The 104,686-nt window shown below is 32.9% G+C and overlaps 14 protein-coding genes and 1 pseudogene across 19 annotated transcripts; 5 read left to right on the forward strand and 10 right to left on the reverse strand.

The window, feature by feature from the left end:
• Positions 1-1,573: 1,573 nt before the first annotated feature.
• Positions 1,574-4,023, forward strand: LOC108777765 (zinc transporter 7-like; annotated as a pseudogene).
• LOC108777831 (ribonucleoside-diphosphate reductase large subunit-like) lies at positions 3,924-4,703 on the reverse strand. 2 transcript variants are annotated; one of them, XM_018544807.1, is made up of 3 exons: positions 4,499-4,703; positions 4,103-4,423; positions 3,924-4,004 (listed from the first exon to the last, which is right to left on the reverse strand). In XM_018544807.1, exons 2-3 carry the CDS (start codon positions 4,386-4,388, stop codon positions 3,946-3,948), a joined length of 345 nt encoding a protein of 114 aa, XP_018400309.1. In that variant the 5' UTR covers positions 4,389-4,423; positions 4,499-4,703; the 3' UTR covers positions 3,924-3,945. The 2 variants fall into 2 exon arrangements, with proteins under 2 accessions (XP_018400309.1, XP_018400310.1); XM_018544808.1 differs by having other exon boundaries at positions 3,946-4,004; positions 4,256-4,423.
• A 1,875-nt stretch (positions 4,704-6,578) lies between these two features.
• Positions 6,579-8,258, reverse strand: LOC108777830 (tetratricopeptide repeat domain 19). Its single transcript, XM_018544805.1, has 4 exons — positions 7,851-8,258; positions 7,382-7,644; positions 6,861-7,168; positions 6,579-6,778 (listed from the first exon to the last, which is right to left on the reverse strand). The coding sequence occupies exons 1-4, from the start codon at positions 8,226-8,228 to the stop codon at positions 6,579-6,581; spliced, it is 1,149 nt and encodes a 382-aa protein (XP_018400307.1). The 5' UTR covers positions 8,229-8,258.
• Positions 8,259-8,261: 3 nt separating this feature from the next.
• On the forward strand, positions 8,262-19,588 carry LOC108777829 (transmembrane protein C9orf91 homolog). 3 transcript variants are annotated; one of them, XM_018544802.1, is made up of 7 exons: positions 8,262-8,627; positions 11,104-11,702; positions 12,280-12,660; positions 12,847-13,011; positions 15,908-16,103; positions 18,484-18,561; positions 19,406-19,588. In XM_018544802.1, exons 1-6 carry the CDS (start codon positions 8,531-8,533, stop codon positions 18,540-18,542), a joined length of 1,497 nt encoding a protein of 498 aa, XP_018400304.1. In that variant the 5' UTR covers positions 8,262-8,530; the 3' UTR covers positions 18,543-18,561; positions 19,406-19,588. The 3 variants fall into 3 exon arrangements, with proteins under 3 accessions (XP_018400304.1, XP_018400306.1, XP_018400305.1); XM_018544803.1 differs by lacking the exon at positions 8,262-8,627 and adding an exon at positions 10,412-10,476; XM_018544804.1 differs by lacking the exons at positions 15,908-16,103; positions 19,406-19,588 and having other exon boundaries at positions 18,484-18,538.
• A 944-nt stretch (positions 19,589-20,532) lies between these two features.
• On the reverse strand, positions 20,533-21,780 carry LOC108777767 (uncharacterized). The gene is made up of 3 exons (XM_018544725.1): positions 21,431-21,780; positions 21,042-21,247; positions 20,533-20,577 (listed from the first exon to the last, which is right to left on the reverse strand). The coding sequence occupies exons 1-3, from the start codon at positions 21,543-21,545 to the stop codon at positions 20,533-20,535; spliced, it is 366 nt and encodes a 121-aa protein (XP_018400227.1). The 5' UTR covers positions 21,546-21,780.
• Positions 21,781-21,877: 97 nt separating this feature from the next.
• Positions 21,878-24,618, forward strand: LOC108777836 (40S ribosomal protein S19). Its single transcript, XM_018544816.1, has 4 exons — positions 21,878-21,976; positions 22,123-22,193; positions 22,525-22,909; positions 24,540-24,618. The coding sequence occupies exons 2-4, from the start codon at positions 22,123-22,125 to the stop codon at positions 24,552-24,554; spliced, it is 471 nt and encodes a 156-aa protein (XP_018400318.1). The 5' UTR covers positions 21,878-21,976; the 3' UTR covers positions 24,555-24,618.
• Rrp1 (Recombination repair protein 1) lies at positions 23,252-27,478 on the reverse strand. 2 transcript variants are annotated; one of them, XM_018544814.1, is made up of 8 exons: positions 27,355-27,478; positions 26,853-26,912; positions 25,570-25,896; positions 25,373-25,499; positions 25,158-25,301; positions 24,811-24,954; positions 24,473-24,653; positions 23,252-24,318 (listed from the first exon to the last, which is right to left on the reverse strand). In XM_018544814.1, the coding sequence occupies exons 1-8, from the start codon at positions 27,430-27,432 to the stop codon at positions 24,201-24,203; spliced, it is 1,179 nt and encodes a 392-aa protein (XP_018400316.1). In that variant the 5' UTR covers positions 27,433-27,478; the 3' UTR covers positions 23,252-24,200. The 2 variants fall into 2 exon arrangements, with proteins under 2 accessions (XP_018400316.1, XP_018400315.1); XM_018544813.1 differs by lacking the exons at positions 26,853-26,912; positions 27,355-27,478 and adding an exon at positions 26,147-26,839.
• Positions 27,479-28,894: 1,416 nt separating this feature from the next.
• Positions 28,895-33,337, reverse strand: LOC108777798 (zinc finger protein Xfin). The gene is made up of 9 exons (XM_018544761.1): positions 32,984-33,337; positions 32,259-32,731; positions 31,902-32,174; positions 31,635-31,821; positions 31,306-31,551; positions 30,288-30,509; positions 29,856-30,197; positions 29,613-29,776; positions 28,895-29,529 (listed from the first exon to the last, which is right to left on the reverse strand). The coding sequence occupies exons 1-9, from the start codon at positions 33,335-33,337 to the stop codon at positions 29,352-29,354; spliced, it is 2,439 nt and encodes an 812-aa protein (XP_018400263.1). The 3' UTR covers positions 28,895-29,351.
• Positions 33,338-36,826: 3,489 nt separating this feature from the next.
• On the reverse strand, positions 36,827-51,691 carry LOC108777837 (protein dopey-1 homolog). Its single transcript, XM_018544817.1, has 26 exons — positions 51,636-51,691; positions 51,202-51,479; positions 50,960-51,125; positions 50,661-50,850; positions 50,414-50,589; positions 50,073-50,339; positions 48,415-49,987; positions 48,072-48,334; positions 46,846-47,974; positions 46,355-46,786; positions 45,908-46,218; positions 45,567-45,771; positions 44,380-44,781; positions 44,148-44,284; positions 43,908-44,061; positions 43,462-43,833; positions 43,252-43,390; positions 42,910-43,081; positions 42,593-42,804; positions 42,352-42,504; positions 42,074-42,269; positions 41,547-41,558; positions 40,730-40,897; positions 40,545-40,656; positions 37,915-38,123; positions 36,827-37,140 (listed from the first exon to the last, which is right to left on the reverse strand). Coding segments are annotated over exons 1-26 (7,485 nt in total). The 3' UTR covers positions 36,827-37,139.
• LOC108777838 (uncharacterized) lies at positions 38,627-40,486 on the forward strand. The gene is made up of 2 exons (XM_018544818.1): positions 38,627-38,766; positions 39,892-40,486. Exons 1-2 carry the CDS (start codon positions 38,706-38,708, stop codon positions 40,410-40,412), a joined length of 582 nt encoding a protein of 193 aa, XP_018400320.1. The 5' UTR covers positions 38,627-38,705; the 3' UTR covers positions 40,413-40,486.
• Positions 51,692-53,802: 2,111 nt separating the features above from the next.
• LOC108777812 (receptor-binding cancer antigen expressed on SiSo cells) lies at positions 53,803-54,954 on the reverse strand. Its single transcript, XM_018544785.1, has 4 exons — positions 54,702-54,954; positions 54,298-54,450; positions 54,115-54,225; positions 53,803-54,053 (listed from the first exon to the last, which is right to left on the reverse strand). Exons 1-4 carry the CDS (start codon positions 54,864-54,866, stop codon positions 53,871-53,873), a joined length of 612 nt encoding a protein of 203 aa, XP_018400287.1. The 5' UTR covers positions 54,867-54,954; the 3' UTR covers positions 53,803-53,870.
• Positions 54,955-58,179: 3,225 nt separating this feature from the next.
• On the reverse strand, positions 58,180-60,406 carry LOC108777768 (waprin-Thr1). The gene is made up of 4 exons (XM_018544726.1): positions 60,178-60,406; positions 59,676-59,738; positions 58,692-58,806; positions 58,180-58,237 (listed from the first exon to the last, which is right to left on the reverse strand). Exons 1-4 carry the CDS (start codon positions 60,182-60,184, stop codon positions 58,180-58,182), a joined length of 243 nt encoding a protein of 80 aa, XP_018400228.1. The 5' UTR covers positions 60,185-60,406.
• Positions 60,407-61,935: 1,529 nt separating this feature from the next.
• Positions 61,936-63,560, reverse strand: LOC108777825 (WAP four-disulfide core domain protein 2). The gene is made up of 3 exons (XM_018544797.1): positions 63,503-63,560; positions 62,502-62,774; positions 61,936-62,198 (listed from the first exon to the last, which is right to left on the reverse strand). The coding sequence occupies exons 2-3, from the start codon at positions 62,728-62,730 to the stop codon at positions 61,981-61,983; spliced, it is 447 nt and encodes a 148-aa protein (XP_018400299.1). The 5' UTR covers positions 62,731-62,774; positions 63,503-63,560; the 3' UTR covers positions 61,936-61,980.
• Positions 63,561-66,969: 3,409 nt separating this feature from the next.
• On the reverse strand, positions 66,970-87,640 carry stumps (DBB domain-containing protein stumps). Its single transcript, XM_018544798.1, has 15 exons — positions 87,207-87,640; positions 86,855-87,061; positions 86,351-86,607; positions 74,004-74,160; positions 73,542-73,929; positions 72,658-72,954; positions 72,328-72,463; positions 71,613-71,803; positions 71,015-71,081; positions 70,199-70,525; positions 69,411-69,848; positions 69,210-69,326; positions 68,864-68,958; positions 67,906-68,119; positions 66,970-67,661 (listed from the first exon to the last, which is right to left on the reverse strand). Exons 1-15 carry the CDS (start codon positions 87,638-87,640, stop codon positions 67,048-67,050), a joined length of 3,939 nt encoding a protein of 1,312 aa, XP_018400300.1. The 3' UTR covers positions 66,970-67,047.
• A 10,038-nt stretch (positions 87,641-97,678) lies between these two features.
• Positions 97,679-102,474, forward strand: jdp (DnaJ domain-containing protein). 2 transcript variants are annotated; one of them, XM_018544796.1, is made up of 4 exons: positions 97,679-97,688; positions 101,273-101,374; positions 101,458-101,574; positions 102,009-102,474. In XM_018544796.1, the coding sequence occupies exons 1-4, from the start codon at positions 97,683-97,685 to the stop codon at positions 102,225-102,227; spliced, it is 444 nt and encodes a 147-aa protein (XP_018400298.1). In that variant the 5' UTR covers positions 97,679-97,682; the 3' UTR covers positions 102,228-102,474. The 2 variants fall into 2 exon arrangements, with proteins under 2 accessions (XP_018400298.1, XP_018400297.1); XM_018544795.1 differs by lacking the exon at positions 97,679-97,688 and adding an exon at positions 98,965-99,228.
• The last annotated feature ends 2,212 nt before the right edge of the window (positions 102,475-104,686 follow it).

Raw genomic sequence — 104,686 nt, forward strand, 5'->3', positions numbered from 1 at the left:
ATAATTTGCTTATTTTCATACTTAGAGTGCCTGAAATAAAGACTATTTGAAAATATTTAGTCAAATATTTGTATTAAATAATGAGTACTTTTTTAAAATTATAGATAAAAATATAACTTGAATAATAGCGCGCGCTTAAATGTATGTTGTGCGCATAAATTTAAATAAAAATTAGTTTAATTTATAGCTCATTATATAATAAATCTATTTTCTCATGATTTTTTTATAATTAAATCTTTTTGTTTTCTAATAGAGCCTAAATATATTTTTTCTGCATAATGTGATGTATATGCGAATGACATAAACAGTTTTGTATCTGTTAATATAGCTTAATTTAATTTTTGAGTTTACAATAAGATATATATGATATATATATGATTTAAAAATTCATATAAACTACAAAATTTCTAAAAAAATTAATTTTTTTTAAAACAAAGATAAACAACTGTAAGTATATATTGATGCTATCAGATTGATATTCTTTATTGTCAAAATATTTTGCAAAGAAAATTGTAAATACAGTCTATAATGCATCAAAATGGCAATTGTATTATCTATGGCAAAAGCCTTTAAGAATGTTTCTCCAAATAATTATTATGTAAACATATATCAAGGAGCCGAAACTACATGGAACTACCGCTCCGGAAACAGCCGAGGTTGATATCAACATGTAGACTACCCCACCACTCCAATTCCTGCGCAGTGGTCTACCACCGGAAAGCGTACCCTTGTATTTATATCATGGTAAATATTTGAATTAAGAGCAGATGTACATACGCAGCTGTACAAGTTTGAAAATATAGACGATTGTTTTGCTGTTTAGGTTGTGAAAGTATAAATATAATTTTTGAGAGAAAAGGTATGATTTAGAATGTCTTTACTTTAGCGAAGCTTTTATTTTGTCTTTGTATTATTTTAATGCTTATTTCATAGCTTTATCTTAGACTATCTTTATTTTATTTTAATAGAGTTTTACTTTAGTAAAAGTGCCTTTGTTTTATTCTTTTTTGATACTGAAACTTTATTTTGATGAGATTTTTTGTTTTATATTAAGGGTCGACAGGAGTGACCCGTGGAGACCAGAAATATTTTTGTTATGCCTTTTTTACAAAAAAATAGCTCTGTATGAGCCTTCAGGAGCCTTTCCTAATTATGAATATCACAATTAAAACGCGATCCATCCAGTATTTTAGCCGTAATTTGGGAATAAAAAATTCATCTTCGATTAGAGGTCTCTGGGTCACTCCTCTGTCGACCCTTAATATCAAACTTTACTATTATTTGATGTCTTTATTTTATTTTTTTTTTTTTAATACTGAAGCTGTATTTTGATATTTTTGTTTTATTTTAATATTAAAGCTTTACTTTAGTATCTTTGTTTCATTTTAATGTAGAAACTTTACTTACTTTGATATTTTTATTTTAAAACTTAATACCGAAATATTGCATTGATATCTTTATTTTACTTTGATACCGATATTTTACTTTTATTCACTTTTTGATCCATCTTGTTATAACACTAAATTTTTTCCTTAGGACAGATTCAGACCTGTAAGATCAGTGTGATTCCAAGATGCTTTCTCACAGTCCACGTGATTCGCGTTCCAACTTTCGAAATAGGATTCAGGAGAAGCTGCTGAGTTGGAAACGTCTCATCTTCTCTGATGCGAACACCCGTAACTTATTTCTGTTCCTAATTCTGAACCTGTCCTTTGCCTTCGTCGAACTGTTGTATGAAATATGGACCAACCGTTTCGGTCTTATGGTAGATCTTATGGTACCACTTTCGGAATCTCCGAAAAGGTAACTCCTAAATTAACATGTAATATATTTTTAATGATAATAACTTCTCAAACTGTAAATAAAGTATATTTTTAAAAATATACATACGCTTAATCATGCTATATATTTTGTATTAATTTTTAAAGAGAGAGGTTGCCATTGTATTAAATTGCAATTATCTATTCCAGAACCAAAGTTCATGCACAAAGAAAATTTGCGCAAGATGCGATCGCAGTATTTAATACATCACCTACACCTATTAAAGACAAAGAGAAAACTAAACCTGGTACAATCACAGAATTAATAACTCACAAACGACCAAATACTGAGGATTTTTTAACATTTTTATGCTTCAGAGGTTAGGTTAATAGCAATGTTTTTATTTAAATCGATAATTTTTAGTCAAAAAATTATTTATTCTAAATGATGATACAATATGCTAAATTGTAAGAGATACAGAAGGATGAATTTTATATACGTGAATGATTCGATAAGTCTGGTAAGTCTTTATGAGATAGTGCCACAATTTAATGATGTGACATCTACAAAGTATCACTCTTCAAATCCTGTGCCAAATTTCAGCCAAAATTGGCACATTGTTCGATCATTGTTTCAAGCGAGTAAGAAGCTTAGCAATTGCCACATTGAAAAATGAAAAAAAAAAACGAATTCCATGCAAAATTACAGAATTGGACTTTGAATTAATTTCTTATTCATGATATTACCTGGATTGGAACAAAGAATCATTAAAGCTAAATTCTGTAATTTGCATGAAATTTTTTTTCATTTTTATATGCGGCAACTGCTAAACTTCTTGTTTGTTTGAAACAATGATTGAACCTGAACAATGCATCAATTCTGGCTGAATTTTGTCACAGAAGAGTTTGAAGAGTGATACTTTCCAAATGTTACATCATTAAATGGATTATGGCACTATTTCACAAAGATTTGACTTATCGAACCACCTGTGTGTGTGTACACATATATATACATACATACAGGATATTTTAAGATTTAACAGACAAATTGTGAGCATATTGTATAAGTAATGAAACACATACTCCCTCCTTTTTGTGCCAACCTTCGGTTGGTAGCAGTCGGTTGTGAAAATAAAAAGATTTTATATGAAGTTTAATTAGAAATGCTTTATTGTAAAGTTATAAACAAATATTGAGAGCGGGGACTGATCCATCTTGTTATAACACTAAATTTTTTTCCTTAGGACAGATTCAGGCCTGTAGAATCAGTATAATTCCAAAAGATGCTTTCTCAAAATCCACGTAATTTACGTTCCAACTTCCGAAGTAGAATACAGGAGAAGCTGCTGAGTTGGAAACATCTCATCTTCTCTGATGCGAACACGACCCGTAACTTATTTCCTGATTGAAACTATTCTTTGCCTTCGTCAAGCTGTTGTATGGAATATGGACCAACCGTCTCGGTCTTATCTCCGACTGTACCCACATGTTCTTCGACTGCACTGGAGTCTTGTTTGGTTTGACGGCATCTGTCATCAACAAGTGGAGACCAAACGACAGATATTCAGATATGGATATGTTAGAACCGAAGTGTTGTACGGCTTTGTGAATGGATTGCTTCTATTGTTTATAGCCTTGTTTATTATGTTAGAAACAGTGGAACGAGCCATTGAGCCACCAGAGATTAAACATAAAAGGCTCTTTGTTGTCTCTATGTTGAGACTGATAGTGAATTTAGTAGGGATATGTGCATTTAAATATGGACATGGCCATGGACATAGTCATAATCATGATCATAGTCCTAGCGATGGTCACTCTCATTCTCAAAATCATAATTATGACCATGTTGAGATGGAAATGTCCTTCAGTGGTACGAACTCGCAAATCATGAAGTTATATGCCTGCACATACTTGTTGACACTCTGGGTTCTGTGGGAATTATCATATCGGAGGTACTGATGCAAATATTCAGCTGGATGTTCGCCGATCCAATATGCTCTATGCTCATAGCAGTATTGATAGTTTTAAGTGAAATTTTATTGATGAAAGAGTCGTGGGAGATACTTATGCAGAGACAGCCGGTAGCTCTGGATCATGTACTGTCACAGTGCTACACCAAGGTAACACAGATATCTGGTGTCTGTTATCTACATTAGGCTCCATACATCATCATCAAAAACATGTTTCATAAATAAATGTGGAGTCCATAACATATACTACCTTTTGCCCTTAATTGCTCTTCACCTGTAATAAAGTTGTAATAAAGTTGTTCAAAAATATATTTATATATAGTTATTTATCAAAACAAATATGACAAGAAATTATTAATAAAAAATAATAACCAATACTCCTTTTAAGGTTCAAAAACTCAAAAATATCGGAATGCCATGGTTCTAAATATACAGTAATTGGTCCTTCATTTTTACTATTTTTTGAGACCGTTGCAATAGATGTATTACATGCTTTTAACATAGGCACTAATCCATTTGACACACCTCCTGTGTCTCTAATAGGTGTATTCTTTGCTCGAATGCAATGTACATTGAATCCTACTTCACCATTATGATGACAAAGAACAGCAAACCTTTCTAATGTATCCAATATTCCATCTATGCTATCACCAGACATTGTCAATAAAAATATATATATGTGTTGTGTGTGTGCTGTAAAAATATCATTTATTTAATAATACATTAATACAATGTTTAATGAATCTATTTGTTCTTGAAGATAATCACCTAGCTATTTGTTGTGTAACAGTACATGCTGTATCTATCGTCTGTTCAGCATGTATGAAATATTGTTTTGACATAAAATTGTATGTTTCAATAGCCTTATTAATGTCTTCACCATGAATAGCTACAGCAACTCGCATTAACATGTGCTGTGGTCTTCCAACAACTTTACCTTGTGTCGTAGCTGGAAAGCACCCGATAATCTCGACCAACTACATTGCAGAGTCTGCGCGGCGTGAGCGGCTCGATGAGACCAGATGAGACTCTCTAGTATAAAGTCACTAGAAAAGAAATATATAGATATATATTGACTTTACTCTAGTAGAACTAGAATGAGTGGGAGTCGGTTCCTTACAATACATACTCTACGTTATTATTATATCGGTTATTATATCGGATTCTGGATATTCTTAGAGCAAATAATTCTAGAAATATTTTGAGACCAAAATGATCCCGGCAATTGATTGCTTTAATGTACTTTACTCTTGTACGCGAGTCATCAGCACAGCCACACTGTGGGTCGAATTTTTCGACGTAAACGATGAGCAAAATATCGGATTCTGGATATTCTTAGAGCAAATAATTCTAGAAACATTTTGATACCAAAATGATCCCGGCAATTGATTGCTTTAATGTACTTTACTCTTGTACGCGAGTCAGCACAGCCACACTGCGGGTCGAATTTTTCGACGTAAACGATGAGCAAAAAATTCGGATTGTGAACATTCTTAGAGCAAATAATTCTACAAACATTTTGAGATCAAAATGATCCCGTCAATTAATTGCTTTAATGTATTTTACTCTTGTACGCGAACCAGCACAACTACACTGTGGGTCGAATTTTTCGACATAAACGGTGAATAAAAAAATAAACTAAATATTGTTTATCAAAATGGTAGAATTGATGTGGCGACCGAAAATGAAATTCTAAAGGTTTTCAAATTTCAGGGAAATTTTGTATTAGTAAGAATTAGAGTTGTTGATTTCAAAACAAGTTTCAAAAAAACATAATTCATAATATTTAAAAAGAGTATAATAAACCATCGCGCGCGTAGCGCGCGCAAGGAATGTGCTAGTATATGAAAATACAGGGAATGGAAAGTTACTTTTTAAAAGTAACTAGTTACAGTTACTCGATCGTTACCGAGTAAAAAATGTAACTAGTTACAGTTACAGTTATCGCTTTTTAAAAGTAACTCGTTACAGTTACCGTTACTTGAAAAATAACTTTTCGTTACTTTTCCGTTACTTTTTTAAAATCCAAAAATGAAACAGTTTATTTCCGATATGAACGACGATGACAATGTAATTAAATGTATAAATATATATTAGAACAATACATAGATAAAACAAGATAAAAACAAACGACGTTTCGACACTTATTGTCATCGTCTTTTAAACTGTTTCGCTTTTGGGTTCATAGCCCTTCTCATTTTACTATTATTTAATTTATTTTTTAATTTTTTTTAAACACAATTTTGTAATTCTAAAACCTGTAAAATATGCAGCAAACTGAAATATTTGTATGTCCTATGTATTACATAGAAGATAGAAGTGTAAAATAATTACTGAATCATAACGGCCGAATGTCTAAGGGCTTTCAAGTCTTATTGATAAGCGCTATAAATAGCATGTATCCAATCGAACCGTGTTCAATCGTGTGTAAAGTAACGACAAAAGTAACTGTAAATTTCGTTACCGTTACCCAAAAAATGTAACTCGTTACCGTTACAGTTACCAAAAAAAGAAAGTAACGCAGTTACCAGTAAAGTTACCAAAAAAGTAACTTGTAACTGTAACTTCGTTACAAGTAACGAGTTACTTCCATTCCCTGTGAAAATATATAATATTACATCATATATTCCAGAAGTAAAACATATGTTTTTTTATATTAATGATTAGTCTGTTGAGTACCAAATAATAAATAGCTTATTTTATTTAAAAAATTGTATTTCCGTATTCATACATTAAATAATCATTAAAATTCTTTAAATATTTTTCTACATACATATATATTTACAATACTAATTCTCTAAATTTACATATTTTTAACAACTACATTGTCTAAGATAATCATAAGAATTTACAATGACAGTAATCTCTTTACTTCCTTGAGGCATTCATCTGCTTTTAATAAAGAGTCATTATCGTCTCTACTTTCAGCTATTTTTTTCCCTTGTTGACAACATTCTTTGGCTTCATTGTATAAACCTTTTTTTAGAAGCACACTTCCTAAATTCACATGAATTGAACCTAAGTCAACCATGTCAGGTAAGTTTTTCCCTAAAAATATTAAGTAGTATATTATATGAAATTACTAACTATAAAAGTCATAATTACATTGATACTCATTAATAACTATTACCTATTTTTGCTGCAGCAGATAAATATGTAATAGCTTCATCATATTCTTCTCGTATACAACAAATTGTTCCCAAATCATTAAGTAAAACAACAGTTTGTTCATGTGTTTCACCTTTCGTTTTTTTACATATTTCATAAGCTTGAAGAAGATAGTTCATAGCTTCGGCATATTGAGATTGTGAAAGTAACATTCTTGCGTACCAATCAAAAGTTATACCCTGTAGCAACACAGCGTCTTCATTATCAGGATCTTTTTGAACATGCAATTTTAAATGTTCCATACAAAATTTATAGCCCTGGTCTGCTTTCCTGTGTGAAATAAAAAATATATATATCTTATATATAATATACTATAATGTACTAATAACAAAAAGGAGAAATTAGAAAGAGTATGAAGGTTACAATCATTAAAATTTTTAATTTCTACTTTCTATATGTAATCTTTAAGAAAATATAAATTTTTTATTTCATATTATGTTTTATAAAAAACATAGTAAAATTATAACAAATTATATTGCTTACTTTGGCTCATCAAGATGTTCAAATACTTTGGCTATTTTCAGGCTTATATGAATGACTCGCATATCATCTTCTGTAGCTCCATTTGACATCAGTCTTTGCAAAACTACTAGAAATAATTTCTCTGCTTTGCTATATTTCCCAGTGTCAAAAGCAAGATTAGCCATTACGTCGTAGATATATGTAACAGCATCATAATGCTGTATAGTTTGTGCTTGACGTAACGCTAAGTGTAGCATTTGCTCTGCCTTATCATGTTCTCTCTTCTATAAAGGGAAAGCAAATATTGCTGAAACTGTATGAGATTCAAATGAAGATAATATCATTTTATTATTTAACATTTGTAAAAAATATCCATATATATATAGATATATGAATATTACCCGTAATATTTATATGTATTTAAAATATTCATTCTTACATAAATATTAACATATATAATAATCTCAATATAATGTGTGTGTATCTCTACCTGTATCAATAATACGGATCGTTTGATCGTCATAATGACTTCCGGGACTTCTTCGTCAGTACCCTCGATACCAAGAAGATAATTAACAATTAATGTAGGCAACGACACAGCGAGGAGCATTCTGCATTTTCTCTTCTGCGAATTGTGACTACCGTTGAATTGATATTTTTCTATCCTAGCGGTAAATCGCGGGAGCTTCACAAAAACATTCTTATACACATGTACATTACGTCGAGCGTTCAATGTCGAACGAATAAAATTAATATTTGACAGGACGTATCTCGACACGTGCGATACCGAATTTATACGGTACATTTTGACAAGCAGGTGAACTGTCAACACATCGGAATGCAGCAACAGCTGATTACCAGCCACCATAGCAGCAAGTGCACTTTCCGACACTTTGTTCTGTTCGTTCTGCTCCTTTCTTGGCGTTTTCGGCAACCAATGACACGACGGAGCATGAGCTGCTATTTCGGACAAGGGATGGTGTGATAATCGGGGCAAGACGGGAGCCATCCCACCATAGACATTTTGGTCTGTTTACGTCCATGACAGTCACGTGGGTAGTTATGTGAGAGCCGACATATTCGAGTTACGACAAAACAAAACTAGTTGAAGTCAAAAAACACTCTCTCGCTGCGATTATCGCCTACTTCTCGTAGAAAGGCTCCGTCTATATGTCGTTAGTTTTCGGCCCGAGCAGGCGAGCAGGTGTAACGCCAACCAATAGCAAAAAGCATTTTCCAATCCAAGTCGGTGCAAAATGCAAATCCAGTGAGCCGAAAAAGTTATTAGAATGATACAAAATTTCGAAACATTTTTGATTGGTCAATTAGTGAAACTCTTTCTTCTAATTGGTCAATCAAGAATAATATACGCCAAGAAATTTTTACTCGCCGTTATGCCGTTGTCGTTAAAAATGAAATTTGTCGACGAATTAACCGCCGTCAAGTTATTTTGTCTCAAACGCCGATGTTGATACGATATTTGATCATACAAAAGTCTATCATTGGGTCAAATCAGTATAAGGTTAGCAAAAAAACAGATGGAAATAAAATCGTAAGAGAAAAACATTTCTGCATAGAAACCAAAATTATAAATAAATAATGCCAACAGTTAATTTTTCAATTATTGGCATTATTTTAATTCAAAATAATCTTATTAAATTAATAATAGTGTTAATCATGGTGGAAGTAGGTGGAAGTATCATGGTGGTATACTTCCACCATGGTGTTAATGTGTGAAAATCAAATAAAATTTCATTAAAACAAGAGCATGATATATGTAGATATTTGTTTCATCAATAGTGTTATATTGAATTAATAAAATTAATTTTAATTAAAATAATGTTGATAGAGCTATTACAAGACGTTTTGCATTCTGACAATTAAGTGAGATGCAATTACGCTTTTATCTATAACCTGCATAAGCTCGAGACCGTGTTCTTTATTGAGTCTTGTTAACACACATTAAAAGTGAGGTTATATAACCCGTGCGATAACTTATTTAGGTCTGTTTTTTTATTTCTATACATTCATCTCTGAACTGGTGCAATAAGTTAAAGCGAAACGAACGTATATTTATTGTTCAGAGAAATAAAAAATAAACCTTATCACCAAAGTAGGTAAGTATAAATGACGTCATTATCTATAAAACTACAAAATACTCGTATACTAGACTTTATTTCGGTATCACTTGTGTAAAAATGGAAAGCGACTATTGATGCGATTATTCACTAGCTTTGCGTGCTTTAAAAAATATTTTAGGAAATAATATATTACATATCAACATTGATCCTTACTTTATCATCGATAAATACTCGCGCCATTTTTATGTGCGGATGACTTCGATCTTGGCTTTCTACCTCAATTGGCCTCAATTCCAATTAAATTGTAATTTCAATGACTAATTGAGAAATTAGCAAAACTGTAGATAACAAAATTAGATTAACTGACTTCGATCACTACATTATAGCTTTTTGTACTTTTATTTATTATTATATTTTAGAATATATATAGTATATCTGTCAAATATAATCCTATATATATATAAGAATAAAAATTCGTACAGGTATATATATCTTCCGTTTCAAGGCGCATTAGACCGTGCATAATCAGATGTAAATAATCCTGTTACGTGTGATGTAACTCCGACGAGATATATATAACGTCACAAGTGTAATTGAGTGTAATCAGAATGCAAATAACTGCCGCACACAAGTATGTGCGAGATAATAAAAACAGGTGGATTCGAAGCTCCCCTTTCTGAATTATATGTCAAATCGATTCGCGATCATTTAAATTCGCGAAAGAGATTTAATTAACGAGCGAGCCGCTCGCACACGGTTCGCGTTGCACGAACGTGACGGGGACGTTCGCGCTACAGGTATGCACGCGCGCGTGGTCGCACGCATGCAGGTGTACGACACTGTACAACACCCCGTGCACGCATAGCGCACGCACATACATGCGCCTACGTTTCGCGTCGCGCCTACCTCCTCACACCTCCCTGCGACTCCCACCATCGCCACGACCATCGACGGTTCCCCCTTACACCTTGATTTCGTGATTCGTCGCGCACCTCTTTGGCTCGTGCGGGCATGAGACAGGCCGCATCACCTCAGGTATGTTTTTCTTTTCTGGCGTGTCGTTGGTGGTGTTGCTCGCGATTCCACGTTTCTTATCTTCTCGGTTCGCACGATTTTCCTACGTCTTTTTCGCCCTTTCCCCATCGCGGACGGTGTCCAGCGCGCGCGAAATCTCGTCCCGTCCCGTTTAGGACACTCCAGAGGGTCCATCACGCGAAACCTGATGCACCCGACAGGGATTTCCGCTCTCCACACGAGTATCGCGCTAGTTCGAGGACGATCGTTCCGATCGGGATCTCTCGTCGATATCCACGTGAGAGACAGCCTCGCGTCTTGGGATTCCATATCCGGGGACACTCCCTTTTGGCCGAGCGAAATCGGCGGAGCCGTACCTACGTGCCGACGAGCGCCGACGAGTACCGATTAAACGCATCGCTAATGAGTTAACAAGGTCGAAAATTAGAGTACGAAACGACAGTCTTTATGAGACTATATCATTTCAAATCGCGCTAATATTTGTATATATACACATTTGTTTTTAATATTAATTTTATATTTTTCAAATATCTTCAAAATTTATTTATCTATGATAACCAATTTTTTGATATCTCTGAAATACCTCTAAACGTCTTAGAAGATATGTGTATTACTTTTTTTTTTTAGTCATGAGTTCCGGAGATACAGCTGACACAACTGATAATGCGGCGGCAGCTGATTCCTTTGGCGTAGCTGCCCAAACGAATTGGGTCCAATTTGAGGAGGAGACAGATTCGAAAGAAGCTACCGATGTCAAAAGAAAAGCCGACAACAGTAGCGTACCCGCCGTAATAAAGCCCGAGTCGGTTACCGTACAGGTCGACAAAATCGGTAAAAGTATTGACCCACCTGATATTAATAGTAAGGAAACCAATGAGTATAGAGGTGCTGTGATAGCAACCGAATCCGTCCAGATTAACTTAGATAGATCAGGTTTAAGTCGTTCTATCACGTCCGAGACTCCGGATCTTAAATTACCATCTGACGTTCGAGCGTCAGAAGTCAAGAGCGCTTCTTTGAAGACCATTGATCTGAGGGACGTGTCCAATGGAAGAAATGCACCGAGTAACGTTATCAACACGTCGATTGGAAACATCAGGCAGGGTTTTGCCAATGGCGATACTATAGTTACTCTTCTGCCAGTAAATACGAAGTGGCCCTGGATTACTCCGGCCAGATTCAGACCGGAATTAGTGCCGGAAGAATTGATGGCACAAGGATTAACCGTACGTGTAATTTATATCTTTTTCTCTTTCTCGACAGCGTGAATCGAGCTTTGACCTCTTAATTTCGTTGTAGCTGTAACTTTTACGAAAAAAGTTGTAAGCTTCTTGAAGTACCTTCTTGAAGTATTGAATTTTGTTTTTAGAGTAAAATCTACTTATCATTTTTGGACGTTTTCTGTTCTCCAAGAGATAGTATCGCGACTTGTTATCTTGAGATTAATTTTATGTTAGAGTTTTGTCATAATGGAATCTCTTCCCACTTGTAATTTCTAATGTTATATGTACATACTGGTATGGTATTTCTAGAAAACGAATTCAAAATTTTTCTTGACAAACGACTGTTTTAGCATTGAGCATGGCAATTTATTCGTGTTATTCTAATATTATATATATCGTGATTTTATTTTTAAAATTTTTATTTTACTTTTAATAAAATACAAAATTTTCAGTATATGATTAAAATATAAGATGTGATTTAAAGTATTAAAATAATTAAGAGAAATACAAGCTCACACTTTTTTTATGCACTCTAAAGAAATTAAATGATCAGCAGTTTAATAAAATAGATACATTGCAGCTTACAGTGGAAGATTATGTTCACATAATGGAATTACTTGTGAACGATGTACGCTTCAATATGTATAACATATGCTATAAAAGGATTCTCGTCCTTTGGATATTCACCGCCTTTGTTGTACTGCTTGGTTTATTATTCTCCGGCGTGACTGGCCTCACTTTATTCGGATTGGGTGTTATGTGGTTAATCTTGAACGCAGCTGCAATATTCTTCTGCATGTTTATCAAAATAAAGCTCAATCACAACCTTGAGAAATGTATGGCTCAAGTTAACAAACATTTATTAAGACATAAAATATTATTGGGATTAGATGATAGAGGAAAGATCTCCTGCCACAAAGTTAATCTATGTTTCATATACTTTGATACAACGGATTGCATTGTAAGTGAAGCTTTTATTCAAATAAAATTTAATTATTTGTTTTTTAAAGTAATATAAAATGATATAAGAGAATGCTCTCTTTTTTTAGATAAATATTCGTGTAACACTATAAACGCTATCTCTTTATTATACATTTTTCAAAATATTTACATTATCTAATTAATATAATGGTTTATTTTGTGGCAGAAAAAGCTACAGGAAGTAATAGAACGGGAAGAACGTGAAGGCAGAATAATTGGCGATGATGCAAACGATATAAATCGGCAACGAGAATTACAACAGCGTATGGATATTGACGACAGTGACATTGTTATACAAGGCAGCACCACTACAAGAATCTCTCGTAAACAGGTAAATGCCCAATCTCTTAAGTTTAATCTTTTAGATTTACTTTTTATATTTCTCTATGTTCTTAAAGTTCTTTCAATTTTATTTTTTTTCAAAAATTTTTTTTTATAATTCAAATTTTCTTAATTTTACATTGACGTTCTTAGTATTGTATTAATTAGGCTAAATGTTGAGAAGCTAAAAATAAAAGTACTATTTCTTTATTTGTAAATCGACAATACGTGAAATAAGATAAAAAGTTCAGTTTTACATTCATTCTTTTTAGTAGATAAAAAATGTAAAAATAAGATAAAAACGTAGCACAGGAGTGTATGCAAGATATGGATGGATGTGGATGGTTAAGTTATTACTGTAAACCAAGTCCCCTTCTTGGTTATTTTTGTAAAGGTGTAATGAATAAAATTCTAAGTAAATAATATTCATCCATTCTTTTTAGTTTTACTTTCTACATTAATCTTTTTCAAAAAAGTACAGTTTGAATTATAGGTACAGACCGTAGATGAAAATTTTCATATGTGACATTGGAGCATCTTTAGCTCTTCAACATACAAGCCTTAGTTGCTATATAAATTCGGTTTATGCGAAATGCGATGTTACTGACTTCAATAAGTTATATTAAATATTTTGTTGTGCATTATATTAAACTACCAGGGTAAAAACGAACAAGTATTCTGCCGTTATGTGCAACGTTGGGCGAAGGATTACTTACGTCGACGTTTGGATTGGACAGTTGACGAGGAGGGTGGAAATCCTTCTTCGCCACGTCATTTAGCATCCGCTCTGTGTCCTTGTCAATATATAGAGGAATGGTTACGTAATAAGCCACGTGTTCAAGGCAGAGACTTTTGTCCTAGGTGGAGTAGCTTTCTCAGAGACAGAGGCATTTGAGAAATATGATTATATTCCATGCTGCTTATGAAAAGATACACATGCTGTTTCACAATTGGTCGTGCACAAAAATTGCAGAAATTTTATATAATAATTTTTCCCACAATTCTTTGTTTAAGAGTTATATTTAACATACATTTGTAAAAGTGGCCATCTTTTTATATAGAAACTGCTGAACGCACAATATATGGACGCAACTTTTGATTTAAATATCAAACATTTGTTGTATATAAACAAATTTTAAAAGAACTTTCTTTTTTTAAATTTTGTTGAAACTAACTTTTGATATGCTTACAAGCATAGTGATGTAGTTACTTTGTTGTATTATTTTTAGAATTATGTTTACTGATTTTATGTCATTTATATACATTTAATTTTAAAATATTTTTTTTTGAATGTACTTAACATTTTATTTAAAAATATTAAGGTATTATGGACAACTTACATGATAAGTAGCAATCCGGCTTAAAGAGAGATATTGAAATTAATAATTAGAGAGTTATATAGAATAGAACGGGTTATATAGAATTTTTCGTTTTCAGATCAAAACTCATTTACATTCCATTTAACGCTAAATGTGGTATTCATATATTTTACTCATAAGATAAAGATTATATTCAATCCTGAAGATCATCACATTTAACGTTAAAATTGACAATAGATCTGTGGCTTATTGTTAACATAATCTATAGAGATAAATAATGATGGATATAATTTTTATTTTATTTCAATCTATTCAGCATTCCAGCAAATTGTTTCTTTTAAGAAACAAATAGTGCACAAATTTTTAGGGCTAACTTTTATCAAGCTTTCCTATTTATTTTGGTAAATGCTATATCAGTATTCTCCTCTTTTTACTAATAATTTTTTGATAGTACTCCAATTATATTCGACCATCTTGATCTTGATATATATATATATATAAATATAAAATGTGTGTGTGTAATATTTATATATAACACAAATATATACCTGTAAAATGGTGAGCAAATAATCTTTAATTTATAATGAATAATTTGTAATAACGGTGAAAACACTTTTATGATAGAAAGTCATTATCAAGTATAATAGTCAGTCAGAGACATAATTAGCATACACATGATGATATGTTTACGAATTGTATTATATTATATTATAAAGAATATTACTTATAATATCAGTTTTCAACAGTTATACATATATGAATAATAGAAATATATAACATTGATACTTGCAAGATTGTATTTTAACATAAAATATGTCAAATTACAAATAAAAACGGGCTAATGAGAGTCAAACAGCGATACTTGGTGCGAATTAATGATTAATATTTTATAATTAAAAATAAAGGACTCTTCATATAAAAATAATAATTAACAAGATGAAGGACAATAAGAGTCAATTCGTAATTAAACAAGAAAGCGATTGTAACATTAAGAATATAATATGAATTTAAATATGTATATACATCAAACTACTAAAAGAGAATAAAAGAGCTTAGCCGCTTTTGATATGTAATATTAAAATATCAGTTAATATAATATAAGAAAATCGCTCAGTATATATGCCGTGACACGTTTCGACTCTTGGTTCGAGTTCTCTTCAGACGTTCAACAAAGAACGAATCTTTTACTTCATGACTATACTGTTTGAATGAGGATGAAGGAACTACCACTCTCTGGTCCAGTCATAGAAGATAACTAGTTTTAATATTATATTGGTCAGATCACTGAAGATGGCTCAGAGCGAAGCCGAAACGTCTGAAATATTATTATAAGTATTATTTTAACAAAATATTAATCATTAATTTGCACACCAAGTACCGCTGTTTGACTCTCATTAGCCCGTTTTTATTTGTAATTTGACATTCTCGAGAGTTCTATTTTTATATTATTTTATTTATAAAATTTGTATCTAACATGAAACAATAATTTGAGTTTTTTGATGGAAAATTAAAAGGTGGAAGAAAAATCACACATTATTTTGCGTGAAGTAAAGAGTTCTACTGAATGATGATGGTGTGTGTTGACAGGAACGGGCGGAGTTGCTGTTGCTGAGATATGCGTCTCGATGGGCACGTCACTTCGTGCGTCGCAGACTTGATCTGGTTATAGACTCGCAGGAACGTGATAGAGGTGTTATGGGTCTGTCTGTTCCACCGCGCCATTGTGTCTCCGCCCGTTGCCCTTGTCAATTCATTGAGGACCATCTCAAACACAAGCCGAGAGGCAAGTTGACGTTACGTAAATTCTTTCTAATGCCAGACTTCACTAGATGACTGCCAATGGAGACTGATATCACTTTTAAAAAAGGCACTTTAAAATCTTACAATAAAAATCTTGAGAGAAATTATGCTGATGTGTTTCTGACACTTCAATCGATTTAATGTTGTATAGTCAAGTTGTTATGAAATGACCTATTCAAAACAATCAATTTTTTTAAATTACAATGTTAGGTAGATTATAAGCGCAATATAATAAATGATTACATTATTGATATAGTAGATATTGCAGGATAATCCATTTAGGGCCGATTGTTCCATCTTTTGGTAAAGTTTACCTGTTAGGTAAGTAGCAAGACTACCCAATCACGTGCGTGGATTGCCAGATTTACCTAACAGGTAAACTTTACCGAAAGATGGAACAGTTGACCCTTATTCTTTTAATACTTTTTTAAATCGTATTTTTTATTATTATATGTATAGCAGTAATGGAATGCAATTATATAATGATGAAAAATTTATATATGCATCGAAAATTGTCGTACCATAAAAATACAAAATGAACACATGATATATTTTTATTAATAATATATACACGTTTCTAATCGAATAAAATTTATTCATGACTTCTAATGATCATAAATTGAGATTGCATATCTTATTATGTCACATTCCATGTACTGATCATTTATTGAAAAATTAATGCATTCAGATATTAATATATCACAAAAAATGTTTCTTATAGTATATTTGTTATTTAATATTTTTTATCTGTGTTTTCTTATACTTTTTGTATGTATACACACACACACACACACACACACACACACACACACACACACACACACACACACACACACACATATATTCACATATCACGTCATTTATGTGTAGCTTTGCTTTTATTTGCACTACAATCTTCGGAAAACTTTTTTAACTTTTATAATATTCGTAGATATCCATATCGCGAATTTAAAAAAATTTTCGTCCATAATTAGCAGTTATGCTTGACATTGTCATTAAGTAACATATTAAATTACACATGTATATCATTATATACATCATATCATATACATTATATGATAATATATGTTGTTTTATAGCTTCGAAAACATAGATTTGAAAAGTGCTAAAAATAAAGAAAAAACGTCTCGATTATACTTTTCAGAAATCTTAAATTGCGTAGAGTTCAGACTCATTGAACAAAACATGCATTATAAGATATTAATTAAAGTAAACAAAATTGTTCACCATTTTAAAGGTTGTTATCAATTAAAAAATGTTAGAGCCTATATAACGTTATTACTCTTCTTTTCTAAGGTACACACAACTTGCGTCTTGTTTATTTGTGACTAATATAATTTAATTAAAGATTTTGTCATTATTTAAGATTGGGACTTTTGTAAGAAGTAATAGTACTGATAAGGACTAAAATACCGAATGGCACTATCGTACTTGATGTACTATCGTCGCGTTTATCTCAGTTCTACTTCCAGGTTAAAAGAGAACTTTTATTATTATATTTTCGAGCCTTTTTTATTACATTTGCCATAAGTTTGAAGAAAGACACTATAATTTTTTTAATAGTATGAGATTTGTACTAAAGACAGGGTATATCGTGCACATATATAGATTAATATTTAAGTAGAATCAACAATATGAAATGTGTATTGTTTGATTATAAGAATAATGAAATCCCTCTGACAAGACAATAAATCTAATAATTATTTGATGTTAATGTTTTTAAAAATATTAATTTTTTAGATTAAACATTATACACAATTGTTTTTTTTTTTTTTGATGCAATCGTACATGTACAATTATAAAGAGCAGTTAATTATGATGAAATTATTATTCAATGATAATAGTCAACGTTACGAGATGATTTACTTTCAATTTTATACATATTATAAATACTGCACAATGATTGCTGCACAAATTATCAATACATTGTAAGCATCATTATCGCATGCGCGATTTTATATACTAGGTATATCATATACATGATATCAAATTTGCATATTTGTTCTAATCCGTCCTAAATCTGCATAGATATAAGTCGTAATTAAGAAGATGTAATATACTTTTATATGGTGTTTATGTAGTACTTATTACAGAATCCACCACAAAATTGTAATTGTACAGAACCGCCGATATCCCTATATACAAACTGTAAAGCACTTTTATATGATTGTTAAAAATGTTGTGGAATAAAAATATATACATATGTCTATTCTTTACCAATGTCGTGTACTTTTATGTAAAACTATAAAACAACGATTGAACGTTGATCTTTTTAATTTTATAGTCTCGGAGCTATTAATTTTCGTGTAGTATATATTAATATGTAACTAACATACTAATCTTGAGGGATTCCTTGCATGCAGCCGGACGGAAGATGATGAATCTCAATATATTACCTCATCCGCATATCATCAGCACGTAATAATAATTTCTAATATTATGTAAGTATTACATCATGCAAGTTTTACTCATATTTTAGTGAAAATAATTTCAATACATTTAATAAAACGTAAAAAATATATTAGCTTCTAGCACAATTAAATTAGTTATTAAGTTTGAAAGCACTTAACATATCAAAGCAAAAATTGAAACTAAATTTAGATGCACTTTGAATAGATGAATATTTTTTCTTGTACAATATCTAATTTGGTAAGAGGTTCTTATATGTCGTGTGTTTTAACAAGAGGAAACTATCACTATTATTACCATATTAATTTTATGGCCAATTACTTTCGCATGCATGGTTATTTGGAAGTTTGTGCATTTAATAACACTTCAAAATAATAAAAGAGAAAACATTTTTTAAATTACAATCCTGTTTGCCTTTTACGTTGCATTATTCTATTGTAGTATTTTCGGAATTCTTCTTCATACAAATCTCTTTATTTTCTTTTTTTTTTTTTTCGAGTATTAAGCATAGCTAACAAATTCTACTAACATATAAAATAATTGATTTTATTTAAAATAAATAACATTTTATCTTGTTGAATATTATACTACGATTGTATTTAATTTAAACTTATATATCTTTTTTATTGTCAAGAAAATGAAATCTAAGTATGCCATTTATACATAATATTTATACATAAACTAACGTTTTTGTTGTTTCACTAATACATTTTTTATAAATTTGTACTGACACACATGAATTTATTATATATGGTGATTTTTTTTTGAAGATGTAAAGGAGGTGCTATTATGAGCCATAAGTCAGGGTATCCATTACATTTGCATCCTTGTTATTATTAACATATATTAATCTATCTCTCAACATGATTTTTCTAGGGTATCCACCAGGATTTACATGGTGTGCCTACCTTAGTGAACCTGTGAGCCGATTTGACATGGTACCAAGTTTTTCCAATTAAATAGTTTCTGTCCTTACAGATCGTGTTAATACAATGTCGTTTAAATTTATATAATAGACAGATGAGCTATATATCAAAATAAGATATACCATTATATGTACAGAGAAAGCTATTTATGCGTTAATTTAATTATATATCTTTTATTCGCGCATTTATTTAGAATAGCTACTTAAGCGAAAATTATCTATTATAAAATTTTATAATATACATATATATATTTTTTATAACCATATTCTTTGATATTAATAATAATTAATTTGTTTTCGAACTTTTGATTGTTTAATATTATTTTTGATATATATTGCTCAGTGGTATATAGTGATTTAGTGATTTAAAGTATTGGTTAAAACTGTTTGATCTCTTCTTCGGAAACTATTCGCAGAAGTAATGAAATAATTTTCTGAAATAGTTATGCGCACGAGACAGTATTATAAGAATTATATAAATTAATCGTATCGATATATTTTTGTTGTATAAGGTATAATTATATGCAGAGAAAGAGAGAAATAGTCATACGTTTAACAGGCAATACTCGGTAATCTCTATTAATCAAAGAGTTATAAAAGAAAATTCAAATAAAGGATATACTGTTTCATTAAAAAATTATACTAATTGTAAGTGCTAGAAAAAATATTTAAAAATGTGTACGAAAAAATATATAATAATCTGTTTTTATCATGTTATTTGGTGTGTGTTCCAAAATTGACTGCCAGTACTGAAAATCTATAGTGCTCGTGACATGAACTATAGATTTTCAGTACTGGCAGTCAATTTTGGAACACAGCCTTAATTAAGCGTGATGCAGTTCAATTTTTATCTAAAACTTTATGATAACTGTTTGAATAACTGAGGCTACCGTACGGTTCCTTTTAATTGAGCTACTTTATATCTTTAAGAAATATAAAAATATATTGTAAGAATAATTTGTAAGTTTTTACATGCAAGGAGCAAAAGGAAATCATAAATCTTTATAAGTGTTATCCATCACGATAAATGTGATAAATTATATTTATCGTAGCATTGTGCTACAAGTAGTACTAGGTGTTAAGTTATTACTTGTGCCTTGTTATAGATTTCATTGGGATTGATCTATGAAATAATATCATTATAACGTATCAATCTGTGTAATCGGTGTACTGTTCAGTGTACTAATATATATGAATATGCGTACATGAATGCGTATCAATATTAAGAATATAAAGAAATTATTGATAAAGATTTTATTCAATACTTATTATAGATGATATAATTATTTATCTTGTATCATATATAAAATATCAGTAAATGTTTTTTTCATATGAATTCAATTTATTTGTAATAGTTACCAATTAAAAATATATTTTATATAGTAGATATATTCATCTACTTATTTTAAGTAAGCAAGAGCTCCAGAGAAAGGTATATAAAACATATATTAGCAAAAAATTAACAATGATGAAAATTTTATGAAATAAATAAGTGTATTTTAAAATAATTTCTCTATTTGAGACTATTGAAACAATGCAATGTGATTACTGAATACACCTTTACAAATATTTATTTCCTCAAGTTACCAGAGCAGCTTCTGCCTGTTTCCTAATGTCATCCGCGAGCCTCTTTATTTCTTCATTATTTGCATGCATTTGATGACTTTCTTTCTTTAAGATACATTCCAACTGCTTTAACTGCTGTTTGGTAGTCAAATATGTTTTCACTTGTTTGTATATATCGTCAGTGTTATTAACTCTCGTTGAACTATAAGATTCTTTCATACACTCATCTGAAATAACATTTGTAAGAATAATCTACCAATTCGTTTAAACGATCGTTCGGTAAACGAATACAAAAAAAATTAAACGCGAGTTAATTCCACAGACTTTACTTGATATGCCTTACGAGAGAAGATTCTTAATTGAGTGACAGTATAAATGGTTTTAATCATAAATACTGCAAGTGTTTTTACTTGCGATTTTAAACGCCACGTCGTCCACTACGGCTCTATCGAGATCTTCTAGCATGTGTTCATGGCTTGGCATGTGAGGCCTCGCTGGCAAGCTGTTTTTCTTGTTAGTAAACATTATCGAAACAATCAAGATATAAGGATCAAAATGCCAATTTTATCCCTTATATTAAATCACCGCGTTAAATATCTTGTTCAAAAATGAAGATTGTAGATTTGTCTCTTCTAGCTAAACTGTCTCCATAAATATGGAATTGTATGGAATCGGACGTAGACAGATGTCAGATGTTGCTGTTTTCGTCATACAACACTTTATTTAGCTAGTATAAACTTTTTACACTTTTTCCTCTTTCTCCTTTTCTCTCTCTCGTCTAAATATGTATTCGTTTCCTTTTAAGTGCAGAAAGTGTAACTACGAATAACCTCTTGTTAGTTCCCGATGCCCGAGAATCGTTAGCTTGACGAATGCGAATTTGTTGCTAGATACGAAACACGAATCAAAAGCAATTTTGTATTTAGCCAAGAAAATACGAGAATCTACATAAAAACGTATGTAATTGATTAATAATTTTTATCAATTAATGGAAAGTATTTTAGGAAGTTAAAACGTTTACTTGCACCTTCTCCACGCGGTATGTCCACGTCATTTTGTATATTGATTTTATTAAATTGCTTTATTAAATTTTTTTTTCTAGATGCCATCTGTAACGTTAAAAGATGTGGATCAGCAAAAATTTGTCAAGGCTTTTGCAGCCTTCCTCAAAAAGTGAGTAAGGAATATGAATAAATAGAATAATCAGAATATAACCTATACATTGAATACAATTAGAGTAATTAAAATTTAATATAATTAATCTCGCTCTTATGATTATATCTAACATACATCTAACATAAAATTTCGTTATTTAAAATCTAATTAAATTTTAATATTTACAATTATTTATCATTTGTTATTTATATTTCTTTTCTCTGTAACAGTATAAAAAATTCTCCATTTTATATATTGAATAGTTTTACTGGTAATAAACATAAGACAGAGCTCCAAAATATAATATGTTATTGTAATTCAAACTACATTGTTCTTGATAAAATTTTAGAACTGGTAAGATGCGAATACCAGAATGGGTGGATATCGTCAAAACAGCTAAATTCAAAGAGCTAGCACCCTATGACCCTGACTGGTACTATATCAGATGCGCAGCCCTGGTGCGCCATATTTATATTCGAAGTCCCGTTGGAGTTGGTGCAGTTACAAAGATTTTTGGTGGACGCAAACGCAACGGTACTCATCCCAGCCATTTCTGTCGGTCAGCAGGCAGTGTCGCGAGAAAAGCACTTCAGAGCCTTGAGCAGTTAAAACTCATTGAGAAGGCACCCCTTGGTGGACGTAAACTGACTAGTCAGGGACGCAGGGATTTGGATCGTATCGCTGCACAAGTTAAAGCTAAGAGCAAAAAGCAGCTTAAGCTTCAAGATGCAATTGTAATTTAATATCCTTTTCCTATAATAAAATAAAACGTAAAATCTCAATTCTCTTCATTAGATATATTCTGCATATAATTTTTATTTTGACAAAATTTGTTGAATATTCAAGAATTGGAAGTTAAAAATTTGTCAGGTCTTATCTATATAAAAATAAAATTGCAGGAAAATTGGATTTAGGAAAAATTGTGTTATCATAGTACAAATGTAAAATGATTATACTTTTTTAAAATAAAATAATGTAATTATTCATATATTAGGTATGTCGGAAAGTTCAGTCCGTTTTTATGCAAAAAGTATGACTTTATTTAAGAAACAAAATGAAAACGTACATCAATCAAAGTATTGGCTATCGTTAGATATGACTTTTTTCCATCTTTCTGGTAATAAGCAGATTCCATGGTGAAAGAACGACTCATCTTAGAGGCTACCCAGTTAGAGACCCATTTTTCAACGCTTTCATAAGAGTTGAAATGTTCTTCTGCAAGTGCGTGTGCCATCGATCGAAACAAGTGGTAGTCAGAAGGAGCACAGTCTGGTGAATAAGCCGCATGGGGTAGCACTTCCCAGCAAAGTGCTCCTAACGTTTCCTTAACGAGTTTTGTGACGTGGGTCAAGTGTTGTCATGAAGCAAGATCACTTTATGCTGTCTCATTTCATATTCTGGTCGTTTTTCTTACAATGCTTGGCTCAAACGAATAATTTGTTCTCGGTAGAGATCTCCTGTGACTGTTTAATCAGATTTCAACAACTCATGATGCACTACACCCTTCTGATCCCACCAAATACAGAGCATGGCCTTCTTCCCATGAATATTGCATTTTGGCGTCGATGTCGAGTTGGCCTGAATTGCAAATGATTTTTCGGCGTTTGGGGTTATCGAAATAAATCCACTTTTCACTGCCAGTCACAATTCGATGCAAAAACTCCTTTCTTTGTTGCCTAGCAAACAGAATTTCACAGGTGGTTTTTCGCCTTTCAATGTCTCTTGGTTTCAGTTCACATGGAACCCATTTTTCTTCCTTGTAGACCTTTCCTAAGGCTTTGAAACGATCGGAAATAACAGATTGAGCACAATTTAATGTTTCTGCAAGTTGTTTTTGCGTTTGACGTGCATTGTTCTCTGGGTTTAGACATTAGAGTTATCGACATTTCTAGCTATAGCTACTCGTCACTAGATGGACGGAACTTTCCGACCACCTAATATATTTGGATTCACACATTTAAAAAATTTTATCTTGATAATTTCATGCAATGGAACATCAAATGTTTTTATTATTATTATTACAAATTACAAATTAATGTAAAGTATTACAGGACAATGATCACTACCGTAAACGTCCTTCCTTATAATATTATCGCATACTTTATTTTTTATCCGTTCTGATATCAAGTAGTAGTCCAGTCGCCTGTAGATAAAAAAATGTTTAATTTAATCAATGCTGTAAGATTTATGTATATATATATATATATATATATATAAAACATAGTTTTTACACATATACCATAGAAAGTATATAGACATATCAGTTGAAAGTAAAAACGTTAATAAAAATAACTTACCATCCAATGTTCTTACTGCGTGCATTGGCAAAATACGACCAGAATGTATATGCACCCTCTGTTTCAGGATACAATAATCTAAAGGTATCTACAAATCCAGCAGCTAAGAAGTTGGTCATATCATCCCGTTCTTCTTTAGTAAATCCAGCATTTTTATTGTTTGTTTTGGGATTTTTTAAATCTGGAAATATATACAATAAGTTAACATTTCTATTGTTTTATTGATATACTAATCTAACACTGATACTTTATATTTAAAAGATTAAAGTTAAATGACTAATATTGATAGGATTACACAATAATAAAGAGATTTACTTATCGTTTTAATAATACTATACCAATTTCTTGATGAGCTACATTCATGTCACCACATATAATAACAGGTTTCTTTTGATCTAATTCTTCAATATATTTTTTGAATAATTTATTCCATTCTAATCGTTTTGGTAACGTCACCAACTTCTGTCCAGCATTTGGCACATCTGTCATATTATATTCTATTAGTAAATATCAAGTAATATTTTATGAAATTAGAAATATTTTATTGTACAGAAAAGATAAATTATTAAATTAAAAAAAAATTATTAAAATGTTTACACATCACATAATATATCAAATTGTACATGTATTCTAATTTTTGCAATAATATAATTGAAGTTTATTTTAAAAGAATCAAGTAACTTACAAACGTTGATCACGAAAAATTCTGGGAATTCTACCATGATTATCCTACCCTCAGTATCAAAGGTAGAATCACTTAAACCATATTTCACAGAAATCGGTTTTTCCTTGCTGAACAAAGCAACTCCACAATGACCTGGTTTTTTACCTATTAAAGCATATTTATTAGTTATACAATTTGCGTATATTCAATATAAGTTGTTCTTTGATATATCTTACTGTCAAGGAAATAGTGATGATATCCTGGCAATTTGACATCGTCTGGCATTTTATTCTTGTCACATTTTGTTTCTTGTAAAGCAATTATATCTGCATCTTCTTTGGTAATATAGTCAATTCCATGTTTCTGATTATATAAGTAGAAGAATTATTGTAAACATACATTAAGAGAAAATGTATCTTTGACATAAATGTACCTTGATTACAGCCCTTATCCCAGAAACATTCCATGTACAGATCTTCAAATTATGCTTTTTTCCTTCTTGATTTGACTTTGTACATTCAAAATCTATCTCATCCAAGTTTGTATCCGTCTTATTTTGCATTTGTTTGGGTTCATTTTTTGCCTTCTTAGCACTAGATGAATCATCACTTTTATCAATATTTTTTGATTCCTTTGGATTGATTTTTGTCCTCTTTGGAGCAGGTTCATCATTTGTATCATTTATACGTTTTTTACTTGAGGTCTCATTTTCATCTAATTTTTGTGTCTTTTTACCAGGTTTAGCTTTGGAAGAATCAGCCTAATTTTAAAGAAAAACTGATAAATTATTTAGCAATTTATTTATTTATTAATATAGAAAATTATGGATACATGTAATTGTCTGATGGATACAAAAGTTAAATACAAAATTTTTGTAAATAATATGGTGGTTATATCATGATTTATACACAGAAGAATACTTCGATGTATACTTCAATGAATTTATAATTAAAGAATTAATAATTAAAGGAAAAATAAAACAATATACAGTCTATTCAACAAGAACGTACGAGCTGTTTCTTTATAGGTCGCCAATCGCATTTGGAATCAAGCAATCGTTGTCTAATAGTATTAAGGCTCAATTCTATATCATTTTTCAATAATAAAAGATTTTTCGCTCGTCGTAATGAACACCCAGGATTCTCCTCAAATATCTGGATGATAGTTTTGTCATCATTTTCCGTCGTTGACGGTAGGGTGCCACGTTCCGGCAGGTCGTCAACATTTTTTGTTTTGTTGTAACGTTTCACCCACTTCCTGACGAATCCTTCTGACTTTTTCATGTAGCGCCCGGCAACTGCATACGACATTTTCGGTCCTTTCGGATGTGTGCAAAGGAACACTGCTTCAAAACGACTTGCATACGCAGCACTCATTGTTGTTATTTGCTTTATTAGTCAAAACAAGTCATATTACCCATATAACCTCCAAGCATTCTTCCGAACTGTTCAGAGAATCGGAAAAACCAAACTTAACATCTGTACATCATTTATTAATGAAGTGTGGAACCGTACGCTCTTATTGAACAGACTGTAAGGGCTACGAGCCATAAATGAACAAGTAATGTTACAGTGTCTAAATTACAATAAAGGGATCTAATAGCAATTTAACTGGTCAGATGTTTTGACTTTGATCGAATCATTCTCAATAACATAAAGGAAAAATATTAAATATAGCACAAACATACAGCTTATGATGTGTATGCCTTTTCCATACCTTTGCTTTTGAACTTTGTTTTCGTGGCATGCTGAAACTTTGCTGTTTGTGGAGAGAATACTGCGCAAGATATATAGTGTTAATGTTTAATGGTTAGCGAGTTGTATGTTGTATCAGTGCTTCTAAATAATGTAAGTGGAAGACACTGAAGATGTATATTCGTCAATTATTTGTAATAATGTTAAAAACGCCTGTATGACTTATCTTCATGTATATAATTAAAAGTTTAATTTTCGGAATTTTCAGCCTCGTCAATGAATACAATAAACGTAAAATTGCTACTGCGTCACAGCTAACATTACAGTTATTAAAGAAATTTCATTATCTGCCCTCAATCGATAAATACATAGCCTAGTCGTGGCGTCTAACTGCGCGTCTAAAGGTTTAATAGACTCTTCTGAATACCGGCCCGGTTTCCACTTACAACCTTATTGGATCGCGTCGATCGCGATCAAAAGCACGATATACCGGCTTTTTAATTTATGATACTTTTTTTACAGACCTGAATAATATCCGTATACGTGACCGGAAGAGAAGCAACAACGCGAAACAGCCTATACAACTTCAAATTTAGTGTCATTCAGCACTACGTGGCGTTTAGGGGTCCAAATGGTCCAAATCCAAACCGTCCAAACTTCCCCTCTTGAAAAACAATTTTCAGCGCCACTGTATTATTGATTATTTTCGATTCAAAAGATGAATAGAAATATTATATTAGAAAAGTAATATCGCTTTTTTGACTAGTCTCGTGTTTCTTATTTTTGTGTGTGTACATGACATCGTTAAAAAACATTGTTACACATAAACAATATTTTGTTAAAACATTATCTTCTGTTGTTTAATACAATATTTTTTATTCTATTTTGTATATATAATTCTATATATTATTTTATACTATTTAGATTTTTTTAATTAATTATTTAATAAAATAATTTACCTATATGATTTATAGAGTGGCAAGATACTGACTTTGCATTTTGCTGCATCAGTGCTATATGAGAATCTCATATGTATAACTGCCCCACAATTTCTTATCTAAGATAAATTCAAATACTCTCTGAAATAGCATTTCTACAGTTAAACAGATTGAATAATAGAAGCACTCACAAATTTTTTTATAATAGCATGTATTTTCTCAGAAATTGAAATATTATTGTCGAATTGGCTTTTCAGAAAAAATCAAATAATTATTTTTGAATTATTGCGGTAGTATAACGTATGATTATCTAACATATTAATTAATTTGTTATATATGTGTAGATATATATACATATATATATGCATATTTCAATTGCTATTTGCTAATGTATCTATGAAAAATATTTAATTCATTCTAATTTATGAAAAGCGAAACCACCATAAATTGATTACAGAAGAGGTGAAATTTACAATAAAAATTGATTAGATATGGATTGGGTATTCTTGAAGTAAATTCGCTGCGGCCACAATAATGCTAGTATGTTTGAATATGATGCAGAATAATTACATAAAAATATTTTCGGGCCTAGATTTGTAATACTTTTAGTAATAGTTTATTTTGTAAATCAAGTATATATAAAATAAACTTATAAAGATTGTATATACTTAAATTATGCGGCATCGCTGTCGGTCAGAAACGCCCGATTCTTTATTCGTCGTCACGACGACGATCTTCGGTATTCTCGAAGAGAGACTTTGGCGTTGTATCGCAAGGCAATCACAACGGTGGAACCATGATACAAAATAGGATGCACGAAACGTTATTTAAAAAGGAATGTATTTTAACGCGTAAATTAAACATCCTAGAATCACTTCACTATGATATCAGGCCATTGGAGATATCAAAGAGCCATATCATTAAAAACACAAGGTATAACACAATGATACTGTAAAATTGAATAATTTGCAATAAGCGAATCCGAAAAACATTTCTAGAACAATCGTGATTTAGAATAATCAAGATTTTTTCAAGGTTCCTGATATATTTACTGTAACTACATTTAATAATATTTTATGCGAGAAAAATGTACATATTGTACATAATTAAATCTAAAATATAAATCATATGGTACAAATTGCGCAAATTTCTGTTGTTGCTAGTTGCCGCTAAAATTTATGCGATCGTCCGAATGTTTCGATCCTCGAACTCCACCTTATCGTTATTTTGACAATGTTTTTTCTCAAATTGTGAAAAAAAATCTGTGTCGATTGTTCGTATAATGTTGTATAACAAAGCACTTGTACAGGCACGTTCAGTGTAAGTACTAATATCAATAGCCTCACGTAACAAACACTTCAACGTTGTACGTCTGCAATTATGTAATAGAAAAGTTTTCAAGGCTAATTAACAGTCGCAAAAATCGTCACAATATACAGTGTGAGGTATATACACATATACGCACATTTCGTATATAATCTATAAACACAACTTTCTCTCTCGCTCTTTTACACATAACACGAGGCACATGCTGTGATATAATCTCGATCTGTCCATTTTCTTTAGCATAAGTTAAACGATGTTCATTTCTCGGGTTCGTCGGGATGCTCTGTCTTGATATGATGAGCAAATGTATACTGCGTCGTGAATCGCTTTTTGCAATAAGGGCACTGATATGGCATTACAGGATGTGCAGATCTCAAATGCGCCACAGCTAATTCCCTTAACACGAACGGTGATTGACATACACCACATCGATATCTAAAAATAAATGCATCGTACAAAGAATTAAACTTTCAGAGTAAAGCATAAAATTTTTCAAAGCTCAAAATATATCATATTACCCGTTATTAGCTGTTTTAATGAGAGTCCGTTTAAGAGGCGGAGGTGTACCCTGCTCGTTAATTTCAACCTTTGGCTCAATAGGAGATATATATTCTAGGGTTTCCGGACGCAATTTTGGCATCGGTTCATCGTCTGCTTCGACTTTAACTTCGTGTGCCTGCGCCTAGAAGGTAACGTAATCACATGATATAGATTGTTACTGAACATGCAGTTGAAATCGTGCAGTATCATTTGTTACGTACTGTACTGCCGCGCATGTACTCGGCGTGCATTTTCATGTGAGCGTTTCGTGACTGCGAGCTTGCGAAAGTTGCGTCACATTTGGAGCATTTGTGTGTCTTATTGCCATCATGAAGCGACGTCTTTAGCCGAGACTTTGTGACTTTTTTTTCAAGTTGTGCTGTATCCCTGCATAAATGGGTGAGCAGCGATACCTCTTTGAAAAAGATTTTATTACATTTTGGACAGTGATAGGTTTTAGCCACCGTGTGTGTCTTTTGCTGCGCTTTATCCATGAATGATTTGTTATAAACAGCGGATGTGTACAGTGAGGCATTATCGAGCGTTTGACGTTTATGACTAGCCTATTAATCAAGAGATAGTGCGTGTTTTAAAAATGCAACGGCAATGAACGAATAATAATATGTAACAACAGTCTTGCTGGAAAATTTTACCTCGTGCTTCAATAGCTGTGATTGTTCCTTGAACGATTTTTTACATATGTGACACGTGTAACTCTTATGAGATTCAGAGTGTGTCTGAAGATGCGTTAACATTGTCGTGTGATCGCTGAACCATTGTGAGCAAATGCCGCATCTTGCTACGTTTTTATTTCCACCAGAAATACGTTTTGTTATAGACTCGTCATCTATTGGGACATCGTTCTTCTCCATTACCTATGTGTGAATAAAAAGAACAATAATTTAAATCAGGAGTTAAAGAGAAATATTTGAGTTCAGTTCTCAGTCCGTATATTTCTCTTGTTAAAATTTCATACGGATTTAAAGCAGCGCTTTGTTACTTTACCAATCCTACATTTTATTTGCATTTATAATTAATTACAGTATTATGCCCGCTCTGTGCCGACACCCGTTGGTATCGTTTCGGATGTGCAAACACGTCTGAGTCGGAACCACTCATAAGCACTTACACGGACGAGACCCTAAAATGTTACGTCCGCCGATTGGCGGAACCAGAGCAAGCGCGCGCCTCCGCAACACGGAAATTAAGACACAGAATTAGTCAGGAATACAACGCTCTCTTTATTAATAACGGTACAGAGCGGTTAATGGAAAAGCGAGAGCCGACAAGACACGTCTAAACGAAGCGACGTTCCAGACTTGTTTATTAGTTAGATGACGGCTCGTCGCCTCGGCAACGCGTTCTTCGTATGATCTCTTCAAAAACGAACGGATGTCGGCACAGAGCGGACATAACAATATCATATCTTGTTTTATTAGTTATGTATGTATGTTTATGTGTATTTGTAAAATTTAAAAAATTAGGAAATATAATTTTATTATAATTTTATTGTTAAAAAAGCGTTTAAATGGAAAAATATAATTTTATTGTGACAAGTATGCAAAAATAAATAGAAACAATTCCAAAGTGATAAATACAAATCTAAACTTTGTTGTGAGTAAATAATAATTCATAATCAAGAGAAAGAGAAATTGGAGTAGGATTTCAAACCTCGGAATAAGATTTCTTGCCACTGCGAGATTTAGCTTCTCTCGCTTCCCTCTCAGCATTTAAAGCCTCCTCTTGCTCGATTGCTGACAAGACTGGTGACATCATTGGCTGTTCATTATGCTCGGCTATTCTATGTCCAGCTAAGCGTATTAAAAGTCCGAATGACCGACCGCAAATGTCGCATTTGTGCTTCTTCGGTTCATGAGTGCGCATGTGATTTGATAATGCGCTCTGCTGGGTGCAAATCTGCAATAATAGACAATACAAAAATCATAGAGAATGTGAAGCATATAGAACTTTCTTATAAAAACATAAATACAACTTTATACCTTCCCGCAAGTGGGACACGTGAGAGATTTTACATTTTCATAGTATTGTTCGTCCCGTTTAATTTCTCTAATTCGTTCTGGTATTTTTGCCACCATCAATTCTGAAGATGGTAATTTCTGAGATATCGCCGAGTTTGTTTGATGTAACTGAGTGTGTTTTTTATAAGATTCTACAGTAGGGAAGAATCTAAAAACACATGCATATGTTGAAAAAATTTTAGAAAGAAGCAGTTTACGAGACGAATGTCTTTTGATTTTGCAAATTACCTATTGCATAATGAACACCATGTATTGCTTCCATCAGTCAATTCAGCTAAATGATCGCGCAGTCTGTGCTGCTTCAGCATTTCCCATCTTACGAATTGCCGATCGCACTGATCACAGTCATTCAAGTTTTCTGTGAAATCCAGCTTGACCTTCAAATGATCATTAGCTTCGTGTTTGGCTAAGATTTCGACAGATTCAAAGGACGTGGAACACTTTTTACAAGTATATACACGCGGGCAGTGCTGCATATGTGTCATTAAACTGTCCTTTGTTCTGAAAATGACAAATTTTTACCGAACAAATCCATAATGATTAAAAAAATGTTGTAGAAATATGCGACGAGTATATGGTACTCACTTGTAATAACTGTTACAGGGTGCACACCACCATTCGGAAGTTAACTTTGCTTCAGATTGTAGATTCTGATGATTATTCATCGTCAAATTACCAGTCAGTACTTGTTCCAGAATACTGGTTCGTTTCTCTTCTTTCTTGGCTTGGCAGTTTGACTTAGGAGCTTTTGCTCCTTCCATATCAGGTATAAAAACAGACTCCGCTCTTGCTTGCATATCCATATCAAACATCTCTGACAATTTACGCTTCTTATTCAGCGGTTTGCAAATGGCAGTTTCGGCACTAAAAATTGGATCCGTATTCACCTCCTTAATTTCTACCTCACAGGGTAATTCAGACAAAGTTTCCATGCAAGCATTTTGAAAATGATCCTGATTAACTTGATTAATCGGTGTTGCTGAGTCATCGAAGGGCATGACGATTGATAAAGGAACCAACGGTGGTGGAGCTCTAGACTTTTCCTTACAAAGTTGTACCTAGCATTTGAAATGGCAATGGTTAGAAAGAAAATCTCTGCTCTGCTCAAATTGATTTGCTATGTGTTTCTCTTTTTATTTACTACAGTTACTATTCTTTTAAGAGACATAATCGACAAATGTCACTTTATTATCTTTGTTATTCGTTGAATGCCAAGAAGGCTGATATTTAATGATTATATCTTCCAAAAGCAGTTAATGATAAGAAATTTACGATTATGTCCCCTAAGACAAATTATTTATTTAACAAACCTGGCACGGATCCGACGAGTTCTTCATCGCTTCGAGATATATCTGAGCAGACTCCATCTGTTCGCACTTCAGCAACACAGCGTGCATACTCCTGTAGATGTTGATGCAAAACTCTCTGAACTGGTACACGTCGTCTAGTCTGGCCGCGCAAAACTGACAAATCTGCTTCGGCAACGGATCGGTTTGGTACACAAGTACAGGCAGACAGGCGCGTAGCTTCTGCACCACTCTACGTTGCAGACCCTCGTCGCCAAAGATTGGCAGCATCTCGTTTCTCTCCTCCGAGCACAGCCGACAGACCTTGTCCCACATGAGTCTATCTGCGGCCATCGCTGGGTACAGATTCGCATTCATCATGGGGAGAAAATATCCGTTGTCAAGATCCGAGATACTGTGAATTAGGTTAGCTGACGAACCGCACCATGCGCGACGCTGGCACGGTCGGGGCGTGTTGGCGCAAGCATACCCAGCCGACAGTGCCGACGTTCGTGCGGATGGTTCGACAATCGCGAGGATTCAACACGAGGAAACGCGCACCTGTTCCAGAGGAATCGAATGACGAATTCGCTTTCACCTTCCTCTTCGCTTCGCGTGAAGAAGAGAACCCTCTCAGTCTTCGGTTCTCGAATACACGAAGCTGCGAACCGGTTCTCCGTTCGCTCGCCGTTCACCGATGTCTCTCGGACATCTTGCTCCGGTGGTAGGCGAAGTCCTGCAAATTGCAAAGTGATCGTCGTAGCGCTCACAAGACCGTTTGCATCAATGCTCGCCATGCGCCATGCGGACGCCAACTCCACTGACTTCACAACTCTTCAGCAACTCTCCTCAATCTTTTCCACTTCTTCCAACCGTTTCCCTCCCTATTCTTCCTTCTTTCTTTCTCTTTCTTCCTCGTCACCGTTCGGGTTTCAATTACTCCGACCTATCTCGAATCGGACGACAGAGCCGCGCGGCGAGACCTGGCCTTGCCTGGCCTGGCAGGACCACGCGGCGGAGCTGGGAGGAGCGAGTGAGAAAGCACGACCAGACTCTGCTAAATGGGACGCTTCGATCTTACAACGGTCGTTTTGGGTTCGTGACGTCAACGGCGATGATCGAAACGAGGCAGAATCCTCATGCGATTTCCTTGAGATGGGCTCTATAACTCACAGAATGCGACCTTCGCCCGTCTTCTTCCGAAGTCCCGGCACTTCAGGATTCCTGTTCATTTACCTTTCTTTACTGATCGTTCTCGAGGTTTCGTTTCGTCATCAAAATTTTATCAAGGCTATATTCAGATTCTCTCATCCAAGTGTCATTCAGGTATCACTTTATTCTTGTTATTAATGTGTTGAACAAGGATATTAAGTGATACCTGAGGAGCACCGGATTAGACTTTAGGTGCGTTCCGAATTACGCATAAAGCGCATCATGTATTATTGTACCTTTCTTTATTATTCGACAAACTACAATAATGCATCGTGCGCTTCATACGCAATTCGGAATGCACACTTTGAACGCATCCCAGCATATGAGAAATTTGTGTGGGAAATTTGAAGATCTTTCAGTTTCGTTCGATTTTCTCATTTAAAAGCCTATTCTTTTGAACTAAACTTCTTGCATAAATTATCTTTCCTCTTTCTTTACACGTTAGAGATAAAAAAGGAAAGATGAATAGTGCAAGAATTCACCATAGTGAAGATTTTAAAGACAGTTGTTAAAATTCGAAGTCATGATTTAAGATCTCAAGGGATAGAATAAGAAAAGAACACTCTTACATTGTTATTTTTTTTACAATCTCTATTTTTAATAAAAATTATTGCGCTGTTGATTGATTGAACTCTTTTTTTTATTAGTGTAAACTTTATTTCTTTCAACATAACGGATTAATAATAAAAGCGGGTGCACTGCTTAAAATTGCAGTGATTTACAGTATCTGTCGAATATTTGCTGTATAAAATGACATAACTTCGATGAAAGTACATAATATTTCTCTGACATATTTTATCATATTGTTAGTCTGTGAGTCACGAAGATATTTTCATAGGTAGACTATCTTGATGCTCACAAACCGCGTAGATATCATATAAAAAAAGAAATTAATTCATAGAAAAATTTAAGAAATTAATTCATCTTACTAAAATCGTATCACCAATTGTTTGTACAACTAACAAGTATATAATATGTTGTATAATATATAAATATATGCTATAACTAGAATATAATTATTTTCTTTTGTTTAAAAAACAACAGATCCTTGCATAAGTCCTTGCTAAAGTAAAATGAATTTATTATATTATCCGAGCGATTTAGCGCCAAGTAATAACTTCAGTAATATTGCCTTAAAAAAATATTCTTTAAGAAATTAATTAATTTCGCTGTAATAATAGCAACGCAAAACATGATGAAATTAATCGATTTATCGAGCTAGTGTACCTAATAATTTGACATTACATTACTGCATATTATATTATACCCTGATAGCAAAGCCTGCGGAAACAGATTTGGAGCAGAACCTGCTGACAATGTTCGATTGCAAATTGGCAACAAATTGTAGACAGAGTCTGTATTGTCAGCAAACTCTGTTCGGTTTTTGCTACCAATCTGCTGACATGCTGTCAATGTCTGCTGACAAAAACATATCAGCAGACATTGACAGCAGTTTATTACCCTGATAGCAAAATAATGCCAATTTGCGCGCAAATTGGCGGCAAACTCGATCAGATCTTGACTACAAAACCGTAGCCATCTGCGTCCGCATTTGGCTATGGATTTGGCGACAACATTTACTGACATGTTTTGCAGCAGATTGGTGGTAAAAACCGAGCAGAGTCTGCCGACATGATCTGACAGCAGATTGGTAGCAAAAACCGAACAGAGTCTGCTGACAATATTTGGTAATACGCAGACTCTGTCTACAATTTGTTTTGCCTTTCTGCAATCAAAAATTGTCAACAAACTCTGCTCGGTTTTTGCAACCAATCTGCTGCAAAACATGTCACTGTCAGCAAATGTTGTCGCCAAATTCATAGCCAAATGCGGACGCAGATGGCTACGGTTTTGTAGTCGGTTTTGCTATCAGGGTATATATGTGACTTGCAGACTCGCACGCTTTCAAAATGCGCGTTTGCATATAGAAAAATAAATCCGCTGTATAAGCCATCGATTTTTTTGCTGTATATGATATACGAGTCGCGTGTACATAGAATTTATAATATAAATTTATAATATTGATATTATGTATAAGTAAGAATATATATATATATGTAATATACAAATATTAACTTATAAATTTTACACATCACTAAGCACTTATTGATACGATCGCTTATTATTGACAAAGAATATCTACCAACTGTAATCGTAATTCCGTCACACACATCTCAATGATTTTTATTGACAAAAACAATTGTAGGGAAAGAACTATCCTGACTTTAAAAAATTATTTTAGCAAAAAAGAAGAGATGTTTAATAACGTATAAGATCGTAACAATATGCGTCTTAACACAGACATTTGAAACAATTTCAAAATTTGTATTGAGCAAAATAGATGACATTTTTTAATTATATATCTCAATGTACATTTTTTAATTTATATATCTCAATATTATCTGTAAGTTTTTATTTAATTCTTAACTGTATGCAGAAGCTTATATGGATACACCATACACTGGATTAAAAGTATACATTCTTAGCAGTAGACTTTATTTTTCCTCAGTATATATTGAACTAATTTCTCATAAAAATATAGCGTGTTATTTCAAGTACGCGTTTTTTATATGATGTTTTTTATATATCATGTTGCAATATGTAATATTAATTTGTCAGTTAGAAAGTCTATTTGTTAAAATGAAAAGAGTTTGAGATAATAACTGTATGGTAGTAAAATTAAGATAAAAGTTCATAAGTTTTTATAGTGTACCGCTTTGGTTGAATAATTCAAAACGCATAAAGTGAGCGGATGGAGAACAATTACAGGTAACATTATCAAAAATAACTGCATCTTAATGTATCTTTACTCTACTCGCCTGAGATTTTACTTCGTGAAATCTTATTCACAACTTCCACATACAGCGATTTACGCACTTCGTATTAAGATCGGAGCATTATTTAAATTTTTGTCTTCGGTTACTCATCTTCCACTGCCTGCGTTTCAGCGTGACGTATGCTGTTCAGATCTGTGAAGAAATTTCTTACGATTTGTTACTTTAAATTACACGATTCGGAGTTAAAAAAGGAGAAATAAAACTACCAACGAAAAAAATTATGATAGATGTGTGTGTGTCAGAAAATAGCGGGAAGACCTTTCTTCATGTTCTGTATAAATATTATGTTACACTGTTTTATGTACACGCTTTTTACAATATTACAACAGCAGGCCAACAAGCGAGTTTAGCTTGCTATATTATACAATACATGCAAATAACTATTCACAACCGAATGAGGAGACAAGTCGAAAGCTTAATCAATAAAAAAAAATCAGTAACAGAAATCGTCGAATTACGCCACCTCCAGATTCACATCTGATTCTCAATTTGTAAAAAACATTTTCCATTTCGTTCACGATCGATTTGTACAAAGGAATTCCTATAGTTTTCGACATATCGATCATTTTATTTTATGTAATTAAAATTTGTCTATTTGTCTTTTTTTCAAATTCATCATACTTTTATTGACACAGAGTAAATCTTTTTTTTATTTATTAAGTGAATGCTTCGAGACATTTAATGACAGGAACAGTTGGCGCATTTCTTAAATACTTGTATTATAATTGTGTGTGTCACATTTATACTATGTAGCATTTACGTATAGACTTAGGTGCGCTGATTATCTTCGTGATATCTTGTATATATTTTTTATAAATATATATCAAAGAATAAAACGTGTCTTAACGACATATCTCTTCCCGATGTGAATAAATATTATTTATACGGTTTCACTAGCATCCTTACTATCTCGCTGGCACGGCTGGTATTTTCTCAAGGAAGTCCTGCTCGATTACAGTCTCCAGTTGCATGTTATTTATCGGCACATACGTGTCACAAGTAGCGCGACTAAGGCTCGAGAAGAAATGATGCAGATCTTGTAAAGAGCGAACGTTATTCGACGTTAGTAGAAGTTCTCCCGGATTTCTTTTGGGTGGTGGACCTTCTGGCTTGAACTATAAAAAGAAATCAGTACAAATTTTACAAAAAATAAAAAAGGAACATTTCTGTTTAATACATGATAAAGGAACAATATGAAACAATACGTAAAGAAATGAAAAATTACGTTTGCAGCGCTAAATATTGCACAATACTACTCGACTCAAGATCGCGCATTGGCTTAGTTGCAAAAACGAATATATATATGTGCTTTTGCTTTCTCACGTACTAAAATAAAATAAGTATTTCAGTATTGCTGACAGCGTTTGTACACTAAGTTCCTGTAACTGTGTGATCTCATAGTACATATATCAATTATAGAAAACGCGAGATTTAGATAACTATTATTTAATAGAATTTTTTATATTTTTCGAAAAAAAAATTATTAATGTATATTATTATAATGTATATTATTATAATTAGTAACAAAGGAATTAATTAAAATTTTTGTCGTAACGCAATAACAGCAATGCCTTTAAGCCGGAACCAATAAAAAAGCAGGGTTACAGTGATAATTGAGACTAGTTAGTAGTTACACGGTTTAATTCTAAGAGTGTACATCGAGTTTGTCGACCGTCCGTGTAAAAACGATCATAGAGATGGCCTGGCTGAAAATCTTATCTTATTACATTCTATACACTATAATAGTTGTCACTGCACGTGAGTATCAAAAAGTAATAAGTATTATAATTAAAAAGATACCCTCACATTCTTTTTTTTTTTTTTTTTTTTAAAGAAAAACAGGTTCATATATGTAATAATGCTTTCCCTCAATTTTCTCCTAATACATATATTCTTCTGTCACATTCGTTTATACGGGATGTTCAAATTTATAATTTAAAAATTAAATTGCACCTTGACAATTTTATGAAAGAAAAGTTGACTTGGGACTGATAAAAATAAGATAAAATTTAAGAAAGTGCTAAGAAAATTTAGAATTTAAGAAAGTATTAATAATTTGTCTATTTATCTATAGATATATTATATAACATAAATGTTCATCCTTTTTGTTTATGGTAATCATATTTTGAATGCTCTTGATATAATAACTGAATATGATTTTAATGTAAGTTAATTGATATTAATTATGAGAGCAAATATATAGGTACATTAATGAAGAGATGACTGCAGATAGAACAGCCTTTCTTACGAAATTAATTTAATCAATTCCATCTTCTCTTAAACGAAAAAATTATGTAATATGTATTTTATTTAAATACATGTAAAATTATTGCCAATGTGCGCCAACACTAGTTGTTCATGTTGAAATTGTTCGCTCGTCTTATAGTTTTGTTCATCAAATCAAGAAGTTCGAGGTCCAATTTCACTTAATATGTACATCGTGTTCTCATGACGTTAGAGTCAAATTTTGACACTGAGATCAAATTTATACTGATGAAGACTTAAACGAAAGGTCGAAACGTTTATTATATTTATATTATTGTATGTTATTTAATAAAGTTACTTATAATTCACACGAACAACTAGTGTTGGATCACATTGATAATAATTTTACATATATTTAGATTCAATCTCTTGAGCCTATGTTCTTATAGAATTGTTAATTTTTTATTCTTAGTTTAAACTAAGTTTTTCAAGTCATTAAGCAAATAAAAAGCATTAAACAAGAAACAGTTCATAAAATCTCGTATCATAATCTATTTTATTTCACAATATTTATTTAATTAAAAATAAATAAAAGAAATTAATTTTATTTCATACTTTACTGATGTATTTAATTAATAAATATTGCGATAACTTAATTATTGTGTGTAATTGTCACAGAGTACTACATGGACGACTACAATGATTTTGATTTTTATGAAGATTTATCAACACATCGCTCAAAAAGTTTCAATAAAGAATACAACAGTGTCGGGCAAGATGATTTTTATGTTGCAAACGATTTCGATGACACAGACAGTCAGGACGGCACATATCCTAGTTCAAATTACGCTGTTTTTAGAAACAGTATCGATTCGTTTGAGAGGGATTCTTTCGATAAGCAGTTTAACTGGCACAAACTGTCTGAGAAAGTTTACAGATATACCAAATATCGAATTCCCGGATACGATTACGACGAATTTGATTACATACGTTCGGGGAAGATTAAAGAATGCGATGATAGATCGGTTTGGACGCATTGTCTTTGCCAATTCACATGCTCGAAGCCGGATAAAGTGGACTGTTACACACCGTGCAGAAGCGGATGCGAGTGTAAAGAAAAGTACGTTTTTGATGAGAAAGCACAAAGATGTCTGTTACCCGAGGAATGTTCGACGGAAGACTACAATTACAATTACTAAATTTTATATTATGTTCTCATTCTTAATATTCATTAAATTACTCTTCATCGCGAATAAAGTTGACTGTGTACCCGACAATTGCATCGAATAATTTATTATGTCACGAAAGCAAGATGAATCGTGGTAACTCACCTTACTATCCATCAATTTTGCTATTCTTGTAATATGCGGCACAAAGTCCGAGGATAAATTATTGTTATCTGTACAACCAGCCGCTGCGTCTCCGACGAACGCCCATTTATACCTGTAAACGGAATAATATAGATTATCTCAGAACAAAATAAATGTTGCTTCAAAATTCTTTTCCCTCCGCTTACATCTGAAACTGTGGTAATCTGTGCGCGGGTAATAGCAACGCGAGATCTAGCAACTTAGCAGCGGCCAGCTGTAATTGCAACCAGTGAGGATGCCCGTGTGCTTGAAGTCCGTTGCTGGCGTTAACAGCCCACGACGAGTCCAGAGCTGACAATAATTTAATGTGCGAACTGCGTGCAAAAAAATGCAAATAATGTGTTATTTAATATAATGCTAGCGGATGATAAAATGCAAAACTTTTTTTGGAACCATAATTTGATATCCAAGATATGAAAAATACGCAATTTCCCTGCGGAGGTCAGTCAACAAGATACAAGATTGTTATTAGCAATGCCCTTTGACATTCAATATACTCGACACAGTGGCGTAAATGGTTTTTTACGCTCCCAGAGTCTTTTAAATATTTTAATATCTCTATAGCTACTTCTTTTTTTTTTTAGCAAATATTTGCATCTAGTCCTTTGAGTATTTATTTGTTTTAAGTATCTTATCACTCTCTCGTGAAGGCCAATATTCGCATGGTTAATTGGTTTCGTAATGAAACCTGAATCCATCGGGCTTAAGGAATAAGTATCTCATCATACATTTTTATACAAAAATGAGAGCTTAACTGAACTTGTGTAATGTAAAAATAATTTCAGCACGATATGAAAATAATTTTGTGCGCATTGTCAATTTTATTTGAAATATTATACTAGGTGTTGAAACTAAAGTATCTTTTACATCACTGTACTCGAGTTTCTTTACAACATTAACAATATGCATACGCGTGCGGTATGTATGTACGTCGGATATGCATTGGATGGACCATTAAGTTACCTGCTATGACGACTGCCGTCCCAACACCATTCAAGTTATGGAGGCACCACAAATCCCATCAAATCGCGAAGATGCCGAAACAGAGTCAAAACGGTACAATATTAGATAATATCCATGTTAGTTGGGGGACATACACAGACAAACATTCTGCTATTTAACATCCTCTATACATATATAAGACCACGATAAGTGATGGTCTTATATCGCATAATTTTATCTCGTTTCTATTTCACGTATTAAAAACTGCGTTTTTCATCGCGTTTACATTTCGAGCATTTTAAAAAAATTGGTGATTATTGAATCAGATTATATCGATTTCAAAAGAGATGTATTATAGCATTTTTTCAACGTTCATGAGTTTTAGAGATCAGAACATGAGTTTTGAAAGAAGATTAAAAACGAAGTAATTTAAATACCTCAAATAAACAATCGCACATTGTAAAGTAAACGTACATGCACATACGAAGCAACAGCGTCCCACAAGCAAATTTGCTCAATAAGCACATAGATTAAATAAATGCACGTACCTGAACTCTTCGCTATCTGTATTCAATTCTTGCTCAATGTAGAGGAATACTTGAACGAGTTCGCTAACTATAACTGGCCATAAGGACGTTGCGTGTTGTGGTGACATTCTCAATAGCAGTACGCGAAAACAGAGAAATACTTGCGCCTGAATAGACGGAATTACTTGAGGTAGACGTAAACTGTCTGCTAAACGTTCTAAAAGTAAAATAATTAGTGTGTATGAAAACAATTATTATATGTAATATAGTCTATAAATGTATTTCGCAAACATGTTTACCTTGTATCTCCGGCATATATTTGTGATATTGATCCATTTCACTGCAAAGGATGACAAATGCCAAACGCTTTAAGAGCTGCGCTTTTTGTTCATATTCCTGCTCCTTCGAAGAAAATATACTGATTCCGCTACCTTGTGCCATGGAAACGCGATCTATTTGACAGATCAATCGTAATGTGTTAATTTGTTTAATTATAATCGATACATACATTGCGTAAATGTAATAAAAAATGTGTATTACTCATTAAATCTCTGAAGGTAGTGTTGTCATGCGTCATCAGATTGTCTATTATGGTTCTCCAGTACGGTAGACAGGCGGGTATCATTTGGAAAAAGGCCGAGTCAAGTAACAAGTCTAAAACATCCTTGCGCCATGCCTTTCTCGTGTACTGATATCCTGATAAGGAAGCCAGTAGTTGAGAACAAGCGGTAAACGAGGCGATATTTTTTATCCTGTAAAGTTAAATAAAATAAGCAAGTTCAGACGCTCTATTCTTTCTAATCCGAACCTCACAGAAATTTAAACAAAATCTTTATATAGCAAACTTTTAAACTTACGTGTGATTCTTTAGATAGGGTGTAACATTGTACATGAGGTTTGTCAGAAGTGTTACCACTCGCTCTTTCTCTTGCGAACCGTAACTGACATCCAATAGTGGTGCAAGTATTTCCGCTAATACCGCCTGCGCTTGAACACTGTATGCTGCATTAGGTGGGGTTCCGGGTGTTACTGTAACACAAAGCTTTCAATGATAATTATGAATATGTAGAGGAAAAAATATAGAGCTATTTGTAATTGCCAATTGCATAAGAAAAAAAGAAATTACAAATAATAAAAAGAATTTCCTGTTATTAAATATTTTTAGAATATATCTACAAAATAAATTACATGTTACGCACCAGCACCATTTTTTCCCTCTTTACCTTCCGAAGAACCTTCGACTACTTCAAAAACATCTTCTCGGACAGCTAAATTCCTTCTTAGCCATGTGGTTTGCTCTAAACAGGCACCGGCTATTTGCGAACACGATTCGATCAACTGAAATGTTTATTAAGAACATTCAACAACCGTGTTATTAATTATTATACAATGTATAAATAGATAATAACCTTCGCAGACACGTCTTGCAAATCTTTGATATCTTTCTTTTCTTGCATAGGTGGGCACTTTTGTACATATTCGTTTAGTATAGCCAGTAAGAGAAATTGGGCAGGTGCTGTTAGCGACAGACCATCCTTTAATAAACTAAACAAAGATGCCCAAGATTCAATAAGTGATTGCGACGTGTTACTCTGCATGTATACGTAAAGTAATTCTAGCACTGAGACTTCCAATGAGAAATCTTGTTTGACACCATGTATGGGTGGTGGCGTTTTCACTACTTGATGTACGGTGTGTACCAAAGTATCAATAGGCATAACACGAATCGCACTAACAAGATGAACCATTACTTGCTGGTTAGGACACGCTTCTGGAAGTATCTGCAAAACAAACAGCAATTAAGATATTTTTTTCTAAAACTGATATTAATTATTACTTATCTTATTTTCTTTACCTTTTTTGATGCGGCGGATTGGCGCCTTTCATGCCAGGCAACTGCGACTGCAGCCAAGAAGTTGGCTCCATGATGGAAAGAGATTGGAGACAAGAGTTCCAACAATTGATATTTAACTATTCTCGGACTACCAACCACACAACTGGCTTGTTCACTGTACAATACCATTAAAAGAATTCGTTAACATAATATAATTTTCCTACATATTTCTGATTAATAAAAAACACAAATAAGATATACTTGTCTTTTGTTGCCAGAACCGCTTGCCATAAAGCAGACAATGATGCTATTATTCTTGGTAAATGACTTAATGCTGTTCTCCTGGCATGTTGCTGCAGCTCATTTGCGCCATTTTTATCTTTGGCTGTGGATAAATCCTACGACAAACAAAAACTTTGCTATAACATATCGAATAAATCAAATAACTACGATTCAAATATATTAATTGAAATATATATTTTATTCAACTAACCGGAGAAAGTGGACTGGGCATAAAGACATGTATAAGATTATTGAATATTTGCCCGGGATTAGCGCCGGGAATTCCTGTTTGTATAGTACCACTTAATGGCTGATTAAACGAGAATCCGATTTGCTGGGAAGTATCCAACAGACAGTAATGGAGTAAATATGTCAAAGCTTCTAAATGTGTTACAGTGTAATCTGCAGGCAAGCAGCATTCCACTGTGCTTATATCTTGCAATTTCGATGTCAATGTCGCATCTTCATTAATGTAATACGATGCTAGATGCTCAATATTACTGCATAGTTGATGAATAACTGATGTTACAACAGATGTTAAAGACGGTCCCATAAAAGGCAGGCTAGACGTAACAAGAGTGGTCCAATGTTGATGAAGATGCCTCATATGATCCTACAAAATTTATATTCATTGTTTATTTTGTTGATGATCGATTATCACTTTCTACTTCAGATCAATTCATAATTTATAGAAACAATTTATAATTGAAAAATATTATTTATAATTTATTACTTATCAATAACAAAATTAATTACTTATCTTGTCTAAGAAATATGTATAAATTTTTTAATTGATTTAACAACATGAATGAATTAAATAACATACGAGTTGCAAGGCGCTAAGAATACTAGCAAGAAACATTGGTTGCTGTGGTATTGCTGCTCCAGAAACGTATTTCAACGTCAAACTATTTCCGATCAAATTTGATGCTCGTGTCGGCGAACTTGGTATGAGCGACGTTGTAGAATTCATTTCCTCTCCTTTTTGACTACTGCACTGATGCTCCAACATAATTAATGCTAATAATAACCTTAAAAAATAATTAATCCATCATTTTAACAAACATTATATGAATACAATTGAAAATAGTTGTAATGCTCATGTAAATTCAATTTAATTAGTCATAGATTAGCAAAATATTCTATGGACTGGTAGTGAATATGTATGCGTCAATGCTGAAAATCTATCAGCGTCGCGGGGGGGACTACATACGATTGATGATCGATTATCACTTTCTACTTCAGATCAATTCATAATTTATAGAAACAATTTATAATTGAAAAATATTATTTATAATTTATTACTTATCAATAACAAAATTAATTACTTATCTTGTCTAAGAAATATGTATAAATTTTTTAATTGATTTAACAACATGAATGAATTAAATAACATACGAGTTGCAAGGCGCTAAGAATACTAGCAAGAAACATTGGTTGCTGTGGTATTGCTGCTCCAGAAACGTATTTCAACGTCAAACTATTTCCGATCAAATTTGATGCTCGTGTCGGCGAACTTGGTATGAGCGACGTTGTAGAATTCATTTCCTCTCCTTTTTGACTACTGCACTGATGCTCCAACATAATTAATGCTAATAATAACCTTAAAAAATAATTAATCCATCATTTTAACAAACATTATATGAATACAATTGAAAATAGTTGTAATGCTCATGTAAATTCAATTTAATTAGTCATAGATTAGCAAAATATTCTTGTTAAATTTATCGAATAATTACCGTAACAACTGTATTTGGAAAGCTTCCGTATGATCACTTGCTCTATATTTACATTTGTTAACATCATTATCAATAAACGGATCATTAAACAATACGATTTCTTCAGTAAATGTGGAAACATCTTCGTTTTCTTTGTGAGCGTTCTTCATACTCATAACACTGGACACAAGACAATGCAAAGCAACTTTTTGTACTTTACATTTAGTCAATAAATCAACTATGTAGCAACTAAAGCCTTTCCCAGAATCGCGAACGATCGGAATTAACTCAGAAAATATTAACGTTAGTAACTCCGCACTCGCAAGTTGTACCTGTAAAAAAATATCGTCGATACTAACAAAATTAACAATTTAATAATACGAAAATAAAAATCTAATAATTTCTTAATTTGTGTATCTTTTTCAAAAATGCTCTTTTATAGACACTTGAAAAAAATTGAATACATACTTGGCGATTACCCGCGATCTCTTCGTAGGTAAGTCTCATTTGCCCCAGATTTGGATAGTAGCTTCTCGCGAAGTACAGGCATACGCTTATCAACACTTCCAGATACATACTACTTCTGTAAGCCGCTATAAATTCCGTATTAGCTATATCACCATGAAAGTTCCTACCAAAAACACTTTTTCTATGTCTTGCTAACAAGTTTAATAACACTGTGTTCTTCGTTGTGTTCGCTACACCAGTCGTCGCTGCACAACACAGGAACATTCGCGTGTTCGTTAAGAGTTCGTTTCTGAGGGTACGTAGAGCGTAAAGAGTTCTGGCTGAATCATATACTCCACAGTAGAGCAACATGTGGGAGTGAAGATTGTGAACACCCAAGCCGACATTTCGATTAGTTTTCGCATTATGTTGCGGAACCTCTTCCTGCAGGATAAAAAATATTAAAAGAATATCGTGATATCAGATAAGCTAAATAACAAAATACTTGCGTTTTTAGGTGGTTCGGCGACGTCACATAGTTGCATCGCGCGATCGAACACTTCATTCAAAATTTCTTCGACTATACTGGTACTGCTGGAGTTGCTGAAGTACTCTTCCGCAGTAGTACTGACGTCTAATTCGCCATCGTCATCGTCCATCGTCCAGCTAGGTACCTCTACGCTTGCTTCAAAACTGCCGATATCGTGATCGTAATTCGTGCTAAACTCGTTTGTGCTGTAATACCTGCCCTTTATGATAGTGCCCGCTACTTCTCTGGAACTGCCTGGCATTATAAGAGTTTCTTTCTTGTGTTTGGATTGTTTGTTAGTTACTTCAGGACTGCTCGAGTCTAAGCTATTCGTTATGGAATCCGACGAAGAATCGACATCGTCGTTTAGCTTCTTGTAGCTACTCTTATCCTTTGCTTTCAAGCTGGAATTCGCCGATTCGAAAAGACTTTCATCTAAACTGGCAGTAGAACCTTTGTCGAAATCAATTTTCTTGAAACGGGTGGCATTTTTTAGCAACTCTGTTGTTAAATTCGTTTTGCGCATGCTAGGCAGCGAATCGTCCTCCGTTAAGGAGTCATTTGAATTTTCGTTACAATTGATCGAGAGAGGATTTACGAACACAGAAATCTTCCTGTTGCCGGATATACTGGGCGGTACTTCAAGTTCCTTCATAAATTGATTTCTTTCAGTGACATAGTGATTGCAATTATCTCCAGTCGCTAGCGTTGTCACCGCAAAGATACGTTTTATCTTAACAGGATTTATCTGCTTCTTTTTTTTACCCTTCTTCCACTTTTTGTCCTCATCCACGTTATCGCTCACGTGATATATTACATTACCATCGACCGAACTGATTGCGTAAATTTTCGCGGCGCCTTCAGTGTCATCTTGGATCTCTGACTTCTCTTCCACGGGATCGTTTTTCGTTAGGACGGTATTACTATGTTGTATACTCACATGAAGAACACTCATACGACATGTGGATGGATCTAATAGTATTGTCAGCAGTGGATCTATTACACGTGATATATCGCCACGCATTAAGGAATGTAACAGCCACGATTGAGCCTGCAGCTTTAACGGCGAGTTGTCCGCAAGCTGAAGATTGTCCAACATTTTCAACAAAGATCTATACAGCATAACAGAAAACGAAAGCTTTGTAAAAACTGTAATTATAAATAGGTGGATAATAACTGGACAGATACTGTAAAAACTGTTTTACTTACTGATCAAAAGTTCTGAGACAGCCACGCAATCTTGGATTCGTTTCAATTTCTCGTCCTAAATGCCATAAAGTAGCGAATCTACCGAAGGCCTCGATCCTTTTTTCGGGATTTTCAGAGGTAAGTGCGGACCCTATTAAGTTCTCAACTGCATCGCAAGAATCGTATAAAGCATGATGTAATTCGTGCAATAGTTCTACGCAACGCATCCTGAATTTATGGGCGGGAAGTTCGCCCAAATGATGCCACAAGGAATGTGCCAATACCTTCGTATTAAAAATAATTCTATTTAAAATCTCACATATTTTTAATCAAATGCTGTATACAGAAATACTAAAAAACCTACCTGAAATACATTGGTATACTGCATCAAGTAAGTTATGTGCCATTGCTTTAACAGGGGAACAATAATTACTGTCGTCACACCCTCTCCACTTTTTGGATGTGTCTCGACGTCGTTATGTGCTTTTAACAATGCCACTAAGTCCAATAACGTAGCAATACTCGTTAATTGTAATGCGGGTTGCTTTTGCAACCAGCAAGAGCAGACTATTAAAATTTTCAACCAATCCGGAAGAACATGTTCGAATTTCGGTTCTTCTTCTACGAGTACGTCGTCGCCGGGCAAAAAGTATTTTGGAAATGTGGACAATTCGACGAACAAGCTGGACGCTATTTTCATAGTTTCGATCCATTCTGAGTATGTCGCCATATCGAGGAATAGGTGAAAAATATCTAGGCACTTGGTATCTTCAATTACGGATGAGTCTTGACTAAAAAATCCGGAGTCATCTATGCTTAATCTCGAATTTAGCATAAATTCCAAGTAACGCATTCTCTCATCAAAACTCTTTCTCGGAGAAGACACCACTAAATAATCAAACATATCCTGTACTGTTCTCTCTTTACTAAGTATCCGGTTGCTAATTAATTTAACGTAAAATATCTCGTATTGCCGGAGGCACTTTTCCAACATGGAATGCTGTGCTTGAAACGCTGGAGATGGTCCCCTACATAAGGATCCTGTCGATCCCATTGGAGTAACATTCTTAAAATGTTTTAACATAGACAGACGACTGTCTGAGGATTGAATCACTGATGAAGAGATATCATCGATTTCGACGCAGTTTGCTTTAATATCGTCCATACTTTTATTTCTAGGTAAAGGTTTCGTATCTTCGCTCACTACAACAGATATGCTGCTGCCATCAGCCTGTATAGTGTACGTGTCGTTTAATTTGGAAGTGCTTTTACTTCCCTTTTTCTTCGACTTCTTTTCGTTTCTTTTAGTGGCACCACCGGAATTGGCTCTTCTTCTTGTACTTGGGCTTTTCTCTGTGAAGGAGATATTGGATGTATCAGGTTTATTCAATTTACTATCTGACTGACTTTTCTCTAAAGGGATTGCCATCAGGGAATTATCGCTGGGAACTGTAATGCTATTCAGAGACGTGTCCAACTTGGCATCTATTTCACACTTATCCGTATGAGCCGTTACCATTGTTGGTTGTACCTTCGATAAGATTTTGGCGCATAATTTGAGACTTTTTGAAATCTCTGTAGGGGACAGAATACTACTGTGATGTAAAAGTTTGCTGATTATTTCGTAAAATAAGCCAGGAAGATGTTCAGATGGCGTATCTATAAACGCATCTAATGACACAGTCTCAAGTAAAAATTCTGTTAGCACGCATACTTCCACGAGATTTGGCATTCCACTACCAACCGGTCTTACAATGTCTTCGACCGTAACATGCGTCTTTGCTCGAGTATTACAGGCTTTCTCAAATAGATGCCCACAATGTATCCAGATGTAAGACGGTTCTAAAGTTGAGAATAACAGATTTGCAGACTTTACCACTTCATTCGCTTTCGGTGCATGATTTGACGTAGATTGTTTGCATGCATTATAAAACGTCCTAAAATAAGCAATGCATGGATATTAAAAAATACATTGATAAATGGTTTCAATTTCAACAGTTTATTTTGTAATTATGATCTTACCTAAATACTTCAAACAGAATATCATCTAAAATTATTGGTCCAATATCCACCTTATCGAGTAATGAGACAAGTATCCTATACGGTTTCAGATCTTGCGAATTTTCTTCACACACTTCTTTAAGCAGATATTTTATCGCTTCAACTAGCATTTCCTTCGAATACATGTCAAAATATGTTACACTCTCCTTAGTGTCTGTAATTATATGGTTCTTCTTCTTCAAAATTGATGTGCTTACTTCGGTGCCCAACAGCCAAGCAAACAAACGTCTACAATTATACGATAAAAAATTATATAAAATAAAGATATGAAGAAGACTGTTACATATTGCAGCTTCCTTTACCTGTTTAAGCTCATGTCCCTTCGCAATATAGTAATTAAAGCAGCTTTAATTAAAAGTATCATATCTGGATGTGTCAATTGACTATTGTGCATAGGAAAACCTATCAATAGGAAATCCAGTGCACTTCTTTGCACTAGCACCGAAGTATCTTGTACTCCAGCACACAAGGCTGAAATCTTTTTAAATCCATACGTTAGAGAATGAAATCTTAAAATAAATTTATAGCGCGCGTTAAAATTTTTCTTACCATAATTTTAATATTAGTACCCATAATATATTTTTGTTCCTCCATTGACAATTTTTTGTTGAAATGTGCTAGCACGAATGATATCGCAGGCAATCGAATGCCAGAATTTGAAGCCAAGCAGTCCCAGAGACATGCATAAAAATGTTCTGCACCCACACCCTCACATACTTTTTCCAGTAAGGAATTAGTTCTAGTGTGAAATAATGCCCCATAAATTTCTATATTACTCACGCACAAATCTATTTACGAATTATTATAAATATACACAAGGAATGCAACAAAGATAACATAGATTGCACCTGTCAAAGTGATCAGATCCATCTTCTAGGCCCAAAAGAACGCCACTTAGAAAACCACTTAATCCTGGTCTCAATCTTTCGCCGAGTGGTACAAAGTGTGTCTCGTATACCGTTAACAATGATGGTCTGACGTTCATAGCAGCATGACCCAATAATGGAAATAGTCCTAAATGAGAACGAATATAAAGAATGTATCAAAGAGTAGTCTGTAATTATTTTTATTATTTAATATGTTTACTCACCTGCGCTATAGATGAAAAGCTCATGACTAAGTCTATTAGTACCCATACACTTAAAAATAATATCATACGTTTCTAAAGCTTTTAAGTGAACACCAGAAGGTAATGCCGGATGCATGCATTGAGCTAGTCTTTTTGATATTTTGATTCTCCTTGGAATAACAGGAAACTTCATATGGCTTAGTAACACCTTGTTGAGCTTTCCTAAAGCAGAGATTAAATCTGCCCATTCACTCGTATATTCGAAGCTCTTCAGGGCCTTGTCAACAGCAGACACATAGCTGTGTGATAAATATACAACATATAATACCACAAGTTTCTTAACCAGAACTATACAAATATCAAGCTACGAAATGTAAATTACTATAACGTTGTGTAATATTTACCGAGTCGCATGTGTCAATGATACTAAACATGCTAATCTATCTTCTACTTACACCCGATACTTGGAGTCCTTCATCAACTCGTACTCCTCCAGAGCGATGGAACCCATTGTTGCGTTTTTTTTTTGCGACTAAACCAGACTAAACTATGCTGCGACGATGATATTCCTCCACCTCACTTTACATGATTTCAGATCTATCTTACACCAAAATGAGTCACAGTGATTCCCAGTTAAGCTGCAGGTCTTATCATGCGGCACATCGTGTTCAGATAAGGCGGGTACCGTGGTACCTGGAAATCAATCCTTCACGTTACCACGGGAGTTCGTATACGTCTCGCGTGTCCCCGACGTCACGAGCCCCGATTGTCCCGTATCGAGAAACAGAAATTTACCCTCTCGCTCTCTCACCGGACAAGTGACCGTCCGCAAAGCCCGACTGACTCGCAAACGTTCATGATCGCGTCTACGAGACTGTGTTTACACAGTCGAACCTATCGTCGGTCCGCTATCAACTTGGTTATCTCGTTGCGCGACCGTCTCAATTCCCTGCCGTCTCTCTCCTTCCACTGGAATTCAGTGGCGATCCACCGTCGACATATTCTGGCTCGATGCCCCGGGTCTCACAATTTTCTCACAAGGAATCTTTTTACGTCTCGATCTCGGACACGTAACGGCCGATCAGTAGCCCTTAGCTGTCCTGAGCTGTCCCCGCTGTCCTCCAGCTGTCTTTGGCGAGCGTGTCGACGTGTGGAGCGACGCGCGCTTCCGATATCCGATCAGATTATTCTGGTTCCCCTTCCTTAGTCCCCTCCACGGGATCGAAGTCATCGAAGACTGATGAACAACTCACCTCTTGAGGTTGACAATGTGCACGTGACGAGAATGGAACTGACATGAATCATGTATACGTCTGAGATATGCGTTGGTCCGTTTGTAGATGAAATGAATCTTTCTGACGAACTTGAGTGATTGAGGAAATCGGCGATTAATTTAACCCTTGGAATGTCTAAAAGTAAAATTTTTTAATGTACATTTTGTTCTGACTAATCTTTTTCTCTATACATTGTCATAAAAAATGTATAATTCTGTAAATTCTGAACAAAATAGTATAAGTATTTTCTGATAAGTTAATTGAAGTTTGAACAAAATTATTTTATCAATTTTTTTTTATTTATTATGGATATTCCTTTTCTTGCTTAATAAATAAAATTTCTTTCATAACGTGGAATTTTAGACACAATTTTGCATTATTTACAAGCAATTTCTGAGATCATGAAATGAACAGAATACATTCTTTTATGTACATAATTGATAGATATAGAATGTTTGAGAGTTAGGTATTGCCAAATTTAAACGTAAACGAATTCCTTTTTTTTTTATTACGAAACACTTCAAAATCCATGATTCATGCCATTTTCTTTGCAATTGTGTACGAATAACAAAAGGAAAAAATATAACAAGTCGAAGCATTGCACTAAAAAGTCTCTTTTGTTTTCTACACACAGCCTCCAAGATTTTAGCTTCTAATAAAATCTATAAAGATTATAGACTCATAAACAAACATTTGTGAAGTGACAGGTTCTGCCTGATTACTATACATTGACTTATTAAAAACTTACAAAACGATTATTCCGCTCATATAGAAGTTCAGACGCATCACACTCGAGATTGTACAAAATTCATACGGAATGTCTACAAATATTATTTTTAGAGATAATCATCGACATTGTTTACACGTTATTCTTCCGTTTACATTTATAATGTATTAAGAGAAATGACGTAAATATTTAAATACTGAAAAATGCCCGCAAGAGTACATTTACACACTTCAATAAAATGACATAACAAAACATTCAATCTTCTAAAAGATAATACAATGCATTAACATAATACTCTACATTCATGCAATTTCACTCTGTTTCAAGTAAATGTATTGCATTTTCTCTCTCATGATTCTCATTCATTAATTCTCTAGTGCCCTTTTGGAAAATTAAAAATATTTAATATACAAATAATATATAGGGGATGTAAAATAAAATCTTATTTTCTTGAAAATGCAATATTTAGACAAGAAATTTCCGCGTCATATTTTTAAACTTGTAATGATTGATAAGCAATAATAAAAAAGCAAGAAAATAAAATTGACACGTGACACCAAAAATTATATCAATAGAGTTAATATACAAAAAATGCCAATTTCTATGTTAAAAATATCTGGCATGTATCCCATTAAATTGTACATTATTGTATATTTTGATATTAATTTCCACATATTTCTGGTCTCGCATCAGGAACACAGTTTTGCACCCAGGGCTTGTGGTTTTGCAGTACGTTCCAGCCTTTTCTGATGCTGCTCTATTAATCGCTGTTCCCGTTCTCTTCTTCTTTGCTCTCGCAGCACTTTGGTAGGATCATTAAAATCATCTACTTCCCAACCAGCCGAGTTTTCTTCCCATTCTCCTAATTCATTCTAAATAGATAACAGGAATGTGAATCTCTGGAATGTTACAAGTTGTTAGATATAGACTTACAGTCGGAACAGGATCCATAGCTGTAAATTTTGCAATGTTGCAAGATGAGCCATCTGCATTCTTATCCTTTACTAGAATCTTTGTTTGTCTAGTGATTTTTGGAGTCATATCCTGTACAAGATGCAAAAGTAAAATCTTTAGTGTTCTTATTAAAGCGATTGTTTCAGAATTAGCCCGAATTACCTCAAAAAAGTTAAGCTGTTCTTCAGTGGGTGTTTCAGGAGACTTAGTTACTTGTTGTCGATATTGCTCTATCTTAGCTTGTACAGTATTAACCGGCTTGTCCGGTATAACAATGATTGGGTTTTCTTCCCAATTATCCCACTGCTCTAATTCCTTAAATAAGCATACTTAATAAGAATTGTTATAAAAACCTTGACACATAGTAGTTATATCTTCCGTTTTAGTACAATTCATAGATTAGACATAAAGGTTGTAAGTTTTTTTTTAGTTTGCTACGATATTTGAAAACAGTACGGTATTTTTTTTTTATCAAAAAACAAGAAATTATTTATATAATTGCATAAAAAGTAGATACATTTGTTTATATATAGGAGACACTTATTGCATAAATAAGAAATATGTACCATCGGGATAGTGAGAACACTCGGTACCACGCCGACGTTGGACAAGGGCACAGAGTCGCAAGACGATCGTCTTCGACGTCGGAGGCAGCACATCGCGCGCTTAAATATTCCGAAAAGCAGCACCAGCAAGGCCTTAAGCCGATTCATCAAAAACTCCACAGCCATTTTCAGCACGGTCGGCTTGGACAGAGAGCTAACCTCTCATCCAGAGCCGGAAGACGGACGTTTATGCGGTTTACCGGACACGGACGCGACATCGGCGATCCATCTTGCAACTCTTGCAAGACGAGACGACGCCGTCGATTTTCCCTTACATCGTCTCGCGTCCTTGCACGAAATACGAAGTTAACAGTAAATCGAAAAACACTCAAGTCTACCTAATGCCTTAGACGTACATAACCTATATCTCTCTCTTCGGGCTCCGGCTGATTGCGTTGCGACTTTGTGACGTTCAGATCGACAGATCGATTACTCGATATTAAACGATTCTTCGATGCCTGCATTCTATCCATTATTACTGCACAGAGTTCATTTGACAACTACTGAAAATCTGTAATTCACGTTACGTAAGTATACTGTAAATTTTCAGTTCACTTGCAATAAATAATAGAACGTATAGCTAATATCAAACGACGCGATCGAAATAAATTTAAAATAGAGAGAATATTATGTATATTATTTTATTTATTATTAGATATGTTTGTGTTTTTTATTATATATGATTTTATTATTATAGATCTCTATGCAGACCTTATAAATGAAATAGACGTTTTCCTTCTTGAAAGTTTTCGGATTGGCGACATATAAACGAACCAGTATATTTTGGATTTACAATATTTACCAAAAGGTAATGAATAAATAATAAATAATATTAAATTATTAATATTTGCAGTACACATGACGTGGGAGTATTTTAAGAACCTATATTATATCGCTTTTAAGCTCTTCGACAATTTTAAAATATGTTATGTGTTATTAAAATATTTAATAATGTAGGCTACAGTTTAATGTGAAATATAATTAAATTGCATTTATTTTTTATAATATTTTACATATCGCGTAATGTATCTAGGTTCTAGTACAGTACTATATGTATTTGGAGACACCGCGGTAGTATCTCGGCGCTAAGGCAGGTTGTATATAATATACAGGGAATGGAAGTAACTCGTTACTTGTAATGAAGTTACAGTTACAAGTTACTTTTTTGGTAACTTTACTAGTAACTGCGTTACCTTTTTTTTTTTTTGATAACTGTAACGGTAACGAGTTACATTTTTTGGATAATGGTAATAAAATTTATTTTTGTCGTTACTTTACACACGATTGAACACGGTTCGATTGGATACATGCCATTTATAGCGTTTATCAATAAGACTTGAAAGTCCTTAAGCATTTGGCCGTCATGATTCAGTAATTATTTTACACTTCTATCTTCTATGTAATACATATAGGACATACAAATTAAAATAGGACATATTTCAGTTTGCTGCATATTTTACAGGTTTTAGAATTACAAAATTGTGTTTAAAAAAAATTAAAAAATGAATTAAGGCCCGATTGCACCAACGTGATTTCGATTTTAAGCGAGACTCAAACTGTCTCTGTCTCTATCTCTCTTTCGGCTTTAATACAAGATAGATAGAGTTTTAAGTAGAGCTTAAAATCAAATAATGTTGGTGCAACCGGGCCTAAATGAAAGTAAAATGAGAAGGGCTACGAACCCAAAAGCGAAACAGTTTATTTCCAATAAGATGACAACAAGTGTCGAAACGTCGTTTGTTTTTATCTTGTTTTATCCATGTTACTGTTCTAATATATATTTATATACATTTAATTACATTGTCATCGTCGTTCTTATCGGAAATAAACTGTTTCATTTTTGGCTCGTAACCCTTCTCATTTTACTTTTATTTAATTTATTATTTGAGCCATTCTACATTGTTTTTTTTTTTTTTAAATAAAACTATATATTTGTCAGTGTTACATATTTAAAAAAAAAATGCAAGAAATGCAAAAGTACATTTTTGATTGATCTTAAAAAAGTAACGGAAAGTTATTTTTCGAGTAACGGTAACTGTAACGAGTTACTTTTAAAAAGCGATAACTGTAACGGTAACTCGTTACATTTTTTACTCGGTAACGAGTAACTGTAACTAGTTACTTTTAAAAAGTAACTTCCTATTCCCTGATAATATATACTGTAAGAAATTTCTAGAATCATAACACATGTATTTCTAGAAATATATCATGTTATTGCCTTATATGGGCATATTCTGGAGCGAGCAAGAGTAAACGTCTTTCGAATGTATATGTGTTTGTTTTTTATCAGCTGTGCGACAAAGACGGTAATGTCGAATCAGGTGATCACGCGACCGAAGCATGATCTTCTAGAATATTCGGCACATAGCGAGTGCTGAGAGAATATGCGCGAGGGACTCACTCGAAAAGTATACCACGGTTAGGTGCGGAGCCGTCGCGAAAGCACTTGATCGAAGTCGTAATAGTTATTTGAGTCGTTCGTAGGCTCAGTGCCTTTAGTATTTTATGGGCCTTCTACAATATCTAAGCCATAAGTCATAAATCGGAAGTAAGAAACTAAAAATTGACGACTGTGATTGGTCCATTTCTAGCTTATGACTTATGATTTGTGACTTACGGCTTATTGTAGAAGGCCCATTAAGGCCATCACACGTACAAAAATTTTAGTAGTAATCGTAAGGTCTTAAGCAAATCGGCCAATCACAGTTTAGCGTATTAAAATGTGAATCGTAATCTTGATTGTGATTGGTCGATTTGCTTAAGACCTTACGATTACTACTAAAATTTTTGTACGTGTGATGGCCTTTGGGGAAGTTACCAATCAGTCTATAGTAACATTTGTGAACATATATTTGTGTGATAATAAAATCAGTTTGTGTTATAGTGGTAAATAAATCAAGTTTATTATTAATAACATTCGCCTGACAACCAAGTCCGACAACCATCCATATCTTACAATACACTGCAGATTAGCCGAAAATATTTCCGCGTCTCGCGTCACTTTTTATGATGCGATTTATACGCGTGAAGTTGACTGCGCGTGGAAAACGATGCAGAATTTCGCTAAAACATGGCGTAATCTTTCTTATGGCGCCACTCTGGTCTCTGATTATAGGCTCTCTAAAATGCCTACCAAAGACATAGAGAATGGACTGCGCGATCCGTGTGTCAAAATGGTCAACAAAAATGAGAGAGAGGGACCGTGGAAGACAGCCATCTCCCTCTCATTCTCTCTTCCATTACACCATGGAATGGAAAAAGATAGAGATGGCCGTCTTCCACGGACCCTCTCTCTCATTTTCGTCGACACATTTTGATACTACATAGATACGGGATCGCGCAGTCCATTCTCTATGTCTTTGATGCCTACATGGCTGCATTATCGAGAATTCGTGCGTGGATCTAGACGCGCGTGCACTTGTCACGCCTGGTGTTACGGTCATATTGGCATTTTTCGTATGCGGCGCACCTCACTCCATTGCAGTAAACGTCCTGATCTGCAAAAACACGTAACAATAAGAAATGTTTTGATGGTTCAAAACGCTCGAGAAATCAAAATGTAAGGTTTATTGTTTCTTTTTTTTTTAAATAAATTTGCGCGTAAATGTGTTTTAATCTTTCGCGGTTGAATTTCTCTCTTGCAAATGAGTAAATCAAATATTTTGTTTTTGATTTTCGGTGAATCTAACATGATTCGTGAGGAATTTTTATTATCTGGAGGAACTTATAGAGAGATCCTAGAAATATGGCTTATATCGATTTATACAATAGCGACAGATTACCGTGAAGTATGTTAAGTTCGACGCGATCGAAGGACCGCAAAAAGGATTAATTCTATGTATTATAAAAACAGAACATATATAGCCATTCGAGTCTTGAAAACTGGATGTTAATGTTTATTTTATTATGTGAATTTTATATACTGTGTATGTAGTCCCCCCCGCGACAGACGTATGGCCGCATTTGTTTGGACAGCATTTTTCATTTGACGGACACTGTCCATCTCCTATGCACCTGGGAGTACAATTGGTCACGGTATTTCTCATCGGACAGTTGCCAGTTTTGTCTACAAAATAATTGATATAACAAATATAAGAGCTCTCTCTCTCTCTCTCTCTCTCTCTCTCTCTCTCTCTCTCTCTCTCTACTCTCTCTCTCTCTCTCTCTCTCCTCCGCGATTTTCTTTGGATTAATTTGTAGGGTGTTTATTTTATTTTATTCTTAAGATTCTTAAAGTTGATTTGTCAAATACTATTAGTAATTCTTCGATTGCATGTTATAATTTAAAAAAAAAATTATTAAGGAATAATTATCTTGTGTTTCTTTACATTGAACGTTTTGATTAAATGATAGTATCGCTCTGCAAATTAATTGTGAGTTGTAGAGTCACAATTAACACGTTTATATCGCTGACGTGCATATATACGAGGATACTATAATTGACTATTACGTAGTTTAAGTATTAGGTAATGCTCTCTGTGTCGCATTCGTCATTCTCTTTTCCGATATGCAGATACACGTCTTGAGAAACTAAAACTAAATCTTAAATATGAAATTTCTCTGTGCATTATGAAACTTCTTAGGGGGGGGATTGAAAAAGAGTAGATATAATTTTTATATTATAAGCATATTGAGAACAAAAAAAATTAATATATTTAAGGGATAAATGATTATCCAATTTGTGAGAGAGGAGATGGATTCTACTTCAGAATTTTTACTTTCTGACAAGACATATGTATCTAAGAAATGATGTGTTTATTTTACTTTTAATATAATTCTGCAATTAAATCAGAACAAGAGAGACAGCGAAAGAAAGAGCATAAGTTAAAAATATATAGAACGAGTATTTCCATTACGTGGAAACTACATCCAAAATGCAATTGCGTACGTTTACACTTTATAGTTTTCTGTGCGTAAATGATATTATTTACTTACAAAACTGAGAGGACGTGTCGTTGATCAACAGAACTAGCAATACCGCGAACAATAATAAGCTTCCTGGAAAGTAAATATTATTGTTACAAACTCTATGTTAATTTCAGAGAATATGATATCATAACTCAATTTATGTGAACGACCTTAAAAGAGAGATATAAATATATGAGAGATAGAGATATATAGATATAGATTAATTTACAGAACTGAATTGCAATATAACACATAACTGTTTAATTATTTCGATGACGCGGCGTTGAATGTAGAATTAATTACTTAAATATACATTTGTTTAATTTAATGAAAGCCTAATTATATATTTACATAATTTATTTAATAGAATTGACCTGGTGCTTTTATTCAACGAATTGCTCAACACTTTAAAGTCTATTACGATTATGACTTATTATGTTAATAATATTACATGGAAGTCGCGCATTATGTTCTTGAGAAATGCGTAGCATATCTGTAACTTTCAAGGCTGGATAGTTTAAATACTCACGATTCATTTTACGGGCCGTTGGTTTCTTGGATACTTGATTAAAACTTCGTGATAGGCTTCGACGAGACTTCTAGACGCGCAATGACAAAAACATCAGCTTTTATAACATCTTCCACCTCTCTGATATTAATCAAGTATGTGACGAAAGAAGAGTATACATAACAAACAAATTACAATTTGTGTTTGTCTATAGTGTGGATTCAAGAAAGTCTTCACGATACCCGTTTACTTGAACTCGAGCGCTTCTTTCTTTCTTTACTCCGGATCTACAATACATGTTTTAAGCCCTAAGCTGTAAGAAATTAACCAATTACAGTCGAATTCGAGGAGAATAATCGACTATGATTCATCCATTCCTTATGGCTTAAGGCTTAAAACTCTATTGTAGATCCGGGCACATGTTACATTGTAAATGATAGAGACATAAACGCTGATATTATGCACCGCTAAGCATCATTCTTCTTAAAATCGAGCTGTAACATTGATTATTCTGTTGAAGGCTACGTCCATAACTTTTACTCTACATTTATCTTAATTTATTAATCTTTTCATTTAGCTAGAATTACTTAATTAACATTTATATAGTTATAATTTGTTTCTATTTTTGAAGAATAATTTGAATTTAGAACAAATTCTGATATCCTTCTATATAAGATACATGATGATATCTTATAAGTAGTAATAACGAATTATTTTCAGTTACTGAAAAGCGTAATTAACTTGAAAAAGTAATTCTAATAAATAAACTGATATATGTATAAAGAAAGACCAAGGTTATGCAAGAAATAACATTAAGAAAAACGCACTTATTACAGATGAATCTATTTTGAATGTAGTATATGATTTAGATTCGTAAAATATCACCTCAGTAAAAATATTCGTAATAAGTGTAAAAATATTCGTAATAAGTGTAATTATAGAACCAGCTTTATATATCTCTCGTTATTTAGAATTTTCATAGCTGTTTAATGTATTCTAATTTAATACTTATGGTTGTTCAAGCTTTGTTTATTTATAATTATTTGTTATCGAATCCCGAATCGACTAGTCAAATAAATCAAGGCTAATTATGTGGTAATTAATTACACAATAAAGTCATATTGTAGACTTGCAGTTTGCTTTGTTTATCAAATATACTACTACTGAAATATGTACCTATTTAAAAATGAAAGTTAATATATAATTAAATGTACTATGTAGAATATTTTTACTGAGGTGATATTTTACGAATCTAAATCATATACTACATTCAAAATAGATTCATCTGTAATAAGTGCGTTTTTCTTAATGTTATTTCTTGCATAACCTTGGTCTTTCTTTATACATATATCAGTTTATTTATTAGAATTATTGATTAGAAAAGATTTATTAAAAATGTTCCTTTGAGATATCTCATTAGAAAGATCCCTTTCTACAATTTTAATTACATAATTTTATTATTTTATTTTGTTAATGTTTGATAAATTTATCTGGAGACGCGGCAGATAAAAATTAAGAAATAGAAATACAAATTATTTTTAATTGTATATATGGTAATTTAATAATTTTTGTCAAATTAAATTTTAAATGACAAAAATATAGTTGCAGCAATTAGGATCCAATTAATACTTCCTTATCACGGTGTATCGAATTGCAGACAAGAAGATAATTAATAGAACGTATAAAAATTGTAAATACGTTATGCTAGTAAGAAATAAAATTATTACTAAAAATTATTTTATTATGTAATGATGTAATCGTTATAAAATTACTGTTAGATTTATTAATTATTATATAAATATAATAAGCATATAAAATTTTAAATTAAGGATAGTAATCAATGTAATCATTTCCGAAGCGTGAAAAAACCGTTTCAACTGGATTTTCAACGAATTCTTGTATTTCTGGTTTTTGACAGGCTAGGGCTCCACATCTATTTTTGCAACATTTAAATGTCCCTTTGCAATCGTTGTCGCTATTACAAGTCGATGTGCACACCCATCTTCCTGTCGGTACCGATGGACAAGATCCTGGCTTCTTTGCTGAACAGAGATTCAATTTTTCAATTACAAACTTGTGAATTTTGTGATTAATTTAGAATAAAATGATTTTCTGTCTAAAAGTTTTTTTTTCTATAAGCTGCAATAAAAATAGAAAAAAATTACACACATTAAAGTTAACTTTTTTTTTTAATATGTTGATAAAATTACATAAATTTTACTTTATTATCATGTTTACAATTAATGTAATATTAAATTTTGTAGTATAATCGTTTAAAGATGTACGATTAATGTCTCTGTTTCAGATTAACAAATCGAGCAAAATATATCGAAGAAATTACTCACCTATCTGAGGTCGCGTCATCGTGACAGGCATGGAGCAAATGGAACCGCCACATTGAGTCTGACAACATTTGCCGATTCCCGCGCAATGTGCGTCAACGTAGCAGGATTGTCCGCAGGACTGTACAGGTAAGGCAGGTGGACATGAACCTGGTTTGGTCGCGTATCCATTTTGTGTTTTCGTAATAGTGATCGTTGCCACAAAGACTAGGGATACGACTAGCAGCCTCATTTTTTGCCGGACGCTATAGCACTTGTGATCTTGCTTATTAGGAGCTATGCATGACAAATATTACATTTTTTATTGAAGTGGGGCAAGTTGAAAACTTCGATAATTTGGTCTACTACAGATATTAGGTAGTAAACTTGTATAAAGTTATCAAATTTTAATTGAAGTTTGAAGGTGTTATGAAAAGATAAATTTTATTAATGTTTTATGATATTTTAATAATTAATTTCAACAATAGTAAAAAAAGAGGACATAAACAAACATCCATTTTGAAAAAGAAATGCATTAAAAATGTTCTGTCTTGTAATATATTCTCGGAAGCATCTACAATTGTATTAACAATAATTTGAATTGTATATGCTTTATTTTTTCTCCAGGATGAAATAAGTATTTTAAATGCATTTTTCAGAATAGCGTTTTTATATATATTATTTCTATTTTCAGTTTTTATACTCCAAGGAATGTAGAATAATTAATCTTATTAGCAAAATATTTATTGCCCTTTTTTTCATATATTGCTTATACTAATTTATGAGAAAACAGAAGGAAAGAATATTAATTGATTCACGTTCATTGACTAGTCTGAAGATTATACACAACGCAACATTAAGAGATCATTTATACTGGTTTATCTTCTTTATCTTCGACGTTCGCGTTTCACTGTTTTATGATAATGCGTAATACACTTCATATAAAAATCGTGCCGATGGAAAAAATCACGCTATTCGCATAAAATGTACACTTGAAGTATATATGCAATTTATTTATATCGTACTTGTATACTCGAGGAATATAACTGGTAGCAAAGGTGATCAGTGCTTTCACGTTTTTGCCATGCAATAGAGTGGTATCTCTGATATATATGCCTGTGTCGTCAGCTTCGTCTTTCCCCTTCCACAATGAACATCAAACATCTCACCACTTATTCTTGCGCGCACTTTATAACGCTATATATATTCTATTAATTGCAATTTTTGAAACAAGTGTCTGTGTGTGTGTATTATTTGTTTTTGAACAACTTTACTTTCTATTTCTTTTTCCCAATATAGATTTTTAAAAATTAAATACATTTATATTTGATATTTCTCGTGATTATGCTATAGGACTGCTTCTGTTTTAGAAATTATTATTTCTTCGTAATATGCGTATAGTTACGCTTTTGAATAGGATTGCTATAATCAGAAAGCGTCAGCGGTGAACCATAACCGCAAATGTAGTTAAAGCTCTAATTAATGAGAATCCCAATTCAGTCGAACGGAAGGATGCGGTTTTGGTCGAGAGTTTCCTTCATGATGAGATTTTCTTTTTGATAAAGGATACTATTTTAAGTTACTTTTTTTTCAGTTTATTATTGTATTAATGTTAGAACATGTTTTTAGTCCAAAGTAAAATAAAACAAATCCTTTTTTCTTTTCTTGATAAAAATATTAAGTATTAATAGATATGAATACACTTGACTAATTTAAATAAGATGAATTTATCAAATTGCAAATCTGTGCTGTAAATAGAGGATAAAACCGTATTTATTTAATTTTTATAACAAAGCAAATTTTATATCCCCTATTTGTCTAATTTTAATAATAAGACTTTCATATTAATAATAAAAAGAAATTTATATAATTTCTTAACATTTTCTAACCACAACGTTTGCAATAAATATTTTAAGGTGGCATTGCTCATTAGTCTGATTATTATAATCCGACGTTATATCATTACGAACTTGATTATATTACGCAAGAGAGAAACTTGTATTAACAAGTATCGTCATTTCAGATGACATAATAAATCTCGTATTTCTTTTTGTTGCATCTTTTGAAATGCAACAGAAGTGTATGTGAATGAATAAAAACTGGGTGTCACAGAATGTTCTTATATTTTTTATGGTTTCATTAGTACACATACATAAATATAAAATAAAATATTCGGCAGAAGTAATAAAAAATACATATATAGTATCAAATATATTTATGGTACGCACTAGTCTTAAAAATTAATGATAAATGCATCCTTGGTACTCAAGCCTCCGTACCTGAGAAGTCGAGACAATATATATATATAAAGAGTTTATTGTTTTTTAACACGTATAAGGAGCATGATAGATATAAGAAAAAGAAGAGGGGTATAAACCAGGGGTGTAAACGAAATTTAATACAAAAGTATCAGTCGTTAATATACAAAAAAAAGAGAAAATAGAGAATACAAGCAATCATAAAAATTTGTGATACACTTCTTTATTTATTATTACGCATTATAATACAATGTGATATATACGATGTGTACGTGCAAATCGATAACGTGTTACGACTGTCCTATTACTTGCCTAACAATAGTAGAATGCTAAGTCGCAAACATTTGCAGATTACACAGATGTATCAAAAACATTCCCTGGTTTATTTCTCTCTGATTAAATCCATACAATCATGGAATTTAATTTTCAAAAATATCGTACTATTTGTGTACAGCACAAAAACGATATTATAGCTAGATAATTAATCTGGTTTATACCCCTCTTCTTTTTCTTATCTATCATGCTCCTTATACGTAATATTCTGCAAGGATGCTTGTTTTATTATATAGTTTATAATCTCAGTTTGAATCGTTATGTATTCCAAAATTAATGGACGTATTGCATAATTAACTCATAATATAATCTTGATATATAATCTGATATATAATTTAATCTTCATTATGGAAATACCTAATCGGATTAACATTACTACTTTGCATGAATAATATCGGACGGGTAAATTCGGATATGTTTTTGAGAATCTGAATTCTCATTGTATTAATATAATAAAAATAAAATAGATCAATGGTAATAGTAATAACCATTGTTTCACGTTTAACATAATTATACTTTTATACACAAAAAGAATAATTTTGCATTAAAGTATTTAAAAATTTAATTAAATACAAACCAACACTTATAAATAATTTTGTTTAAACCATAAAAATAATTATACATATATAGAATGTTCAAACTGATTACTGAGAATGTTAAATCTTTTTACAGCATTATTATCAACTTTTAAATGTTCTATGTAATTATTTTGATAATATAATAAAATTATTTTCAGATCTGTATTTAGCAAAATTTTTAGATTTAATTGTTCTTTCCGTGTAGATACATACATATATTATGTCACATATAATTATTGCGAGTATTATAAGTCATTTAAAAATTTTATATTAATTAAATTAATATCTATTATTATTATAACCAAAATTAGAAAGACTCTTTATGTAAAAATAATAATAATACACATTGAAAAGGGGCAGTCAGTTGACTCTTATAATGCCCTTTTCAATGTATATTATTATTAATATTATTATTATTTCTATCGTTATGTCTTAGGCATAAACGACATGACATATAATGTTCATAAAAACATATCAATAAAAATATTTATATACATTTAAAAATTTCTTATTTTTACTTCTTTGTTATACAATAAGTAATAAAATACAATAATACAATAAGTAGTAAAAATTCATCGAAAACGGATTTAATAAATCCGGATAAAATGATCTATTATTATAAATTTGAGTACATATGTAATTATATTTATTTTTGTATATATATTCTCTATTTTAATTATAGATAACTTTTTACGTTGAGATTATTACGTGTATGTTTATACATTTTAATTTAAATGTATAACTTTTTTACTCGTTGTTTTTTAAAATCACAAAATTGTGCATTGTATGTTATAGTATTAGGAAAATTAATATAATTCATATTCTAACAAATGATTAGTCCATTTGTTAATGTGTGATATAAATAACTCTGCAATTTTCCGAATGCTTTGAAGATAAAATCACTAAATAAGGACTTTTCTCTCACAGTTATATCCGTATGACTCACTGATATCTTTTTCAATTACGACTCATCAGAAATTTCTGTAATCTTTTTTCTTGATCTTTAACTTGCAAGAAATAATTCTTAAAGAACTGCATTGAAATCTGTTGCAGTGTCAGTAATTTATTTTACATATTTCACGAGATTTAAAGCTTATCTAAATATGCGAATCTTAGATTGAATAGAAATATCAGTTTAGAAAAAGAGCTTAATTAATTTAATTTATACATAATAACTATATATGTTAATGCGCAATTATTTATTGAGTTTTGTTACAAATTTTATTTACAATAAAATTTGCGATTTCTTTCGTTGCAAGAATAAAACAAGAAAAATTTGGAAAATATAACAAAACAAAATAATGTTGTTATATAAGGGTTTACATTTTTATCTTTATATATTTTTGTTGATCATTAACGCGATGAGTTTTGTCTTCGTATTATAAAAAAAGTCACGTGAAATTATACAGTATGAAAGGTTGTACCTCGCGGTGGCACGGGTGGTGCAGGCAACTTCTTTGGTATGGCGCCGAGAACCTTGGCAGCATCGTGACTCATATTAATAGCAAGGTTCATATATTCTGGCATTTTAATCTCGGTGACCTCATTTATGTTTTTCAAAATGTTCGCCGAGTCTGTCGGCACGTGCTCCTCATCGCGTATTGTCCCTGCGGTCTCTTGACCTCGAACAGCGAGCGCAGAGTCGACCTCGTCAACGGTAGATTGAGTGAACGGTGACTTCATTTTCGCAGTATTGGGACACGCCTTGGCGATATCATCAATGTGTTCTTCCACGACTTCCCGATCCATATGAACGGAATCGTTGGACGTCGATTCGTTGCTAGTGTAGTCTGGGATGCACATTCCTGGCGGCGCGATTGGAGTGGAAATCGATGCCACCGGATCGATGTTCGTATAGCTATTGTTGCTAGCAAGTTTCGTCACTTCAATTTCTTCTTGGCGTTTATCCGATGAGACGGCGACATTTTGGACGAAGTCGTGATTATTATTCATTGGATGATCGCATGGTGAACTTGGCGTACTCGGTTCCCTCGGAGAGCCATCCGTTTTAAACGCTTGTGAAAGTTGAATTGAAAATTATTTATTTTTGAGATTTTAGGTACTTCTATAAATGTTGCTTTAAAAACTAGATGTACTTTTAACAGCTAAAGGATATTAAAAGATAATGTTGACACATTTGAACACTATACCTAGTTTTTAAATATTCTTCTTTAATTATTATACTGTTTAGAATTTTTCGGGATATGATGCTTGAAATAAATAGAAATGAGAATATTGAGAATATTAGATTTTATTTACCATGAACAGGTAATCCCGACGGTGGAAATGCAATGTAATACTCATTATCGTTGACTCTGGACGGTGACTGTGTCTGTCGGAGTTCGAGGTCACACGCGATAGAGAGACTCGGTGATGGGGAATACCCAGATGCCGGTGAGTATCTGCCTGTGAAGGGTTTAGGCGCAGGTGGTATTTCGTAGGATGTTATGCCAGTTTTTTCATCCCTGACATTCTGGAGGTAAAAATAAATTTTAAATTTAACTTAATAAAATAAAAACATAAACTTATTGTTATTTTATATTTTCTTCAATACGTATATCTTCTCTGAAGATTATATTCTTTCCAAACATAAAATTAATATCCGATTTTTTGGATGAGAAAGAGAGAGAAAGAGAGAGAGAGAGAGAGAGTGGGGGGGGGGAGGAGAGGGAGAGAAATTGAATTTTATTTTTAATAATTAATATGGCTATAGAGAAAATAGAATTTTTGGACTAAAAAGTAAAACTTAAAACATGCGACTTAGTGATTTTCATTTTTTTAAATACTGTTTGTGTAATTTAAACCGTGTTCTTTAAATATTTTTGTAGAAGTTACTAGCGTTACTAGAGTTATGTTATGTTCTATAAGCAGAAGTTTGCAAACATGAAACAAAAGGTAATTTGTTTAGAACATAGCAACAGCACTTTCTTTTGTGTGTGATTAGCTTTTGTTAGATAGACATGGTGAGCTCATCATCCCGATTTCTGTAGACGCATTATTAATTAAGAATACTGATTGTATTGAATGTTGGTTGCATATAATGTAAGAAGGTAATGTAATAATCACGACTCTAACGTATGATATCTGAAATTTGTATATTCGAAATATATTACTGTTTTCACCGAATTGCCACTGTCGCAACTTTTATATTTTAACACTGTTGATTAATAATTATTTAGCTAAAATGTTTATGTCTTATTTGTAATATTTCACGTACTCTTCTGTCTTCGGAATCGGAATGAGTTCCACTGTCGCCCAAGCTTGCACCGCTGCAACCGCTGACAGTGCTCATTCTACCAGATGATGATGAACCTAAGCAATTTTATAGAATTATATAAAGCACAAAGTATTCAATTATTTATGTATAACAATATTGTAAAAAATATTTAAAAGACTTTTAAATAACATTTAAATCTAAATTATTTTCTAAATATTTTGTAAAGCCCTTTTAGAACTTTAGAGCTTATCTTAAAAATGCTTTTAAGGATATTCTGAATTATTATTTAATATAATCTATTAAATAATTAGATAATGTATTAATTAATTATGTTGTATTTACTTACTGGAGACGCTACGAAGACTTAAACTGCTGACAGGCCTGCGATCAGCTAATCCGCCGTTAATACTTTCAGATTTGCTTGTAGAAGAATCGGAGGCAACTCCAGCAGACTCCTTTGTCTCTATAATAAAAATTAGATGAACAATTTTTCAGTTATTTTGTTTCAGAAATCGATTATAAATTCTAAGGATATTCTAAAAGTAACCTTTCTTTCCCTTGGAAAAGAACTTTCGTATCTTATCGAAAGGCGTCGGGGTCTTCATCTCTTCTTTCATTCTTTTTTGTATTTTATCGTATTCCTCTCGCATTGCCATAAGCTGTCGTTGCTTGTCCTTAAAACTTTGCTGAACGTCATTTCGCTTCTGCCAATTTTCGACGAGCCTCTCCACTTCGGATATCGTAAAGACATTGTTTTTGAAATCGTTTATAATCTCTAGAAGCTCGTCTTGAGGGCCTGACGGTTCTCTGGATTTGGTACTACTGTTGGAAGATGTTCTGCCGTAGGAAAGATTCTGACATATTTTCTGACCGTAATTATCCTCTCGTATTCCCGAGTAACTTTCTTGAGGACATTCTTGGCGAATAGATGTATCTGCTCGAGATGGCTGATAATTCGTTGTATTCGTTGTAATTGTTTTCGGACCTTTAATTATAATTTCATATATTTACTTTTGAAAGTGATTAGATAAAAATGGAAACAAAATAATTGTTCTAATTTTATGTAATATTGGATTTTTATTAATTACATATAGAGAGAGAGGGGGAGAGAGAAAGAGAGGGGGAGAGAGGGGGGGGGAAGGGGAATGTAACACTGATAAATGAAAGTTAGTACATTTGTTAAATACATTAGTATTTAAATATAATGTTTAAATACTTGCCAATTACGTTATAATGAAGAGAGTTCGTGATAAAAGAAGAATCTATAAATTATATATATAGTTATTATATAATAATTGCCTGTGAATTATATGTACAATAATTTAGAGTATTTACCAGCGGCATGCATTTTCATGTAGTCTTGGAAAGACGTATTCAATCCGTTTGACGTGACTGAGGTCGTGGATGTGGGTGTGGACGGCAGCTGGTTATTAATTACTAACGTGGGCGTCGGTACGATCGAATAATTTGCGGCTAAGGGATTTGTGGTCGTATTAGAGATACTTGCTGTTTGCAGACTTGGGAGTAGAATTGTTACCGGCCTTGCGATCGGTGGTACTGAATAAGCCTCGCTTAAAGGTCTTGGTCGACAATAATCTTCTTTTTCATTATTGATTTCGTTTGTGACCGTCGTTGACGAGACATCGGTAGTTGAATTTGTTTCTAAATACACACATTTACATTATTCTCGAGTTTCTCTTAAGATAATTGAGACCAACTTAAAAAAAAAAATTTTTCTGAACATCTTAAATATAGGATGAATCAATAATATTTTTCGTATAAGAGAGATATTTTGTGTAAAAAGTCATATAAAAGGTATAGAACATGTTTTTTTAATTTATGAGGTATTTATAACGTGTAATATTATTGAAAGTTGTACGAATTTGAAGTAACAGTTAATTCTTATTAATTTTTTAATTTACAAGTTTGAAAATGGATCTTTGTCTACAAAAATTTTATTTCATGGTTTTCAATTTCTTCTTCAATGTAAAATTATATCTTTCTGTTTACATCAAATAATCTGTGTATTATACATAAAATCTTAATGCAAATTTTAAATAGCCTAGTTGAAGAAAACTTCAAAATTCTTAAGAAGCAGTAGAATTATTGTGTCTTTGTAATATATTGTTGTAGCGATATGTCTCTTAATACCTGCTGATCGATTCGTCTGACTCATAACTTTGAGGTAGCTATACATGTTGGTGAACTCGTTCATTTGCTGAAGTTTTGCCCAGGGGATTCCAAAGTCGCGATTGAAACATGCAATGTAGAATTAATTCATTAATTTAACTCATCGACTATTTATTGTTCGAAGAGTATTAAATTGACATGCAAATTCGCGCGATTTTTTCTCCGAAATATTTCTGCTTTGAAATAAGTGAAAAAAGTTCCTAGAAAAGCAAGGTAGACTTCAAAAAAGAAACGATAATTTCTATTTAATACATCAAAATAAAATTTACTTTTTACATCTTTTTCATTTAATTTCCAAATAAAGATTCAAGAACTTGTCAAAATCTTGTTATTACAACAAGATAAATACTTGAACTTTTAGAGATTAAATAAAGAAATAAATGAGAAGCAACTTTTATTTTAGTATTAATTAAATAAAATTTGATTTTTTTTAAGTGCGCATCCTACTTTTGAAAATTTATAAAGTGGATGCCTTGAGAAAAGAATAAAATATCGCGATAGTACCGATTGTTTTCGATTATTAGACCATGTTTTCGACCTAAAGGTGAGGTTTTTGTACCATGTAGCCCCGTAGTTGATGGGCCAGTCTCGCGTGTCCAGTTTGCTCAGCAAGATCAGCTGGTGTCAGCTCGGAAATATTTTTCAAATCGCATGCCAGATCGCCACCAGGACACTCCAATAATTGCCATGCTAGTTTTTCCAAGCCAAATCGCGCAGCAAAATGTAACAATGTCGGATTTTCTTCTGGACCTAGAACAAACCCGAAAAACCCTTTCTTTTTTTTTCGAATTGTGATCGCTTAAAGAGACCGTTATCTCAAAAAATTCGCACACCATTTTATATTTTCATCTTCTATGTATTACGTAAAATAACAATAAAAAATGTATGTTATCAGTAAAATAAAATTCTATCGAATATAATTATTCTGATATAACTTTCAAGATTATTATCTAATTTAATGATATCCGATAATAATTTAATGATTCACACTTTATTGAATATAATTATAATAAATATATAAATACAGGACTCTTAGTATTCAAAATGAAAAGATAATGAAAAAGTAAAAGGGTAATAAGAGTCAAACATCTATAATTACAATCAAATAAATTGAATCAATGCTAATGTACTAACAAATCCATATATAAATTAAAAATTAACACACAAATTGAAAATTAATAAAATTATAAAAAGCGTTGGATAATAACATCGAATATATATATAATAATCTATCGAATATATATAATCTTTATTTAAGTATAGAGGCTACTTACTCGTACAACTTTTATGGGTGGGCACTATACCGTTCGGGGTGGATAAAAGATTGAAATGAGGAGGCATATTTTTTTGAAATGCATGGACCATCCAATTGTCAAACTTTTCTCGGTCAGTAGAACTGAAGCCGAAAGTCTATAATAGATAGAAAAGAGACAATAGTAAATTAAATATTTTAAAGTTTTGTTGTTCGTTTATTTACAAAAATAATAAAGTAGCGGAACTAAAAGCTGTTATTTTTTAAATAAAATAACTGAGTTTACAGATTATCGTTAAAATGCAATATTAAATTAAATCAATTTTCGGAGAAAATCTTTGAATCAAATTACCTGGCACATAAATTCAAGAGGATTATCGTGCGCTCTGAGAATCTGATCTAATTCCCTGAGCCTACTTTCGCATTTGACTTGTCTAACTCCGAGCGAACATCCATTCTTGCTTATTCTTACGCCGACCAACATAGAGACTTCGAGACATTTTTCTGGTATCGAAAATTGTAGCGCGTAAGGATTTCTTCTTTTTACGTTGCTAATGTCGATTGCGTCGCCGCAACGATCAACAACTACAGAGACGTTATCTCTGGGACTCAACGGATCGTTTAATAAAACGATTATCCTATTCTGTCCCTGCGAATACAGTGCACATATTTTTTTATTTTACATTGTTCCAGCGTTTTTCATGCAAAGTTTTATTTAATCATATGTTCTATGAGCAAATGATACAATGTACAAATATGTAAAGTCGATATTGTCCCTAATTATTCGAACGTTATTATTTTTTAACGTTATGTGTTTTTTTTTAGCGTTATTATTTTTTTTATTTTTATTTTTTCTTTTATAGTTATTTATATGAAGCGAATATATCTCAAAAGGAGTGTCCTTTAACCATAATGATCTTTCTTGCGATTGCTATATTCTTATACATGTGCCCAGTGCTGCCAGTCGGGCCGGGTTCCCCTTCCAGTACCTTCCATAAACCGGCAATGCACTATTTTAAAATTGAATCTTTAATCTATATTTTAAAAAATTTAGATTTAAGATTTAAAAATTAAGATTTAAATATTAAATATTTCCTGTGTTTGTGGAATACTGCCTGGTTTGTGGAAGGCACTGGAGGGGGAACCCGACCCGACTGGCAGCACTGCATGTGCCTTCTGCAATCCTAGAACATTTTAGAATGTTTTTCTATAAACATATGGTAAAATTAAACTTACCATTTTGACCTTTTTTGGATGCACGGAAAATACAGTTTTGTCGTTTCTGAGGGCTGCCGGTGGCATAGTACCTAAAATAGCAACCGCTGCACCCAATAATTCCCCGACGAATGTCTCGTCCTGGTCTTTTACGAAAAACTTTCTCCACTGATCACAGGAAACTAAACTGGATTTATAAGTGTCATTGATGTGACTGTCATGAACACCCAACATCATTGCTAGTACTTTTTCGGGGACCAGATGGTTTGTCAGATGAACGGCGTGCTCTGGATTGGTTCGAACGCGTTCTAGCAATACCGGGCACACGACAACGATCTGAAGGCGAGAAGATCGAATCTTGTCTTCTGTTTTCGGTGCTATCGGTTCCTCAATCGCGATGTGACGTACTCTGAGAAATGGTTTTAGTTGAAATTTTATTCGAAATTAGCACAAAAATAAAAAAACATTTCGCTTTATACTTACTTGAACGGCGGTCGTCCTTGTTGACGGCTGATTTGCTCGAAACATGCGGTGAGGTAGTTAACCCATAAATTAGAAGCCTCGCTTTCCTTGCTAGAGACGAAAACGACATCGTCCTCTGCATGTCCGTCTCTTGATAAGACTGTAGCTGAATGCGACCCTGAAACAAGCAATTGAAACATCAAATTAATTGACTCAAGTATCTATAAGATTGCTTCTCGTATGGGGACATACAAGAAAGTTCACAAATAATTTTAGATAAAAACAAAACACAGATGATAACATATTTTTTTGAAAGCAGAAAAATTATTGGATAGTTTTATTGTAAACAATAGTATTAAAATAATATTGAGGTTGAATTATGCAATTTATTTGGCTAATTTTATTTAATATTTATTTACAGCAGATCAATTAATGATTTTTCCGGATTTTTTTACGTGTTAATTTGCTGCCCTAGTTGACAGTTCTTTAATTTTCAAAATGTATACATGTGTCACAAGCAACCTTGATTGAGCTTTGTCGTGACACACGGGAATGCATTTAATTTTCTGTGACGCACATCATAGAACACGCAACATGGTTGTAATACAATGTGGGTGAAATAATACCACGCGGCTACCTCGTGTTATATGTGAAAATAATGACTACAAAATGATGAAACGGTTTCATAAAATTCTAATGCGGAATCAGCACATCGTGCAACTGGTGACTTAAATCAGTCGAATAAATTTAAATGATAATCTCTAATTGAATGTCGGTAGAAGCAGATAATCTGATTTATATTAATATTTATATACATGTCATTTTTTTATGTAATTACAATATTTTTGTTAGAAAAATATTCTGATATACATATAGAATTGAAAAAATATTTTAAGAAAAGATTAAAAGAAATTAATTTTAGATCAAACAAAGAAAATAATTATTAAAAGTGTCTTTTTAGTTTCTTGCATATTAAAAAAAAATTCTATAAAATAATAAATAAAAGTTTACAGTTATTTAATAGATGTTTCATAATAGTGATGAATGAAAAAAAAGTTCTATAGTCTTTATTCTACTGTCGCGACGAACTGTCGCAACAACTTTTACTCCCGCTATGTGAGGCGCGTGGCTTCCGTTTTCGGTGTTTCCGGTTTTAAATTGGATTTATTACTCGCGAGGCCAAGTTAAACTCATTTTAGACTCAAAGTAAATTTTATGTATGTCACATAGTCTCTACATAGAATTTTAATTACTTAATTGACGGTGTTAATGCTATTTCCTTTAACATTTTTTGTACTCGCGTTCTTTTTGTCTTATTTATTCATATTTACCAGAAACTTATATTATTTATGTTTTTTTAAAATAAAAGTTTTAGTATTTTTCTTATTTTCATTGTAATAAAAAATAATCTTAAAACAATTTCAAACTTATTCTTCAAATTTTTCATTGAAATATTTTATATTAAATATATATATTTTTATTTTTAATTATTAGGTTACATTCTGTATTATTATAATTATTATTATGAGTCGTGTTTTGTGGATTTTATTTGAATTTTAACTGTCAGTAGTGCTTGGCAACCATGATGATAATATCGCGGGAGATACAGTCGATTTGTAACGCACGTGGGTCGCGGGTTGCTCCTGAATGATGATAATTACTGCAAAAAGATCAACGCACTCGAACAGGCGCACGTCAGATTACACCAAGACACAATGATTCGCTCTTTTGCAACTTGATGTACGCAATGCATTTGCATTTTAATTCGCATATTTTCGAGAATTTACGTTCTCTTACTCCGACTTACGTGTTATTGCGGAAAAATCTAAAAAGTTTGGCCGGTTTCGTCTTTGTAGTCGAGGACTAGCACAGATATCGACCATTGTTTCTTGTAAACACTCTCGATTTAAAAGACAAGTTGTTGAAAAACTCTCACTACCCCCGTTTCTTGTCACACCCTCTGTTTTAACAGAGTCTAAATTCCAATCTTCTATTCGTAATCACGATTGTCATCGGCAGTTGTACGATTCTTTCATGAACTTTGATAACATTTTTTTTTTAAATCTTTGCCTTTTCTAATCGAGGACAATTTTTAACGAAGACGATCCCGTGAATGTCGAACTACGACTGCTCGAAGTCACTCTGGAGAGGAAACCGTACCGTTTATTTCGAGGGGCCCCACCCCGCACACATTGTTTTCATGCTCGGCTTCGGCAAGACGAATTAGGCGATGCCTATAATTTTTTCTGTATGCATGGTGCATGTTAAGTTTCGAATTCTCCATCCGAACCGTCCGTTTCTACGCTGACTACATCAAACAATGACGGTATTATACAACTATAGGCTAAATATGTGATGATAGATTGAATTAAATCATCATTATCTTTGCCAATATAATCCATTTGTTTTGGTTATTTGTTAAAAATATAGTTTATTATTGGTTTAGATTCTTTGTGGTATAATCAGAAAATATTTTGAAGTAAGATTTTTAATTACAATATTATAGTATAAATAATCTATTTTTGTAAAAAGGTTTATTTTTTCTTATTTTTAATTTAATCTTATTTATATTAAATATGAAAAAATAAAAATTTTTTTTTTTCAATAAAAAAAATTAAAATTTTAGGTATAAAAATGAATATATATATTTATTATTATTAATTATTATATATAACTTATATTAATATTTTTTGAATGGAAAACCAGTATTAAATTTACAAATTTTGAAAATTTTAACTCCAATAGAAACTAAATATTTTATTTAATTTTCAAGGTTTTATGTTATATATTGTATCTACAAATTTTATGTTAAGAGAGGGAAATAATTTAATAAATAATTAAATTAATTTTAAGACTAAAGTACAAGAGTACGGTAAGTTTTGAACAAAGACAAATAGTTTGAATAAATCTGATGCTACTTCAATCTCATCTGTATTCGACTCACACGCGGTTAGTTTTGCATTTCATTAACATATCACGTATCCTGCATTGGATGCATCGGGATGCGATAGCTGACGTCCTCATAAAGAATTTGTGAAAGATACAAACACGTGTGCGTCACGAAGAAACAATATTCTATATCTTTATCGTCATAAATATCAATTGTGCAATATGTAAAATGTTTTTCAAAATTTGTATATAATAATATTTCATCATTTTTATTTATTTGTAATAGCAATTTCTGAATCAATTTTTTTTAGAAATGGATTTGTTATATTCTTTCCCTTAAATTAAGCACTTAAAGTTATCATCACGACTAAAAAAATGGAATAATATCGGAAGATAATTACCGAAATATTCGGCGCTTCGTTTGGCGTAATAATCTTCCGCTTTTATCCTCATTTTTACTTTTAAAATCTATGCACTTTTCGACTCTATCCATTCATTTTGAACCACTAAAAAGAAGTATCCACAGTTGAAGTTAATGATCACTCAATAATGGATTCGTTGAAATGTTTATGTTAAAAATATAAATTAAATTAAGTGTAAGAATTTTAAATTTGATATAAATAACACTTTTCATCATATATAAAAAAGTATAAAAAATATTTTTTAATAAAGGCACAAAAGGGAGAGAGATACTATTTTTTTTACATTCGAGATTAAACTCACGTAGACGAAAAATTAAAAAAAAAAGTATACGGGAGTTGACAAGGGTAAAACCGATCTCTAGCGTAAGGCGCGATGGAACTGAGCAGACATTCAAATATTTCTCGAGGATACCCGACCATCGCGACCATTCATACCCGGCGCAGGCGCGTCTCTAAGACAGCATCGCTTGTAGCGAGAGATTTTCTGTATCCACGTGGCGATGGTTATCATGCCAACGAAATCAGCAAAAAGCTTTTTACAATTATAAGATCATATTTTTTCTAATTATCGCGCAGAATGTACCAAAGCATGTTCCGTGGCTAAACATTAAATTATATTTTTAACATCTCTTATGTTCTGCGTGTGTTTGTCTCTCTCTATTTTTTAAATTAAATTATATATATTATTATAAAGATTTATATTACTCAACAGGATAATTCTCAACAGTTTTAAATAAGAATCTGTTATTAATAATAATAATTATTAAATTTACAATAATGTAATTAATTAAACTGGAAAGGATTTTTTTATCTGTGAAGTAATATTCGTCTGTGAAAGACTTTCAACATTTTTATTGTCCGTTTATCCTGGATCTCATAGTTTTCTAAAAGTGAAGACGTAAAACAGGGGGTCCATTCACTGATGAATCGAAATTCCACTGGCATAACGCGGCTTTTAAAGAAAGCGTCGGTTATTTATCAAGTCTTTTATTTTTACTGCCCTTTAATCCCTAAATCTCTCTCATTCTTATAGTCAATGATTAATCATCTTTTACTATATTGATGAATTTTAATAGTAAAATTAAACAAGTTTTTGTTTATCTAAATGAAAAGTATTTTATTTTGCTGCATATCATTCTTTCGGTTATCATTAACCTATTACTTTTGTTCTTTCTTTGTAACTGAGCTCTCATTTTTGATGAGCAAGTATATATTGATTTTTATCTATAAATTAGATATAAAAAATATTTCTATGTATATATTCTATATACATATATATATATATATATATATACATTCTTTTAAACATAATGCTTGAAGAAAAAGATATATATCGTATAGAGTTCTAATAATTCATATTAATTTGTTTATTTCTAGTACATGTCACATATTTAACCGCACATTTGATACAGAAATTAGGCTGCTTCAATTAATCAGATTAGAAGAGGAGACTGAGTCACTCGACCCCTTGAACGAGGGAATAATAATCGTCTTGGCTGTCTCTTAAGGTTCACGAGAGCAGTTCCCCGTATTTTACTCGAGGCAACTCTCTCTATCGCACTTGCGTATCACGTTGGACACGGTTCATTGATACGTTGAGACTATAGGACGGACAACGTCTCATATTTTAAATCTGACGAAACTTTCTTTAGCTACAGTCTTTTGTAGTTATCTATAAGCTAAGAACGTTTTGTAATGTTGATGTTATAAAGAAGAAAAAATTCAGATTAATTAGTATTAGTTACGATAACATATTAAGCGTAAAGGGCAGAAAATGATGCTTCTATTGAACCAAAAGATCGAGGAGCTATCTAATGATATTTTTTAACTATATTTATGAGTGCATTTATCTCGTCGACCCTAGAAATAATAATAATGTGAAAGAACGAATACTGAGGATATTTCTGTCACGGGAAACACGACGGATATTGCGGGAATGCAAAACGGGTAAGAAATCGCTTATATACACTAACGCACATAACGGTTGCATTCGGCGCATATGTGCTGTTTATAAATTTCTCGGAGGGACAGAAGATGATAAGTCGGCGGCGTTTATAGGTTCTCCACTTTCTTGGAAATCTTGGCTGACAAGAGAATCATTAGCCGTTACGGAGAATAATGACCGATAAAATTTTTTGTTGGAGTACAATTTGCGATTTATATAGAAATGTTACAAATTCGCCGAGCTATATTTTATTTGTGAATTTATAATTACCTGGAGTAACTTTATCAAAAATATTGACGGATGATTTCTAAGTTAAAAGTAATGAAAATTAAATAAAAATCTTAATTTTCACGAAAGAGACACATATACGCATCAGATTAATAAATACACATTAATAGAAAGCCGAAACGATAAGAATACCCCTGATCACAAATTGTGATCAGGGATAATAAGCTATTCTTTTTGGATTTTGCTGCATCATTGTTTTGGACCAAGTCTATTGAAAGATTAAATCTCAGTAAGCTTATTAGAACTTCCTAGAAGTTCTCTCTCAAATCCTATAAGCTAGATATATTCTAGCGGCGCTAGAATGATTCAGACATTTCTTGTTTCTATAGATAATCTTTTCAAATTTACTTCTGTAAACAAAGAAAATTATTTTAATGCTATTGTTATAAGACATGAATATTGCACTCTTGAAGAATTTAAGACATATTATTTTTTCTTTAAGAAAGTAATTTCTTGTAATTTAGAAAGTATCCATCTCTTTTGATATTTCTCTATTAAGGAAAAATTGACGCTAAAAAGTTTGAGTGGGTGAAGAGCGCCTTTAAGGAAGAAATTTATTTGAAAGTAATTTAAAATTTTTTTTCCTTTTTTTTATTTGAATGTGAGAAGTCTCTTTATAAGAGTATAATTTGTAGATATAAATGTCATGTCACGATATGCTATGATATTTTTTCTTAAAGCAAATAGTCTCACTATCTAATGGAACGCGTATTTCATTTTAAGCTACAGAAGATAAATATGTTCCGTCTATATTGCCTTTCAGTCTCTCTGCCATACTTTCGACAACATAACAGAAAAAAAATTGTCTAGATATCCTATAACCTTGAAAAGTAGAAATAAAACATTTTTAATTTGCCTTTCATTTAAATGTCGTGTGTATTTACAATACAAAAATATAGTAAAAATTTTAAATAAAATTTTAATTGTTATTGAAAAAAAAATATATATATATAGAAAGAATTAAATAATAAAAAAGAAACATAATATATTGTCATTGGATATATTGTGTTAGCAATAGTTTATATATTATATATATAGTTTATATTATATATATTTAATAGTTTATATTATATATATAGTTTATATTAGTTATTTATATTAGTCATAGAGAGAGTAGTATTATATAGTAATTTATATTATAAACGGTATTTAATAGTTAATAAGATAAAAAGTTTTTTTTCAGATTTTTCTTCAATTTTTATATATTTTTAAAGAATAATGAATATGTGACACAAAATATTGCTCAGTTATTTACCGTTATTGCATTATCATAAGTACACATGTGTACGTTATGTTACCGGTATATGATATATCTTGTAAAAATAACTTTATTTACTAAACAATAATAATTCACAATCAGATTTATAGATCCTATTACATGCAAAATATGTATTATGAGTAGAAATTTTTCGTGAATTGTTATTTCAGTAGCATTCTAGAAGAAAAATTTCTTGAAAATTAAAAATTAATTAGATTAGATATGAATTAGTTTAAGTTAGAAATGATAAAAGAATTCCGGTTTTTTTATTATAAACTAGACCATCTCTTTATCTTACAAAGATATAAAAACGTTTTACTTCTTTTTTTGTACAAGACATCAATAAAAAATGAATCAGATACATCTATCGTATAATAGTGATATCTGTACAATTTGAATTCTTATTTCAATTATTTAGTAAAGAAAAGTAAAAATTCATAAAATGTGTACAATGTTTGAAGATTCATTTGACAATACCGAGATATATCTAGTTCAACGATAAATACAGTTCAGTCTATTTGCGGATGATCTACACTAATCTACAGGATCGATAAGGGAGTGAGAATTATCGAAGAGAAACGAACACGCGACTTTCGGTTCGCTGGATAAATCGTAGTTATACCGGACATCGCGTATTGACCAATCAAAGCTCGTTTATGTACTTGATGGTCGTTCCAACTCGGATCGCGCCTCTCGAATCCCTTTTCGAGCACGAATCTAAATTGATGATTCGAATTAAGCAAAACCAATATGTATATTTTCGTGAGAAAAATTTTTATTGACCTTTCAAAGTAAAACGAGTTACACTAATAGTTTTTCAATTTTTTCGATTTTGTAGGTGTTATTTTAATAATTCTAATTTCTAAAAAAATATAAAAATATTTTTATATTGACCAAGTTAGATTAGGACGTGATACAACGATTAACAATTCTCATTTATTTGAACTTAATGTTTTAAAATATTTTTTATCACTAAAATTTTGCTTGTTAGTGGTAAAATTAAATAATTTTATATTTTGTTTTATAATATTTGAGAAAGTAATTCGTATAAATTTTAATTTTTTACTAAATTAATTCTATTAATCACTTTTTTTTTAATTATAATATATGAGTATTTGAAAAATCTTAAAATATTTATCATATATCGAGATTGAAAGCATGTAAGCAACTAGCAGTTGCGAGCTTTCCATTAGTTTACAAAAGCTTCGTTTTACTCCGCTTTCTGGATAAAATCTCAAAACGTAAACATTTATAATACGGGTAAATATCGAAAGCAGAAGGATACTCCTTTCTTTCTTCCGGATGTTTTTGTCGTTCCTTAAACGGTGACGTGCATGACCGCTTTCAGATAAAGTCTGTAGTAAATCCGAACAAAGTAGAAGCACACGTGGATGCAAATGGAACGCGGTTCAATATGTACAATTGCACAGACTCGGCTACTAATTAATTACTCTATTACAATTCAAACATAATATCAACATAAGAACCAACTCGAGAAAAAGAATAATTAATAATCGCTTTTAATCGTGCAAAAATACATAATTATTTCTACGTATTTATTAAAAACTGAAATAAAGAAAAAATGTGGTAAATCCTGTTTTAGACCGCGATGTTGTCTTTAAAATATGTTATATAATCCTTTTTAACGTAAAATTTCTTGATTCTTTATTATCCTTTAAATAAATAACGAAGAATTTACCGTCATTGTTTAATTTGATTATATAGTTGAGTAGTTAAGACAAGCTACCTTTAACTCTTTCTGATGCTTCTTGATTTATTATTACGATGTGATGGGGAGATCGAGATGCCTCACGGAAACTAACTGTCAGCGCCGGAAGCGTTAGATCTGTGCTGGTGTAACACCAGGAAGTACGACCGGTAAATAATATGAGGATAGAATCGAACATGCAGACAGAATGCTTAATCCCGCGGTTACTGACCTCCGTCTTTCAGTAGATTTATGTGAGCTCAGTTTATCGCTCGACGCACCCAGTTTGTTGATATCAAGCTGCAAGTTGATCTTTTTAACACATTCATTTCCGTAGATTTACGCAAATAGAAGTAAAATACGTTGCATAACCTGATTCTCGTTTTCTTATTTAATGTAAAGTGATTCGTGTTATCGATCGCAAGCCAAGAGATAATTCTACATAAAAAGTAAGACAAAAATAAAAAATAAAGTCATTTTGTGCGGGACATTTGACACTGACTTCCTTTTGTCTAAAGAAAGTCAGTCAAGTGATCTATAAGATTTTTTGAAAATAATATTGACTAACGCGTTTGTGCTAATATCTGTTTGTAACTGTAAGGCAAGATTTTCCCTCTGGGATGGTCTTTTCTCCGGACGAGAGGGAAGAATTTATGGCATGGGGGAACATATTCTTTCGATGAAGCCGTAGGATGGTGCGCCAATACAACCGTCTGCAACTTCGTGTCAACATATGGACGGATATTTCCGTTTCGTGCTGGCAACGACACACTGCGCGATGCTTGTAACGGAAGACACGTGAAAACACATTCCGAATCTAAACTTTACAAACACATTTGGTTATCTATCCTCCGCACCTTCCACGACATATCGTAAACGACGGATTTATTGAAAGAACAAATTAACGCTCGATCGTTTATGGACGAATCGTTCTCGTGGGATGTCTGTGTAAAATGTTATTTCTCGAAAATGTACAGCGCTTACTGACACTTTCGAGAGTAGTCGTAGAAAACAATTTTCCAAAGATGAATTTTGACATTATTCCTCTTGTGCTAAAACGTTCCTCTATATTAAATCAAAATCTTTTTATCCTTATATTATTTAAGAATAGTTTGAAAATTATATTCAATTCATAGAACATTTCAAGTAGATACAAAAGATTCTCGATCGGATATACCGATGTGGCCTAGTTGTGAAGTCAATTAATGGAGATGAAGATAATTGTTGATCATAGGGTTTTGTCTTACCTATTTATACATATTTTATTGCCAGTATCGCAGATGGAATTGTTAATTTTGACTGCTGCACGAATATCTACAATTCATTTCCGGTTGTAATTAAAGCGCGGCCGGATGCTGGCTGAGATCATATTTTCGCTGTTAAATGCACATGTGCTACAACCTCGCCCGCTTGACTCTCTTAATTAAGAGACGGCTCAGTAGCTCATGCTTTTATTAGATATTCTTTATACGATGTTCTTCTTTGCTAATCGAAATATTAATCCTCTATAATTATAAAGTTTAGTAAACTTATAATGTTGTTACAACTCGACTCGTTAAAATTAATAGATTTACGACGGAATAATGTTAATCGCACTACTTTTCTTTAAGTTTTAATTAACATTAATATTTAGTCGAATGAGACAATGCTGCAGCGGTCTAAGCTGGATCACGGGTGTTTCTGTAATGAGTTATTCAAAATTATTAAGAACGATATAAAATACGTAAACAACATCAATAATCGTTAAATTGTTAGTCAATTTAACTTGTGATATTACTGCGGTAGTTTATTAACATTAAAAAAAAAATTTCGACGCGCAATCGAATAATTACATACGTAGTATATAAATTCACACGCAATTATTTAGAAGCACCCGTGATCCAGCTTAGACCGCTGTGGCATTGTCTCATTCGGTTTGAAATTTAGCGGTCCAATAAGAATTGATATTAATATTTAATATTCAATATACATTTAGATTTTCTATTCTATCATATTTTTCTATTAAATTTTGAAAAAGTTAAGTTTATTTAATAAGGATTTAATGAACAATGAGATTTTTCGTTTATTGCTGCTTAAAAGCTTGGTTTGTAAATTTATTCGCGTTTACAATTATTTATTTATTACAAATTATATAATGTCATTTGTTAGAAAGTTAAAATCTCAATTTGTTTGTTAGAAGAAATGAATTTTATATGCATTGGAATTGGAAAATTCTTTACTCACGTAACATCGTAAATTTGGGAGTTTCATTATCGTATGTGTCGACCGGCACGATCGACCATTGGAAAACAACGAAGTTGTTCGCCGAATACTAAAGATTTTAAACTTCCGGGGCGGACTTCATCTGACTTATGTGCGCGTTCATCTGCGAACCGATCCCGGATTTTATCCGTTACGTGATCGCGAGATCGCCGGATATCCTTTATAGGCTATTTATGTTAACTTCACTTTGAATTTTAAAGGCAAATTGAATTAACTAATAAAGTAATTTATACTAACATAGCGTGTACGATATCTATTCTTAGGTAAAATATGTATGATTAAATTATTAACAACATATTCTCATTGTTGTCAACAATACATTCTTTTTGAATACAATTTGAAAGTTAGTATAAATAGATTTATAATACACATTAACTTGTGAATAATATTTATAATAGAAAATTTTGTTATAAGAAATTTTTTATTGTAAATATAAGGTAGGCTTCCATTACAATACCTTACTGATGAGTCCAGTATTGGAAGCCGGGACGAAACGCCAACATTACGTGATATTCTTCGCAATATATTAGAATTAATAGAATTAAAGATTTTAATGAATCTCAGGCTCGTAGCCCTATTCTCATATTATTAGTTTTAAATTTTTTATTGTCTCTCTAAAATATTACGAAGTTCTATACTTACTCGTTGAAACAATATTTTTTGTAGTATTACTTTTTTCATTAAGAGATTTGATTAATAACTCTCTAAAATATTACGAAGTTCTACTTACTCGTTGAAACAATATTTTTTGTAGTATTACTTTTTTCATTAAGAGATTTGATTAATATAAACTAAAAATTAAGAGATTGATTATTGAAATCAATTTAAATGCAATGAAAAGGTAATTTTTTACTCTTTTCATACAGAGATACTTAGCTCCGTTATAAAAGTTGTCCAATAAATTCAACACTATCTACAATTGTCACTTCACAGTGCTATAATTAAAGCCAGAGTGATTCGAAAGTGTCATATGAATAGAAATTGGAGAACAATCGATGGAATGATCGAAATTGTATCGCAGTGCTCCGACTTTTATAACACGCAGCAGGCGTGATTCGCGCCTTTATGCGGGCATGCGACAAATGGAACGTGGGAATGCGAGAACTCTTCAAGCGAGTGCGCTATTCTCATAGAAATAGCAATCAATGTTCATGACAGAGAAAGAATTCGTGCGACACGCGCAACTTGGTGATTTTCTCAGAAATTCTGTGCCATTCCAAGATTTGAATACCAAAGGGCGTCTTTGATTGAAGAAAAGCGCAGGAAGAGAAACTTACCTGATTATTACATAGGAGATTGCTAAAGATAGAATTGAATATTTCGCAGAGAGATTTAACTTTCCACGATAATTTCAAAAAGCGGAAACATTTCCATGTCGAAGTCTAGAGATAGCTACGAACTTTTTGTAAGAAATGAGATACTTTTAAATGAAACCTGGACTATAGAATTGACATTCGGACTTATATTACATTTTGTTTTGTTCTTAATTATGAGTCTGACAATCTATAAACAATATTAATATATATTGAATAGCCAGGTTTAATGATAACGAGAGCTTTCACAAAGAATTAAGATTTACACTCGATTGGTACTTACCTTTATTGGAGCTTTTGTGTCTTCTTCGCTTAGTCCTGTTGCAAGACAATTGTTTGTCCTTGTTGCAATGTATACCATCGATATCATCGAGCGGTACTGGAGCTGTATCTGTTTCCAATAGATTTCTGGATCTTCCCGTTTGTCGTTCAAGAGTCGCAATATTACTGGATGTCCTTGTTTCTTTCCCGAGGAAAGTGCCGATTGAGTGTCTTCTTCGGCTGGCCGTTGTGGGAAGAGTAGAGGAAACATTATAATATCTGCAAAATATTTTCCATTATTCTATAGCTGTTTTTTTTATAAATATCTATTCTATTTAGAATATGCAGGATATTTCAGTTTTTGTAAACTATTTTCAACGGTAAATTATTTGGTAATGGAACTAAAGATGTAATAAACAAAATTTGTAGCTTAATTACAAAGATATAAAGTAGTTATTTAAAATTGGTTAAATCGTTAAATTAAAAAACAACTTCCTTCAAAAAATTAAGTAATTGTTTTATTAACCTGGCATCATCTACACCGAAGAAAACTTCCGTGGCATCATCATCATCATCATCGTTGTTGTTATGATTGTCACCATCATTTTGATCTTTGGAATTACTCGCTACACCGCAATAAATCATATCATTAGACAGAAGTTCGCTGGCAGATTTCAAGACTCTTCTGGTCCGACCTGGATGACGCCGATCCTTTTCAGAGTGCGAATGTGACCTGCGTCGACAAGATAATTCAAAATTCGTACTCCTAATAACAAAATGTATATAACTGAATTAAACGCAAGCAGCTGAACAAATTAGATTAAATTAATTCAGATTGTGCGCCTCGATATTTATGAGAGAAAAAAAAAGACTTTTACCTGTGAGGTAAATATGGTGACGGTGGCGCAACGTCGGACGGCCTCGGGTCGCCTTTGAGGAACTTTTGAGTACGTTCATGTTCCGCATTCGCGCTCACGGACCGGAAGAGATTGCGGAAACTCCTCCTTTTGCCGCATCCGGGATAGATCGCGCCGTTTTGCGACAGCATCGGAACACGCTCCTCCGTTGGTGTCGACGGTGTTGACGTGCCTGTCGCGTTGCCGCAACCCTCGTGATGCACATTAGACGTGAATTCTGAGATCAGGACGCCACTCTGGGATGAAGTAGCCGCACCCATCTTGCAGGTCCTTCGACGAAATAAAGCAGAAAAACTCCTGGGCGACGTCGGGGATGCTGACGTTGTCGTCACTGTCGCTTTCGACGACGATGTCCCGCCAGACAATGAAAAGTACGATGGATTATCTGTAAACATACGTATCGAACGGATCCAGGTCACGATCTTGACTCACAATATTTTCTTTTTCGGTTGTTTACGAGGAATTATTAAATCATTGTTGCGATGTGGTCTTCGTACATGTTGCTTTAGTGAACGCTACGTTAAAGCGATTCGACATTGGAAAAGACACGAGATGGCAGAAACACTCATGAGATGTCCATCATTAACTTGTATAATTAACACAAGGATTTTATATGTTTTGTGTAATTAATATCGTTATATTAATTAACAAATCTCTCACGTACGCGCACAATCACTCTAAAACCGCGTTTAAATCATCAACAGCAAGGAGTAACTGTTAGGCTAAGTAATTATTTAATTATATTAATCTAATGTAGCATTCTCTCTTTAATGTCTTATTGAATCACTGAGTTTGATCTTTGATTTGATTCACTCACACCGCGAATTACAATAGAATCTAAATGAAGATTAGACGTTAAACATCTTTTTTTTATTGTTTACTTTTCAATTTTTGTTTCTTTTTAACAAGATCTGTGCGCACCGTTACATTAACAGCATCGCTTATGTGATTTGCAAAGGAAACGTTCGTTTAATTTGAGATTAAAATGTCATTTGAAGAATGACACTTGCTCTTATTACGACCCGAGTTAATGCTATAGCCACGACTAGGCTAATAGCGAGTTCACCTGTGACTGTGAGACTCGTGTTACGTTCATGGGACACCATGGACGAGTCTTGCAACGATCATTGGGTTGGGACATAGTGGGGGGATACATCGGACCGGACGTTGCATTGTTCCCCCACTCGATAAAATACACCGACAGAAATACGCGGTAGCTGCGCCGGAAATGCACCTTGATGTGTGAGCCGTTTCACTGAATCCTGGTGAGCATTATTCGGCTAAATTTATTTAACTCGCTACTCGGATAAAATTTTATCCATTGTTGTCGTTTATTTTCTTTCGCTACTAGCACGTTCTTTTGTTTATAAAAGCAACGTAAGTTTCAAAATTTTAAATAGTGTTTAAAAATATATATCTACGTTTATTTTTAATTTTAATAATATCGAAAACTTTTATCATTAACAAATAAGGTGAAAATATTCAAGGACTCTTAGTATAAAAATAATCAATATAAATCAGAAAAGGCGATGTAAGAGTCAAAAGATAAAAAATTCATTTAATTTTTTATTATTAATACGAAGAGCAAAGAGATATTCAAATTATACATATTTATTATTGCTTATGTTTCGTAAATTCAAATTAAAAAATGTGCCGGAATCACATTGCGGATTACATTTGCGATTTCGACCGACAAATGTTACGAGCAAGCTACTGTTTGCTTGCGAGTGAAAATGAGAGATGTGAAGGATGCACAATTGTGCGTGAACGACGTGTCCCGCGTGCCGAATGGCATCTCTGAAATCTGTATGCGATCTCTGCGATCTCCGTTGCGATTGTACCAGGAAAGAATAAAACTCACCGATTGCCATGATGACTTTCTTTACAAAAGAGCTCAGTTGAATGCCAAGGATATCTGCAAAACAAAATACATTATATTATAATTTATTTTCATATTATTATATACACTGTTATATGTCACGTTGCTGTTGAAATTTTCTCCGTTTTTAGGGTCACAATGCATTTAAGCATTATTTACCTGGGGATCGGAGATCAAGTTGTGCGGTTAAGAATGTTTACTAGGAAGTATTGGATAATTTTCGGAAGAATAATTGATAGTTGATTTTATTTGAAACCTCAATCTCTTCTCTCGTTGTCTTTGTCCGCCTTTAGTAGGCATAAAGGTAATATAAAGGAATTATGGCGTTTCGCTTCCATTACTGGACTTATCAGTAAGGCATTGTAGTGGAAGCCTACCTTTATGCCTGAGAGTTATTCGATCGAGATTCTATATAAAGAGATATACGCGTATCAAAGCACTTGCGAGAATTTGCGAATATCGATAGACCTCTGATGGCGGGTCGATGTAGTAATATTCTTCGCAATGTTTATCCAAAGTAATATATGTATTCCCCTCCTAATTTGCGCGCCGAACAATCGTCGGTCTTGAAACGCAACTCTATCTGAAAAGTTCCCCCAAATTGAGTGCCGAACAATCGTCGGTCTTGAAACGCAACTCTAATAATCTAAAATAACGTCCCTTTAATCAAATTATAATTTTAAACGCATCTCTTCGCTCGCGTAAATTAAAATGTTTGTAATAAGGCTCAATATGTTTTTAAGAACTAATATAGGGAAACAGGGCAATGAGCCAATAAATATTACGTTAAAAATCTTTTTAAATTAATTTAATATATTGCGAAGAATATTACGTAATTATGGCGTTTCGTCCCAGCTTCCACTACTGGACTCATCAGTAAGGCAATATATTAAATTAATTTAAAAAGATTTTTAACGTAATTTATTGGCTCATTGCCTTGTTTCTCTATATTAGTTGTTAAAAACATATTGAGCCTTATTATAAACATTTTAATATAAAGGAATTATCAATGTTCCTCGAAGGAGTGCTATGGAGTATCCCTTCAGGACCAATCAACACTCCTCAAGATTTGGTAGGACCTATACTTGCGCTTGTTTCCTTAAGATAAGGCAGCAAGGCTCCGCGTAAGCCCTACTCCCAACTCTACGAGTTTAGTCCTATAGATAAAAGTTTAGTAATTTATAATAGAAATTCGGTCTTCCTTATGCGAGGCAAATCTACTACATTCTGAATCATATACATCTAAAATTGATTTAATTTTATTAGAATAAAAAAAAAAAGAAGAAAAGGAAAAGACATTCGTCCTCGCATTCAGAAAGATTTCTATTTTACTGTTAATTATTATAGTTAATTGCTAAACGCTAATGTAATATACACTATTACTAATATAACGTTAATATACGGTTTTATTTATACAAGGACTTCTTTGAAAAAAGATCATGGGATATTCTTAGACGTTCTTTAGGATAGATAATCTATGTGACGCATATAGGTATAAAAACGTGATCTATTTGTTGGTTTAAACCAAACATACTTTTCAAAATTAAAAGATATGATAGAGAATTTGAAATAAAAGTAAGATATACCAAAGTGAAAATAAAATACTAGCTAGGAGTAAACTAAAGATAATATATTATATATTTATAATATAATAGGAAAAAGAGATCTACCAACACATATTTCTTTATCTGACAAGAAGAAAAATTTATGCGAAAAATTTACAATAGATACAAGGTATTTTCAAAATTATTTGACAAATAACACAGGTCTACATGGTTTCTTTTTTTTTTATACGAGATTGGTTTCCGATGTATTTTTGTACGCTGAAAACGATTGTGGGGTCCAAAAGTGCCCATCACGTCATGATTTTGAGAAAAGTGGGGATTAAAACCGCGAAAAACGTGTTTTTGGGTGTTTTGATCCCTATTTTTCTCAAAAACCAGATGTGCTAGAGACTTCTACCTATACTCAAATTAAAGCTTGAATCTTACACTACAAGAACCATATATGCAAAATTAAAAAAAAATAAATTATTTTGTATAAAATGGGGTTAAACCTCTACGGCCCTGTTATTACGATCGAAAACTGGGCCGTAGAGGTTTAACTTAATTTAAAGTTTAACCCCATTTTATACAAAATAGTTTTTTTTTATTGGCATATATGTTTCTTGTGGTATAAGAGTGGTATCAAGCTTTAATTTGAGTAAAGGTTGAAGTCTCTAGCTCATCTGGTTTCTGAGAAAAATAGGGATCAACACACCCAAAAACACGATTTTTGCGGTTTTGACCCCCATATTTCTCAAAATCGTGACGTGATAGGCTCTTTTAGACCCCAGAATCATGTTCAGAGCACAAAAATACGTCAAAAACCAGTCTCACATAAAAAAAAAAAAAAAAAAGTGAATTTTGTAGACCTGTGTAATTTATAACTATATTCCACGAAGATATCTATTTTTCATTGTTTTAATTAAAAATTACTGCATTTAATTAAATAGAAAAATTCTATATAATCTGTTTGTAGATTTTTTTTTTAAATATCAAATGGAATCTTTTCTGCTTTTCAGATACAGATCGTGTTCGTATGTTCCGTACGCGTTGGATCTCGCGGCGCTTGCTATCGAAAACTCATGCTGAAGTCTTGATGAAAGAGCTCGTTATCGCGATCACGAATCATCTCTCTCCTGATTCAGAAAATCGCACGCGGGAAAGTGCAAGTGTCCGTCGGACACTTTCATTCATCGCTGAAAATACATGCGAATATTATATTTAGCACGGTGAGAGGCACGCATTGCGCGCACGGGGGACACGACCCGTTTACACTTGTCTGCAGAAGGGGGTAGAGAACGAAGAAATGGGGGTCGAGTGCAAATACGATTCATTCACGTGTTATATGCACGCGACATTATCACGTTGTCATCCGTGTATCTCGCATCCGCTGTTATTATCCGCATAATAGTACCTACCTATCAAGTTGCTTTACGAGGGAATCTCTGCTTTATGAAAAGATTTCTTCCCAAGCGCAAGCACGTTGCGTCGTAATAATTAAAATCTTATTATCCACTAATTGACATAATTTTCACTTGAGCTTTGTAAAATTCATAATTTCGACATTTTAACATATGTATATACAGAACTTATATTTTTATGTTCAAATTATAATTATTAAGTCTACTTTTTCCTGCGTTTTACAATATTAGATATATATTATAATTATTTTTATCAATTTACGTGATTGTGATTAATGATATTAGCTGGGAATCCGTGCCTTTCCTCGAATTTAGTTCAGTAAATATGCGATGCAGCGACAATTTTCTGCTCTCATAGTTGCTGCAACGGTTACTATTTTCGTACGACCAGGAGAGGCAGAACGTGTGCCTGGTAGAGGTAGAGATAAATAGAAAGAGGGGGAGAGAGAGAGAGAGAGAGAGAGAAAAGAGAAAAGGATAGCAAGAGATTGAAAGAGAGGGAAACAGGGTGATTGTACCCATGAAAAGTCTAATGTTTTGGTATGAACACTTTTTGCCGAATTGTGCGTCTGCAAGGAATGAAATACACGATACTGTAAATTATCAAGATGTATTTTTTTATTAATGTAACTATAAAATTTTTAAAAACAGAAATTTTATAATACTCGTTCTTAACAGAAAATATGTTAATTTGTAATATAATGAAATGACATGAGGAACAATTATTAATTAATTCTGGCAAAAATGTAAATTTTTTAATTAATATATTTTAATTAATATAATAAGATAAAAGATTCGAGATATAAATTGTTAATTATATTAAAAATTTTCTTACTAAAAATGTCGGGAAAGTATAATAATAAAAAAGTTCATATAAATCTTGTACGCTCATAGATTGCCATTATACAAGATACAATCAATTGCATTTTATAGCCTGTTTATTTTGAAAGAGGTAATTTTAAACGGAAATAATATATTATATTAATGGTTGCTACGTGTGTGGGTAATGACGTACCTTGCAAATAAGAACTCTATTAAGCGTGATAATGTCTTTTATTCCGATTGTTCTTCGCATCGATCGTTTTACACAAATACCAAGGATATTTCGCATTTTCGTAAATAGGGGCTTTGTATCGCATTCACTTGACTCACGAAATTCTGGAAAATGTGAAATGTTTGTCATATTTTGCAGAAAGCCGAATAGGACCGCTTCCAAAGTTAAACGCGTTTTCCCGAACAAATCACGCACATTCGTTGCTATTAATAGAGACCTGTTCCTGCGATCGTGTCGCGGCGCACGCCGCGCTGCGTCGCGCCTTGCATCTGCACCTGCAGCGACGCATGGTCCGATAAAAAGAAGCCTGTATCCGGCGATGTGCACGTGCCCCTGTAAACGCGCACATGTGTGGCAGACGCTATATCCAGAATATAGCGCGTTGTTCGAGACTATAAAGACGCAGCTTAACGCGAGCACAATCGAGAAGCTCTTGCTTAGAAAAACGACTCGATTCTCCCTTCGGTAATTTTTTACTCCTAATACGTCCCGTTGTTATTGTTATTTCTCGAATTTTTTGTCTTTTAAGATAAAGACAGATTTACTTGTGCTATCCAAGATTATTTCTGATAATTCCTAAGGTGATAAAGCGAGGAAAAATATATAAAAGAATTGTATAAAGATGAACGAAAGGAGAAAATTATTGTTGAGAGAGAAAGAGAGAGAGAGAGAGAGAGAGTGAGAGAGAGAGAAATTTAAGATATCTATACTTTTAGATTAGAATTTTTGGAAGATGATATTTATTTCAAGTAATTCAAATTTACGTTCTTTTTCTTAATTTTATTTCATTAAAATAACCATCGATATTTTTAGTTTTATGAACTATATCACCCAATTATAATATTTAAAGTTAATATTAAATAAATTGATCTCTAAAATAGCTTGTTAATCATAATATATTGTTAAATATTAAATAAGAAATAATAAAAAGATAGGAGAGACACGTTTTTAATATACGCCATACCCTATATGTATTATCGATTTTCCAAATATGCTATATGTAGATTGCTTTATATATATCACTAATGCGATATCCGTTTATATAAAAGCCGTTCTCTACAGATCCTGAAAATATTCATTGTGGAAATGTAAAGTGAAAATAGTTGGTATAAAAGTAGAATTTTCGTGAGACAGATTTATTCCTTCGACGTAAGTCGAATTTTGCATAGTACGCGCCGGAGAGTACGAGTATGCAAATATAAGTCTAATCGATTTACATATCTCGCGATTTACGAACTCACCTTCAATATTTCATCGTTCATACAGCCTTTTATTATTCATTTTTTGTTCGTTCTACAATTCACTTAAGATGATCCTTGAGGAACGACATTTGAAAGAGAACATATTTCTAATAAACTTCAAGCAACGTTAGTTTGACACTACCGAATAAATGTATCTTTTGTGAAAGATTGCGAATTCTTATTTGCTTCTTCTTGTTTTTCTTCTCCACATAACTCATAATATCTTCTTTGCATAGCTTATCTGTGTTTTATTATATATCCTGTGATTATTTCATGCATCTTTGTACTCTTTCAGGACTGTAATATTCTCCATACAAAAATGCGTTCTCATATATTGAAAAAATATTTTCTTTGCAAAGATTGCGGAGTTAAGTATCTCATTCATTGATCAGAGTAAGGCGCAGCCTCATTACAAATTGTACACAAATTATTTCGTTTGCTGGAATGATCGGTAATTGCACCAGGCTTAAAGTGTTTTTTATTGCATAAGAACGTACGTATTCCGCGTCCGTTTGACACTTAATTAACATAGTTATGATTCACGAGATTATCGTCGACAACCGATCAGCAAGATCTCAATGCTGGTCTATTCGATCGTGCAACAGTTAAGATAGAAACATTAAGATAGCAGCTTTTTCTTCGTCTTTTTCACGTTTCGAGCACTGTTATCACCTCTGTCGCAACCATATCGCGTAGAAGAGATCCCTAGAAGAGATCTCGACGTTTTTTTCAGGATTTTTCAGTTATCACTTAGGGATTCGAAGGTTTCGACTCTGTCAGGGTCATGCTCGGTCAGGGATCGTGCACGGATACTGCACAACACTTCATGAAGCACTGACAAGCCAGACCAGGAGGGAGCTCCGTCGTCAGTGCTACCATATGATTGCTCTCGCTCCTTCGCTCGCTCGCTCACTCGCTTCACGTTCTCCTTCTCTTCTTCACTGCCACCACCCACGCATCTGGCAGTAGTGCGAAGGAACGCCCATACTTCGTACGAAACGTTATTTCGGGCTAGACAAGGACGGCAAAACTGAAACCCCGAAGGACAGTTCGTCAAAGAATTCACGTGTGCGTCTTGACCCTCCTCGCATGAGTTTTCCCTGATATCTGAAAGCAAAATCTGTACCACGTTTGTACAATCTGTACACACGCTGTATATTCGATTTTGTCATCAATAATGTTTTACTGTACATATCTACCAGGGATATGAACTACAGAAGTTTGAATGTGAAATGTAGATCTATCACGCAATAAATAAAAAATTAATAACACATTTTTAAAAATTATAATTTCTCATTTTCTTGAAATATTGAAAAAAGAAAAATAACAACTGAGACAATCTTTCTGGAAAATAGATTAGTGTGCTATTCTCCTAAAATTGATACAAGAGTTTATTTCTTCTTTTGATAAGAGTTCAATAACACTTTTCCTTAAAAGATATCATCGTTCAACAGTCAATAGTTGAGAACAAACGTGAACGTTTTCGTGGTACCTGTAGTACGCGCGTATCTTTCTCGGTGCCTACCTTAATTTCTATTGAGATAAGAATAGCGCCACGCGCGCACGCTTGCGTGTCTGTCACGCATATGCGTGCGGAAGCCGAGCGGAGCATGTATTTCCTGCCCTCGGAAAGTGTACGCATCTCCTTGAGCAGCGAAAGGGTTCGACCCTTTCGACACATTTCTCGCAGCCGCGTCTCGTAACCCTTTGAGTGATTATCGTACCGTAACTCACCGATAGAGTCAGAAATTGCTCGATTTAACTGCGACGAAGGGAACACGTGCTGCAGCATTTTCATCGGATCTCTCTAATCAAATTAATAATATTCATAAAGCCGGAAATTAATTCCGCAATTGCTGCGATCCTGCCAGCAAGAATCAAACCTTAGACCATCGATTTATAAACTCTTCATAAAAAAAAAAAACTTAAATCCTTAAAACAGAAAAAAAAGAATTTTTTTCAATCGACACATTTATTTGTTAGCGATATTTGTTATTTTATTAAAAAATATTTTTATTCCATCATGATGAAATTGTAAACCGAGAAAATGTCAACAAAAATTTTTCCTTTTGACCGTGTTAGTTTTGAGCAGCTTTGGGTCTATAACTACTAGATTTATGATGCAGGCGCCTGAATTTGATTCGCCACGTGGCGACCAAATGGTTATACGTTTCTTCAAACTATTGAATGCAGTCTATCTCTATTTTTCTTTTTCACATGATGTATTCATTGTGCATTGAATTTTCACAGTACGGCTGGCGCAGCTTGAGATATGCATATATGCATATGTACTACATTTTTCATACATATTATACACACATATATATATATATATATGATATGTATACTATGCAAAAAAATTAAGGGAGCACTTTAAAACCTGCAAATTTTGTTGATTTTGATATACAAAAAGATTATTTTAATATTTATTTGTAAATAAATATTGAAATAATCTTTGAAATATATATATATATATATATATATATATAAACATTATACACAATTACTTTTTATTGTTGCATATGTAGAATTACAGAATTTTATTATTTATCGCTAGCTGCAGAGAATGCGTCAGAGAGTGGATAGAGTAACGTTAGTAGTTGTAAATGAAAGTGCCGGCGACTGTTTTGTCGTCTTCACGCAGAAGCAAGAATGCATAATTGATCCATACATTCATTCACGTTTCGACGTGTCTCTCTCATTTGCCTCTTCTTGCGTTTCTTCAAAGAATTTGAATTTCCAATCAAGTTTCCGCATCCCTACGGCAAACATTCGTGTTTAGCGTGTTCCGCATATAAATCGAATTTCTTTGGGTGACAAATATGTATAAACGCAGTAGAAGAATATACGACAATTTATCAGACAACAGTGACACATTTAATATTCTTATATTTTTCTATGACAAATTAAAGTGCGATTCAGCGCAGCGTTGCAGTCAGTGAGATGTGTGTCTCGTCACTATTTCCTCTGGCTCGCGATCGTGCTAGATAAAATTTAATCTCGATCATCTCGATGAACAATTGGTTCTCGATTATAGAAATACCAGAGAGAGAATGAATGAGTCGCACTATTTAATCTCGCTTCCACGGTCGGTAAAGTCGCAATGTATATATAGAGGTTCAAGGTTATTTAACCGCGGGTGAAAGCCGCGAGTCTCCAGAGTCTTGTGGCGAGACGCGAGTCTTCAGAGTCTTGCGGAGCTCAATGCTTCATAGTGCTGTTTGCAACACGTTCGACCGCTTATTCTGAAGCGAAACGTTACCTGCTGTCTCGTTGCGAAGGATCGGGACTGATCTTCATGCCCGTAAGTGTGCTCTTTCACGATCTTCACACACGACTTCTCGAAAGAAGAAGCGATTTTGCAAAGATATAGAGCAACAGCCTACAAAGCGATAGCGATTAGCCTTAAAAGCGATCTCGAGACTCTCAGCGATAACGGTGCTTACGTAAGAGCAAATGCATGATCGTTATGTTGTCGGCACAATTTGTTAATAAACGCATTTTGTCGGTTTTGGTATTTAAAATGTATGCTGAAACAAATATGTATGCATTAATATAATTTTTTAGGACGTACAGCTCTCTCTCTCTCTCTCTCTCTCTCTCTCTCTCTCTCTCTCTCTCTCTCATCTCTTTTCCTCTCTTTTTTTCATAAAAGTAAAAAAAGAGACAAAAAGTTATTAATTAAATTTCTCATACTACACATTTTTTTATCACTACTCTATTAAATAGGAGTTCCGCGAAATCTCTCTACTAATATTAATGTCACAATAATTACTTTCACGAAATAACAGCTTAATATATATATTACAGTTCGCGATAAATTACTAAAAAGATTAATTTTTTAGATAATTTATTTAAGGGAAAGTACACTTTTAACGAAGAATGACGTCATAAACAACTGCAATTGTATGTTTTTGTAGAGTTTATATTTTTCAAAAATTTATACATTTACTTGCTCTGCGAAATAACGCCTTCTCTCTGCGAATGGCTAGACGCGTAGCGCAAGAGAAGGCGCAGAATTAAATCGCACTCTTAACTTAATATCGAGAGGAAAATGAGTTTTGCTTTATATCCTTCGAGTCTCTGGTTCAGTTCGAAGAAACGGGTAGCAAGAAGCCTTACTTCAATGTACATTAAGCAAAAGATTCCACAATTTCTCGCGGTAATCTCGCTTCCCTAACGTCATAGTTCTTTATAATAATCGCGACCAGGAAATTCACCCTCATAAAAGATCGTCTTAGATTCAATTCGATATTTTTTAGTTATAAGGATGAATGGATATGAATTTAAAGAGAATAATGAATTATATAATGATCCGAAAGAGGAGATAAATACGATTTTAGTTCCTGTTTGAGACAAGGTGGTTGAGACGCAAGGGTGAACGGTAAGCCGCAACTGCGCAATGGTACGAATTGCGCGTTTTGTAACGAGGGTGCCGGCTCGGGATGGCGAGTACGCAGTCGCGCGGGATTCCCCGGGAATCGGGTCTTTCCGGGTCTGCGACACGGTTTTCCCTTGACTCGGTTCACTTTGGCGTCCGAGGTAGTCGACGACGCGACGGCGACGTTTACGGACTAACTTGCTCGCTTTCGCAACAGGTGACGGAATCTCGACTGATTGGGTTTAAAAAGCGACGGGAGATCCTCAACGGGAAGCCCGGTAGCGGCTGCGACCTTTTTCCGCGTGCAAACGCCCTCGTGGAATCTCTGAAGGAGTAGGGTGGTAAGAGAGCATCAGGGGATTTCGGTAGGAGTCGCGAAATGAGTGTCGAGGACGCCATCAATTACTCGCCCAGTGAGGAGGAGGACTATTACGCTCTGTTATCTTGTGACGAGTCTTCCACGGTGAGGCCTAGCACGTTGAGGGGAATTTTTATTGCGTCTTATGAGCTCTGTGTCTCTGTTATAGACTGATCGCGCTACTACAGTGCACCATTTGAATTTAATGCCGTGTGTTGACCGAGAGAGAGATACATATTCATAAAAGTAAAACTTGAAAAAAGAGTTACTCTTTCTTTTTTTTTCCATCTTCCTGTTGGTCTTGTTAGACCTGTTAGATCAATCACAAATTCAATCTGCATATTTTCTAAAGCGGCTTGTTGTCTTGTGAGAAATGTTTGCTTTCGAATTATTCAAACCACGTTGTGCGGGTTTTGGATAATTAAGTCAAGTTAATTATTTTCTATTTCATTCTTTATATATAACAGGAAATTTCCCTTAAATTAATTAGTGTTTGTTCGCAATATTAATGCATCTAGGCTATTGTATATGTCATTGAACTATTATTGGTGAATTATGTTTGCTTTTCAGAGTCGAAGATAATTTTCATTTTTTAATTTATTATAAAATGAACGCAGTTACTATATTTCTGTCTATCAAATCACTCGTAACGTAGGCGTTACCTAATGAAATGTTCGTATTGAAATCTTCGTGTTAAGAAATGAGTTTGTCATGAAAATTAAATTATTAATTAAATTAAAAAGATCGCCTATTAAATTTAATATGAAATATGATAAAACAAGATGTGAATATTATAATATTTAGGAAAATACTATTTAATCATTTATCTAATTATTATCTATTTAATCTCTTATCTCTAATCATTATCTTAATTAATTCCAATAAAAAAAATTGATTAATAATTAAGTTTAATTTTAATTTAATTATTGAACTAATAATTAATTTTAATTAAAATTTGATTATTGAACTCTGCATTATGCAACAATTATTCAGTTTGCTTATTCATTAAAAGGAATTTAATTTTTAATTATATAGCTGTGATGTTTTATTTATGTAATGTATCATCAATTCTGTTATAGCTTATTTTATGAAAATTTAATTATTAAAGTATAAAATTCATAAACAATAATCTGAAAATTTTAATTATTATAACGCATTTATTGAGGCATTTAACGATGTACATATACAAAATTAATTTTCTACATCTGTACTGAAATGATTAAATTAAACGTCGAGTTGCTTCTGTGATAATTAGATCCCAGAAGGAAATTGCAATTTAAACTCTCCATTAATTGAATTCTCGATCAACACAATTATGTGTAGTTGCATCTGCTCCTAGTTTACGGTATGTTGCAGTTGTGCACAATAATATTCGTGCTGAAATCAAATCAATCTCGTGTCATACCGGGTGCGAAATTATTTTAATAGATTTAAACGTCTTTGCACTATTTTATTCAATAAAAAAATTTTATTTGTTCACGAGAAAATCATATTACGATATTACCAATATACATATTTTGGTCATATTAAAAACAGATTGTAAATTTTAGTATTTATAATATTTATTTGATTATGCATTTTATAGCAATAATAGTAGATATTAATAGTTTTAATAGTGATACACGCGATGGAAAGGTTGCTTGCCTTTCAATTCTTCAGTTTACATTTTATTATCTTAATCGAGAATTTTTTTATAAGAATTTCGTCCTCAGTCGATATATCGTGTAAGCGTGTTCATGACATTTCGTTTTCATTGACGAGACACAACGAACGTGACACTACTGCAGACAGTTGAGATATCCAGGCATATCTATGTGTTTATAAATCAATTCAATATCATGATATATTACAACGAAAATGTATTTAAATTAAAAATGTCAAAATTGTGCTCTTTTCTTCATAAAAATTATATATTTTAATATATATCATAAGTGGCTTAGATTATATATTTGTAATTAAAGTTCAAAGTTTATTCAGTAAAATCTCATTACAAAAATCAAATAATTATATCTGTAGTATTGAACAAATTTAATACGTTTCTCATATATTTTTCATTTAACGCGTATTAAATTGAAAAAAGAAACAGAGAACAACAAGAGAGAAAATACAAGTAAAAATTGATCAATTCCCATTCTTGCAATCGGATTAGGTCGAGCAGATTACAGCGGAATATAAGGTATTAGCACTGCAGTATCATCCAGACAAGAACGATGGTGACAAGGAGGCCGAAAAGAAATTTCAACAACTAAAGGTATGCCTCTTATACAATAAAAATTTTATTTTACGCGTAAACAAAGAGAGTGAGACTCTGATATTTTCTATCTTATATCGTAGTATGCAAAAGAAGTTCTATGCGATCCTGAAAAGAGAAGCAATTATGATAAATGGCGGAATAGCGGTATTAAGATCAGTTACAAACAATGGGTCGGTATGAAGGAGCATGTGCAGCAGGTAAGGCGCAATAATTAATGCACCTATTGTTATTCATTTTGGACGATCAATTGCAGTTAATTACCATGTAATTTGTTTGTTTTTAATATACTTTGGAAAAAGTCAATTTTTTTACGTATACCGTCAGTCGTGTTTAATGCAGCAAGCTTGTGAAACGTATTGATTCTATTTATAAATTTATAATTAAAATTCTCATTCAAGATGCAAAAAAAATCATAAATTATAGACATTAAATAGCCATTTAATATCTTAAGTAGTCTTTTTCTAAGTCTTTCTTCTTCGAATTGTAGATTATTTCATCAATCTCTTGACTAATTTCTTTCTCGCTGAAAATGGAGGAGCGCTCTGTAACAGTAATAAGGGTCCAAAAGGCCTCTAATTTCGCGTTCTATATTATGTCTTGTGAAGTTAATCGGATCTTCTTCTGTTTATAGACTATGCATTGGAGCACACCGAAGACAAAGGACAGAATGCTGCCGGATACTGAAGAGGCAGGTGGTTCACCGGCTCACCTCAAAGGTCACCCTACAAATGCGCACAGGAGGGCTTCAGAGGGTGGTGCCATGAATCTCTACTATCGTTCGGGCCATGGCGTTCCGTTCTATCAGGAGTCCAACGAGGTTGTCAGTAAGTTTCGCAATTACGAGATTTAAAAGGTCTCCAACGTAATTCTCAGAACCGTTTCCATTGTACTGGATGCTCTTATGACAACAGGAACATGTTGCACGTTAGACAAATATCTACCTGTATATGAGTGTACGGGGCGTTGGTCGGATCGTGTTGGCGTGCACATAGATGCACATTCCTCATAAAATGGCGAGAGGCGCGTGAGTTTCGTTATTCATCATCGAGCAATTTGTCACGTTTCTTTCCACCCTGTTTACATGCGATCTTGCAATCAAGAGACTTTTATTGTTGTTGCATCACTTATTAAGCTGCGGACTTGATGGTCTATCATCTGATATAACGTCAGCAAAATAATCGAAGATATTTTTTCAAGAAAACTTCATGGAAGCAATAAATCTTTTTATTATACAACTTTCTATTTTGGACGCTTCGTGGATTGCTTTTTCGTTTAAAGATGCATGCCAACTCGATGCAACAAACCACCTTGGTACACGTGTATGTACGTGCTCGCGATTGTACGTACGTATGTGTCGCCTTCAGATTTATATTTTGTTATACTATACTAAGCACGACGAGAGGAAAGGATCGAGGAATGCGGACGGAGGACGTTTGGTATCATTTGAATTCCCTTTCTGAAGTCTCCCGATTAAACGTCCGACTAACTGAATATTATAAATCGAGCTTCTCTCGATCGCACATTCTATGTGTGTCTCTTAATCTTACGAGATGTTTAGCAACAAGAGTTAAATGATGTCAAGGGCAGTATAGTTTTATCTGTGATCCCGCGAATAAATTTTCCACTAGTGGTTAACTGGTCGTTTCAATCGTAAACACACTGGAAAGAAATACTTAAGCGTCTGTTAAATAAAAACACTTTTTGTGAATTCATTATTCACAATAACGTAATTTTATCGTAACGATTATCAGTGTAATTTAAATATTAATTAATATATAATTGGTTTCCATCTCAGGTAGTCGTTGCTTTCGATGTGAGTAACTTATGCACGTCTTTATTGGCTGAAAATACTAACTTTAAATGTCACGTATCTAAAATGCGGTTACAAGATTGGGACAATGGAATCGCAAAATGATTGAAATCCCGGACCACAAACATTGCAAACGTCGAGTTTATTAGATATAATGTTTTAATGGAAAGACGTAACTAAATATATAGCTCTATCGAAATGTAAGATAAATATATAAAAGTAGAATAGTTTATATTAAACTGTTATATCTAAACTAAACTGTTATATCTAAAATGAAATGTCTATATATTCGTATATATTTTGTAAGTGTTGCTATCGATTTTGTGAAACTGTCCTAGGTATTGACGTTTCCAACGTTTCTCTCCGAAGATTTATTCGATCGCTACGCTTATTAATTCGGGGATTTACCTAATTCTACGAAACATTAGATTAACGTTTCGATGAATAAAGCTTAAGTATTTCTTTCCATAATGAAACAGATCGACGATGGCGCACTTGTACCTGTGTCCAATGTCAAACGCAAGATACATCATTTTTCTCTGACTAATTGCGACGGCTCTCCTCCATTCCTTTAAATGACGATATGCGAGTGGGCATTAGTCGCGTTTTATCTCTTTAAAATTGAGAGTTGAAACTGATGTGGTTTTGGCGATTCATTTTTCGACATTATAATGACACAAAAGTCAAAGAAAATCATTTTTGTGCGTTCACAGTGTCGAGACGTGAACTTGCCTGAAATGATTTCGGATTGAACTTCGGAGATTTTCACGAAAATTATACATCACATTTTTACATTCCGACGCATTTGCGTCTTTTCTACGTACGATGCAGCAGTCGAGACAATTCGTCGGTGAATTGCGTTTGACATATAATTGAGAATGCCTATTTATAACCGATAATGAATATAATAACTTAATGACAGTTAATCCTGGGTGTGTCGATGTGTATAATCTTAGAATAATGCGATAAATGTTTTCTCAAGGGAGCTCATCCCTCATCCTTTAAATACATTAATGATGGCGTTAATAATGCCTTTCAGTTTTGCTTTAGGTATTTCCTAGTCGAGCGCGTTGTATTTAGATATCCGTGCATTATAAATCAGGACTACTATGTTTGACAGTTCGACACTATTAAATTTTTGACGTAAAAGATGAAACATAGTAAAAAAAATAAATAATCGCTCAAAAAAAAAGTTTAGTGAGAATTCAGGTATATAATGTGTTCGATCTGGAAATGTTTGAATGAATGGAACTGTAAGACGTTAATGACATTAATGTATACGACCTTGCCTGACTCGATCGATTTTTCCACCTCACAGAAATAATGTGAGCTTTCGCATTTTTCGTCAATGTCCAAAACATATCACAGGTCCATTTTGTTTTTCCAAAATCGTTGAATAAATCGGAAGCTAATCTTGTACTTACATAAGCGCAGTAGAAGTGTCTGACAAACGACTAATAGATATCCGTGGAGAAAAGCAAAATTAATATCAACAACGA

This window comes from Cyphomyrmex costatus, unplaced genomic scaffold, assembly GCF_001594065.2.
Source record: "Cyphomyrmex costatus isolate MS0001 unplaced genomic scaffold, Ccosl1.0 scaffold467, whole genome shotgun sequence".
Taxonomy (NCBI): domain Eukaryota; kingdom Metazoa; phylum Arthropoda; class Insecta; order Hymenoptera; family Formicidae; genus Cyphomyrmex; species Cyphomyrmex costatus.

What these genes read in the sequence shown, in the direction of transcription:
- LOC108777831 (XM_018544807.1), bottom strand. Translation starts at nt 4,388, where the DNA reads ATGTCTGGTGATAGCATAGATGGAATATTGGATACATTAGAAAGGTTT. An exon ending in GAACCTTAAAAGGAGTATTG is followed by an intron (nt 4,005 to 4,102) that starts GTTATTATTTTT and finishes ACTTTATTACAG; the next exon opens with GTGAAGAGCAATTAAGGGCA.
- LOC108777830 (XM_018544805.1), bottom strand. Translation starts at nt 8,228, where the DNA reads ATGGTGGCTGGTAATCAGCTGTTGCTGCATTCCGATGTGTTGACAGTT. An exon ending in GAACATCTTGATGAGCCAAA is followed by an intron (nt 7,169 to 7,381) that starts GTAAGCAATATA and finishes TATTTCACACAG; the next exon opens with GAAAGCAGACCAGGGCTATA. An exon ending in ATCTGCTGCAGCAAAAATAG is followed by an intron (nt 6,779 to 6,860) that starts GTAATAGTTATT and finishes TAATATTTTTAG; the next exon opens with GGAAAAACTTACCTGACATG.
- LOC108777829 (XM_018544802.1), top strand. Translation starts at nt 8,531, where the DNA reads ATGTCGTTAGTTTTCGGCCCGAGCAGGCGAGCAGGTGTAACGCCAACC. An exon ending in CAAGAATCTCTCGTAAACAG is followed by an intron (nt 13,012 to 15,907) that starts GTAAATGCCCAA and finishes GTGTGTTGACAG; the next exon opens with GAACGGGCGGAGTTGCTGTT. An exon ending in TCTCAAACACAAGCCGAGAG is followed by an intron (nt 16,104 to 18,483) that starts GCAAGTTGACGT and finishes CCTTGCATGCAG; the next exon opens with CCGGACGGAAGATGATGAAT.
- LOC108777767 (XM_018544725.1), bottom strand. Translation starts at nt 21,545, where the DNA reads ATGTTTACTAACAAGAAAAACAGCTTGCCAGCGAGGCCTCACATGCCA. An exon ending in CGTGGCGTTTAAAATCGCAA is followed by an intron (nt 21,248 to 21,430) that starts GTAAAAACACTT and finishes ATGTTATTTCAG; the next exon opens with ATGAGTGTATGAAAGAATCT. An exon ending in AACAGGCAGAAGCTGCTCTG is followed by an intron (nt 20,578 to 21,041) that starts GTAACTTGAGGA and finishes ATTATTTCATAG; the next exon opens with ATCAATCCCAATGAAATCTA.
- LOC108777836 (XM_018544816.1), top strand. Translation starts at nt 22,123, where the DNA reads ATGCCATCTGTAACGTTAAAAGATGTGGATCAGCAAAAATTTGTCAAG. An exon ending in TTTGCAGCCTTCCTCAAAAA is followed by an intron (nt 22,194 to 22,524) that starts GTGAGTAAGGAA and finishes ATAAAATTTTAG; the next exon opens with AACTGGTAAGATGCGAATAC.
- Rrp1 (XM_018544813.1), bottom strand. Translation starts at nt 26,512, where the DNA reads ATGAGTGCTGCGTATGCAAGTCGTTTTGAAGCAGTGTTCCTTTGCACA. An exon ending in GACCTATAAAGAAACAGCTC is followed by an intron (nt 25,897 to 26,146) that starts GTACGTTCTTGT and finishes CTTTAAAATTAG; the next exon opens with GCTGATTCTTCCAAAGCTAA. An exon ending in TGTAGCTCATCAAGAAATTG is followed by an intron (nt 24,654 to 24,810) that starts GTATAGTATTAT and finishes ATATATTTCCAG; the next exon opens with ATTTAAAAAATCCCAAAACA.
- LOC108777798 (XM_018544761.1), bottom strand. Translation starts at nt 33,337, where the DNA reads ATGAATGCGAATCTGTACCCAGCGATGGCCGCAGATAGACTCATGTGG. An exon ending in CGTGTCCCACTTGCGGGAAG is followed by an intron (nt 31,552 to 31,634) that starts GTATAAAGTTGT and finishes CTATTATTGCAG; the next exon opens with ATTTGCACCCAGCAGAGCGC. An exon ending in CACAGCTATTGAAGCACGAG is followed by an intron (nt 30,198 to 30,287) that starts GTAAAATTTTCC and finishes CTTGATTAATAG; the next exon opens with GCTAGTCATAAACGTCAAAC.
- LOC108777838 (XM_018544818.1), top strand. Translation starts at nt 38,706, where the DNA reads ATGGCCTGGCTGAAAATCTTATCTTATTACATTCTATACACTATAATA. An exon ending in TATAATAGTTGTCACTGCAC is followed by an intron (nt 38,767 to 39,891) that starts GTGAGTATCAAA and finishes TAATTGTCACAG; the next exon opens with AGTACTACATGGACGACTAC.
- LOC108777837 (XM_018544817.1), bottom strand. Translation starts at nt 51,691, where the DNA reads ATGGGTTCCATCGCTCTGGAGGAGTACGAGTTGATGAAGGACTCCAAG. An exon ending in GTACTAATATTAAAATTATG is followed by an intron (nt 50,590 to 50,660) that starts GTAAGAAAAATT and finishes GGATTTAAAAAG; the next exon opens with ATTTCAGCCTTGTGTGCTGG. An exon ending in ATATATGCCGGAGATACAAG is followed by an intron (nt 42,270 to 42,351) that starts GTAAACATGTTT and finishes TTTTACTTTTAG; the next exon opens with AACGTTTAGCAGACAGTTTA.
- LOC108777812 (XM_018544785.1), bottom strand. Translation starts at nt 54,866, where the DNA reads ATGGCTGTGGAGTTTTTGATGAATCGGCTTAAGGCCTTGCTGGTGCTG. An exon ending in GTGTTCTCACTATCCCGATG is followed by an intron (nt 54,451 to 54,701) that starts GTACATATTTCT and finishes TGCTTATTTAAG; the next exon opens with GAATTAGAGCAGTGGGATAA. An exon ending in AACAGCTTAACTTTTTTGAG is followed by an intron (nt 54,226 to 54,297) that starts GTAATTCGGGCT and finishes CATCTTGTACAG; the next exon opens with GATATGACTCCAAAAATCAC.
- LOC108777768 (XM_018544726.1), bottom strand. An exon ending in CGACACGTCCTCTCAGTTTT is followed by an intron (nt 58,807 to 59,675) that starts GTAAGTAAATAA and finishes ATTATTTTGTAG; the next exon opens with ACAAAACTGGCAACTGTCCG. An exon ending in CCAAACAAATGCGGCCATAC is followed by an intron (nt 58,238 to 58,691) that starts GTCTGTCGCGGG and finishes GTGTTTTTGCAG; the next exon opens with ATCAGGACGTTTACTGCAAT.
- LOC108777825 (XM_018544797.1), bottom strand. Translation starts at nt 62,730, where the DNA reads ATGAGGCTGCTAGTCGTATCCCTAGTCTTTGTGGCAACGATCACTATT. An exon ending in GATGACGCGACCTCAGATAG is followed by an intron (nt 62,199 to 62,501) that starts GTGAGTAATTTC and finishes ATCTCTGTTCAG; the next exon opens with CAAAGAAGCCAGGATCTTGT.
- stumps (XM_018544798.1), bottom strand. Translation starts at nt 87,640, where the DNA reads ATGTTTACAGATAATCCATCGTACTTTTCATTGTCTGGCGGGACATCG. An exon ending in ATCCAAAAAAGGTCAAAATG is followed by an intron (nt 72,955 to 73,541) that starts GTAAGTTTAATT and finishes CTGTATTCGCAG; the next exon opens with GGACAGAATAGGATAATCGT. An exon ending in CATGAAAATGCATGCCGCTG is followed by an intron (nt 69,849 to 70,198) that starts GTAAATACTCTA and finishes TTATAATTAAAG; the next exon opens with GTCCGAAAACAATTACAACG.
- jdp (XM_018544795.1), top strand. Translation starts at nt 99,145, where the DNA reads ATGAGTGTCGAGGACGCCATCAATTACTCGCCCAGTGAGGAGGAGGAC. An exon ending in CTTGTGACGAGTCTTCCACG is followed by an intron (nt 99,229 to 101,272) that starts GTGAGGCCTAGC and finishes CAATCGGATTAG; the next exon opens with GTCGAGCAGATTACAGCGGA. An exon ending in AGAAATTTCAACAACTAAAG is followed by an intron (nt 101,375 to 101,457) that starts GTATGCCTCTTA and finishes CTTATATCGTAG; the next exon opens with TATGCAAAAGAAGTTCTATG.